The sequence below is a fragment of the Lepeophtheirus salmonis genome, chromosome 4 (genome assembly GCF_016086655.4).
Source record: "Lepeophtheirus salmonis chromosome 4, UVic_Lsal_1.4, whole genome shotgun sequence".
NCBI classification, from domain to species: domain Eukaryota; kingdom Metazoa; phylum Arthropoda; class Copepoda; order Siphonostomatoida; family Caligidae; genus Lepeophtheirus; species Lepeophtheirus salmonis.
Genome location: NC_052134.2, coordinates 37,509,181 through 37,653,359, shown reverse-complemented (window position 1 = coordinate 37,653,359; position 144,179 = coordinate 37,509,181). Strand labels below are relative to the sequence as shown.

Here is a 144,179-nt window from a genome sequence, read left to right as displayed (position 1 = left end):
TTTTTGTAAAAATTTTTGGACAACGTAATTTGATACGATTTATTTCCCTTTTTGACTTTTTTATATGTGTTGTGTTGTGTCAGTCCGTGTTTATTCGGTTCAGCCCAGCTTAGTCTTTGTATCGATCCTATAAGTCCTTAGGGCTGGTTCTTAATACTGTCGGCCTGTGGCGTTCAACGAACGATCCCTGTTTGTTCTCCTTTGTTATTTTTTTTGTTATGATTATTTAATATATGATAGGACGCTATTTCCTTTTTCAAGCTCTAAAAAAAGAATCACGTTTTTCGGCTGTAGTAATACAATCAATGAATATCTCAAACAACCTGGATCGCATCCATTCCTTCGAATAAATATATTAGTTACAGACTCGTAAACTTGGAATTACTTTAATACCTAATCCACACTAAAACCCATGTTGGTGGCAGTGGTGGGATACAAACCCACGCCTCCGGGGAGACTGGTTGTTATGGCCATTGTAAGTAACACCGTTGTTGTTATTACTACTGGTGCTGCTCGAGGAATAATTTTTTGTTTTCTTTGACTTTGTTAGCGGATTTATTAGATATCCCTGGATTCGAGGATTTGAATCGTTGGCCATTTTAGATGTTCGACCTGATGCTGTGGGTTGGAGGAAGGAAGGTGCTTTTTCTTCGACTCCTCCACCTTGTTTCTTGACGGTACAGAATTTCGTATTAGATGTTGATCCACGCTCTTCCTTTGGAGATGGATAGACCGGAATCTCCAAGTCCGAATCGACTCTCTCCCGCTTTTTAAGTCATCTTTTAGGAATGGGCTCATTGTGTGCAAATTGTCGAATGAGTTGTGCATCTAAAATGTTTTCCTCCGGCTCCCAATTGGAGTACTTGGGACTCCATCCTTTCCACTCGACTAAATATTCTGTTTTCCTTTTGCAAAGCTTTTTGCGGATCCTCTCGGCAGCAAAGGCCATTTTTCCTAAACTGTAACTCATTTTGAGCAGTCGTTTTGTGAAGTGACGTCTATTACTGATCATGGAAAACAGTTTGAGTCTGAATTGTTCCATCAACTATCCCTCATGGTTGGTTTTCATAGACTTTGTACGACGTCGTACCATCCCCAAAATAATAGAATCATTGAAAGTGTGCATAGGGTCATAAAATCTGCATTGAAAGCTAAAAACTTCGGACTGTTACTACAAGAACTGTCTTAAAAAATAAATAAAGTTGAGTGACGTCATCAAGGACAAAACTTTATATGCGTTAGGACTGAATTGGACTGGAACGAGACTGAAATGGACGAAACTGCAGTCTTCAGTCTTTAATACGGACCAACACAGCACTATATATGCATATTTAAATATATTTATCTGTTATTACATGCATTTTCATAGCATTATTTTTATAGATTTTGGTATTAGGTAAATATATGACCTAAAACAAGTGCTAGATGTTTTATAAATTAAAACTTGAACATTGTTTTTATTTTCTAATGCTATTATTATTGTTCTTTTATTCTTGATGAGGGAACATTAAAGTATAAAGTGTATGTGTTCAGAAATGACTGAGAGTAACACTGATAGTTTGTTGGTGAGTTATATTCATAAGTCTGTATTGTACTTGACGTGGAGTTAAGGATCGGCATCAGAGCTATTCCTGTCTATAACTTACTGGACACGGAGTGGGGTTAGCGTTTTTTTGCCTCTTCACCTTTCATAGTTGCTTGTAGCTAATTTAATAACATGTCATGACAACGAGCCGGTCTTCTACTTAATATTCTATGAATGTTCAGAGTTACCTCTTTAATTTTCAGTGTCTTTAAAATCCTATCGGGAGTTCATATTTTTTACAATTCTAGCCAATGGCTTATTGACTATGTAGGGGTCCTTATTTTTATATTCAAGTGTAGAACGCTGCTTATGGGAAGTGCTCCAAATGCCTTCCTTAAAATCGGTACTGGCTCAAATGCACATGAAAATGTGATGTTCGTCCCTTGAAGCAATGTATGTATAAACATGACGTGCTTTTTCTCAAATTGACTTCATTTTGGATATAAGTAATCTTTTTAGATGATACACACGATGAGTATGTATGTTTCGTGACTAGCAAATTCCATTTTCCTCTTCATCTCAATCCACATTAAGAAAAATAAAACACTTGGATTTTGAACATAGTTCCATAGTTCATTATCGATATAATGTATATGTTATTAAACTTTCAACACGCTTGGGGCAGTAAAAAGAGAAGATTTTGGATCAAAACTAAAATAGGTATTTGTAGATAAATCCACTCAAATGTGTATTTTTGTAGACAACACTTCCTACCCTTTTATTCATTTGCTCTGTAAGAATGAAGGAATTGGTCATTGATACTACAAACACTTTGGGCAACACTAATATATAGCTGGCTTAAGTATGTCAAGATTTTAAGATGTAGTTTACTTGCATTTACCTGCCTGACCTCAAATTCTGAGGAAAAAAACACGAACTCTAAAAAGTATTTATATTTTGAAACTTTACTGAATTTTTTTTGAAATATTAACTAAAAATTTCAAAAATCAATAGCTATTCACAAAAAATTAGATTTTTTGAAACAAAAGTTCAAAAATATATTTTCAAATATTAAATTTTTTGGAAGAACATTTCAAAAATTCACAGCTATTCTCAAAAAATAAAATTTTTTGGAGAAAAATTAAAAAAAAAATTAAGTTATTAACATAAAATTTCATTTTTTGGAAAAAAAATGTCAAATATTTAATTTTTGTGTAAAAAATTCCTTAATTTAAAAAAGGCTACAGCGCCTCCAGACGCTCCTGTACAAAGTAGTTATACTTAAACTAATGACTATATAGCGCAGAGCAGCCATATATTTTCTGGTTCCTTGAATATAGTTGGGTATATGCCAACAGAATATTTGAAATGGAAATGCAATCGATTAACCCGTTCTCAACCATCCTTTTTTTAACCTAGCCTTACCATTTTTAGAAAAAAAATACAGGTCGTTTTCTTTTATAGCTTTTCTGCTATTTTTTTCTTCAAACCTATGTTTTTTTCTCTTACACAGCAGATAATACCAGGAAAAACCACTAAACTACATCAAAGCCTTCGAGTACACTTTAGAAAGATTTAAAACTGGATAAACAACAGTGCCAATTAATGAAATCGATTACTGAAGTTTTGTTTGAACTCAGATGCAACATTTTCACATTATGATTAGGATTGAATTCATATCGAATACTTTGGGGGTGAGTTCCGGGTAAAACTACATGATTTTCATATATATTATTCGTCTAATAGTTATAAGTAATTATTTAAAGAATAGCAAAAAAAAGAAAACATATTTCATAATTGCTCCATTAATGAGAAAAAATAAGGGGGGACATAAGACATATTAATTATAATATGTATTATTTTAATTTGCTACAATTATCTTGAAACAATTTTCTTTTTTAAAAAGAATCATTAAGAAATAGATTATTACAAAAATAAAAACAAGAAGAACAATAGTACAATAGACGTAAAATTATTCACAATAATAACCCTAAACTTTTTTTTTTCTATAATGAAACGAACTCATTTACTATGTAGCTATAGGTAAAAGAATAACAGTAACTAGAGAAAAATTTCTTGAACAATTATTAAAAAAGAAGACAAATACTTATTCCTTTTATAAATCATTTTATTTTAGTGTTGTGTTGAATCAAACAATTATCAAATCGGTTCAACTGGGCTTAAATTGACTTTTCAATTTCGCTTCATATTATCATTAAGTTAACTTGATTTTTAAAAAAAACCTGTGGTTCCATTTGGTTTCTCACTCTTTATATGAAGCAATTTCTAAGATATATGAAAAAAAAGTTCAAATTTCGAATTTTCTGGAAAAAAAATAAATTAAGCTAATTACAAAAAATTAAATTTTCTTTTAAAAAACAGTAATTCCTGTAATTTGGAGAGGGCTACAACCCCTTCAGCCTACTCCTTGCGGACACCCCTGATTCTGCAACTTCTTTTCTAGCCAAGATAATAGTCTTAAGTAATTCACCTCCTCCATCCTCTTTGTAAAAACCTATCCTCAGTCTATTAATGAAGTCATTTTTCATCAATGAAAAGCTAAAACAACATTAAAGGAATAAAGTACTCCAAATAGTAAATGTAATCAATTTAGTTTATCTCTTGTTCCTTTTCTTATTTATCAATTCGATTCGGTCTTGAACAAATCGTCTCAAGAAAGACACAATTCTATATAATTTAAACAAAATATTCTGAAAAATTTTATAATATTTTATTATTACAAAAAGGAGGATTTTTTGAATTTGTATCTATTTATATTTCATTTGAATCTCTCTTCAAAAAATAAAATCTTTTCAATAGAATCTATTTTGCTATGAATATAATATATCCTCGTACATCAATATGTAGCTCGATAGAACATCCATTTTAGAAAAGATTATAACGATAGTGTAAATAATTATCCATGATGGAGTAGACGTCTAAAAATAATCCACTAATTGAGTTGTTCTATTATTATTTTTTCTATTGGTATCAAAAGTACCGATTCTAATAGGATCTACATAATATAGAACAGAAAATGATTTTGATGTAATACCTATACAATGATGTCATAATTTCTTACAGATACGGATTTAGTAATAATGAGTTTTTACGTTACAGCTTAAATGTACTTATTTTTATTTCATTAAATTCTTAAATAGACTGTGATTGAATTTCTTTTAAGACTTTAATCCTTGTTAAGTAATGTGTTTATCTATTATATAAATATGTGGTATACATATTAAGTAATAGTATATAATAATTAGAAACGTATTATAGAGTTTTAAAATACGTTTGATAGAAAATCACAAAGTACAATTTTGTTTATAACGAATCCCATACAATTTGAGTACAAGAATTGAATGTAAACATTATTTAGTTTCTTTTTAATGGGATGTAGATTCTTACTCACAATTCAAACTTGAATTTCACTTCACCCAATTTAAATATAACTTACAATTCGATTTAAAACCAAAGTGAAACGGTTCAGGCTTGAAAAGGACTCGTGGCTGGAAACTGACAAACCCACTTTATTTCGAAATTCTATAATTGTTTAAACATGATTTATCTTTGATACTATTTAATTTTAATTGTCATTATTTTTAATAACTGAATTAAAGCTGAACAAGTCGTTACTCTTATTGTATCACGAAATCTTTCTTCCAAAGAGAAACAAAAGAATGGCCCAAAATCAGTTGGTAGTTAGTCAAATAAGTTAATCATACAAAATTCCATTTATTTTTGAAATACTCCCAGACTATCATTCTTATATTTTTTCTCCATTATTTTTGAAATAATTATATATAAATCCTACATCTTGTTACTTATTATAAAATTTATTAAAACCGTAGCTATACATTTGTATAAGATAGCCAAAATTTCCTAATATTAAGATGGCTAATATATATACATATACACGACGAGGAATCAACAAAAAATTGAATACCTGTCCCTTTGGAATTGGAGTATAAGTATATTATAAATAGAATTTACAAGTTTGTAATGGAAAAACTACCTTTAAACATAAAAAAAGGAAAAACGGTTGTTGAGTGTGCTCTTTCTTATTTGTTGTTTATTATTTAATAAGACGTCAAGCTACTAACATCTCCGCATTCACCCCTATCTTTTGTATTATTATATAAATATTTTTGATTTTATATATAATTTCAATATTTTTCCTTCACAAATGTTATTTGAAATGTAGATGATTTTCTTCTTGAAAGGAGTCATTAATTTTCTCCCCCCCCAGACTTATATAACAGGTAGCTGGTATTAACAAGAGTCTTAATTCAGTAGTACCATATCTCTATTTCCAGCCTTCAACTCGTACTCTTTTTTCTTTACAATAATTTCAACTCAAATATAACTTATTACTTCATTTTTTTTATCAAAAGAATACAATTTGAAATTTCCATGATGTATCTAGTGAGACAAGGAAATTTGACAAGGATGCACTCGGTATTTTTTTTGTAAGCGAAATAATGTCGTACAGGGAGTTGGAACAAAAGGAATTAAATTGACTCACTAGTAGACTTGTACTCATGCTCAAAAAACTCGAAACTTCTACTGGACTCAAGCTCAATGACTCAAAAATTTAATGGCATGAAATACTCAGATATAAATTTGATAATTTAGTTTTATATATTGTTCTCACTCATTGAAGATATTTTCTGGATGATCGGTCCAATATTTCCTAGATTGCTGCTATTATCAAAATAAAAAAAAAAAAAGTGTTATCAGCCAAGTACTATGTCTCTAAAAATCAAATTTTGGGGACACCTCATTTTAATAATTAACTTATTATTAATTAGCCACAAATAAAATTTTAATTAATATACTTTTGAGTTATGTGATTTTATAACGCGGGAAAAAATTGGCTCCACATTCGAGTTTGAATTAATTTATAGATATTTAGCATTATTCAAAGAATTATATAAGTATGATCACATAAATATTGGATATATTTGTAAGCATTTCAAGACTTAAATTCTTCTAATTGCAAGCCTTCCTATGCCTAAGGTCGCAATCCATTGAATTAAAAATATGTGTCATAAGACTGAAGTTCACATCTTTTAATTTATTAAAGACATGATTGAGCTAATCACAAATTCTCATTTGATTATATTTCTATTTTGTTAAAAAAATTGTATATTTAGGTGGTCTTTTTTCTTGCTGATATGGTGCTATCGTTGAAGTAATTCCTCGACATCATTCATAAGCAAACATGATGTAGGTATTTAACACAATGGTAGTCCCCTAAGCTATGAACTGAAATGAAGAAACACGCCTGTTAGCTAAAGAAGATTCTTTGTGTATGAAAATAGTTTTACTCTCCAAAACTTGCTTTTGAAATATCACAGATGAAGTTATTTAATCATTTTTCCTCGTAACGTATGCAATTTTTCTTCCTTTTGCAGAATTCAACTTGTTAATACAATTAAATGGATGATTTTATGGAGGTTGTGTATTTATAGATTGATTCATGGTACCCTCAGTGCCTCTAGAGCAATAAAAAAAAATCTGTATCCTGCTAAATTTGGACAAAAAGTGTTCACGTGTTCTTATTTTTACCACTTCGAAATGCACTTTGGAAAGAAAGGGGAGATAGTACCGCGGAACAAGTGGGTCAAATGAGTCATTGGTTCCTTTTTTTAAAAACAATAACAAGTAAAAGTTGCTTAATTAAGGTGTTATTAATAGTTAATGTCATTTTTATACAACTGCTCCCCACTGATATATTCGCTCCAACGCTTTACATTATTTTTTTTAAATTTCAAACCTATTTTTATTTTTCGTAGAAAATGAAGATTTATGTGAAAAGGTGAAATTATCAGCTAATAAAAAACAGAATATCATTTTCTCAGTGAAACGAGATGCATTTTATAATACCAATCAAAACTTTTGTGTTCCAAGATGTGGTCCTCATAAAATTTCACTATTATTGTGTCTCATAAAAGCAAACTTAAAGATAAAAATACTTACATAAATATTCGTATGTGAGTATATTTATAAACATCAATACCTTCAAATGACGACAAACCTTTTTACGGCCTCATAAATATACTTTGTGGATGTGTAATATGAATATGGCTCACGATCTCTTGTTTTTGAATTCAATTAGATACGTATATATGTACCTATGAATATATGTTGTAGGTATATTGTATACATATATAATGCCTCATTGGAAAATCACGAACATTACACGGAATGTTAAATTTATATTTAATATTTTTAGTTATGATCGTGTTTCAAAAAATATTTCGACGAAAGATTCAAATACATATAAAGATCCTCATAAATAAATCAAAAATATCCATATGATAATAATAATCCAATTTTGGACTTTATAGTATCTATATAACTAGTTTTTACCTAACCAATCTGACTCTACGGTGGTAAAAATATTATTTTTCTAATATTGTTACTATAATCATGAACTTTACCAGAAAAAATTTACATATAAATACATTTTATTTGAATATATGATTGTATATTACATTCTTGTCGAAAATTGAATTCAATAATCCAAAAAAAATATTTTTGTAAATGCATATTAGGGTGTTGAAAATTGATTATTAACAAGATATTTGGCTCATTCTATCCAGACGGTATATATAGGGTTAATTATAAGTTATGAACATATTATTCTACGCAATAATTACTCTGATAAAATTATATTAAGGAAACCGTAAAAGTATATTTAAAGACTCGCTTACTTATTCCATATATCTGCTATTGTTACATCCGATAAACAAGAATGGAAAGAGTTTCATTAAGTACGGATGTATTTTTACATAAGTTACAGAAAAAATAAGTATACAGTGTGCACAAGCTATACATGCAACTACATTGGTGCGTTCTCATGGGAAATCACGGGCACTTAGGCAGCTGATCTTTTTGTTACATAAATTGTTCAAACCTGCACCATTTGAAAAAAATGGAATCATGGACGAACTCGTTACCCCAAATATTTGGAAATGTCTCTGAGCCCTCATTGGAATCCATGCCTGAAGAGACAGCCTGGACGTGCAAGAGACCAAGGTAAATCCTTGGCTCAACATGGTGGCCAAAGGGAGGCCTACATGTTAAAGCAGTACTTTTTTCCCTGCTACTCCTCAAACAAAAAAAAAAAAGATACAATTTTAATGACTTAATTTCGCGGGAATTTTGGCCTCTAAACACCTAACCCCTCTGAAACTAATTGATTTATTTGCGTGAGTCGTGATAGAACAACAAACCACCTTAACCTCTACAACAACAAAAACGAACTTATCTGTCGGATCAAGAACGAATTCCAAGATTTGCCAAAGGACAAAGTGGCGAAGTGCTTGCGCTTTTGGCCTTATATAAATACTTTAATTGAGGGCGGGGGTGCTTTTATTGAATAAAATAAATTAGATTTTTTTTTAAATTTAATAACTGGTTGCAGAGAAAATAATGTTTAAAAAATCCTTTTCGAGGCACAGAAAGCTTGCGAAACCTGCAAATAAGAAGAGTTCAACACTTTGTACTCATAAAACTACATATGCACTTATATTATAGGTACATATTTAACAATACAAAAATATACTAGAATGTCTTGTAATCTTATTTTAACAAGCTATAAGTATTTATTCGTTAATGTGGGTGGCTTAACACCCATTTTTTTTGCCTTTGTAAATGGAAATACATATGATTATATATGGGTTGTGGGTTGGTTCAATTCTTACATAGTATGTATATTTGTTAGAATTTTGAATATGTTGGAAAATAAAATATATTCATCCACGTTTTACACGGGTCAGTTCTCATTGTAATACTTAAATTAGGATGATGATAGCTATAGCCTCCATCGTATCGTTGATAAGATTATTGTAGGTATTTCAGTCTATTTTAAGAGAGTTTAAATGCCTCTTATCTTATTATTGTTTTTCTGTTTTAAAATACAAAAATAATCTTTTTACTTTTTATTATATATCTCGGGTTTAAAGAATCCCTTCATTTAACAAAGTAAATTATCTTTTTCAAGAATAACTATATTTTTTTTTATAATCTTTTTTTTGGAAAAAAAAAGAAGTCATTTTCCTATTTTTTGTGTGTATCTTCACGTATTTATGCTAAATATTTTTAATGATGCCTGTGTCGTAATGAAATCCTCAATTAAACTTCTTAATCATTGCATCTTTCACAAGTGTTCACAATAAAGAAATGCTAGAGAGGAATCATGTTTGTTTACAGTTTCTACTTTTAACAAAGTATATGCGCGTAACCTGGTAGATATTAGTACTCTTATTCGATAATTTTTTCCTAATTTTGAAAATTCAAATGTGTTTGTAAATAGGAGAAAGTAAGGAGCAATATAGTTTTTTTCGTCATCCCTGTTAGCAGATAGGTCGTTGATCAAAGTTGCAAACATTTATTTTTCTTTTTAATTTACGCCACAAGGGTTTTGACAATTTTTATATAATTTATTTTGATTAACTTTTAAATTTGATACCTATTGATGTCAAAATATTCTGTAGGATTGTAAGGTCAAAAATTATTTTAGCAATTACATTGATACAGGTTCAGGATATAACTGAATACGTAGACAATATATTCACATCGCTTCCTATATTACAATTATTCCATTTTGAGAGGCCTACCCAGAAACTATTTCGTTAATAATATATTGAAGGAATCCATGGAATTAATAGCATCTCACCATGCCGGTTATATTCTTATTGTCCGTTTTGACGAAAACATGATTGATAATTCGTTTGCTCGACGTAGAGTATGAACATTTTTTTATTGTATTTTAATATTTATATAATATGCAGGTGGTAGTTAGTTAAGTTATGCATCAAGTATACTATGAATTTATCTTGAATCGAGTTCCAAACCTAGAGCTGAACAGGGTATTCATTCCAGGAATACCTTGGAAGAAGGCATATGAGAATGAGATAACAATTAATATTCAATTGAGTCATTAATTAAAGGATATTCACATATTCAGGTACATATAAATGACTAACTTAAGAGGAATCCTCCATATCCACAAAACCCAAGATACTATTTTCTACAATGTTGTAGTTGAACCCTATTGGCTATCATCACAGATTGTTATTAATCAGATCCCTCAATCGAAAATTTTTATTTATTAATGAACATGGGGCGAACTTTTTAAAGTCGTTTCCAACTTGAGCATTGTATTTTATGAATAGGAAAGTGTTTCCCGTAGGATAAAGGTTCCTTTCTGGTCTACCAAAAAAAAAAAAAAAAAACCTCTTTTAAATGAAGGCTCTATCTTCTCTTACTACTTAATCACTTAGTTGATAGGTTGAGTGACTTTGGCTATAATGAAAAACTGGGACTGACTTTTTGATACATGTTCATTGTAAGTATTTTAAGAGGTGCACGTCTATGAATGAATCGACCTTTAGACACGGTGTTAAATCCTTAAAACAAAAATATAGACTGTATTTTGGTGTCAGCTGTCAATGTATCTACTTTTTCCACCTAATCAGTTACCTGATTGTTGATTAGTTAATTTAGAATTAGCTCTTGTACAACTGCGAACAATTATCAACAACTATTAAGTAATAACTCATAGATTAGAAGCATTGACTAACTGCTACCAACTGATTTTGCACCTTTTTCTGATTTTTTTTTTGGAAGAACGGTTGCAAAATAAATATACTATTCGTTAGCGAACTGGGTTTTTGTTAACCCCAAATTTTATAAAATTGCTTTAAAACTGTTTAAAATAGATTTTATAGCTGGAACTCTTTAATATGCTCCTTAAACATCCTTTTAAATAAATGCAACTCTTTTTATTTGTAAAAATATATTTTTTTGTCGAATTACTCGTAAATTTTGTAATTTTTAATATTGGTTAGGTGAATTTCTATTTTCTTTTGAATTTAAGATATACGCATTCCTACTAATGTAATATGTGATACTATTTTATATATCACACTCAACTTCATCAAAATGAATGAATATATTTTTAGTACCTCAAATTCCTTTAAATTAATTAAAACTTTATAGAAATATTTAAAAATAAAAGTCTAATGTTTTAACTATAATAATCACAAACTTAATCATTTTATAAGGATTAATTTAAAAAAACTTGTGTTGTTTTGAGTATTTTAATTGATATTTACAAGTTCAAAATGTATGAAATAGTTTGAAAAATTTTACAAATTTAATATTTGGTGTAACGTTTTACCCCCCTTCGCTAACTACGTCAAAAATGGTTTTCAATATTGGAGGAATGAAGGTAACAATGTGTAGAATTTATAAAAAAATTTACAACCACATCCTTATCAACGTGTTTCCAATTATATGAACGTGATTTATGTATTTTGATTTGATTCTTTCTATTATTTATTTAGCTATTTATTATTGCATTGTGGAGATACGCCCGCCCCAGCCATATATTAATTCTTTTTGATACTTACATGTTTATATTTTTAATCAAATTTGAATTCAAGTAATGTGGACTCTGTTTCTATCAAGGACTGTTCCTAAGAAATTTGTTATGTAATGAACACGCACAAAAGTATTTTGAATTTTACCACCTATTATTATCTTCTTATTTGTATGTAGGCTTGTGACTTTTGTTTAGAAAAAGATAAGTTTAAGGCAAGAAAGATAAAGAACAGTTGGTATGAGGACAATTATCGGTTATATCAGTATTGCTAATTACTTAAAGTAAATAATAAGTCGTTCATAGAATGAATCAGAATAACCAGATAGCAATTGCAGGAGTGCTCATTCATCCTAACAAAAATTGTATCATTATTTATATCGTTTGCAGCAAGTAAACTAAAGAACAAGGCAAGCTGAAAATACTCATTTAAACAAAAACTTGGTTCTTGAACAAGTTTTTGTGTCTCTTTATTGAAGTTTTTAATAGAAATAGACTAATAACAACTTTGGAAAATTTCATGACCAATCATTGTACTCTGAGTACTTTTCATCCCTTATTCATTCGACAAGCATTTTTTTTAAATGTCTCTGAGAAGTTCTTATTTAAGTATCATACCTGTATTACCAAAATAAGAAAGTAGGTCCTCAAGAAAATCGATTGTTTTTATGTTAATATTTTTTTTAGATATTTCAGAATTTTTGTTGCTAAATGGTAATTAAAATATTATCCATAATTATTTTACATTTTTTTATTAGATATACGTTGTAGTGCTGCTAAAGCGTGACAAACTACAAAGAATAGAAAAATGAAAAAAAAAAAAACTTACATAAACTGCAATTGAATTTTCCTGTTATTGGGATAAGAAGTTCAATTGCACTTTTTAAAAGATAGAAGAGCAGAGTATAAATCAATTGCTTCTAATACAATCGAATGTCGAGTGAATTTTTCCTAAAAAAAAGTAAAATATATATTTGATTTTAATTCATGGAGTATTACAAAGTATTTATCATGTTGCTCCAATTTTAAAAGATCAAATGCTTTTAATTAAAGTTGGGAAGGTGTCAGAGTCTCTACCCAAAAAAAAAAACCATTTATATACCGAGCTTAAGAATGGTAGTTTATTAATATCTACTTACTAGGGTAAATTCTGAGCAAAAAACTACTAACTATATTCAAACGATGAGAAAAAAATTATAGGCGCAGAAAGTATTTGTATAAAGAAACTTAGATAGTTTTTTTGTATTAAAAGAAAGAAATCCACTTAGTATCTATTTTTTAACTAATGGTTAAATACCAATATTATCATGGTTCGTTTTTTGGGGTAATCAAATACATATTGTATTCTTTTTTCAGCTGTTTTTGTCCAATAATCCTTTCCAGGACCGTCGGAAAAAAAGAAATGGGCATTTTCCTCTTCAATAATTCTCTCTGAGTTCAAGGCTCTCTTATTAATCAACTTTGTGCTTAGTATATGGTTTTGCAGCAAAAGTTTAGATTCATAGTCATATTGATATTGGAAGAACTGAATGAGATATATTTTCTAATGCATATTCTAGATAACATTTTTTGAAGAACGTTCTGAAAAAGTTTTGGATGAACTGACAAATAAAAAGAAGTATGTGACTCTTCAATGCAAATATGATTTTTTATACATTTGACGCTTCAAGTAGATATATAGAGTATGTATACATGAACAGACTTTGTACAAAATTACTTGAAAGAATAAATTCATAACTTTCACAGTTTCGAGAATAAAAAGAAATCCCTATTTATTCAGTCCCATTGCAACAGCTTCAATAGAATGTAAGGGGAGAATTGGAGAGAGTTGCCAAACATTTAGTTTTTGTCTAATTACTCCAAGCTGGTTAGACATACTACGAAAAACTTTTACAAGGTATACCTATATATGTCTGATATTGTTTGAATATACTTAACAGTTATATCAGTAAATAGTTTTTACAAAAAATACATTTGAATGCGACTAGTCAAATGTTGTAGCTGTTCATGTAGGTAGTTATGGTTGTAAAAGTTAAAAAAAATATGAATTTCAGTTAAAAACTTTAAAAATTCTAGACATAATCTATAACTAATAACACTCATTATCTTGACTGATTCAATTTCAATGTATTATAGTAGATATATATATATATTAATAATCATTGATTAATATTATAGATCTAAAAAAATCACTCTCAAAAACACATTGACGTCTTACTCTGGCAAAACATATTTGGTGTGAAGTGTAGTTTTATTAAACAATAAAAAGGGATACACTTTTCAAATACGTGTTGCAACTCTTCCCTTCGTATTGAGCATCGCAAAAACTTGAATTTGTCATCACTGAGTGAGTTTTGATTGTAATGCAACTATATGAACTGATAGTAAACAAATGATAATTCTAATGGTATCAATTATAGGAAAAACAATAAAAAAGTAGCTGCATGATATCGATATACAGGAAATATCAATAAAAGCCAATATATTTTGTAGTTTTTATCATATGTACTACATATTTAGTATATACTTTTTTATGTAAAGTATTTTTTCGTTGAAAGTCTAGTTGCAATTTTGTATTTACTTATACACATTGTGTTCTGGTTCTGGACCTGGTAGAAAAATGATTATGTTTTGAACTATTTCAAAAATTACCAACAACATCTGCAAAAGGATTTCTTGCTGAATACAAGGACTGTAACTAAGAACTAAAGGGTATAGTTTTGCGATTAAAATCTTATATGCAAAATGTCAAAACCTATCTCAGGAAACAGAAGAATGTTACGATTCAGGTTGGACAATTTATTTACAATATTGAATGTCACTTTTTCTAATTTTCATGTGCAACTATGCAATTTTACTTTGTATGTTGTTGGAGAAAAGCGAATAACCCCCCTCCGTTTTTTTCGTCAAACTACAATTAAGAAAACTCTTCAATTTTCCAAAAAATAAATTAAAGCGCCTCTTATTTGTTATCCAACTCTTATGCAATAAAATACATTTTTCAGGGTATTTAATTATCTGTATCTACACTCTATAGGTTCTGTCCCCAGGAATTAAATACAAAGGTGAGCTACCCAACTTTGGAAAAATCAGTGTCAAACTCCTCTAAAAGTGCCACTTCTTATAGCCCATTTACATGTAGAAGTGAAGAGACTTTAGATAAATTTGTTATAAAAGCTTCAGCTAATCAAAAATTTAAAATATATGAAGAAATTGCAAGTATAATATTTGCAACAAATTCACCTTTTTGCTTTGTTGAGCATCCCCAGTTTTACAAAATAGTTTAAACCCTCATACCAAGTATTATCCTCGGTTGTCCAAAAAAATATTACTGATAAGTATTTTGAGTGTTTCTATGGAAATGATTATAAAAAATTTACATAAATTCTGATTAATGAAAGAGTATGTCTTTCCATCGATGGTTGGTTAAATATCCATCAAGATCCTATTATAACAAAATCCACTGGTTCTTCATTTAGAAAATAGAAAAATCAAGAAATAACACACCAAAATATATCTCCTACATTTGTTTCCAATTCAATAGCAAAAGCTAAACATGATTTCAATTGTCATGCAGGAAGTTCTGTAAGGGACAATGCAGCTGATGTAAATAAGATATGAAATTTACTAAGAAAATCAAAAGAGCATGATAGCTTTATCCTTAAATATGGATGCACAGCTCTCTTATTAAATATTTTAGCTTGTGACCTCTAAATTGGAGGTGTGAAATGTAAGGTAGTACATGTCTTTAAATATTTTCGGAATAATCACTATGCCTGAGCAAGATATCTTTCTTGATTTTTTCTAGACCGATTTTTCGGTCCAGACCACAGTCTCAGACAGGGCCGACTTTTTTGGTACAACCTAATAAACTAATTTTGATTTTTTTTCCGTCTCAATTTATGGACAGATTTTTTTTTATCTCATATATTATGAGATACCTTCTTTTTTTTCTAGATCAACTATCATTCATTTTTTTCAAAAATATATCAAAAGTACACCTTAAGTTCTAGAACAAATACTGTATACATATAAGATGCGGCGAGATCAAAATTAATCCAAGCTATCTCTGTTCAAACTTCGTAGAACGTCATTGTACTTGAAAATACATATGATGTTATGTTAAAAACAATTTAGACTAATTTTTTTGGGACCGAGCTAGAGCGAACTTTTCGTTTGGACCGATCTAGACCGAATTTTTATATGAGACCGGTCCAGACCAAGCTTTTTGTTAGACCGAACTAATTCGGTCCGACAAAAAATATAACGGCCTCAGACCGGTCTAGGATTTCCAGATCGAAACCCAGCACTAGAAGTTATGCTCAAAATTAATCAACTAATAAATTGCATACTTTAGATAATTTGAATCTACTTGCATTCAAGTGAAAAAATATATGAAGTTGAATTAAATCAAGGATTTAAAAAAAAATCAAATGATTTGAATCAACTTGATTTAAATCAGCGAACCTTGGTCCCTGCCCTTTAAACTGTTAGGTAGATAATGAATACATATCGGGCAGGTACAAGTTTTTCTTTGCCCTTTTCTTCTGATTTTTGAGGATATGTTGAAAGGTGCAATGAAGATTGGAACATGCATAAAAAATCTATTCAAAGTGTTTTCCATGAAAAATAAGTCATAATATTATATTATCTACTTAGTCTGGTGCGCGACCTATACACTATGTATATACCTACAAGAACGAAGTTGCGTGTTAGGATATTTTCAAAAACTTCCGTATGTTTTACAAATACACCTTTATATATTGAATATTATTTTCCATCTATGAGGATTATTATAAATTATTATTAAGGTCCTCGCAAATGTTATCCAGTTCTATATTTTCATCAGCATTCATATATTTACATTGAGATTGTTGGAGTTATTGGAGGTATGCAAATAACTTTCGCCAATCCGAAGACGCTTTTGTCCTTTTTTCTGTAAATGCTCTCTTTATCAACACCTACAGCCGTTCAAGTGTACAGCACGGAGAGACAAACTCACAGTCAAGTATGCCGATATAATCTTTTATTATTTCTTGAACGTTAACATTGATGAGGGATACATTTAACTTCCAGTATATGGTATACTAAGGTGACCCTATTTCTGAAATGAAGAATGGGGACATTTTTAATGTGACGATAAAAATTCATAATTATTCTGAAATAAAAACAAGGATACGTACTTTTAAAGTAGGCACTATCCCAAAAATCAGGGACGACTCGTCACATTAAAGTTTAAGCAATCGTTGACATACTACATTGAGCTATGATTAGAGAGTGTTAGAAAATATTAGATGGAATAATCCTAAAATCCGTAAGGAATCAAGTAAATTCTAGTTAAAAAAATATATATAAAATTATGCAAATGACTTTTACTCATATCTAGTCAATTTAAGTCTTCAAAAAGTAGACATTTAATTTAATTTAAAAATTATGTAATACTAGAAAAATTTTTACAATAAAAATAATTAGAATGGATCTCAATTTTTCAAACATGGCGACATTTTTGGTATTATTCTTCTTCTTTAATTTATTGTTTACTCTTGAATGCTTTTCAGGCATCCATGAATTTTATGATATTTGCATTCCTTCTTAATGTTTGAAGCTTCTAATTATTTAGTTTATCATGTATGTATATCATTTTATCAACTAGATAAATAAAACCCATTAAAATATCTTTTTTGTAATTAAACTAGGTAAAAAAATAATCCAGTTATACCTTGAACCTCATACAACAATAACAAATCTGTGGATTCCAATATTTATTTGGTAGGTTAACACTAGAGATAGTGAGGGGATTGGACACGGATACGAAGTACCTGGGTACAGTATAAGTAAGCTTGTATTATCTGAAAATATCTGAGACCTGAACCAGCTTCGGGTACTCAAACTTTTACGGATCTTAAAGGAGATCCGATGATTTTTTTCGGATCTTAAAAAGCTTATAGTATTGCTTAATTCAAGTTAAAAAAAAAATATTTATCTTGAATAGTGCTTGAAGCAATATCTACATAAACCGTTGCATTGCGCAGCCTTTCAGTCGAAAATAAATAGAAAAAAGACCCAAAATCAATTAGTAGTTAGCCAGTTCTTACTTACTATGAATTATCATTCAATAATTCTTAAAAACTGCTAATAATGAGCAAATCCTAATTCTACCAATCAACGTTCAGAACATTGATTAGGAGAAAAGAAGTAGTAACATCAACAGCTGTCAGCAAAATACAGAGTATATTTTCATGCACGCCGGAAGCAGTTTTGGATTGGAGTGGAATATAAAGACATAAAGGAGCTAACAATATGTTTTGGTATAGGCTCAAATCGAAACGCACTTACATCAAAACAAGCTCAAGTTTCAAGGAATGTATTCACATACAAGGAAACATACATAAAATATGAAATAGATACCTGAAATCGTGAAAAGTTATAAATGTTTGCTACATTGAATATGTTCCAAGTAGAAGTGTTGTTGGAAATTGTATAATATATAATTATTCCTGCTGTAACAAAATACCAAAAATATAGTTTTATATTATAATTAAAATTACTTTGTATAACATCACTTTCTGCAACGATTGAAAAAAAAAACACGATAACTTTTGAAACTTTCAACCTACACTAAAACACTGAAGAACATTTAAACTTTCTACATGAGAGCAAATACTTTATTGTTTAGTGTCAATTGAACTGAACTCATGGACTGGATCTTCATTGTCAATAAAGTCTACCCTATTCATGTACATTTGAAGCGGCTGAGTGTACTGAAAGACTGTTCTGCCGTCGGTTGTGTAGCTGGATGTACAATATAGAGTCTGCAGAGTTTAACAGCCTCCGGGATCACTCGACATGTTGGTCCCTTAGATTGATTCAATGATGTGCTTAACTGTTATTTTTAACCCTGAAGTATGTCTACCAGTGATGTCCCTAATATTCTGAAATCCTGTAAAGTTTAGTTCATTCATTTCGACTCCAAACTGGCAGACTACACACTCGAGGGACTTGGATGGGACCTCACTATTTGACCATGCGTATAGCAAAAGATCTTCTACTGCAGTCAATAAGACTATGGTCTTTGTAGGGACTCGATCAAAAAAGCTCAAAATCAAGTTGTCTAATACATTTAATCAAACTTGTACATATCCTTTGGGGTCTCAAATACGTGAGGTTCAACTTTCTGAAAGGACTGTGGGACCCTAGGCTCTCTTGGTTGTTTTGGTTCTTCTTGGCCATGCCTTAGTGCTTAGTGCGATTATTGTTGCCAAGCTTAATCAAAAATGCATCCCTTCTCCAGTTGTCCAAGAGCTACTTTGGCAAGTTTAACTCCTTGCCTTGCTGATACATCTGTTGGCTGAAGTGATTCACTGAGCCTGTTACTTACTTCGAAAACGGTGATACTCATGAAAAGACAAATAGTGGGTGAATTCAAAGATTGTAGAAACTTATTTGAATCGACGTGCTCTAGATTGTGTGTTGCTGTCTAAGACGATGTCTTCTATTTTAATGAAGGGTTCCTTCACAGCTGGCAGTTGCTCTTTGATGTTGCTCAGAGCATTTTGTTTCACAGGGAAACGTGAGAGCAGAAATACCTGATATGAGTCTACGTACAGCCAAGAGCTTCTGCCATAGTCTTAACTATAGAAACTCTCTTTGGGACACTCTCTAGAAGTTTATCTTTCTGCCACTGTCGTGAGGAAGTTTCTAAGCTTAGGAATATGCTTAATTATGTCTTGCAAAACAAGATTTACTGATTGCATATTATAGTGTGTTGTTGTGATTTTTGGTTCTTCTTCCCACTATCTAGTTGCAACCCCAGTTAATTTGATTTGCTTTGAAACAAAGCGACTCCGTCAAAATATGCTGCACGACAAAGGCTCCCTGTAAGATTGTGCCTCGTTAAGGTATCCTTTATTATCTTGAAAATAGATTCCAAATTGTATTAGTCTAGGGAGTATAGTCCTAGTAAGTTTTCCTCAAGTACCAAGTTATTCGATGCAGTCAGAACATAGATGTAGAGCTGCTCCATTCTTGAGACATCAGCAGTTTCATCTCCCAGTATAGTGAATGGGACGGCATTTATTTCTCCAGCTAGGTGACGAATTACTATGAAATACGTTCTGTTAATAATTTCTTCTTGCATTTGATTTGATGTCTTCGAAGTTTTCCTTTCTATCCATCTATCCAATCCTTTGACTTCTGCACAGCCAACTTGAAGTAAATACATGAAATTACTGTTTTGATCACTGTGTCCCCTGATAGCTTGTTCTTGCTTTTCAAAGTGCTTCAACGCTATTATTTCATTAGTAGATACTGGGCGATTTGTTTACTTTCTTCTTGCACATTGGTGTCTAGCCTTCTTACAACATTCTTACTCTCCCAAAGTTTGCTCATCTTGTAGCCCAGCAGTCTATGGAATATTAGTGCTAATGTATAAATTAGATTTTAAAAGTCTTAATTTAGAAATATTGTATTTTTTTGTGTGAAAGGGACTTCTTTTTTTTTGGGGGGAATTCATTTTGCCCTCCTAATTTTTGGATTGGGTGGGTGGCTGCCCCCCTCGTCCCCCACAGTGCATATTTTTGTGTTAGTGAGGTAACACGGTGCCTGCAGCTATTTCACACGGTGTTACATCACTAACAAAATTTATAAGATCTTTGCATTGTACAATATTCAAACCACAAACGCTCTCCTTTACAAAATGATGGGATTTTGTTCTTTACTATGTCATGTGTCTTGTTTGCAGGAGTGAAAAAACCATGATAAATATATAATTTGTAATTACTAAAATTATTATCCTTGAATTGACTCTCTAAAAAACAAGACACATTTTTAATCAAAAAATTATTGACTTTCACGGGGATGAGGTATAGACTTGAAGATTATAATGTGTAAAGATCTTCGAAATAAATTGTGTATATAGACATAAAAAATGTGATATCAAGTAAGGTGACAATATACATATAAGGTGTGTCGATAAGAGATTTCTTTGCTTTTTTTTACTTAATTACGTCAAATAGGAGCCAATTTAGGAGGAAATTTTATAAAACAAATTGTATTAATACCTAATAGGTTATTTTATTTTCTCATGAGACAATACTATTAGTGTAAATTTTTAAACTCCTACGATTACAGTACTAAAATTATTTAAAAAAAAAAATTATAAGTTTTTTTACAGAAAAATAGGTCAGAAAATAAATTTTTAAATAAATATACAAAAATAGTATACATTTGATGGATAGGCCTAGTACCTATAGAAGAAGACATAGTACTTGGAATAAAATTGTATGTATCGTACCAACTGCTGGACAAGAAAAACATATTCTGACAAAACACGCAACCACTCATCTACTATGAATCAATATTAAAAGGGGGGAAGTCAAAAATCAGTCATACACGCGTTATAGTATACCTTGTATTTCTATTAACCTTGAGTTAACACTAGTCAGTAACCCTGAACTTGGCTCTGTTGTGACGTCTTTAAAAAAGTTGTCAGCTTAGGGCTACTAGACAGTCTTGTAAGTTTCTTATAGACTCTTTATATATACTCACCTTGGACGTCAGGGCGTACGCCTGATTATATATATATATATGTTTGTGGCAGTTTCAAATACGTATAAAAAGCAGTGTTGCAAGTCTAGCATATCTTTTCATATTCAAATTAAAAGTTTCAATGGAATATGGAAATTTTCAGGACTCTAAGGGTCGTATCGACCTTATAACAAGCAAATCTAGGCTACCAGACCAGGACGAGGATTAACCTATATGGAATTTGTGTAAGAGCGCGAGGAGAATGTGAGAGCGAGATATATGGTAAGAGTCTTCTAAAGTTGATAATATTGTAGAGAAAAACGCGTGCAAGGAGAAGGAGGAAAAAAATACATATGGTATCATTGTTTAAAATACTGATGTGATTATCATCTGCCTGCTTTATTATGATTTTTGAGGGTATAACGAAAGTATTTATTAGCAAAATGTTTAATGAAGATATACTACGTATAATTTACTTAGACGTTTTTTATCCGTTACAGTAGATTTTATAACGTCACACTCCATGAAATTGTAATTCATTATGAACCTTATTCTCAGAATAATAGCTAATGAAACGACAAAGTAGGGTATTTCGAAATATATTTGAAGTTTTACGTTTAAAAAAGAAGGCTTTAAATAAGTATAATCTACATAATAAAAAATATACCATCATACATTTATGTTAAATATACAAAATTAAACAATTGGAATCATATAACTAATAACAATAAATTATATATACAGAATATTGAAATAATAGATTGATCCAAATAATATTTTCTTGTTCTGACACCGGAATCCAGTTAAATATGTCATAACTTTAGGTTGCAAAACACAAGCGAGACGTGGAGTTTAATCAAAAAGATAATCACCCCTCTTCTTCATGTGGAAGTTGCTATATACAATTGTGCACAGGATAGATATATCTCTACCGATGAAATCTAACTAATTATTAATAATAAAGTAAATGTCAAAATCATAAAATTAGACAATAAATATACTAATAAAAAAATGTTACAAATAAATCCATCTGAAAGATTTGGAGCAAATTATGTAGTAATGTCCGGCGATATTACCCCTTATTAAGAGCATCAAAAAAGATATTTTCCCCGTTATTTATGCTTATATAACAGCATACTACTCTCATAAAGGATATACACAATTGCTAATTATAATGCTACAACCAATGTAACTACTCCCGTTGTTGTGACCATTTAAGCAGTTGTTTTTTTCTTTTATGAGTTTTCTGAACACCATTTCTTAGAGCCTATCAACCATAGCTAAGCCTTAAGTGATAAAAAAAGTAATCTTTTTTGACTATGTAATATTGGAAAACCTAATTATCACACCCAAGTCTTTAAGTGAAGAAACTAGTCTCAGACAAAGTAGTTGCGAACCATCCAAAGCTACTAACCCGTTGTTGTGACCATTTAAGCAGTTGTTTTTGCTCTTTAATGTGTTCTGTATCATAATTATTGATATTTTTAGCTAAAATAGAATAATATTTTATGGTTAGATTTAAAAAAAAATTGAATACTTACTGTTAGATAGTACAAAATTCAGAGTTCCATTTCGAAATTAGTAAATATTTTATACTTTTTACTGATAACTTGATCGTCAGTTGGTGTGGATGACTCAAAACATTTTTATATGTATTTCTATAAATGACATCAGTACCAACATCTTCCATTAATTTAATGATGGTTCCTCGGGAAGGGATAGGTTTACCCTTGTATTTCTGCATAAATTTTTTGAACGTAGATGATTAGCAATGGATAAGATATTACATGCAGAAGCATCTTTGTGAGATCAGAGTTAAAGTTTGACTTGATGTATTCATCATTAACTTGATTTTTTAGATGAATATCCATGCTCTTGATATGAGATGAGGATAATGAGTGGCGTGTAATTCTAGACAGGGGACTAAAGGCACATTTATATCGACAAATCTGACAAACCATCTGTTTCTCATCCGGTAAGTATTTTCCAAATTCCTGGGCCTCCATTATCATAAATCCATTCAGAAGGCGACGTTATTTTAGGCATTTTATTCAGTTCTCCATCGACTATCACCATCTAATATTATATTAATATTGAATAATAAAGGCGGGAATGATAACGTTGATGATTGATAGAAGAAGATGTATATTATTAAATCAATGATGCCATAAGTATTTCTTCTCTTCTCCTCGCACGCTTTTCTATTCTTACCAAAATTATCACCCTTAGGTAAGACTGAATGAAGCAGTCTTCTTAATATCAGCTGCTTGTTATATGATTGGGAGCAGGGTATATATATTCAGGTATGTTATTCTGATCTTTTCTAGCGTGCCCACCAGAAATATGACCCGGCACAGATTGTGACATCATTGGATTTAAAATATTAATCATAGTAAAATACTAACCTTCAGATGTTTTACAAGAATTATGTGATTAAGGGTTAATATATAAATCTGTATATGCATAATCAATTAATAATTATCATAATTTACAATCGTGGCGATAATTTATACTTATATTCAGTACCTTAATTCCTATAAATGATCTTAGACAAGTGTACTTTCTAATAATATCTTGGTGGAAATCTGGATCTGAACTTTGAAAAATTGATATTAAAGTATCAATAAAATTAGGTTTGCTCGATATTTCCTGTCCAATATATGATTGCATTATTTTTTTAAATCTGAGTAACGAAGGAATTTGAAGGGTTTGTCAGTACTCCTTTGGATAATAACGATATCCACGTTGGCATACCTGAATCACAAAAAGGATAATCTCTAATCTTGAAACCGATTTCAGGCTATTTAGAAGAAAACTTCTTGGCCAAGTATCCAGTGATATTACACAATCCTTGATGTCTACAGTCATAAGCTGATGAGGAAGAATTTGACGATGCTTCGATTTTATTTCCTTTAACTATTCCCCGGACACATTTAATTGTCTCCTTCATCTTTTTAAGAGCCTCTTCTTGTTCATTCGTATGATTACCAAATCCATACAATTTTTTTTTGGAGGGAAAAGGCTTCCTACTATTGAAGACGTCGAACAATGAATTTACTGTTTTGATACAGTTTTTCAGGCAATAGATATTGTAGTGCAAAGGCAGTTGTATGGCCCAATAGTTGTGTTGCTAGATAAAAACGTTGTCTTTGACTATTTTAGAATTCTAAATAAATATCTTTAATCTTATAAGCCATTATTAGTTCGTTTGAATCTTTTGCCATCAATGCTGGAAAATCTTTTTTTGTGATTCTAGATCTGTCTCGCAAGATAAATCCTTTATGATTCCTCAATAGTTTGATGAGTTGAGGTGTATCACACAAGACGTAAATCCTTTTTGTGGATGTGCTGAATGGATTCCAAAAGTAAGGAGATTCTTCGGATATTTTTAATGTCTTTTGCAATCCCACATTTGAGGGACGCATATCAGATACCATGGGTACTACAGATATTCCGTTTTCTTCTATTTTGTTAATAATAGCAAATAGATTTTCAATAGTCATTTCTTTTTCTAAATCAAAATAAACAAGCTTCTTCCAAGAATCACAAAGGCCACGAATCATTTCCACCTGAATCTTTTCTTTTGGGTAAAACACTTGATCAAAAGATCGAAAATATTTATAACTTCGTTTCAATTCAATTTTATCAAAAGACAACAATCCAAGATGTCTTAAAGGGACATCTATTTTTGAGAGCTCTAAAAAGGAAAACAATCGGAAAGGGGGAATTTCTTCTGAAGGTATTTATTAGCTTTTCCTCCAGTCATTGATCTCAAAATGAGAGATCTCTGAATATCTTCATCCGTCCATTTTTTAGGTCTGGCTTTTACATTCTCATTCATTAGAACATTGACTTGACTGGACTTGATGAAAATATTTTACTTAATTTGCATTTATAGGCTTTACATACACTTCATTAATTGCACTCTTGGTCAAACTGACTCTTTGAAGGGAAATAATTATTTTTCAAGTCTATTTATTTTCATGAGAAGTCTTTCTTTTCCTTCCCCCAATGAAGAAGATGTTCATTAAACATATCTGTCTGTAATGACACATTTATGTTTTGTTGGGGTATTACATTATCTTCAATAGTCCCCGAGGAGACATCCAAAGAAGGCTTTAATTATTCCTATGATACTTCCATAGCATAAGAGCATTCTTCAGGCGGCTTATCAACTTTCAAATTTCGATGTTTTGTAGTAGTGATCAGTTCATTGACATCTTTTTTTGTGTTCCTGGAAGGGAGCCCAGGATAAATACTTGGATGGTCAGAAATATGTATAAAATAAATCTGCTTAATTTCTTATGCATATAGTTATTTATTCTATCAATTACCTTTTTGTCCTTATAACATAGCTCGAATAGAGCTTTCAGGAACCAAATATAAAGTAGGAAAAACATTTGATCTCAAAGTTTTCCGAACCTTGCTACTAGAAGTCCTTCATAGTTAGACATGAGTTTGGCCGTTAGATTTCTCTGAAAGCAGTCTTCCTCAAAATGTCTGGAACACACTCTAGCAGTTTTGGGATTGAATGGGTCTTGTCTATCATAAGCTTAGATAATTTTTTCACGAATGTCCTTGGCTGTGGGAAATCTATGGTAAGAATAACATTCACAGAAGTTCACATGAGGGGAGTAGAAGATTGACACAGGGCAAGGTAAAATATTTCTCTTGCAGTGTTCATTTCAAAAGTATTAGGAAAATCGTAGTGGCTAGTAAAAATTATGGGGACTGTTTTCCAGAACGATTTCTTTGCAGATGCACGCCGAAACTCATTTTTAATTTAAATGATATTTAGGCTTTTTTATATTATGAAATGTAAAAAATTCAAGCTCAATGCAATGTTTATATTACAATAAATGTTATCAGGGAAAAAATTTGATTTTTGCCACTGAAATTCGACTTCCTCTTAATGTTTTACTTTTTGAGATCCTGTCAGGTTTTAATTGGACAGAGGACACCCTAATAGCTATTATTGTACACAAAGCAATCACTCAATTTTTACCTTGGGATTTGTCCTTGAAGTCCAAATACATAATATATTATTTTTTCTCTACGAGCAACCATGAATCAAACCTACGCACATTGAGTTCAAGAAAACATTTCCTCTTGAGCGTATTGTTTTATGAGCTACGTCGCTTATTGTCTTTTTGTAAAATTATTTATTAGTTTACAAGTAATCTTTTTCTAAACTGTCATAGGTGCTTTGATCGCCCTGGATACGGTAGAGGGAGCCATTGACTTATTTTTGGCAAATTTCGCCATGGACATGGTGGGCTTGGCCTCAAACACCTTCTTGGTTACTTTTTGCGTCAGTTTATCCGGTCTTCCACTACTGGACTCGATTTTAAGGCTTTTCCCCGCTTTAATGAGCTTTCTGACCCTGTAGACGGTGTGCCTCTCGATCCCAACAATCTAGACAATTTCAGCACAAATCAAAGCAGCAATCCGATTTTTTTTTGCTTCCATTTTTGTTTACAGAAATGATAGATGCGATTGCCATAGCTCATTCGAAAGCTTAATAAGTCATTTGTCACGTGAAATATCGGGAATTTACGAATTACAATCATTATATCTCGAAAAATTAATATATAGTAGTGGTACATCCATTTCGCATGACCCGGTAAACTATTTGTTAATAATGTTATAATACAAAGATATATGTGGAGGTTGCTAAACTACACAAGGTAGTATTCGCTTTAAGATTTTGGAAGATGCAACGGAAGGTTATTTATAACATGGATAATCCAAAAAACAAAATTAAAGAAATTTGCAGATTTTGAATTATTAAAACCTAAGTGTATTAAATAGTTAGCTGCAGACTTTACATGGATAGTCTAAATGAATATGCCTAGAGGAAGTTTGGAAATTTAAGTATTTTAATTAAAGTTTTATAAAGTTTAGTTATCACACTAATTAACATTTCCACTGTGTTTTCATAAAACCATATTAATTATTCATTTTATAATAAATTAACTCTTATATACTTATAAAATTGGTAATGCATGGACTTGAGTTGACTGAATGGAGTCGAGTGGAGTCTTTAAAAATAACTGGGGATGATCAATTAGAAAAAGTTTCGGCTAAATTAATGCTCTATAGTTTTATGTTGTATTCATTTTGATATGAAAAACTAGTTTATTACTTAACTACTTTTGGTTAAGTACTTTGACAAGATTTGTTTTTTACTTTATTAATGCTAGTGTGCTAAAAAAAATTTATAAATCAAAACATTTGAAGAGGTTTAATATTAAAAATCAAGACAACTAATTTGAATTCAAATTTGAAAATCAAAACATTAATAAAACAAGTCAAATTAAAATAGATTCATGTTATATCTATTAGGGAATCATTGATATATTATTTTTTAATTAACATTACTAATATTTACTTATTCAAGGTTTTATTTATCTTTCATAAATACCTACTTATTACCTACTTTTGTTTTAGTTTTGGCAAAATGTGATTTTTGCTTTATTATGACTAATAGGCTAAAATTTTATTAGTAACTGTTAGATCACGCAAATGTTTTCGTTACAAATCCGTGCTTAATTTGATATTCTAATGAATTAAAGGATCCCTTAAGTACGAGATCATCAAATTCAAAACATTTTATAAGTTTTTGTGAAAAAAATTAAGCCAACTCAATAATAAATGAAGTCAACTTGGGTTTAGTGAATTGGAAAACACACACAACACTAAAAAAAATCCAAACTTAAATAGTTTTATGTCACAGGTATGAGTGGATAATTGATATAATATTTTTTAGGAATTAACATGTTTTTTAATAAACTGTCATAGTTTAAAAACTTTTAAAAAAGACACGAATCGAAATAAAAAAAACATTTAAACGTAAAAAACCGCTTTATTTGTGATTAAACTTTCTGCAAGTGAAGTAAAGATTATGTACCTTGAAACTGGAGTAGTCAATTTCGTTGTGTTTCAAATATTTCAAAGTACAACCCTCATGATTTGTGCGATAATTTGCCAAGAATCAGAGGACTGTCGGGGCTTTCAGTATGATGGTGGACGTTGTAAATTAATTGAAAAATATAAGATAGATCAGTCTCATTTTGAAAAAATCTATATAAAAGAGCGTAAGGGCATTAATAATTGCATTAGAAAATAATATTATTATTCTTTTAAATTGCAGCTTGTATCTATTGGAATGCGAATACAATCATTTATGCAGATAAAATTATCCATAAAGATACATTGAATGAATGCATTCATGAATTTACCAAACAGACAATATTTAATCATTTTGTATGGATCAAAAATAAATGTTGCTTTAAAAAAGAAACATCGCCTCCTGTTGTTGAACAGCTAAATGTAATAGTTGTTTATAGATGCACTCATATTTTGAAAAATATCACAAATATTATATCAATTCATTAAATAAATTAAAATAATTTATACTAAAAAATATTTATCTATAAGAGTTATGTCTTCTATTTTAGAATTCAAAATGAATTCACTCTAATCCAAACAAATTTTTATACTATATTATTTGCTTTTATAATACTACAGAATCCTCTAATGCAGGTATTATCAATGGAGTGCTTCGAAAAATCTCTGTAAATGTTTATACTTATCTTAAATAAGTTTACAATTATGTTCACCTAAAAAAAATTTGATCAGATCGAAAATAGTAAAATCACTTTTTGTACCTTGTTTTTCCAAATGGCAAAATATTATTTTTAATAAAACAACATTTCAAAGCCAAAAAAAAAAAAAAATAATATAATTCATATTATTTTTTTTAATTAGCTATACTTATGTTTGATTATTCATAGCATAAACACTTTTATAGCAGATAAAAATCGAAACATAAAAATCATTTTAAATCTAAAAAACGTTACATTTGTCATTATACTTTCTGCAAGTGAATTAAATATAATGTACTTTGAAGCTGGAATATTCGATTTTGTTGCCCCAGGTCTTCAAAAGAAAGTTTTCGGGTAGCATCATGGCCCTTTGAGACATTAGGAGCAACGATAGTGTCATGCCATTGCTACCATCAACAACACCAGGAAGGCGATGATCAACTCCAACACAGTCTTCAGGTAGCCTGGACACAGAGGGCATAACTGGAAGAGGAGTGCCAAGTGTACAATCATTCTTTTTAATTTATTGAGTTTTTCATTTAATATGCACAAATTGCATAAGAAATAAATGAAGAAAGTAGGATCACGTAAAAAAATCACATAAATAAACATTTTAGTTTATCCCTTTCAAAAAAAAAAACCTACCTAAACACTATACACATATTGTTTATTAAAAACAACTAAACAAAATCCTTCATCATACAAAATTTAGAACACACATACAAGTATATAACTAAAACCAAAATAGGAGCAAATAAGAATAATATAAGAAGCAATCCCCCATTAAATGTACAAACAGTCTCCATAGTAAGACTATTTTTTTTAAAAAGCTTTGTAAGATCCTACAATCCACTTTAAAGAGTCTATATATTTTGCAAACATCGAGGGGTAATACCTAATAACATGGCCTCCATATTTCTATCCAGATCTAGAGGTGTTAGTGACCATTAAAGAGAAATCAGCATACCTTGCAATAGCTGAGATGATAACAGCTCTGATGTCTTCAGCAATTAAGGGTTCATAATTTGTAATTTTGCTGGAAATAAGAGCTTTGGAATTTAATTACGCTAATTCCAACGCTTTCGTCTTACCCGCAGATCTCTTTCGTTTTGAATGCCCAAAAGAAACCAGTGCTTTTGTGAATTTTGATTCTTGGTGATCTAGTACCTTTACATTTAAGGAAATAAATACTTTTAGAATTCGAACACTGGGACAATCTACGAAAGCGTGAATGGAGGAATTGAAAGTTTTTCCACAGTCTTTACATGAAGCATTATAAAAAATAAGGCCAGCAGAGATTTGAAACTGACAGTAAATTTTTTGTTGTCATACATATTTAGTAAGGATCTCTCTATTTTTTTATTCCGAAATTTCGGGAGATCTAAAATTTTCACATATCATAGTAACATTACTCTTAAAATCTCTCGAATATAACATTTTCAAATGCAAATAGAGGAATGTGGTTCTCAGGGGTCCTAAAAAGTGGAAAACAAAATTACCCCCCACAAATACCGAATCAGGGTATTTTGGAAGGTCATTAACAGTCAAGATAGATTTATTTATAATCATATATTCTAGGTAGCTCGGATCCTCTGTATTTTTGAAAAAATGATTCTTTGCTACGTCTTGATGAATTATATCTAAGTAGTGTTCGACTCATATGTTGGTGTTCCATACCATAAAACACAATGAACATCCCCCCCATTAAAATGAGATTTTCTCGACTGATCCGTTTGATAGAATAGTATCCATCATCAGAAGCATGTATAGAGGAGTACCTGGTACAGTACCTCTCCATTCCAAGAGGGGATTTTTTGTTATGTCAATAAAAATCTTCTGGTATTTCTTGGGGATAATTGAAGATAGTAGAGTTAGCCAACCTCCTATAAATTGCTTTGGGTTTTTGAGAGAAGGGAGGTACTTTGAATAAAAAAAGGTCTTCAGCTACGAATTTTCTTCACAAATTGCCTTCTCAGCTAAAAGAGGCGGAGAATGTGCTTTATATAAAACCAGGGGAACTATTTCAGCACTATACAATTCATTTCTTGTTAGGAGATTGTATTTCCTTAATTCTCTTACTTTTTTTATATACCAAATTACACAGTGTTGTCCAATTATGCAAGTTTCACCGTGTTTTTGTCATTCTATGCCTAAAATTTCAACCCTATTTTTCACATTACAATCTAAAAGTGTAGTCGAAGAGTGTGGTTTGTTTACAATCATTTTCCAAAGTAATTTTGGGGCTTACAGTATGATTGCTGACTTTATAAATTAATTGAATAATATAAGATGGATGAGTCTCATTTTGAAAAAAATCAATATAAAAGATTCTAAGGACATTTAGGATTGCATTTGCTAATAACATTATTTTTTTAAATTGTAGCTTGTATCTATTTGAGTTCAGAATCAAGCGAGATGTTCAAATGTATACCTTGAATGGATGCATACATGAACTTAAAAATCAAATACAGTTCAATCATTTTGAATGGGCTCAAAAGCGATTTATGCTAAAACTTCATTTTCACCTATTCAGGAAAATCCAAATTATACTGTGGCTTTTAGATACTCTAATATCTAGAAAAATATCACAAATATTATATTAGATAATAATCTCTCGAACCAAAAAATACATATCTTTGGGAATTATTTTCGAAAATATTGTCTTATTAAAACTGCTCATTTCTATTAAAATCCGTATCTAATTTTATACCCATAAATAAATAATGTTTTTTTAATTGGGTTTCAAATTAATCTTATGGTGTTAAATCTAAATTTCTGAAAAACCATCTGCAGATGGAGCTTGTGTTAAATACAAGTGAGATTTAAAGCTTCGAAATGAATTTTTCGAAATAACTTTTGTTTTTACATTTTATATTGTGCTCAAATATCTTTTGTGCTTTTGTAAAATAAGTTAATTATCCAACAAAGCATTTTCAAAAACTTGGACATCTCTGCACGTTTTTTTTACTTACATTCCGGAAAGTGTTCATTTAATTTGCAACAGTTTAATGCACGTCGTTTACAATTAATAAAGTAATATCTATTCCAGTGATTTACCATTGTCAATCTTTTATCTAATATTTACATGATTACCAATCAAATATTTGATTTAAAATCTTAAGAATAGGGAAAATAAGTAAAACGATCAAATGTCAATATATTACGGAACAATATGACGTCAATCCCGAATGTATTGATAGAACCCCACTAGAAAGGATCGAAATTAAATGTCTTTAGACAAGTACGAATAATGGACGGAAGTTGAAACACCACTGGAAAGAAGAACAGGTAAGGATAATACTGAGGAGTCTTCACATCGATATGTTTACATTCCTTTTAATACTAAAGATAACAGGGAAAGTAATGTAAAAATTACAATAGAACTACACACACCTTCAAAAACATAAATAAATATACATCCTGATATTATTCTGATATCATGGACAAGGTCAAGGTTTGTTTCGAATATAACTTCATTAAATTTAGGCTTATCTACATAAAGAGATCAGGATTTCTGGTATTCATGAAGCCAAATTGGGCTAATTTTAAATCATAAGCTTGGTCTGTAGCAGAACGGATTCCTGAAGGGGAGGATGATTTCCGACTTATCAATTAGTATTCAAACTGGAATTGAGAGAGTACAAAGTAAGGGGAGCTTTAGTGCAATAATTGCAATTTACTTCTGCAAGGCCTTAAATATCATTTTACGTGAACATATTTTGAGATAAATATATAAACTCCTTTCTCAGCCCAGTTAGAGTTTGTTCAATTCAATGGTACGTCGACTATTATATTAGTTAAATGAATAGTGATCTTATAGATTTTAAAAAGAGTTATTGTCAGGATTATACAACAAATATGCTACTTTTTTCCAGCTGGGCTTAATGATTTTTGGGATTCCATAAAATTACAAGCTTTGGAATTGATTTTGGGAACGTCAAAATATATTTTTGTTATGTATGCGGACGATATCACTCTGATATTGTTAGTTTTAATAACTACTTTAAGAAATATGAAAAAAAGGTTGGGTTGGAAGATTCATGATAGAGAGATAGTTGTTAATCCCTTGAAAGACTTAAAATATCTTATTCCTTTATCAAAAAATTTGTCGATATTTTATGAAAATAAAATATAACTTCTTATACAAATTTGGTAGATCTAATTTTTTTATATTTATTTCTTTATTCACAATTGGAAGACATTCAATCTCCCTAAGATGATTGACCTCATTAACTACCAAATTCTTCCTGCTAATCTTTATAAGGCAACGCCTATCCGGGATTATCCGAAAACGTTATAAAAAAAGAATTGGTGGCTCATTAAACTATTTCATCAAAACTACATCTATTTCTTAACAAGACCCAAAAGTCATTTGGGATAAAGTTTGTCTTAGCTCTCTATAATTATTACGAAAATGTATCAATAGATTCTCATTGATCTTTTAAGAAGTTAAAAGGCTGAGTTACGTGAATATGTTTCATCCTATCTTGCTTAAAAATAGTTAATGCTAGGAACTGATTTTATTAATGAATTTTCTACTTCTTGGGCAGCTGCCCAGATGGTCATTTTGAACTACTAACCATTCTTTTTATCCTCTTCTACTATAGAAATTGTGCGACTGAACTGTAATAAAAAAGTGAGATCCCAAAAATATTAGAATGGACAGGGTTATAAAGTAACAAGATTACTTTTCATGATTCATTAAAAATGAATTTTTCCTCAAAATCTGAGAAAAGACGGATAAAATATGAGACCAATATTTAAATTTGTTGGATTTAGCTAAAACATGGCAGAAGTGGATTTCTAGTTCCATATCTAAAAGAAAGGATTGAAATAGATTTCATTGTTCGAATCAGTGTGTTTACTCAAAAGTTCGAACCATATTATTATGAGGAGTACTTGGCCAATGAACTACAATTATGTAATATAATAAACATTGAAGAAAAAACAACAACATTACTCAATTTATTTTAATTGTGATTTACATTTAAATTTTATTCAATTATTAATTAATAATAATATTTGTATCCATGTATTGATATAAAAAAAAATAATTGATGATATATTTAGAAAATTTAAGAATAAAAAACATTATTGTCCATAGGAAAAATTGTTTAAAATATTTTTCTTGCAAAGAACCCTTGATTTTATTAGATTCTTCCGATTCTACTTAATTATATATGTTTTTAGAAACAAATTATTTTTATTTTCATTTACTAAATAATTATTAATAATATAAATGAAAAATCATTTTATAAAAGAATAGGATTCTTATTTCATGGGGTTGTTGAGACAGTCTCGGCTTGCAAATGTCTTAGTCTCCCTTGCGTACTTTTTTAAAGCTTTTGTATGCAATTTCAAAACTCAATAATCCTCTCTCAATCTGCGTAAGTACTTAGTAATCCATAGCCCCGTTTATTGATGAAATAACATATAGTCAAACTGTTAGTAAGATAATGTCATATTGGCCAGTTCTAAGCTTATCTTCGTACTTTTTTTTCTCTTTTTGGAGGAAAAGTTGAAGGGTACAATGAAAATAATTGATACTTGCAGAGGCAAATCTTCAAAATATTAAACATAATTGTGTTAATGCTCTGTATTTAAATTTACTTGGCAAAAATATTACTTATGAATAATAAAATCTACCTAGTCTGTTGTGCAATCTTCTCTTTTGTTGCTTAGAGGAAGAGGTTGCGGATATTAATATTTTCAAAAACTACCGTTAATTTTGTTATGGAATTATAACATTAACATTTTATTATATAGAAATTAGAGTTAAATCGATATTTATTTGGTATAGAAATAATCAAATTAAACCTATTTTGAGGCAATTATTATCCAGTTTCTTATTTAGAATGTAGTTGATTAAAAAAAAAAAAACCCAATATTTATTACCTAGCATTTTTAATTCACCTTTAATATGAATTAAATTGTATAATATTATTGTTTAATTTTAAAGTATGGGATAAATTAATGTTTGCAAACAGATTAAATTGAAATTCACAGTTAAAAAGTTATTTTTTGTATAAAAATGTTTACAATATTTGGTTTGATGTGAAAAAAATGTATTTCTTGAAATGTAGAAATTAATAAGACCGTGTGAATAGCTTAAAAAGTGTCAAATGATCCTTCTCTCAATGAGGGATTTAATTTGACATTTTTTGAGTTCTTTCTCTCTTTACTCTACTTTTCTTTCTTCCTGGCACACAAATATATACCCTTTTCCACGACTAGATTTATACCACTCTCAACCTCGATTGTCAATAGGGAAAGGATTAATTTGGAAAAAAACAACAACATCTGGTAAATTGACTTTTGTATTTCTATTGTTGTCAACTGCCAATTATAATTAGGGCATTGCTATTAATTATTATATACATTGAATTGATAATCTTATTTAACACAGAGTATGAAATGATACGAATTTTAAACGAATTCCCTTGATTAATGTAAATTAATATAAGAATCCAAATCCTTTGTACCTGACATATTTTTGGAGTTCATAATACCAAGAATTAGCTACTTTATATCATTCAAGAGTCAATTTATGAAAATTAATGAAAACAGCTAAAAGGAAAATTTACTTCATCTTTGTTTATTTTAAAAGCCAGCTGTGTTCTTATAAGATCAATTAAAAAATAAATTTATTTCCTTAAAATATTGTAGAATCCTTATCTAAAATTAACAACGATATATAATGATTTTTTGAGGCAACACTTTATTTCAATTCTTATCAAGACTTTCAGCTTAAAATTATATATTTTTAAACTTTCTGAATATATTATTCTTGGATCTAAAAGCTTTTGAAAAAAATGTACCCATTTTCAAATTTTAACAAAGATAACTCGAGTTATAAAAATAATACATATATTTTGGAATCTTTAAACATTAGTATTCGAATTATATTCAGATAATTTATACCTATTTTTTAACACCAAACACATAAAAAAACTTTGAATCTTAAAAATAGCCAAGAATAATAAATAATTTCATGATCTTTTTTTGAAGGCCATGATGATTATAGTGTAATAATAAGAGTATATTTGGAATTATGGGGTCAAACTCTAGTTAATTAGTTATATTTTGTTCTCGTAACTTATTTGCTGTTGAAGTGTATTATTAATCTAAAACAAAAATCTATCTAATCCATCAATTAGGCCATTTAAATTACTTATTATTGTTTATAAATTAAGATGAAACAAAGATGTAGTTATTCGGCTATATCAATGTTCATTATGGCTGTAGGAAGAAAGGAAAAGTATACAATCACAAGAAAACTGTTTTTGGAATCTGAATTTTTTGAATATATGGCCGTATAATCACTTATTCGCAACCCTGATTACATTTAATTATTTTTCCCTCCAAAAAGGAAGGCGATTTTTTTCTGTTCTTTTTATGATATTATTCAGTCGAAATGAAGAACTCATTTATATAACTCTATACTAAGTACACGTGTATTATTATTCTCCAGTGTTTTATTATAGAGTTAATTACAAAGTCCATTAATATCATTATCCTTGGTCATTGAGAAAGGCCTAAATCCTCACAACTGTCCTCACAATCAAGTATAGTATTGGAAGCATAGTGTTTTGGATCTTTCTCTTTCCGTGGTACAGGGAACCTCGTGTAGGTCCAAGGAAATATAGAAAAGAAGGATTATATCAGGATTCTTCATAAAAACTTGAAGGAATCTGCGGAAAAACTCCATCTATGTAGGTTACAACTGGTCGTGTCATCAGGTCATAAGAATGACTAATTCCGAATTCCCTGAGACGTTTATCCCATCATAAAATTGAAATATCTTGTATTTATTATTCCATTTTTAATTATTTATATGGTTCCTGTATTTCATTTTTTTAAGATGGTACTTTTTCTAAGTTATCTTTGTAAGCTATCTCATAGAGATGAAAATGAAACTTAAGTGGAAAACTTAAAACTAGGGTACACTTGACATATTTTTAAGTCGAATTTGGACCCATTTTAAGGGCAAGGAAGAAACAGAGATGGGGCCATGGACTTGACTCATGTTTCCTTTTATGAAGTTCTTAGGAGATTCCTTAACGGAAAGAGTCATGAACTACTCTTTTGATTTATATATTGTATAAATAAATTAATTTTTTTTAGTAACTTTCTGGAAGAAGAAAATCCAACATCGAGTAAATAATTAGATATCGAGGGAATTCAATATTCCGGTGAGGTTGTAGAACCTAAAATAGAGGGAAATATATTATGTCCTTAATTTATAAGCAAAGCTCATAGACACACTCAACTCATTTCCATAATACACAAAGTCTTAAAGAACGGCGAAAAAAGTTGTCGGATGAAAATCAAATATTGTAATATATGTTTCTGTTAGACGAGAGACATAGCGATGATGAGGAAGAGAGATGAAAATTGCTATGAACAGTTAAGTGCAATTCCGATGAAATCTTCGGGCAATATTTGGCCGATACCCTTAAAATTCTCTCTGCAAGGCAGAAATTTCTTATGATTCATGAAATAAATATTATATTATTTGCTAAAGAATGCAAAGAAGTAATTAACTCACGCTTTTCTGAATATTAATTAAACTAAATATTCTAGGGACTAAATATATAAATATTTATCATACATGCAAAATGATGTCACTATCCTCAGGTATGTAAACAAACTACTAGTAATTGAACAACGCTCATGTTCTTTTATTGCAAGTAAATCTAGTGTTATTTTACGACAATCACCACTGTCCCGTAAAAATAATAGCCTACATTAAAATAGATATTACAACCAAATTATCATTGAATGTGTTAAGAAATTGGTGCGGAAAGGTATATATTGTTTTGAAGTTTACAAAAAAGTAAGTTTCAATATTACTTATACAAGCTTAGAATTAATATTGCAGAAAATGTATTTTGGCCCATGAAACCCTGTTTTCCCCTTTGTTTACCTCCCACCAAAATAACAAAAACTTTTCAACGATTGGCTTAAACATTTGTTCAAAAAGTAATATTTGTTATGCTAAGTCTATTATTGGAACAATTATTTTTCTAATAGCATAGTTACAACATATATATATATATATATATATTTATTTATAATAAGACATAAACCTCTTGAATATTCCTCAAAACTTGTATACCATAAAATATTCTCTTTCCAGAAAATCAATTATTAATATGTAGTTGTGAGATTCGTATACATTAACATAACTCTGAGCTTACAGCATGTATTTCGAATATTGATAATAATAAAATAATTATTATGTATTTGCTAAATTGTGTTTGTTAAGCACTCCAAAAACTTTAAATTCATAATAATGTTATTTACTTTGTGTCGTAAGACTAAGACTTGAGTGAGATTGATTTGGAGTTTATTAATAATGATTATACACTTTATTTTGGCCCTTTTTGATTTGCTAATAAATGTTAAAATGTATTCGAAACCACTAAATATGTTTCACCTGATATATGAAGATTGGCTCATTGCCACATTCTCCAGATATAAGGAGTCCCTGAAGATAGAATACATCATCTCCAAAGTTCAAAGGACACAGTATGCTGCAAAAAACGATCTTCCCCTCTCCCAACAAGTTCTAAGAGTATGTGTTTATTTGTTTAAAGGTCTTTAATGCTCTCCTTCTTAAAAAAAATAAGCTAACTAATTGTTCAGTGTTTGTTTTTCTATCTTATTTGCTGACATTCGCCACAACAATAAGACCAGTGAAGATCTCCCTGTAAAGATTGTTTTAATATCACATCTTTCAGATACAAAGAGTGTCTGAAGATAAATTACCTCGCGTCCCAAGTTCAAGGGATTCAGTATGCTGCAAAAAACTTTACCCTATACCAACAGGGCTCCAAAAGTATGTGTTTACTTGTTTTGAGATCTTTGCCAGTATGAAAACTAAGAGATTCAAATTTTGTTATCATCATTATCATAATCTAGACACTGGATTCCAAGTTTTTTAAATTATTTATCCCTGCTATTAGTAGCAAAATTATCAAATGCATTTACCTGATAATACATTTTTCCAAGCAAAATATCTCAAAATCAGAGGTAAATTGTGCTATATGTTTATGATTCTATAATAAAGTTTTCATTTTCAAAGATATGTAACTTTTGTTACACAACGGGATGATACAGTTTATTGGAAATGATGTTGTTTAATAGTGCATGTGGCTATTGAAATAAAATAGTGTAATTATTATATTTGTTTAAAATATGGATTGCACCCACTGCAGCAAATAGTCATCAATTCTCTGAATGAACTTAACAGTTTATTCCAGATAGGATTTTTAAAGCCATTTAGCCTGGTCCGTGACAATATGGAAAAATATTTACGTCTTGCCAAACAAAATTCCATAATCAAAATCTCCATCTATGAGACCCACAAAAAGTCTTAAAACTCATTTATTTATGTTTAACCAGTTAAATAATTGCTGGATCAATAATTTGTATTGGTTTGATTAATTTTAAGTTAAATTTTGTATTTCAAATTTATCTCATTTTACTAATTGGTAAATCAATTTACTAACATTTGTTACTTTTCTGTCTTTTAACATTTATACAAAACAAAATATTATTCTTGAATAAGGAATTATTGGCAAATAAAACAAGCATAAAATAAACAAATTATTATTATTAAGCTCTTTAAATGGCACCAAGTTACCTTTAAAATAGCCAAAATAGATTGTCACAATAAAAGATTGAAAGAATAGATTGACACTATAAAAGATTGAAATTTTTTATTTAAGAGGCCATATCGGGGCTAATAAAATCAATTTAATCAAATGAAGGCTCTAATCTATAGCTAAAATTATCAAGTATCTTAACTCATCCAGCAAATTGAATAACAAAGCCAATAACTGACTCAAGTGTATCTACAAAATATTGGGTTGTTTGTATATATGAATTTAAAAAAAAAAAGATTTGGATTTTCTCCTTATCTTGTTTTTTTTTCTTTTCAATATTATTTTTATATTGACACATCACATATAATTAAGTTCTGCGATATAAAAAGGTGAACCCATATTAAACTATATTAAATTATAATAAAAATATTATTTTATTTTATTTTTGTGTTATTTAACGTAAAATGATCGAAAAGATTTATATACAAATTTAAGAATATGCTTATTCTTTATGTAATATAAGAATACTTTATTTACATTTAATATAGTTTTATATTTAAAAAGTTCATATATCATCTGCCTAATCTATATTCATAAATTTAAATAATTCCCATCAAATGTGTGTATGTAATTAGATTCTGAAGCAAACGCTTCTGGTAGTGATTTATATCCTTAATTTGTGTAAAATATAATGCAATCTATTTGGTAAGTGCTTTCATATTTACTTACTTTTTTTTGCAACAAATTGCAATTTTGTATGATCATTTGGTAAATAGGCAGATAATTTATTTTCTTGCACACGGAGAGCTACGGATCAAACATTTCGACCAATAATTGAACTAGTTGAATTTATTTAGGGTATGCGTTAAATGTACTGAAATTGGACAACTTATTTGTCCCCACAACGTATTCAAATCTAAAACATTATTAATTTATTGAAAATCATTTTTTCAACTAGATATGCTTGCATTTTAAATCGTTTAATGACAAGTATCTCTTATGATACGCATCTACACCATCACTAAATTATACTTTTTGTTTACGAATTACCAGTCCCGATTGGTAAAAAAAGTCTTTCAGACCATATACAAACCATTTTCGTCCTAGAGCTAGTTTCTACTTGGTACTTGTTGACTTGGATACATCAAATATTGTTAATATCATTATTAATATTGTTCCTATGCATGTCTTTAAGTTTTTTTTTCTTATGAACAACATACATATGTACACTAGACTGTTTTGAAAATACATCATTGTTATAAAATCATAAAAAGACAGAATATTCAGGTTTAATACCTTAGGTATTAGTAACTTTTGCTTTTACATTTAATATGATACAAGTAAGGGGATTGATTGTCTTAATCCTTCCTGAAGTAAAATTCGCCCTGCTAAATAAATGGAACTTAATTCGGTCTTGAGTAGTTTATTTTTTGGAAATAGAAACGACTTTTCGAAAAAAATAGAAAAATAAAGGAAATTTATTTTCTGGGGTAAAATATCGGTCCTAATCGCTCTACTGAACACCAAATCGAAAAAAAAGTCCGTCTTGAACAGAGTCTCAACACTCATATTCGTATTTTATTTTTCAGTTAACTGATAATTATTAAAATTTAAAATCAAATTAAAACTTAAATTCAAAATAAAGTACTATAATTTAGTGTTGTTACAATCCTTATTTAGGACTGAAGGCTGGAGTCAAGTCCAGTTAAGTCCTAAAACTTATTGAATTTTGTCTTTGATCACACAGCTTTTTTTAAATAAAAATTTCTAGTAATGACTGTCCGAATGACGGACAGTCTTAAGAAGCAGTCTTAATAAATAAGGCCTGACACAACACAAATTCCATATAATGAAATAATCTACTGATAGCTGAATTAATTTTAAGAGTATTGTGTTGTAAAAAAACACACTTTCAATAAAATAAATGAAGATCTAGGTTGAAAAATTTAAATTGAAAATTAATAATCGTATACAAAATGAACGAAATATGAATACTTATGTATATGGCTCCAGTGAAAGTTTTCATATTTTCTTAATTTTGTGGACAATAATTAAAGTTAAAAGTCGGGTAACAACTTATATTCAACCTGAATCATCGTTATTTTTTTAGGAAACAAGTCTTTTGACAACAAAGATGACTTGTTATAAAGAAACTATTTATCAATTTAAAAAAAAATCCACTTTCACGTATTTATAACTAAGTTCTGGTCGGGGCAAACGACCCACATGTCCCTACCTCTCCTAAAACCGCCCCCCCCCAACTATTAAGACTTATTAGGAGATAATTGCATATAATCATTGACATTTATGTTTTTTGTATGATTGTGACACCTCTAACCTTACAAATACCGTATGAAGAGTTTTATATACAAAGATTTATAAGCTTATTATCATTGAAAAATAGATTATACCTTTTTTTATAATCAAAATACTGCTATGTTTTTGAAAGATTAAAATAATACAAAGTGAGATAATAAGGATGATAAAAAAACATCCACACAATATATATTTCAATCCCCCTCCTCCCAAAAAATATCAAATTCACAGCAGGAATTTTATTCATTATATTTTGGGGGTGTTGGGGAAAAAATAATAATTTTTGTTGAATGGAATACATGAAATTTATTTTGATTCCAGATCCTTTATTACATGTACATATACGAAAGTGATCTGAAAAGTTTTCAACCTTAACTTGAAGATGGCAGCACTCGTAAATAAAAGCTTGTCACATCTATCTAGCAATTATTGACAGTTACTTACTCAACATTGATTTGAGTGAGTTGATGTGAGTGAAATGTGAATTTTTGTGAAAATGGACGAAATCAAGTATCAAGCTGTCATTATTATTTTTTCAAAGAAAAAATAAACTTTAAATAGATTCTATCATTAGCAAACATTATTACGCCTTTTGTGTTAAAATTTGACGTGTCTAAGTCAATTCAACTCTGAGTTATTGAGTCAAAAATAAAAAGTATCTTGTGAACATTTATTTTGCAGAGAAAAATGCGGAGTGCTATTGGGAGGGGGGTTACAGTGATCTAAAGAGGAATCTGCAAGATTTTATTTAGGAGGGGGTCTAGGATTTAGGGGTAATTTTTTGGAAAATGCTAAATCTAAAAAAAAAAAAATGTTTTAGAAAAGACAAATTGAAATATGTTTTTTTTTATGGATTTTGACGTTTCAAAATTTTAATACAAGACTATAGTTTTATGTTCGAATTTTGGAGGGAGGCTACAACATAAATTCTAGTTCATGTTAGGTATTTTTACATTTATAGCTTTTATTTTTATTTTTACAGAGCAAATAATACACGAAATTAAAAGTTATAAAAGCAAAATTTCCTCATATGAGGTTGTGTCTCTTCTCCAAAAATTCGTTATAAACAATTATCGTGTTGTGTTTACCAAAAAAAAAACATTTTTCAATTTGTCTTTTCTAAGAAAAGGTTTTCGTTGAAGTTTAGTCTCATCCAAAACAATTTGGGAACCTCCATATTGTTTTTTATTTACTCAAGTTGTTAAAATTATTCATTCATTCTTGAAGAGAGAACATTTCAGTATTGAGTACTCATGTAAAAGATGGAAAATGAACACTAGGGGGTCGCTCTTCCCCAACCTTTTTCGATCTTGCTGGCCATTTGCATAGTCTTAAGGTTTGATATAACGAGTCTAAATTCTAAATTTAATAAAAATTGCTGGATATCTAGAGTTTTTTTTCAATCATTGTTATTTCAAAAAAAAAAATCTTTTGTACGTTGTTTTCTCTTTGAGAGATTATTTTGTCACAACTTCAACGGAAATAATGTCAGCAGTGATCAAAGCAAGCAACGCTGACGAAAAGAAGATACATTTAACTTATGGTCAAGCCCAACAATATAACTGAAACACCGTTACTAGTTTTGCAAAACAAATTATAAGTTCCTGGAAACCTCAATCCATTGCACTGGGATGGAAACTCTTGAAAATACTAATTGCTTGGAAGAAAGATTACCCGTAATTTTTTTTTAGATATGCCGGAGTAAAATTACTCAGCGTTCCTGTATTACAATAGCAGACTTAACAACATCGGTATTTTTAAGAACCTCACATGGCCAAAAATCTTAATCTCCAGATTTAACAATTCGACGATGTTTTTGACTTTGGCACAATTTTGTAGCGTTAAAAATATGCATAAGAGAAATCAAAAAACAAAGATTTTCTTTTGCAAAGCATCACTGATCGAAAATAAAAAAGTGCGAAGACTAGATATTTGCAAACTTTTATGAAATTCTTGATTTATCCTCAGTATATCAAACCTCAAGACTATACAAATGGCCAGCAAGATCGAAAGAGGTTATCTTAATCATTAATATAGCCGCCCTCAGGCTTTTTAGGTGGTAGTGGAAGGTATTAAGAGCCTCGTTGTTTGTATAACGGACACTGTAAGCTTTCCCCTGGGCAACCAGAAAAGGAGGTGAAGTCAAGGCGGCTGACATCAGGGCTGTAGTTGGGCCAAAAGTGCCTCTAAAGAGTTCAAAAGACTCTTTTTAAACGTTCTTATTCGAAACAGCACTAGAATGTAGTACGTAGGAGTGAAATGTAGCTTTTACAAAAATATGATCCTTAGTCTTTTTTTCTCTCTCACATCTGATGCTGCTTTGATTAAAAGTATTTATATATATGAATTCTAATAACAGTTTGGGGGATCTCCTTACTACGATTATTATACATTCTATCTCCAACTACTGGGAAACTTACTTCATATACTCTTTGAATAAACTAGCCCTTAAGCCTACTTTATCTCCCCCCTCCCAACACACACCTCTATTTATATAAGGCTTTTTTTACTTAATTTATGTGTGTTGTATGTGTGATGTATTTTACATATTCGGTTCCATGTTTGCAAACATATATATTTTTATGTTTACAAACAAACTGTACATAAATTTGATCAAGATAAAACAATATATCTAAACTTATGTAAATCCTACATTGCATGAATAAATTTGTCTAATTAGACGTCCACATATTTTCTTCGTTTTCTAAAAAAACTAAATTAAAATGTCTTGAAAATTATGATTTGGAACCCAAATAATACGGAGTCAGAGATAACTTAGCACTGCTTATCATTTTAGAGAGTTTGCATAGTTAATTCAAATAAAAAAAATCCTTAGTTATTCTCAAAAAATAAACAATTCTGAAGTAAAAAAAAATAAAAAAAGATCCAATACTGCTCTAACAAATTAATTATTGGTAAAAAATTACAAAAATCCACTTCTGTGAACATGTTACATGTTTTGGAAAATAATTTCAAACATCCTCAGCTGTTCTCAAAAGATTAAATTTTAACTATCTTATTTTCTAGTAAAAGAAAAAAATCATTTTTATTGGGCGGGGGCACTAAAGCTCTTTGAGGGCAATCCCTACGGATGCACCTGTAATATATATTATTTTCCAACAGTGTAGACTTTATCCTCAAGATCATCACTTAGTTTTGATGAATTAGGATGCTACCGAGCTCTGCATTTACATCAGCTTTGTAATCTTGAGCTTTTTGGAGTTCCTCTATGTCCATAAGAATGTTTAAATTTAGTTTTTTTATAAAGTCTTTTAATATTTGACTTCTTCCTGTTTTTCAAGTCAATAGAAACCAAATATACCAGTCATTTGGAATTTGGGCCGCGGATATGTCTGATATATGGGCCTTGAAAGTTGATTGTTTGTTGCTCTAGGAAAAAGCAAAAAAAAAAAAAAAAAACGTAATTGTTTTTAATCTTTTGACTATAACTTCGAAATTACTTATCGTAAAACATTGATTTGGGTATCAAATCAAAGCTAATAAATTGTGCTTCAATTTCTATGATTTTGTTATTAGCCCTTTAGTTGTGGCCATTTGTAAATTTTGATACCCATATCAATACTATACGATAAGCCATTGCGAAGCTATTGTCAAAACAATACAAACAATTACGTTTTTGTTGCCTTTTGACAATAGACCCAAAATTTAAATTTTGCAGACCCATGTGGCAGCCAATGTTGCAGTCCCCAATCCAAATGATTGGTATCTTTAGTTTCTATAGACCTTGAAGAACGAGAAAAAGTCAAATATGAAAAGGTTTAAAAAAAAGTTAAATTTGGAACTTTAACCTTTTCTTAATAATGAAAAATAAAAATTGATTAACAGTCTATAGCAAGTACTATTCAACAACATTTTGGCACTCCGGCTGAAAATCTCTGTATATTTTTGTTGTTTAACTTTTGGAAGACTAAAATGACAAAATCTTTAACTGACATAGGTTTGGTCATTAGAACATTTTTTTTTAAATTTTAAATAATGTTTTTTAGTACAACTTCGACTCAGAGACAAATCTTATTACATAATTTAAAGCTAAAACCATGTTTATTGATTTTTTTATTTAAACTTATAATTTTTAATAATTGATGATTGTATAATTTTTTTTCCAAAATCAAGTATATTTAAATGGAATATTGGATTAATTGTTATAAGTAATGAATATTTCAGATGCAAAGAAAATCACCACATTTTATTTTATTTTCAAAAATTAAAACATATCTAAGTTTTTTAGAATATAGAACCCTGTTTTTGATCCTTCAAAAACAGGGTTCTATATTCAGGAGCAATATAACTCTAAATAATTAACTTGGGACATACGGATGTTCAAATTTTGAAAATATTAATAGCTATTATTAAACATAAAATTTTATTGATCATTCATTGATTATGTTAGTAATCAATAAATTATGCAAATTATTCATGAATAAATTTATGGCTAACTGAATTAGGTAATTTATAAATAACTTTTTTTTAAATAATACTGCTCTATTAAATCATTATCCTTAAAGATAAGAATAATTTTTAAACAAATATTTATACATGTACAATTATGAGTCATTAGTATCCATATTCGAAATTATTTAGCTATGTTTTCTTTATTTACCAATTAACAAAATATGATTTATATATCAGAAAGATTTTTGTTGTCATTCGGAAGGGAGTAAAATCCTTTTAAGTTAATCAGAATAATTCATTAAACATATTATTTTGACATTATTTGATGGAAGAGTAAGTCATAAACAATGATTTTTTGTGAACAAGACTTTCAATTTTTAATGAAATTGAATACCATGGCGAACCCTAAAATTTATACAAAAGTTTATTATTCCTTTAACCCTACATTTTCTTTTTAATATGTTCCTGAAATATTAAACCTGATTATATGAAATTATTTATTTATTTCAAAAAAACCTTTTACAGGATTTATTCGTATATTTAGTGGAAGTTGTGTGGGATAGCTCAAAATCATCTCCAAAGCATCACATACACAAAAGGAACCCTTCTAGTATAAAAACATAGTCGGGTTGGGCGTGGAAGTCTCGTTCGGCTCAAAAACCAAGTGGCATGGACCGAATCAACAAGGTGCATGTCTCACATCCGCTAATTTAAAAAAAAATCTTATAGACTATGTTAGTTCAATTTATACTTGTGTAATATTACTTCAGCATGCATATATATTACTGACTTTTTTAACCCTCCTTCATGGCCTATGCAATATAGTCATTATGCAATTTTTTTAAAGGGTAATAGCGTGGCACCCTTTCTGCAGCAAGGATGGTATTCTATATTTTGTACAATCCATAAGATGGCTCTGGTATTACCTCAGTACCTCTCCATGATTCTCATGGTATCCCCAAAAACATCCTAGAACTTGTGTCTAGTTCGTGATAATAAATTTATTAAAAAAATTGTTTGTAACATACACATATTCATATTCAGAGGGCACTGAATTTTTTCTTTGTTTTCCGATGTGCGCCTTTATCTTTGTACTAACAAAGTAAATACATCAATGTACTTTTGATACGTCGTTCTTCATTTATGCCAAGTAGGACCTTATTTTACCAATTTATAATTTTGGACTACAAAAACTGCCAATTAAAACTTTTTATTTATTTTTCCTTAATTTATAGTATTTGGTTTGTTTTTATTTAAGCATATTTTTATTTTTAGATTGTATAACTTTGTTATTTTTCATTTATTATGAATACTTAATTTCCTTTTTTTCGATAAAACTAATCAGTTTACTTTGAGGAATGACTACCGCAATAAAAGGCTCAGTGGTGTTGTTCAAATCCTTGATATTAATAATATCTTCCCGATTGAGGTTAGATGAATAGTATGACCGTACCCTGATATCTCCCAACCCCCTTCCATCACTTAAGTATCCTTTTTTGATATCCCGAAGTGTATATCTTTTTGCTTAGATCTTGATAGAAAATATAGTAGAACATGCTCAGAGTGCAACTAAAAGAGAAAATTTGGATCCATAGACTTGTTTGACTAGTTTTTGAACTTCATACCAATAAATTACCGTTATGTCACATTATAATTGAGCTTCAATGGCTCCAAAAATTGAGCTGACTCTTTTTCAAATGTCTTAGATTACACTGTTCAACAATTTTTTTTTGTATAGACTTTGACAACGGGTTCTTATAGAGTTTGGGCTGCTAAGTCCGAATTTATGCTTAGATTTACCACATCACATCAAGTTTTTGTGATATTTGTGGATGCTTACATAAAAAAGCCCGTAATGATACCACGTGTGTATGTATCTTTCTCTCTCTTTGACTCGAGTACTTAATGTATTTTAATATATATCTCGATATGTGCCAGTTCTTCCTTTAGCAATCAATATATCCTTTATTTAATCCAATCTATACCAGTAAAACTCTCATTGGATATTAATTCTTGTGTTGCTCTCATTTGGATTTTGTAAACGTTGGAGATTATATATTAAATATTTTTTAAATCACCATCATAGCTGTATACGAAATCCGAACACATCTGTATAAGTGTATAAGTTAGCCATGTCTACATCCTCACGGAGAAGAAAGTCCTGTAGAGACCCAGATATATTCTGCTATATCACTTTATCACCTCAAAGACGGAACATAACTCACTTCGTTAAGAGTGTGTACCTTGCTTGTTTTAAAGTACCGGTTGGAGGCCAAAACAAAAACTGGGCACCTCACATAGTTTGGGTCAACAAGGAGGTTGCACAAAATACCCTTGTTTCCTTTACTACTGGGACAGTAGAGCTGACAAGGATCACTGGGTTAGAATAGAATGACCATCAAGGCATACGTTGGTACCTGGAAAGATAAATGACATTAAAGAACCACTAGTTGATCGAAAAAATATCATATTTACACCATTGCATATCAAACTTGGTATTATGAAGCAGTTTGTAAAAACTCTTGATTACAATGGTGATTCTTTTCAATACATATGTTCAACCTTTTAGAGTCTTAGTGATACGAAAACAAGGCAGGGATATTCGACGGACCCCAGATCAGAACATGTATCATGGCATACATTTCATAAAGGGGATGACCGCTGTAGAATCTCAAGAGTGGACTGCATTTACTAATGTGGTGCAAGGTTTTCTTGGGAACAAGAAAAACGACAATTACCAAGAGATTGTGGATGAACTTCTCCTTAGTCTATGAGAGCTCGGGTGCAGAATGAGCATCAAACTGCACTACTTACACGGTCACCTGGACACATTTCCTGACAACCTTGGATATGTTAATGACGAACAAGGTGAGAGGTTCCACCAAGACATTAAAGTCATGGAAGACAGATATCAAGGTCGTTGGGACTCGCATATGACGGGTGATTACTGCTGGAGTTTGATGACGGATCATTCAGAGGCTCCAAATAAGAGTGCGTCATCAAAAAGGGAGTTTACCCCAAAAATAAACTAATATGTTTGTCTATAAACAAAAATACACTGTTCCTGCATTTGCTAGTTTGATATAACATTCTATGTTTTTAATAATATTTAATTTTGTCAAATATATATTAGTACTTTCAGTTTTGTATGTGTAAACAAAATTAAATTGTTGTGTCTTGTATTGAAAAATAAAATAAAACCTTTTAATCAACCTATAGTTGAAAAACCTCATGTGATAACCAACAACTAGTGACACATTGAAATCAGCAGCCAAAATGCACATAAAATCATAAAAAACAAAAATAAGGTATTATTTTTCTCTTGTAAATTAAGGATTTTTGGTATGTGTTATAGTATTTTTTTATCACCCCGTTATTCAAAAACTTGATGGGATAGGCAAAAATAATGACAGATTTGGAATCAATAGCCAAAATGGAGTTAGATTCACTTTAACACCCCATGAAAGAAAAATTGTGTTGGCCAGTGTTATATAAATAATATATATCAATGTTATTATTTGTTTATTGTGAATATTTACTCCCATATGTGGTTCAAAATTAAAGTGGATTTAAATATTTTAACTGGTTCATCACACACGTTACAACAAATACAATTAATTCAGAGCATGAATAAAAATAGATGCACTTCCAAAAAAAAAGTAATGCCATGAAATTTGTGGAGAAAGGTGTGTGGTATGCTCATTTTGAGCATGTTCTACTACCTTTACTATCAAGCTCGTAGAAAGTAATTAGAAAATTCAAGATGTAAAAAATAAGAGATGGAAGGGATTTTGGAGGTATCAGTGTACGGCCACACATTCATCACAGTAGTCTTTCCTCAAAGTCAAGAGATTAGTTTTGTCTCTTCACCGCTTCAACTTCTCAAAATGCCATGCCACAAACAAAGGTGTGAGCGTGCAGTGCAAGAAGTAACCAACGCATCAGCTCAAATTTGTGGACAAGAGAGACATATCAGAACGACATTCAAATAGCATTTATTTTTCCCTATTAATAAAACAAAAAATAATTAGAAGTAATAATAATTGCTTCTAATAATAATGGATTAACAGTTTCTTTTTTGAAAGGTTACCAAAAAAAAAAAAAAATTAAATATTCATAATACATGAAAAGTATAAAACTTTTACAATATAAAAATATACTGAAATAAAAAAAAACACAAGACATTAATGAATAATAAATAAAAAGTCGTATTTTTAAAAGTTTAATTGACAGTTTTTGTAGGATAAAACTATAAATTGGTAAGATAAGGTGTCTACTTGGCACAAATGAATAAAAAAAGTATATTTAATAATAGTATATTAAACACTTTGTATGAAAAAAGTAGATTTGTTTAGTAAAAATGAAGAGAAACGTCTATATAAATGTTGGTTATACGCGTTATCAAAAGAGAATATTTATTTATTGGTGGCATGCTTGAAACATAAATACTCATACTTTGAGGCAAGTTAGAGAAAGATTGTTAAAATATTTTTGCAAAATATTTGTGTAATCTATAATGCTTAGTAAAAATACTGTAAATGGATTCAAATCAATTTTAAATTTTAAAGAAACAACATCAAAATTTCCTCTTTTTCGATCTTTTACAGATTTTCAAATAAAAATACATCAATGAAGGCCCATTTTTTTGGACGTTTAATGGTTATTTCCTTGTTTGGATGAGTAAAATAGAAAAGTAAAAAATATCAGGCGATACCAAATTCCTAACTATTGTCATTTTAGTACAGTCTAATATATTTATTTTTAAGAATAAATATGACATCATGTCTTACAGTTAGATGGTTATAATTTTCAATTTTTTCCCCTAGTCAACGGGTTGTTTTTGATCAAATTATACATTTATCATAAATTACATGACTTTATGGGATATTACTTAAAAATTATGCAATACTTTATAAGTATACAAAATATATGTATGAATAAATTTTGTAAATTTGTATGCACATTCATCCATATAATATATATTTATTTTAAATAACCTCTACCAAGATTATTTCATCATTGTGTGATTTATCATCGAGTTGAACACTTTTTATTTCATGTTTTAACATGGGTTATAAGTCACGTTTGAAAAATAACATGGTTTTTTATGTAATCTGAATCAAACGAAGCGAACAAAAAATATTTTATATTTATGTATGTATATGGTATGTACGGCCAGACCTGCTGTAACAGTCATCTGATTTAAGCATGTCACCGCACAAAGCGACCATATATAGTTGTTTCACCGGAGTTTAATAAATCAAATAAACTGTATAAATATTGTCCCTGCAATCCCCACCCATCAGTCACACAAATGATTAAATATCTACTACTTAGGTTAATAGATAAATCTACTTTTAACAGTCACTTTTCTAAGATTACATACAATTTTAAGTAAAATAAAAATAAGGAGTGGCCGGCTATGGACATATATCCTCCTTTGACGAGTTAATAAATAATACACATACAAAGTGGGGGCCCAAAACTGGCTGTAGCATGAATAAATTACGGAAAACGTGAGTAAATGGAGGTAATTCAGAAGTCCAGTATATTGTTCATGCAAAAATTTTGGTTCTTTTATGTTGTATTGGCCTGTAATGGACTTTTTGGTGTTGTAGGTAATCCAAATGGAAATGTCAACAGTCTCTGTAGCCTTCTCTACAGTGACACCGCTGCAGAGGAAATTATATATACGTTACTTTTTTGTTGTTCCTCCTGCATTTTTCAACTAAGACAAAAGTATATTAGTTCGAGTGCGTAGTAAAAAGTAAGGAGGAACAAATTGTAATTAAATGCTATAACAAGTTTTGGGTACCTACTCTGAACATTATTCTTAAATTTATCAAGAAAAATGAGAATAAATATAACTTATTCCAATATTAATAGGGCATAAATTTTACTCATTATTGTAGTCTTTTATTCAAAATACCAAAACCAGGTTTAAGAAGTAATCTGTACTAAGTGTTCACTTTTTCAGTTTATCTAGTATGATCCCTTAATACAAGGTTAAACAAATATGTTGTGTACAATTTGATATTTAAATAAGTTTTAAAATGTATACATAATATACGTCTCTACTAATAAAGTATCAGTGCATGTGATGAGGATAATTAAAATGATTTATACATATTTAATGGTTGTATGTTGGATCTTTTTAATAAAAACTAATATCATATAGCACAATATATTATTCAAATACTCACATTAAATTAATCTTATTTGATCAAAATAAAATTACAGCATCAATTAGTAGTAGATAAAAAAAAAAAAAACTTATGTTGCAATTATATAATACATTATGAGACGTGCAGGTTGTAACTGATATGAAAATTATAAAAATGAGATGGCTTTCTTAGGGAAATTGAATTGTGTTGCAAATTATAAAATTCAAATGTTCAAAGTTAGATTAATCGTAACTACTTAATTACAAAGTAGTTATATTGGATCAAAATGAAAGGGTATCTTTTGTTTGTAGTTGGAAATTTAATTCATTGATCAGGGGCCACGTAATAGAGGAGATCAGGGGGCATGGCTACCCCCGTTTTATAATTATCATATAGCTAGAATATGTATTTTTTTATTTTTTAAAAGAACATAAGGCCCAATTATTGTCGGTTTTAGTGAGGAGAGGGTAAATATCCTGTAATTAGTTAAATTGTGATTCTTTTGATATTATCTTAGATTTTTTTTAATAAAATTTTCAAATTTTTATTTTATTATATTTTTGAATTTACTGTGTTTTTCATATTATTTATAATTACAGAACATTTTTAAATGGGCATATATTAAATTAAATAGACCAAACGTCTTCTTGCATTCATATACGTCCTCTTTTTTGTCCTGAAAGTTGAGTTATCCCATACAAAGTTGGGCATTTCATGAATCTATAAAAAGGTTACTCAGACACTCTGGACAGGAAATATAATGAAGACATACCCTGACGGATGAGGACTGTTTGTCACCCAACATGAAGGTACAATTTTATTTTTAATTTCAAAAGTATTAACCATTCCACTTTCCGAAATTCTTCACGGAATCGGTTAATGTTTTAGTTATAAATATTTAATACCTTGAGAAGTAGAAATTGTAACTTGTACAATCTGTGTACACTACAGATATATATGACTTGTAAATGTTATATCAAGGCTAACACATGATGTAAAATGTTTTAATGGCAAAAGGTCAAAACTGAAACGTAAGCCTTAACCTTATTTATATGAAAAAGTAGAAATGTCATGAGAATATTTTTATCATTCTAAAATATGTGTAATATGTTAGATACTATGTACAACATCAAAGTTGTCATAACAAAAAATAATGATTATGAGGAAAAATCTTTTTTTTTTTTTTAGCTATTATTACTTAAGTAGAACAATCATAATGCATTTGTATAATAAAATATTGGAAAAATGATACAAAAATTTCTTTTTGTGGAGTAAACCATTTCTTCAGCAAATGAGCTCATATTTTATTCCAATTATTATAAGATTGATTTTTTATTTGATTGAAACATTTTAGCATCTCAGACGAAAACCAGCCCTGGATTTACTATCTTCTTCCTTATGAGATGTTGTACCTAGTATCGAAAATATATTAACCAATTCATAATTGAATCTAAACAATAATAAAAGTTAAACATGTATATAGATTTATGTGTCGAAATACTAAAACCCAGAATAACTAAATAAATCATAAATATTTATTTTAATGGTATTCTAAATGATTTTGCCACATTTGTATCCAGGATATTTTTATCCCTGACATTTGTACCAAATCCCATATATCTTAGCTCAGTTAGTTCACAGTTTACTTTATGTATATATATGAAAATTGAATATGAGTACATTCAGACCTTATATACTATGTAATTAAAGTTAGTACTAATGATTTCACACCACATATTTATTTTTTAATTAGTTCTGTATTTTACATATAATCAGTCATCCATAGACTCGACGATTTTTGTATTTCTTGTCCGAAACTTGACATAAAAATAAGCATTCCTTTTACATCATCCCTGTTAATTTTTTCTGCAATAGAAAAAATATATGATAGAAAAATCTATAAATAAATATTTGCTGTAGAATAAGTTACCTTGAGTGATTGAGTCATTAACTGAAATAACATCTTCAAATGGGAGAGGCAATGGGAGACGAGCTTTATTTATTTGCCATATCCTTTGAATAATTCTTCTGATGCTGGCTTTACTGGATGTCAGGTTGCAATGAATGTTTTGTATCTTATTTGAAATGTCAAGCGTAACTCGTCTAGGAGGGACCGTTGAGTTTTTCGAAGCATTCTGTAATTGTTTTTCGACCATCTTCATTGCCATTACTTCTCTTATCCCAGCAAGATAATTATTGGAAGACTTGTAAACAATCTTGTAAAAGACTTGTAAAAAGATTTTAGCCTTCCCTTCCATGGTGTTGGCCACACTTAAACACTTATCTTCTCAGTACTTCCGACACAGCCACCGTATCATCCCACTCCTGGTACCCATCTTAGAGATTAAATAGTTTTCATCATCACGTAGATATCATGTATTTCCCTTTTTCAAATATCTAGCAATGACCTCCATATTTTATTATAAAAATATGCAGTTTGACGAGAAATAATTAATATATGTATAAATAATATTAATTACGTTAATTGAATTTAAAAAAAGCTAAATTAAAAAAAAAATCTTTTGACTTCACATTTCTAAGCTATGTTTTCTCTTGTTTAATATACAAACCCTTGGCCACAGTTTGTAAATAAGTAGTGAGCTTAATATAAAATTGTATTTTGAGTACCCTCAGTATTTTTTCGGGGTGGATATCCGTCCCAAAGACTTAAGTGTCCGTTGGATATATTTTATAAATCATATTTTACACAGCCTTCTCTGAAAATTATAGATTTACTTACCGTTTAAATTTTTTGTGATGGCATTTCATTAGTTTAAGCATCAAATGGGAGGAGTCTTATTATATGCTTGATATATATATATATATATATATATTCATGTTTTTCTTTAGTTGCTAAGATGAAGATACTCCAATTAATTAAAAATGAATAATATATCATTAAAAATTTCTAATCTAGGTTAATTTTGGGATTAGAAGTCTATTTATATATTCAAAATTTCCTCTTCTAGGAGCGTCCGTCATCTTATATTTTAATATTGTTATAGTACTAAGAATATGTGGGGGTTGCTAAACACCCAAGGAAGTGATTTGAAGGGAAGGAGCAAAGGGTTAATTATTACATGGACAATCGAAAAAAGAAAAAAACAAATTCGAACATTTTTAATAAACTTAATCAAAAATAAATGTGTATTAAATAGTTTGCTCTAGTCATTACAGCGATATCAATATATCTCGAGAAAATAAGTAAATTTTAATTAAATTTTATACAGTTGAGAGATCAGGCTAATTAACATATCCACTGTCTTTTAAAAAAAAATAATTTGATTCCTAAAGAAAAGATGTTCACTGTTCAGCTGAAATGAAAAAGGTTGCATTTAATTTAATGCCCTGTAGTATTATGTTGCACTTATCTTCATATGAATGCCTAATGTACATTACTTACCTCATTTTGCTTTTTTTTTATTTGTACTAATGACCTTATATTTCATTACCAATTGTAAGATCGTGCTAATGTTTTTGTTTTTTTTAGAAAAGGGTACTTAATCAAAAATTGTAAGGAATTAGAAAATCACTTAGGGGCGGCATCATTAAACTCAAAACATTGAATTAGGAAAAATTAAGCTTACTCAATAAAAGATAAAGTCCATTTGGGTTTAGTGAGTTTGAAAATCAACACAGCACTAAAAAAGTTCAAAAGTCGAATAGTTTTATGTCACAGTTTAGATTTAATAATTCATATGATATTTTTTAATTAGCTTTACTTATGTTTGATTATTCTTATAGTGTCAAAACTTTTAATACAGACACAAATCGAAACATAAAAATCCTTTTAAATCTATAAATCTATTTCATTTGTCATTATACTCTCTGCAAGTGAAGTAAGGATCATGTACTTTGAAACTGGATCAGTTAATTCCGTTGTGTTTCAAACATTTCAAAGTACTACCCTCATGATTTGTGCAATAATTTGCCAAGAATCAAAGGAATGTCGGGGCTTTCAGTATGATGGAGGGTTTTGTAAATTAATCGAACAATATAGGATAGATGAATCCCATTTCGAAAAAATCTACATAAAACAGGGCAAGGTCTTAAATAATTGTATTAAGAAATTAATGTATTTTTTTAAATTACAGCTTGTATCTATTGGAATGCAGACACAAACGTGATAGTATCTGAATACATGCCAAGGAAGACATTGAATGAATGCATACATGAACTTAAAATTCAAGCAAAGGTCAACCATATAGTTTGGATTAAAAATATGTGTATGTCAAAACTTCATTTCTTGCCTCCTTATGACGGAAATCAAAATTATACACTTATTTTTAGATGCTCTGACATTTTGAAAAATATCAAAAATATTATTTCAATGAATTAACTTAATTATCTGGCATCGAAATACATATCTTTGAGAATACTCTTTGTATTAAATAGACATTTATTTGAACTATGGTTACCAATCGCCTCATGTCTTAAGCTTCTGAAGACTTTTTTATCAATTAATGAAACATCCAAAATTCTGTTATAATGGATGGAAGTGTCTCGACTATTTTATTCTCGATAATTCCTGTTTGAATTTTGTACGAGGTATTAAGAGGTGTTATTGGTCTATAACTTACTATATTCTATTTGGCTTTCTTTGGAACCACAGTTAAAGCCCCTAAACTAAGTTCCAAATCTCTTGGTAAGAAGCTTCTAATATGGGACATAGTTTTTTTCACAAATATTTCATGAAATTCAAATGGAAAACCCGATAATGTGGGGATTTAATTTTTTTTATAATTCTTTATATATTTTTATATTTCTTTGGATGGGAATCGAACCCGCTACAATAAATTATTTTGTCCTGATCCTTAATAACGTCATATATATCCTCCAGTGAGAACTCTTCTCGCCACTTTTTCCATCTTAGACAACCTTGTTTTGACAGTGACCACATTTATAAAGATTTGACTAAAACTACAAGATTTGTTGTTTAATTTTTGTGGAGTCTTGAGTTACCTCTCCATTCTCGCATCTTAAAGCAACAATTTTCCTCGAACTTTGAAATTTTTTTCTTCGCCAAAGAAGGGCACTAGACCTTGATGTTTTTTTTAATCAACTCTGACTAAATCTTATTTCTCTGCCTTCGTTTTTATTTCAAACAATATTATCCAGATCCTCTTGAATATCAACTTTTTACGTTCTTGAAGACGGTTTATTTCCTTTCGTTGTTCCAATGCAGCGATTATACTCTTGCCGACAAAAATGTTATTTGACCCTTCTTCTACACGTCAGAGGCATGAGCACGGGGAAAGTATTTTATTGTAAAGCCAGTAGATACATTCGCCAATAACTTTTCCTATTTCTTTACGCGTGGAACTATCATTGAGGAGGGATACATTTAATTTCCAACATGTTTTAAATTTTTGCTTAGAGAGATGAAAGTTTTCCATAATTGGTGAGTAATCGGAGATGTAAGGTTGAAGAGCTCTGAATTCCGTGAGAAACTATTCTAAGTTTGATGAAATAAGAATATAATATAGTTTACTTTTTTATTCCAGAGACTATATTTGAAAAGATGTCAACTTCGTCCCTATATGGGCCATATTTCGCAAAAATTCTCAATTCACATTGCAATCTGACTCAATAAACACTTGAGATTTGACTTGTGACAAAACTCTCTTCGAGAGGAATGGGATGCTTTTGAAGTAGCAGCTGACTCAAAAAAAGAATGAGACTGAGGAAAAAATGAGAATTTTTTTTAAAATCCCTTAGCCTCGTATCCAGTAAGGCTACAATGTCACGAAAGCTTGTAGATTTCAAATAATTGAATATCGAAGACACTTTATTCTGAGAAGTTATTGAGTTTGCATGATAAGCTAGATATGACAGTTTCATATTCATATTCATTGTTGTGGTATTTTTTACTAAGTTTAGTTTTTTGGAGTTTTCTTTCTCCTCGCAGGTAAAGAGTTACTCCTTGTAGGTGTATTCACAATTGTCGGCCTAGATGGTGTCATCAACACTTTTGTGTTCTTATTTTTTCTTTTTTGAGCCCTCTCTGGGCCTTCCAATGAATCAGTGTCGGTGAGAGAACTATGGTTACCAATTGCCTCTTGTCTTAAGCTTCGAGGACTTTTTTAACAATTCACTGAAACCCCAGATTTCTGTTTGACAAAAGTTGAATAAAGAAACAAATACTGAAATTAATAAGAAAAACAAAAATTCTTTAAATATTTGATTAATCCTTTTTTGAAATCAGAAGGATCTTCCCCCCCCCCCCTCCTTCTTTTTTTACAACCAAAATATGTTAAACTGATTTTTATTAAATATTATTTTTTATTATAATTAATATATTTAATCCATTCATAACAGTTTACCATTATCGAGGATTGATTTGGAAATATGTTTTGAAAGGTATGTATAAATGTAATATTAATAAGTTTATATCTATCTTTATTTAGGAAAAAATCGTGGTCAGATCAAACATAAAAATCTGGTTCTTGAAGCTTTTTTTTCTAAACGGCAAAATTTTGACTTAAAAAAATGAAAAAAAAGATAAAAATCCTGTGTGAAAATTAAAAACTTGACTTGTCTACATCTGAAATATGATACCTTTTCTTGGAAAATTATTCTATAGGATACGAAAATTTTAGATTCGTTAATAGATCTTCAGGGTTAATCTCCCAGCACTGGAACTTGTTTTAATCTTTAAACACAGTAAATTATAATATAACTATAAATAGTTATTATCTCAAAAAAAAAAAATGTAATCTTAAGACTACTCATCTCTTTTGAAATCCATCTCTAATTTTGTAACCGTACATAATGCTTCTTTAATTTGCTTTCAAATTAATCATATGGTGTTAAATACAAATTTCTGAAGATGTTTCCTGCAGATTTAGTTCATATTGCTAAACATGTGAGATTTAAATTTTTAAAATGAAATTTTCAAAAACATTTTTTTTTAACTTTTTCTACCATGGTGAAAAATATTTTGTACTTCTCTAGAATAAGTCAATTATATCGTCAAACATTATAATTATCTTGTACATCTAATCACTTTTTTTTTCTATTTACAATCTCAAAATTGTTAATAAAATTGTCAACTAATGAACACTGTTTACAAATAATAAAATTAGTATCATTATCAATTTAATATGATTACTTATTAAATATTTGCTTTGCAATTTTATAGCATATAAAACTTTAAAAAAATATTTTGTTAAATGAATTTCTGGATAATAGGTACATTTCTTTAGTAAGGGATAAATATAATAGAAGAAATGTCCAGAAGTCAATATAATTAAAATGGTTGAGTATATGAGTGAATTAATAGAAAGTTGAGGTCACAAAGTAATCAAATTTGTTCTTGCAAGTCATTCTTGTGTTGCAGGTAATAATTAATAATAGAGTTGGAATAGAGTCAAAAAGATTGCAACGTTTTTAACTCTCATTGGTTCAGTATTCTACAAGCGGTAGTACTCGACATTTATTAAGTGTTGAAGAACAAACACATTTTGCTTTAATAATTTTGAATATATCTTTCCACCAAATATTTAGTGTGTCTCTCCTTTTTTTCATGAACACACTCCACGTAGCTACTCACTCAATACTTAGGTGTTCTCTCTTCTAGAATAAAAAATATTGACGACAGCTTGATATAAAAAAATTAATATCATTTGATCAGGCAGGGATTATTTTAGATCATTCGATTAAGGGTCATATTCATTTTTTATTTTTTTTAATATAAAGTACTTCCTGCTATTATTCTTTTTAAATATGAATTGAAATAAACGCCTGCCCGATTTCATTCATTTTATACAGTGCTCCTCGTATAATATTCCCTTTCTTTTCTTTGTAATATATTGGTATTTGAGCCAAGCAGTACTGTGACGTGTTTTCATATTGGATTCAAAAAATATTTTTCACTTGCTAGATGGTTCTTAAGTTGAAACAATATTGCTTTTTAAAGACTTTTTCACGACCATTATCGAGGTTTTTGTAAAAGAACAGATGTTTCACACAATTCATTCAAATTGTATCAACTCACTCAATACTCAAATTGTATCTCATAGTTATAGTTTCATAAATGAAATAACGTTTGAGATGGCGGGAAGAAATAGTTAATACTATTATAAATACGTATCCTTTGAACTTTGTTTTATTAATAAATGCAAGCTAAAAAAATACTTTTTTTTTGTTCTCTAGGAGTGCTAAGGATGCGATAATTTACTTTTTAACCTTAATAAATTTACTATTTTATTTGAATACTAACAAAGTAAATTCTGTACGAGAAATAAAAAATTACATGCTTCACAGGTAAAAATATAAAGTGAAGTGATCGGTTAGTATCTCAATAGCAACATTTTGTTGGGGTGGGGTAGATATGTTGTTTGCATATATTTACATAGTTATAGTTAATGTTGAGTCAGTCCTTGTTGATTCGGTCTAGTCCAATCTTAGAACTTGTCCTATCAGTCATTGGGACCTGTCCTTAAGACCGAAACACAAACGACCGTTAATGAATATAATTAATAAAATATATTTTTCTGCAAAACAACACAAGATAATTTACAAATATGACATCTAGAGCATATGAATAATTCCTCTGTATTTCATTTTGAATTGAATGATGGAAACGTATGTATCAATACTAACATAGTGTTACCTAGCGTTGTTGGGGCAAAGGAGGGACAGGAAATCCGCTTCGGTGCGGGCGAGCGTTAAGGGTATTCTTATAGGCATTATACTCCTAGAGGACAATATTATATGAAATAAATTGTTATGAATTGAAATAAAAAAATGGATTATAAACTTCAAAAAAGTTTGTGAGAATAATGTCGTCGAAAAAATAACCTTCTCTAACTAGTTCATTTCTCCAAATATTGTATAGATTATGGTATAAAATGTTCTGGAAAATGAAAATAGTATGCATTTTGTTAAAGTTAATAATTTTATTATCCAAAATGTATCTTTTTGTGGGACTTAATAATTGAAAATTTACATTTTATGAAAAAGAAATAATGAAAAAGTCAAACCGAAAATGAGTGATATTTCAGTTTAACATAAATTTTTTGTGCAAAATCTATATGCAAACGAATTTCAAGATTTTTTTTTTTTTTAATAAATTTAGAAAACGTCTTTATTTGTATAGTTACTTTTTGAAACGCCAGACAATTTTTGATTTATAACACAGCCCGCCCGTATTTAGTCTCTTTGAGCTAAAAAAACATTCATTTTTTTTTTTTTTTTTTGAATATAGAATGAACCTCCTTTTACGACCCTCCCCCACCCCTTAACCAAAAAAAAAAAAAAAAAACAGCATCCTGTCTTACCCTGATCAGGTTCAAAAGTGTCACCCATGCAAATTCTTAAGATTTATTAAAAAATGAGGAAATAAAGTTGAGCATCGTCATCAAGGACTGAACTTTATAACTTTTTAGAACTGATATGTAAGACTGACTGTAACAGACCAAGAGTAAAGTGGATGAGACTGCAGTTTCAGTCCTAAATATAATAACTGACACAACATTAGTTGTAGGTATATACAAGTAAGATGGTCATAAACTTCTAATAATATTAACACAAATTTCCATATTTCAGAAGTGTAATAAATTTCTCAAAGAACACCTGACTTCAAAATTAATTAGATGTCGCAAATGTATTGATTTTATGTATATGATATTGCTATTTAAAAAAATAAATATTAAAATTAAAGTAGCTATTATGTCTAAAATTATTTCATTTTTACCCTATAACAAAATAATTAGTAAACGATAAAGATAAATCAGTAAATTGACTCAAAAGTTAATTAATGAAAAAATACCTATTCATTGCATCGAATGATTTTTTGAAAATTTCAAAAAGGAAAGAGAAATGCATATATTATTATTTGAATTTTTCGAAGACATTATTGGTACAGTTAGGAGAACAATATCGATCAAAGATATACAATAGTCTCGTCTACCTTTTTTTGTATGATTACATATCATATCAGACATCATCTTCATCATCTTAAAAAATATTAGTTACTCATCTTATCTTAGAATCAAAAGGTTTCACTCTTCATTATAGAAAAACATCTAATTCATTAATAAAATACTTTTCATACTATTCTATATATTTTTTAAGCATCATATCAATCAAACAAAATATCTAGATATGAAATATAATTATAATTTGAAGAATAAGATAATTAACTTCAGGGCTCAATTATCATAATTTAACGCGGGTATCGAAAGGAAAATAACCTGGAATGAATAGCTCGTTGTTTAGCTTTTTATGATTATATGGCCCCTCTAAAAATATATAACTTTTTTACAATCATTAAAGACCTCTATTTTTTTTATTCGAATGCATAAAAGAAGAAGTATACAATGTTTTCCTTAATTGTATTAGTTAAATATTAAACTTTAAAAAATATATAAATGTTGCATCATACCATTTTATTAGAAGGTTCTACATTTTCATATTATTGTATCGATTCTTGAAAAACGTTCCAAATTTAAAAATACTCACTAGAAAACATTATTTTAGAAATATTTTGTTGTGATTATATCCGATATATTTATCAAAGCCGTAATATGACTTGTATCGATGATATTTTTCCTTAATATATAAATAAATAAAAATATTTTTGAATCAACAATATTGCTATCAAAATTTTTGCCTATGTGAAATGGACATTATCCCGCTATGTTTTTATACAAGAATACTTCATTGTATGCATTAATGATTGACTTTTTAATGTCAATCATTAAGGTAGTAGGATTTAATTATGGGTGAATGGAGATCAAAGTATTAAGAAAACTACTCTCTATTTTTTGCAATTTTTCATTATTTACCACAATTTTCCTTAGTATGGAAATATATTTCATTAGAATACAAACTTGTTAAAATATGTTTGTGTAATATTTGAAAGTTCCATCACAAGTTATCTTGGGATGCACATATAAGAATTCTCTCGGGGTAATCTAACTTACTCTTGTATAATATTACAAATTTCCCTTTTTTTCTTGGTATTTATATTAAGTATGTTAAGGAAATATATTCAAATTTTAAGGAATAATTCCATCAAAAAAATAAATCATTTTAGGGTTGTTACAGCATTTTACATTTTTAGCTGAAACTAGTAAAATGTAAATCACAGTAGTACAATTTATAAAAATAACTATTTTAGATTAATAAACAATCTTTTAAAGTTGTGAATATAGTGTTTTCCTAAATTGATTTTTTTTTCTATACGAAAATGACAAGTAATATACCGCTTATAGCGCGCACTTTTTTTATCCTTAATTTTTAACTTAAGATCTATCATTTTTTGTTGAAAAGCGTTTTTCAAGGTGAGAAAGTATATATTTTTGTTCCCTATATACCTTATGACATTTAATTAGCATAGTGCATAATAGTCTAAATGTTATTCTTCATGATGTAATATTGCTCAAGAAAATCAAAGGTAATACTTATAAACCCATAATCACTTCCCATCTTTGATGTCTTAATGTAATCTGCTACTTAACATGATATGACATGAAAAAGATCCACTACCTAATTACAACAAATATTTATTTTCGGAAATTAAGCACTTTTTTACATTGAAAACCACTTTGCGTAAAAATGCAAGGGTGACTTAAAAAACATTAACGTACAAGGGGTGCAATACCTCTGAGCATGGATCACTCGACTTTATATTTCTTCATTTTCACAAAAAAAAAACATTTTTGGACAATGTCTTCTACCTCTTTCCCCAAACACACAAGCATTTTGGAAAAAACCATATAAAAACAGTCTAAAATTTAAATTGTTTCCAAATTGGCAGTAAACATGTTCAATAGCTATATATTTTCATTTTTTTGATAGTTTATCGACTTGAGACGGACTTTATTAACTCGACTTTAGTCAACATAATATTATTACTAAATTGTTTAAAAAAACCTAATGCAATTGATTATCATGCTAGAAATATATGAGTGCATTTTAACCAATCAAAAAAGCTTTAATATTAGCATTACGTATCTAGTTTGTGTATCTAATTCAAAATATCATTTGGAATTTCCTAAAATATGTCTTGATTTGTAATTTTTGATGCTTTCAGAAATCAAACTTTAAATAAGTTTTTCCATCATATTCTACCAATATAAAATTTTGGTTTTTGCATTGATTAAAAATAAGCTACAATTGTTATGTTTATTTTTTATGAAAATATAAAGAAATTAATGCAAGTTTCAAAAATATCATTTACAGCTTTTTTTTGTATATAGTGTTGGATTGGTCTAAAAAACTAAAAAGACGACAATCCTATCAGTTTGGTCCAAATAAAATATGTCTGTAATACAACCATTTCTTATTGGTCTTTATTGGAAATTACAACAGCTAAAATAACATAGTTACTAACTACGTAATTTCAGCTCTTGAATTTTTATCATAATTTCTTTCAAATAACTGAGATATCTAAAGCTTAAAGTAGAAGGTATGTGGCTATAACGTATTATAATGAACAGATATACGCTATGGCTATCAAATATTATTTTCTTCCTTTTTACAATCTTCAATGTTTGCTAGGAGTGAAGAGAATAAAAGGCCAGCTTAACCGTATGCCAAAATAACATAAGACTGAAAGACCGATACGCCGGTCCTTTGAACCGTTGTATGTTAAAAAAGATTGGAGTGATAAAAAAAAAAGACTGAAAGAGGGGAGGGAGAGGCGGGAAGACTGATCTAAGGATTAGTTTGTAGAACCGATCCAACACTAATTGTATACCATGTTTAGAATAGATTAGGTTGAGCTTCGTTAAAAAAATATATTAATCTTTATTTGGATTATTTTTTTAAGTAAAATAACTTTTGAAATTATATCAAATATTTTAATGGTGTAATTAGTGTTGTTCTATTTTAGAAAATAACACCGGAACATTTACCCCAGCCCCTCATTTCATTATAAAAAATGTCATAAATATATTTTGTTTCCTTAAATGTATATAAAATGTCTTTTGAATGCATCAAAATACCTAGTCATTAAAACACATCAATCTAGTAAAATATTAATCAAATAAAAAAATAATAATAACATAAACGGCATCTTGACACAAAGTTATATATTTTTTTCTATCCAGACAAGAATTGGATATTATTTTCATAATTTTTTTTTTTTTTGAAAAATATTTCAAAATTAAATTCAAATTAAAAAAGAAAAATATGGGCCTGCACATTCATATTTTTTTAAGGCTCTACTCACGATACAACCAACTCAAAGTTATAGGGACAGGATTGATGTTATGTTTATGTGTATATTTCTGGAATAACCAGTCTCTGTTAGTATTAATAAAATTTTCAAAAATGTATTTATACATGTTTGATAATCAGACAGATATATAAATATATATAGTATATGCAACAACGCAAAGGCATAATCATGGAATAGTGACTCCAAAATATTATCCACCAACATCACTGCTTGAAGCGTTATGTTCAATAATTTTTCTTAATAGCGTATGGTTGGAATGAGAGGATTACTACTTTTATTGCAGTATGATGTTTTGTAACCTGTTTTAACCTAACACACACAAATATTTCTTCAGTCAGCGCTCGCGAGCCTTTTCGTATTTTTGTTATGAAATAATATTTTCGATATTATGTACTAACATAACATCATGTAAGTATTCTGTGTATATCTACAGAAATAGTAAATTATTTTTCACAGAATCTTTGGGCAAGCGAGATTTCAATGAAATTTTTACAATGTGTTTCAGTTCATGATCAATATCTGGCGAGAAAATAAGAGTCAGGAGTGTATTAATGTGAATTATTATTTGATTTATGTATAATAAATAGATATCTATTAAGAATGTGTTTTAAATAAAAATCATTGGATAGATAATAATTAAGGTAAATAAATAAAAATACTACATAATATTTAACAATATATCAAAATAATTATTCAATATTTAATGAAATTTGATTTATTATTTAACTTATTGAATGTCCATATTTAATGAATTTTTAAATTACATTTACCCATTTTCTATACAAATTTATTTCAGTCTACACGTATTAATAAATTCAATAAACCATTTTTTAATCCAATACTGCACTATATATGTATATATATAATTTTATTTTGTCGTATCGTGTTTTTGATGTTTCAATACTTGTGCAAGGAAAAATGATTTCTTCCCTCCAAAACTGAGTTTCAATTACATTTGTAATCTTCAACTCATTATCTTGAATTTTTGTCACTAAAATATCACCATTAATCCTTCGTTGACGTTACAAATATTTAATGTTATATAGTTTTTCTTCTTGGTTTTATTGAAGTGTTATATTGCTAAAGAGAGATTTGTTTGTTATGTGTTACAAGTATTCTATAATTATAATATATTTGACTTAATTAAAATTGCATTTATTTAAAAAAAAGTCTACAAGTATTATTTTTTTTCCAACTTTAATCAGTTGGTTCTATATTTTTTTACCTATTTTTCCACCTTATGACATAGTATTTGGTTTTGGCTTTAAATATGCTTGTATTTATATTCTTGTCTGGCACCTGACACGCATAAAAGAAATAGTAGCAGTTTTTTATTACTATTTTAATGTTTGTAAATCAAAATTTAATTCAGCAATAAAAAAGAATAAACTTGCTTAGAATAATTTAAGATATTATTTTGAATAGAACCATATCTTAACTCCTTTCAACTTGTTGTTATTATATGAAAATAAGTTAGAAAAGATTTAGTGTTTAATCATTTGATATATCTAATATAGGATTTAGGTATGTATCGATTAAGCGATAATTGGAAAATGCTGCTAACTAAGTTTTTAAGAAGATATTTGATATTTATTATGAAAATAAATCTTTTTGTTATTTTGTACAAGGTCCTATACTACTATTAGTATAGGACCTGGTACACAACGATATAAACATTACATTTCATTATAAATATCAAATCTTTTCTTAATTGAAAATTGTATTTTTTTCCACTTTAAAAGCGATGCCATTGAAGGTAATAAATATTGTCTTACTTCTTCATAAAAATAAGTTCATTTATTAAATTGTTGGAATTGTCATAGAAGTAGTGTGGCTTCCCTTTTCCCAGCTTCAAAAGTATTTTTTTTTTAAATATGAACAGTTTCGGTAGTTAGTCACCACTCATAAGCAATGCATTTGTTAATATTTGCATATATGGATTGTAGTTAGTTAAAATTTATTGCGATTTACCGTAGACATACATGTTAAAAGAATATAAAACATACTGAAGTAAAGAACACGACCATACATTAGGGTATTTATGCACCAGATCCTGATTACAAGTTTGGCATTGAAATTGTTATCAACAATTCTCTTTATTTTTGAACATTTCATAAATTTTGCAACACAAAGTTCTTGATTTTTTACTTGCATTATTTGATATCTGCCATGCTAGATTGCAAGACATCTGTTTACATATAAGATGGTCTGCATACAGACATTGCATGTTGCATATATATTTTTCCATTTACTCTGTTGGGCGAGAAATGGTCCAATTTATTTAGCTTATGCAACAAGCACTTTCCGTTGTTCAATAATTATTTGAAAGATATGTAATTATGGAGGTGAAAATCCCTAAGGGAGGGTTGTTAGTGGTATTTTACAATGTTTTAAGTAATTTTGTCGTTTAAAGGGTTTGTTTAGACTGTAAAATCAATAGAAAAAAAAAACAATTACTCTGTAATAGGCTAAATTTCTTATCCGTACATCCCTAGAAGGATTAAGTTTCAATCTATATAACTACATAAAAGTTGTTTATTAACTGATGTAAATTGGAGTGTCTGGTTCTTTCACTAACTATTTTGAGTACAGCAACATTATTTTCTGGTAATACTAATCCTAAAAATAATTTTGCTATGTTTCAGGCCCTTTAGTACCATTTTTTCTAAGGGTTGGGTTATTAAATCCCCTTTTGGGTTCTATATTAAAACGGTTGCTTTCGTTTCAAATGTAAAGCTACGGGTAAAATGTTATACATACCCCCTATGTTCGACGAATCCTAATTTACAAAGGGCAATCTTCTGTATATACATATATAAAAGGTAATGTATGTGTGCATGTCATTTATACATGTCCACACCGTTGGACCTAGGAGGCTGAAATTTGCTTCCTAGGTCCTTCTTTTAAACTTGGTTAGGCTAAGACGAACTTGTTGATTTTTTTAAGGGGGTCTTATAATATACACAAACCACAAAAACCGTTTTTGCAGCTTAAGGAGACTAAATAGGAGGTTGAATTATAATTCAAAAAGTGTTTGGCGTTTCAAAAACAACTATACGAATAACTACGTTTTCTAAATTTATTCAGAATCAAAAAAAGTATTCAACTGAAATATCATTTTCTAAATATTTTCCCACATTTTTTCATCAAACGTCAATTTTGAATTTTTTAAAAGAAATGCCACAAAACGACACACTTTGGACATTATTTTTACAAAATAGTGTTTCCCAAAACATTTTATTACACAATTTTTGCAATTTGTGCAAAATAGATCCAGTTAGCCAGTGTTCTTTTTTCAACAACATAATTCTTCTTAACTTTTTGATTATGCAAAATTTTTTTTTTGGTAGGTTATTGTTCCTCTTTAGAATTCCAATAAATGCTATCTACAAGTTTTTGTACAAAAAAGTTTTTTTTGCAATTTTCTTCAGTAATTTCGACTTGGGAATTTTTTGAAATAAAAAAAATGGACTTCTCATCGGGACTTTTTTTTTTTTTTTTTGGGGGGGGTGCATTGATGACTCTTAGTAGATTAACTATTAAATTACTTCACTGGATTGAGGTAACTGGAAGAATCCAAGATAATTACAATTTGTATGATCAGGATCTTTTTCGACAGCAAACCATTCATATTATAATTATTAGTATGTAGGAGTATTTTCTGAATAATTTTTTGTTATTTTCTCAATTATTTTGACCATTTTCAATGTGAATTCCCTCTCCCTCCTTAACCCAAGTAATGCTGGGTAAACCAAGTGAAAACTAAAAATAGATGAAGGCAACATAGATTTTAAAAGAAAGTGTAAACTAATGTGTTTTATTTGTATGTACATAAATTAGAGCATAATTGCATTTATGAACATTTCAAATAAAGGTTTCGATGCTCTTTTTTGTAAAAATTAATGTAAATTAGGTCAATGGTGAACCAAATTTACAGTAAAAACTTCACATTAAATAAACTGTAGCTTTTAATGGGCCCCATTAAAAAAACTGCGTTTTTTTAAAGGTATACAATTACGAATTTTTTAAAGTTGAAAAAATATATTTGATATAATATTATAATCCTAAATAGTATGTTATTCCAATCTGTATCATCATATTGCTTAGAAATATTTTATTAAAAGTGTGGCTATACATTGTTTTTGATAGCCAAAGTTTCTTTATAGAAATAATAGGATGGCCGATATATATATCTATATATATATATACAACAAGAAATTGTATTCCTCTCCTTTTGGAAGGGGAGCATTAGTACTATATAACTTATTACTTCGTAATTTATCCAAAATAATCAATTATGGACTGTACATAGGGTATTTTTGTTACGCCGTGTTCCCAAATCATCAACAGCTCGTATGTTTTTTTGTCCACTGTCAATTTTCTACTTTTTTACCCATTATTAGTGTTTGAATGTTAATTGATTGAACACAAATCAGTCGTTGCTAAGCTTCTGTAATTAATTCATTACTGTTAAATTAAGCATTGATGCACTGTTAATATGAATTGCCTGCCTATCAGTTATTTTCAGTTATTTTTTTCTGTTTGAATAATAAAAGTTTGAAAGATACAATGAATATTGTCATGTATTTTATTGATATTGATTTCATACAATTTAAATGCAGAGACTTAATTTGAACCACATTTATAACCCATAATACATGATTATAGGTAGCCCATAAAAAGTATACATAGTTTGTTTAGAATGTAAATCTTGATTTATATTTCACAAAGATAAGTAGTTCAAATACTTTTTAGCTATTTTTTTTAGGTTGGGGGCTATATATGAACCAGAGTAAATAATCGGGCATGTACATTGTTTACCTATATTAGTTTTTTAAGCAAACGATCCATAGTGGAGCCTGTCTTTCATTAAAATAATACAACTCCCTGAATGATAATAATATTTAATATATTCATTATTGTTACATTCAAAATTGTAGTTGGAGCGCAAGACAAGTAAGTTAAAAAGGAATACCCAAATTAATTTATTCATGTTGCACCCCCAAACTATGCAAGTTCACATCACCTTTCAAATAATATATTCGTTTTGAGTTTTCTATGTCCCATTACAATTATATAAATATATATAAAATCTATCTAATCTTTTGACAAATTTAATTAATTATAAGTAGTATTGATCAATTTATGAGACCTAAATATTTATTTACCTCTCTCCTTTTCAAGATACTAAATTACATAAATATCATTGTAATAACTTAAATGCTATACTTTACTGACAGTTCTTTATAATTTACATAATTTTTGTAAATATCATAAGAACCTTTCAAAATTTAACAGTTCTACAAAGCATTAGTTTATCGTTAGATAAAATTTATCTACAAAAAAATATATTTATTTTCAAATAGTACATATTTAATCTGTTGTTTTGCGTATAATTATGACTATGTGCAATCCCTCATTTTTTGGTCAGTAGTAATTTTACTTACAATAATTTATTGCTTCAAGAAAGTTTTTATCTTATATTTAACTTTTTTTATCTTAACTTCAAATCTATACCATTTTCATATTCTATGTATTATATATATGTGTTTAATTAAAATATAATGCATGCATAAAAACCATAAGTTTTTCTATATTTAAAATGCTTTGATCTTTTCACTCTAACTATCAATATATCATAGTCTTCATCCCTTTCCCCCTCTACCCAAAAAATGTAGATGAAAAGGTTATAAATGATTTAATTTACAAATGAGTATCATACGGTGTTATTGCATATGGTTAAATTCATTCACTGCGGCTTCAAAACTAACTACAAGATTACCATTTGATGCTATAAAAATGATTGATTGTTTATGTGCCATAAATAAGCCGTTAAATAAGGATATAAGAGTTCAAATTTAAACTGGAAATGTACCCTTACTTTGGAATTGGCAAGAATTGGCCTTTTCTGAAGTATTGGAATCGGCTCAATAATGCCGATTCTACCGATACTTGTGCTTATTTAATTTTATATTTGATGGAACAAAAAGAAAATCTTTTTGTATTAATTAAAATGGTCAAACTAAAAAAAGAAAAGAAAATGAACTTAAAACAAAAGTATATAATACTTAAGCATAAGACAAGGGGATCCTAACGGTAGGGCCCCGGATAAAATTATTATTTTATCAATTTTTAACATATAAGTACTATAGTAATAGATCTGAATAAAAGAATTCAGGTCCATTCATTGACAATGAAAGTCTATTAATTAGTGTATGCAATATATATAAACTAACCAGGAATAAATTGTCTCCGGAGTACGAAAACAAACTAATTTTTTAATTATTTTCAATTTAAAATTACTTACAACTAATTGTAATCATAATTATGAATAATATATTTATTTCTTTGGTCGTCAAGCCCATACTAAAAAAAGTTAAACATTAATAAAGTAAATCATTTTGTTATTTGTTTATGTACTTCCTTTATTCAGAATATTAATAAGGAATCGGTATAGGAATCTTTCATAAAAATGTTAACAAAATTGGCCGATATTTTGGTATCAATACGTTGCTAATTTTAATATATCTGTAGTTTTAAAATTTTAATTCATTTTAGTACCAGCTCTGCGTGAGAACGGCCTGTGACAAAGATAACTATGCAGGCTCAATTCCTTCTTTCACTTTTTAAAATAGACTTTTTTGAAAATATATTCATTTAAAAAAAAAACTAAATTATGCCTTTTCTTTTTTTTTTTTTTTTTTTTAATTAACCTAATTAAAAAAATGTCTATTCTTTTTTATTTTAAAAACCTTCTTAATTATTTGTATGCATATTTCAATGAATAAATTTTTTTGGCATAAAAATATTTATATACATAAAATGAACTTGATTTTATACAATTTATAGCCTATATGTGAATTTTATTTAAAATTCCAACTAAGAGCGGTGCAATTTTGAGCATTAAACCTGGTCAAATACTTATTTACATCATATTTCCTAAAAACTATATGCTTTTAAATTTGGTAATTTGAAGGGATGAAAAGTTTTTAGCTTTGAAATACTTTAAAATTACTATTCTGATCCCAGTTTGATTTCATAAATATTATTTCTTTAATTTATATACGTATCTACTATGATGAATATTTAATAAATCTATAGAAATATTTTAAGAACTACAACAAAATATTTAAATATTTTAGGATCGTGTTCATTCAATAGGATTGATATATATTTGTGTTAATGAAGATTTTTTTGCACAAAGTTAATGTGTCACTTTCACCTTATTGAGCTATTTATATAAAAGTATAAATAGAGAGATATTTAATAATACACACGTTTTATAAGTGTACTAGTAAAACTTTCTTTTTATCTTAACTTGGGTCATCAATAAATAAACCGTTATTCCAATGTTTTGAATGTTTTTTACGATCATCTTAAGGAAAATAATTTATATGTAATTATTTTGATAAAAAAATTATTTTGAAGAAAGAAACACCTCATCATTGATTCAACAAAAGCAAAGAGGCTCATGAAATCAAGACTACTCCTCAACAATCTCAATCCTGGATCGTGAGATGAAAAACTTTTTTGGATAGAACGGGTTTCAAACTTCCGTACGGATCGATACATCAGTGACAAAGAACATGCTGATATCTAATACCATATCAAGCTTTCATTTATGACTAAATATTCTTCTTTGTAATGGTCCAAGGTGTTGTAGCTTCCAACAGCAAAATGTACTCCGATTTTTAGCCGTTTCAATGAAAAAATCGATGCAGCCAATTACATCAACCTCTTAGAGTCACATGTGATGAGGTGTTTCGAGATGAGCCATGCATACAGCCTAAAAAAAATGCCGAAGGGAAGGAAAAAATATGACCTCCTTTTGGTCCATGGACATGTGGCTTCCCAGCTCCCCCCTACGTACCTGAACCCATGGGACTACAACATTTAGACTCAGATTGAGGGAGCTGCCTGTAACAAATCACATAGCTCAACAACATCCCTGGAGGCCTAGAGGACGTCATTAATGTTGAGGGTGGCCCTATCGAATAATCGAATTATTTCACAGTCATGTAACAATTTTGAAAAAAAAAGAAGAAAGTTATTTCTTACTTTATGAAATAATGCGAGTGAAGAGTATGTCATTATTAATAAGTGTTATCTTTTTTGGAACATGGGGTACATATAAGACTTGAAAATCTAGCAGTATTACATAAGAGGAAAAAATATAGCTCCTGTCATAGACTAAAAAACCATGGAATAACAGCAACTCAACCAAAATTTTGTCACTATTTATTCTTTCAGCGGTTAACATTGTATTTTCTATCAAAAAAGATTAAACTTGGTATTTACTTCCTAAAGAGAATACCTTACCAGAATAAGATACTTGTTTTTAACTTTCATTTTGATGGGATAAACTAATTTAGCGTTGAATTTAAGTCAATTGTTGAAATTGCATAAAGTTTTCCTGAAGCCAAACCAATATCCAAGTATTCAATGTACAATTTCTTTAATCTATAAATTGTCCAAAACATGTACATAGAAACTGTAAAAAACAAGGGGAAAACCTGACTTGTTATGAAAAAACAAATGTAAGATTTATGATCAATAAGTGAAATTAGGCATCGATACTCAAATCCATTTATTTTATGACCTGATGTAATAAATTTTTTTTTCGTTATTCAAACATGCCCATTTTGTTCAATATAAAGCTATAAAAGTTATATCGTGATTCATCCATTTTGTCCAAGATCATGATTTATCCCTATGATTCTATGAAGAATTCACTCTTTACAGTTAAACCTGTTATATAATCAATGTGTACATTAATTTTGAACTATGTATATAGAAAAAGGAGTGGCTAGGCAGTATTTATTTATATTTGCCCTCAAGAAATACTTTTTAATGATGGTCTTTTTTAAAGAAAATTATTATACTGATGCAAAAAATAAATGTAATTGCACATTTATATTAAATAAATATAATTTAGCAGAAATAACATTCAGACCATTATTTATTTTAAATATACTATAACGATATTTTTGAAGTATTTTGTAAAAAATTATACAAATCACATTTTTATAACATCAAAATATGTATATATATGACAATGTAGGTAGTGTTTTACGTAGGAACGAACATACGCGTTTATCAAATTCAACGTGGGGCCTCAATACTCATTCTATGTAGATCTTTAATTTAAATCTTGGGGGATATGTTTTAATGTATACATACAAATATAATACGAAGTACTTCATCAACTGCATCAAGGAAAAAACACCTTAAACTAATTACGTCTCATGTTTAATATCATTTCATAGTATTTTGAAAAATAAAGTATACTGTACGTGACTTATTCGAGATAAAATATGGCTTTTATAAAAAAGAAAAATATTATATTTATTTTCCCTAAGTTTTTAACGAAAAACATTATCAAATAAAAATATTTTAGTACTTTTTAATAAATATAAGAACGTTTTTTTATTTCATAATTCGCTCATATCCTATTTAATGCAAACGTTGCTCTATGGAACATAGAGATATGGTAAAAATCCAATGTTTTTTTAAAATGTGACGTGCACACTTTAAGTTAAGCCCAAATTATAAATAATCGAACATTTTTCTAGTATATCGAAGATTTTTAAAGTTTTAATGTAAATTTAATTGATAAACAGAATAACTTTGCTATAATACTACTAATAATAATACCTGGTAGAGGGTCTTTAAAATTTGGAACGTTTTTCAATATTTAATATCAGGGCAGAACAAGAGTTTTATATGGAACTTAAATGCGGTTCATATTAAGAATCAATATAATAAGAAGTTTTACATGTGTATAAATTAGTCTTAGACTAGTTTTAATAAGTTTATGTTAATTTTCATTCTTATTCATACAAAATATCTTTTTATTAGGATTTTAGTTTTTTACATATATTCAATATATGCAAATATATTGAATCCATCTTAGTTAGTAAAATTAAAACAAAATCAAATTAGTCTTTTGTTCTTTTTTTAAGGGGTGCAGAATTATGTACATCATTTAGTCCTTGATTCTATTTGCTGTTAATTGTGATATACATACATAATATGTAAATTAGTGCAAATAAGTCAAACAAAACATTTTGTTTTGTCATTAACCTTTAATGTCAAAATAAATGAAATAACGAAATGTGTTTGTAAATAACCGTTAATACTGACCATATTATAGACAAATAATACAAATTACAATACAAAGTTTGATACATTTCTGCTAGAGTCAAAAAGACTTAAATATTAAAAAAAAAAAATTGTTAAATTAATGTCAATATAATGACTTTCATTATTGTTTTCTATATATTAAATTTTGATCAAAAAATATATTGGCTTAATCCAAAGGATCAGTTATAATTGTGTACACTTTTTAATTTTTTCAAATTGTACGTCTGTCTTGTTAAGTGTCTTTAAGTCTTCAAATCAGTTATGTTTTTTACTCTTGTTTATTTTCTAATTTGACAAAGGAATAAACATAAACATTTTAATGAAATGCTATAGTAATTAACTAAGACTTTTTGTATGACTATGGATAGGAGGTACATAAGAATATAGAGATAATGGATGAAAACAATTGTTCAATTTATGAGAACATTAACATATTCAGTCCTATATATATAATAAAACATTGAAAGAGTATTATTTATAAAAATGTGTTTTTTTTAATATTAAAGTCAAAATTATTTGCCTCCTAAAAAATTATCATGTCTTACACCTATGTATTCGAGTACCCATATGACCTACCTTTGTTAAATTCATATTTCCTGTGAAGCATTGATTTAATAACGGTATGCATACCATACCTTAAAACAAATTACAATTATTAGGCTGGTTCATATCCAACTGTATGATTGTTGTTTTTTCAATAACATTAAGTAGAAGTTTCTCCTCAATTAATATTGGGTATTTGAATATGTATGGGTTAACAGGAGAAGTGAACTTCAATGTTAACTGTTTGACTTTATTGCAAGTTAGTCTGAAATAAAAATTAAATATATCTTCTCAAGCCTTACCATGAAGAATTATCTACATAATAACATTTATGTTTTGCTACAGATAGATAAATTTAATAAAAAGTTGGATATTATATATTTCTTAGAGTATAACAGTTTTTTAATCAAATTTTATTGAAATTTATTCAATTTTTTATGTAAAGTAATTAACTAACTGTAAAGCACAAGAATCATTTTGATATAAGACATATTATCTTTGTATTACTATTCAAAATAAAGTATATATGCCTAAAAATCCAAATATATCAAATTATGTAAAAAAAAAATATATCTTGATTGATTCAGTTCTTTACAGATTGTTCCATTATTTCAAAAAGCTTCTCATTAGTTATTCTTTCATACAACATATTAAAATAATGATTGAAGACTTACTATACATACATAAATAATAAATACTATTTAAATTAGTCAGGGCTGTCGGAGGATCTTAAACGTTGAGTGGGAGGAGATTGAGTGGAGAAAACCCTTAATATAATATTAATTGTCAGATCTCTCAAGAGGTTTATAATTCATAAATATATTTAAACTAATGCAAAATTTGATATTTCTACGTTGCGTTACATTTTGAGTGCCTGAGTCAAACCAGCTATAAGCTTTTGAGCCCAAAACAGTTATGGTCTCCCCTATTATATTATATTTGTAGAACTGGAATAAAATAAATACTATGCTAAAATAAGCTCATGAAAAGTCATCAATCTTCATTTATTCCATTAAAGTTTTCCTAATTTATGAAAATCCATCAAAATTCATTCAAGGTAAAAGGGTGTATCAAAATTATTTTCAATAAACGGTGCTAAACTTTTCAAATAAATATTTGCTATAATCTTAATTATACATTTATATCTTAATCATTAATCGTTCTTTTAGTCTATCTTTTGATAAAGTAATTTCTTACTAGAACATCCTCGTTAAACACATGAATAAAATCAACCCTCATGTACCAACACAATATTAAAAAAAACTAACGAAAAAATCATATTTGTAATTCAAATAATATATCTAAAGAGTCAATACTTTCTCCCAAATTTTACTTTCTTTTTTTATCTCAAAATAAATTCATTATCAACTTGACTCGTCATCATTCGAAAAAATGATTTCATCCAAAACAAAATTATTACGTACTTTTATCATAATATTATATCTCTTAGAAGACTCGAACAAGCATTGCCAGGGTTGTTTAGTGGGAAGTTTATTTGCATTGAAGTTATGTGTCTGACTCTTGGTAAAAATATATACAACTCTGCCGATCCAAAATCGATATCACAACCCTGTATAGGTTCACATCATGGCTTAATCCACCATTACTTCTCTGAGGATGTTTCAAAAAGTGAAGTATTTGTTTTTAGTTAGTATCTACTTCAACAATGAAACCGAAGATTGAAAAGGAGTGGGAAATGTCTTAAAGCATCTTTTGCTTCATAAAAATATATTCTCTACACTTTAAAAACTGGAATATTCTTTTAAACAACTGCTATTTTAAATTATGAATTCACATGCATAAAATATGATCATAAAAAAGTGAAGGATAAAAGAGTATTCTTATAGTTTACTTCATATTTAACAACTAATATACTACTAAAATATAATTTTTAATGTATGGATAGTGAAACACCCTAAAGGAGTAGTCACATTCGTATATTAAATGAAGGGCTAAGTTTGTTGAAGTTCTAAAAAATTAATGGATTAAATATTAATGAGACAATGAATATAAGTGCATCATCTCATATGCATTAGGTCAAAGAATGAACATTTAGAAAGTTCTTTCATAAAATTATCTTAGTTGTAAAACAATTCGTTTTTGTTTGAATCCAGAGTCTGAAATATCCGTAAATTACATACATAATATATTGAAGATTAAACTTTGCATAACTTAATACAAAGTTTCATATTGAACACCTCAGTCATAAATCACGGTAAATATTTAATATTTACCATAATATATGTACGTAATCTTTTCTGGATTTTACTTGCATGCATGTGCTGTTTTGATATGATTTAATCTTATGTTTTATAGAATTGGATCAATTTCCTTTGAATATTATAGCTCAGCAAATGTATAATATTAAATGTGGGTCTCATAATATTTTGTGGCTATATTCTCAATCTTTTTTCAAAAAGAAGCATTATGACATATATCGGATATAAAATTATGTAGTATCACTAATATCTCATTAAATACTGAACCGGTCAACTTCATTTAACTCATTTCCTAACATCAAAAAAATTATTAGTTTTTCCAACAAAAAAAAAAAAAGTTTTTCTCCGAGACAAGGAATTTAAAAAAAGAAGACGATTTTTTATTGTTTATGTTATTATTACACCCCTTTTGTAGTGATAGGTAGTGTTGTGTCAGTCCTTTTTTATTCGATCTAGTCCAGTCCATTCTTCCTTGGGACCGGTTGATAAGAATCTCGTCCTTCGTACTTCTGATCGACGCAACACTAGTCATAGGTCTGGGAGGGTCATATTAAAATAAGCAATACAATTTAGAATGTGATAACCATTTTGCAATTTTATTGGATAACAATTTAAACATTCTTTAGATTTATATTTCAGTAAAGTGCACGAGTCTAGTTTTTCAGGTTAAGGTTGTTATCCCAGGGACGTTTGCAGGGGGAAGTCTTCAAAATGAAGGACTTCTTGGTTTTGCAAGTTTTTTTATCGTCAGGATGAAATTTTTTTAACTGATAGTTAGGGTAAAAAATATTTCTTTAAAGATTTATTTTCTAAAAAATGGTTATTTGTGCAAATTATGTAGCAGAGCAAAAAATTTAATATTTGAATTTTTTAAATAAATATTAATTTTTTGTCAATACCTATGGATTGGTAAATTTTATTTATAGCATTGGATTTTTTAAAAAAACTTCAAAAAAATTTAATTTTATGTTAATAACTGTGGATTTTCTATATTTTTTTCCAAAAAGTTTAATTTTTGAAATTTTTTCTTAACAGTTGTGGATTTAAAGAATAAATAAATCACAAAAACCAAGCCCCCTCCCTAAATATAATCCCCCTGGTTACCCAAATGCCCCTGTAGTTGCGTTACTGCTTCCCATTCTCAAAAATCACTTACTAACATAGTATTAATAAGTAATAACTTCACAAAAGATCTAGAGAGCAGCTCGTAGAAACTTGTTAAGAATTTAAGAACCCAATAAGCTCTACTCTCACCTAACTAATATATATATTGTTAGGGTTGTAAATCGTTAGGGTTTTCTTAATTGAAAACAGGGTATTCCTGAGAATTTGAAGAATATTTTGTTTGAAAACAGCATAGCTGTTATGATGTTTCATTAGATACGCTAAAAACAGTTATAATATGAAGGAAAAAAACACAAGTCCTACTTGTATTAAAAAAGGACAAATGCAGGAATGACTCCTTTTTCGATTCTGAATTCTACTCTGTGTCCAACAAGGACTTGCAATTATAACTCTGCAACAACTCGTTGATACTCTCCCCATCTTTCAAGAGTTTACTCGCACTTAAATGCTATATCCTCAAGAATGAGAGAATAACGATAATAGCTTTAGAATAAATAAGAATCACTGTTCAGCTTGACAACAACTCGCACGCTAAAATATGCTAAGGATTTACAACACTATATTTTATATTGTACAATGAATATTTTTAATACTACCTGGACTATGACACAATTTTTGTAGCTAATCATAGTAGTATCTATGTTTATGACTTAGCAAAAAATGTTGGAGTTTAATAGCAAAATATTATAAGTACTATCTAGAAAGATAATTGAAGTATTTGTTGCCTTTGCGTATATGAATATCCCAGAATAACACGTACTTTGACAATCCACTGAAAATAATATCGTTTCCGGTCTCTTTTTTTTATCACCTCTTAAAATTCCATTGGTTTAATTGACGTGAAATATATACCTACAAATATATCACTATAAATTTGATGTAAATATAATATACCTTACTTTTATTTAAATCAGACTATGATTGACAGGTAAATAAAAAAACCATTGAGTCTTTCGAAAAATATTTGTAATATTGTTGGAGTGGCACGTCAACTACTGATGTTTGAGCTCGAATAAGAATACCTCATACAACTAAATTTTAGTTAAACATGATTATATGCTTGACGTTTCTCTACTTGGTCCTATAGTTTTGAGCTTCATCACTTCTCATATAAAGTTCTATTTCTTACACAACATACCTATCATCATGAATAATGAATATGTTAGTACCTAAATAGTATATACATTACGTTAAGAGTATTTAGCTATTATTCTTCTTGTTCAAACTAATTCATTTTTGTGTATTTATTATTATTTATACTTTATTATTGGTACAAAACAACTGTTTCATTATATCTATGTATAAAAGGTATTTGCTTTGCTTTTTGTGGTACCCAAGGAACTATTGTAGATATAATAATTTATTATAAAAGGCTATAGCTAGCACACAAACAAATACACATCATTCTCAGGGAAACAAATCCTATACATTCATATTTACATTTGTTGAACCGTAAACTATAGTAATACAATACCATTTCCTGTGCGTCTAATTATATAAAACATTATCTAAATAATTTATTATCATATTTACGTATACTTGAGATGTTTCTTCTTTGAAATATGTATGTATGTATGTCGGGGGTTTCTTTTGTGAATAGTATAGAATAATTTAGCTAATCTCAGCCCTGTCAATCAAAATATTAATTTGTAACAGGCAGAAAAGACAAAGCATAAATTAATTGAGAATACATTATATTTGTAATGAAATTATGAGCAAAGTTTTGGAGAAATAAGTAAATATGTCTAATACACTATGCATCAACTTTTTTAAAGCAGCATTAAAGCAAAAGTTTTATAAAAAACTTTTCGGCAATCAAAAATTAAATATTTATTATGTTATCTTGAATACCGTTCCTCCTAAATAATTCTAGTCATATAAAATCTATTAAAATGAAGGGATTTATTTGGAAGCTAATATTTTTTTTCAATTTAGATAAACTAAAGAATGAACTTGATACTATAACTAAAAAAGATTTCTTGTTTTAAAATATAAAAAAAATTCTTGTTTTAAAAGAAGAAAAAAATTCTTATTCTAAAAGAAAAAAAAAATTCTTAAAAGTTAGATTTTGAATGATTTTTTCAGCTGAACTATTAATTTTCTGATAGAATATTAAATAAATATGCAACGCAGTGTTGTCAAAAATGTTTTGAAATTAAATATATAATTAAGTAAATTACTTTAACTAACGATGAACAAATAGGTTTTTTATTTCTTTAAGAATTATATAGGTATATAAAGAAATGAAAATTTCAAACTCTCTGCCTTAGAATAAAAGCAATGTATTAAGCAGTTTCAAAAATTGTCCATTTTACTCCTTTAAATTGATGTTATTATTAGTAAATCAAAGATTTGCCCAATGGAACATTAACACATTAGTAAAAGCCACAAAATAGGAGTTACTACATAACTATTTTTACAAACTGTTCAAAATAAGTTAACACATGCAACTTCAGGTAAAACTGATGGGTACTAACTTGATTCACAAAATTTGTAGAAAATAATGATTACCTCATAATTTTTTTTACAAAATTCAAAATGTAATGTTTTTAAAAAATAATAATAACACAGTTTATCTTGATGATATCGTAAGCTAATGTTATTAAGATTATTTTATATTGCGGATTTTTTTTCCGATGTCTTATATTTATAAAAATATTTTCACTATTTAAATGATATTTACCAATGATAAAATAATACAAATATGTTACAAAATTTAAATGATGTAAGTATTATAATTGTTCAACTGTTTTTCATATAATTGTATACTTTTTTTCTTTTCTCTTTTACCCAGTTAAATATCAGTGTTATAAAAATGAGGGTGTTTTCTAGCAGAGGGTCAATAAATTATATGGTGTTTTTTTCTTCACGGTTTCCTACTCTAACAATCTCTGTTATTATTTCATTACAAAAGCATGCAACAACCGGATGTATTTGTATGTTTTCATGAATATATCATTTTGAATAGAACTAAATGAGAACAATTTAAACTTATACGTTTCATAATGATTCCAATTTAATATGTTTTATTTTATGAGCATACATGAAGAAAGAAAATATCATGAAGGAACACATGAACGAGCTTTCTCTTAAAAAAAGTAAAAGAAAGCTCTAATTATTGATGATGTCATAAAAAATAATAGAAGGAAAGAATAGACGTCATATATATTAACACAAGAAATGTATGAGATCTACCATTTCAAATGTATCATGTTTCAACGAAAACAAAACACTTTAAGACAGCGATGAAATGATGAAGATCACGTTACTTGCCCTTATATATATGAATATATCTTCTTTTGCTGTGTATTAAAAAAACATACTTTTTAATAGTGCATATATACAAGATATAACAACGAAATCCGGGCTTTTGATGTATCTACTTTAAATTATCATGAAAGGATTATTTTTTAAGATTTATTTTAAAAAAACAACAACAATGAGAAGCAAATACAATAATTGAGAATATATCTTACTCAATGAAGACTCCGTTCGCCTCAATAAAGGTATCGATTCGGTTCCTAAAAAACGCGCAGAGATCCTTAAAACTAAAACCCGATCTAAATTCTTGCATTCAAGTCAATCAGTTTCTTCTTAGTGGTATGACAACCTTGAACACCCAGTCGTAGGAATGCTTCTGAAGCTAATCCTGAGGCATATGGGAGGTATGGAAGAAGGCAGAAGCCCCTTGCCAGAACCATAGTTGTCTCTGGCAATCTACCTTGTATTGAGATCGTTGTTCACCAAAACCATCAAAACAGCACAGGTGATTTTTGCCTTTAAAAATGTATTAGGCTTGTAATTTTTGAGTATTTGCTACTCCATTCCGGTGGTTTGGCTGCGAAGTCAAACGTTATGATGTATATTTAACCACAAAAAAATTGCACAATTTGTCATCAAATAAATATCCCAGATAAATACGGAATTCTTGAGTGTTGGATTTCGTTGTTACATACTGTATGTATTACTGATGAAACTCGATCGAAAATCGAATTTTTTATATTTAGAACCAAAACTCGTTTATTAAAATTTCCTATTCTAAAAAGAAATTCACATAATTTTTTAAAAACTTATTAGTTTTTTAGTGGAACCGATCAAAACAGATTTTTTTATACATTCATATTTTTACTACGAGACAGTTCCAGACCAAATTTGAACCTAGGTAGTTCGTTCTTACAAAAATTAAAGCAGTCAAAGGTCAGTTTATAATTTTCAAATTGAAACCCGACACTAATATGAAAAATGAGAAGAAGTAAAAAACCTATGATTAATACAAGAAAATGTGTTTTACAATCCTTTTAAACTGTCATGGATTAAATTAAATGAATTTACAAAATGAAAAAAGTAATTACATACTCTAATAATCATTCAGGGAAAAAGTGTATTTTAATCCATTTATTCATGCAAAAAAATAATAAAAAGTGACCTCAATGTTGTTCGTGCTATTTGATGTAAAAAATACCTTCTTCAATAAAAAAATATTGTGATTTTGCACATTTTAAAACCACCTTTTAGACCTTAAGTGCATTTTAGAGGTCTTTATACAAAAAATAAAGTTATATATATACATAATATTAAATATTTTCATTGTTTTATCATATTCATATTTTATTTTTTCAACTGTGGGTTTTTTATTTAATTATTTTACTTTCATTAGAAATGGGGGAAAGTTGCCTTAAAAGTATGATGCAATTCATTTTTCCTGCAAATAATGTATGTATGTTCAATGTAACATGTAAAAATGTGCCTTTTTAATTTATAAAAAGATATGTAGGGAAGATGAAAATCATGAAATGAACATTTGAAAAATATGATATCCTCGTTCAGTGAAGTACATTTCTAAGCATTGAAAGAACTTTGGTATATTGGTAGAACTTCAAATTTTTGGGTGTATAACTCAACAGCTTACATTTGTGTGAGTCGTCTTTTTTTAGTTTGTTCCAAGGTTTTTTTGAGCAGTATTTACAGAGTGGGAAACCCAAAGCTTACAGAAGCTGTTAATTACAATTTTATTTTTTTAAGTTTTGTTTCTACCCCATGACTCTAATTTTAAAAATTTCACAGCAACAATAAAAAATACAATATGTGTGCGATTAACCTTCGTGTCGGTGTTAAAACCAAGAAGGCAGTAGAGATCGTTGGCCTTTCTACTCGAACTGGGCACAGTTCCAAGAAGTCAGTTACAGTCAAGAAGAACCAAAACTTATGCAAGAACAATATGGCCAAATTTTAGCAATCCTCTATGGGGTCGTCCTCCAGCCCTGACCTCAACCCTCTGTACTTTTCAGTTTGGGGTGTCTTGGAGAAGAATGTTTGCTACACCTCTCATTCAAATTTGGATTAGCTACGAGCTACACCATGAAATTAAGGTACCCCGGGGGGGGCAACCTTCATCGTCAAATGCTTTCAATCTGTTCGCAGGCGTGTCAAGGCTAGTATTCCTTGAGAAGGAGGACGTATTGAATAATAAATATAGTATTTAAACATATCACAAATCGGTCAGTTTTTGGAGGGAAGGTCTTTGGGGTAAAAAAAAAGGCAAGGGCGTATAAAGTGGATGTTCTATGTATAGTAGTGTTACATTAGGGTTTATCAGTTCCCGGGAAATAAATTTTAGTTTCAAAAAATAATAAAATCTCTGAAATTAAAGTATTTCTTTTTATATTTTAAGAATAGAAAATACATTTTAAGGCAGTCTCAAATATCATATTTGTCATTTTTTTCATTATCATTCATACTGTGTGGGTCTTATTTGTTCAACCAAACGGTACCGCTTCTTTGAATTCCGTAACGCAGTTCCACCCGAAACAAAAAACTTAAATACTTATAATATGTAGTCATTAGTAATAATTACTAATTACTTTTGTTCCAATTTCCGTGTTAAGTAAATAAAGTTTAATAATTAAAAAAAAGAAAATACTTATTGATGAACAACTAATTTTCAAATGCTTGGGGTTGTACCATTGTAAATAAACAATCCAATTGACCGACCAGAAGCCAATTAACGAACATTTATAGAATCCATGTAACTTTTTTTATAAAATATAATACATCTGATTTTCTACATCTTATACTGCTACGAAAACTTATATTATAGTCCAAATACAGAACTTTTGGGCAATGGAACAATAGTTCTAATTTATATATGAGTAAGTGAAACTTATTTAGTAAAATAATTAAATGCAGTATTTTCTGTATGTATAAAATTCTTTGAAATCCTGGGATTGCGGGATACCGTTATCTCGAGAAACAAACCATAATATAAATGTTATGATGTTAATGAATTTACTTTATTTTACCAGGTGTAGAAAAAGTACTGAGATCTCCCTCTAAGTAGTCATTAAAATACTCTTAATTGATCAGGATGATTATATTGTACATAAAAAAAATTATTTTATAATTTTTTTACCATAACAATGCACATTAATTACAAATCTGGCCACCATCAGTCTCAATGGCTCCAACCATCTCCGGAAATCCTTTTACACATTACAAGTCCTTTTTCATGATCCTCCACTGCTGATTAACGGAGGTCTTCAGGGCATCAATATATGGGTGGATTACTTGGCAGGCCTATTTTTCAATTTACCACCAAATGGAGTAATCCAGTGCATTTGGATATTGGCTCTGAGGAGGCCAAAGGTTTTTGACCAGAAGTTCATGTATCTAACCATCCAGTCTTACACAATATTAGTAGTATGGGCCGGAAACCCGTCCTGCAGAAATAAGTACGTGGCCTTGTTGGACTTCTTCATGGTCCTGGTGATCTATGGGACCTCTTTTTCCTTCAATATCAGCAAATAGTCGGCATCGAGTAACCGGTATCCAACAGGAAACCAAATTGGAGGCATTTTTTCTCCATTTAATGCCACAACTCCCGACATCATCACAGAGCCCAGATGTTTGGTCTTGGTGACTGTCCTGATGTTTTTTTCAGCCTTCCAAAGCCTATCACTCAATCATTTAGCTTTTTGTAGACAAGGCCAATGGAAAATGTATTTTCATCAGCGAAAAAAATTACCCAGTTGCTATTGTGCTTCAGATCACTCAAGAGTTGTTGAAATCGCTGAAGACGGAGTTTTTTTTGACGTCGGCAGGAGTGGCCTCTCAATTTTTCAAATCCCCCTTCCTCCAACTTTTAGGATGGCTTTTGTATGCTGTTGTTAGCTGTTGATGTTTATCTTTATTTTCTCCTTATCAGGGGCTTGAGGGTTGAATGGTTGAATCCAAAATATCTCTTTTTAAACTATGAACAACTTCAAACAATTATTGAATACTATTTCCTCAATTGGGAAGAATTGCCTAACTACCAACTTTTTTTGTGTCTTTTCCATTTTTTCGGAAGAAAAATTGCGTGATACAATAAAAGTGACGATCTTATAAAGATTATAATACATATTGTATTAGTATTTTTTCTATCTGATGATTTATAAGTATATTTAAAATAGTTTTTTTTTGATAAATTTTATCATATAATTCGTATAAAGCTTATAATTTATTTATTTCTCGTGAAACTTTAAACATTTATCTCTATACCTATGCACTTCCATAAACATAAAAGTGTTATAGCCTTCTTCATTAATATTAATCCTATTGTTTATATATTATAATTTGGGGGGTTAGATCTACAGTTATTAATCGGCATGTGAATAGTAAAACTCCCATACATATATATTTAATCAATGGTCAGGATATATGTATTTCTTTATCAAAATTTAAAAGTTGTTCGTCATAAATTACCCATTTACATATGTATCTAGTTTTTTAGGCACATACATGGAATATATATTTTTTTTTGCTTGGTGTACGCTTACTAAAGTATTCTAATTGATTAATAAATGTATATTGACATATTTTGAAAATCATTTATCCATCTAACTCATATGACTGTTTTTGTGTTTTTCCCCTTAATTTGGACTACTTTATCTTGTCCGTATTTCAAGGTAGAAGATTACTCGCCCCAAATTGCATGATATGTTATAGACAGGACTAGAGTCTTACGTATTTTTACTCGCCATACTAAGCTAATATTTGTCTTTTTTTCTAGGTAAGTCGATATGTAGTTAGGTTCATCCCACCAAATATCTACTTACATCAATATTTCCAGGGACTCAACACTTTTTTTTGCTCTGCTTTTGTAATAATATATTTAAAAACTATTTTACTCCTTTGGATTATATATAAGGGACTCTTGATATAAAAAATGTAACCAGTTTTTTGATACAATTAAATCTTCTTACTGAGGAAAATTTATTTTAAAATAAAGTAAAAACACTTTCAAGTAAGGAATGAAATTATAAACACTGAAAATGAAATATTTCTAAAACTCTCTTCTTCATTTGATAAAAACAAATTTTAAGAAGCATTGATGACGTCATACCAATAATTATTGGAATTTACCAAAAACCATTATGTATGTATAATTTATATAAAATAGAAACTTGGTTTTGAATTTCCAGCTCTGGTTATAAGTCAGTGCTACTTAACTATTTTTGAGGAAAAGTCCAGTCAGACAAGTTTAATAAATTCATAGGTACATAAGTATGCCACCAGGATCTTTCATGTTATTCAACTTTATTTTTGTATTTCTGGTGCCTGGGGTACAATTACAACACTCAATTTATCTGGATTTGTACCTTCAGTCGTCATTAGAGCAGTTTTTGTATTATATTTAGATATTATGGCGACATAGGTCTGATTTGAACATGACCATAATCTTATAGTTCAATAAATGTGCTTCAATAAAGATATTTAGTTAATTTAAAAAAATCTATGCATGATTACTTTTCACTTTCTTTGCTGAGATGGTGGAAGTTTGATATTCTACGCGATTTTGGCCAAATTTTATTAAACCCCATATCTATGGAATTGGTGTTTTATTTTTTTATACAACAATGGATTAATAATTGAATTCAAAAATCTAGATAATTTATAATATTCTCCATCTAACGGTCACGCAAAGCAATAAGCCAAGTGATGAAACTAATACCACGTGATAATTTTAATTAAAATTTCAAGCGTTTACAAGTGTAAAATGTTTGGTCCATGAGGAGGGCTGAGTGTATAATGACTTACTCTATAAATAAAACGCAAACGTCCCTGAATTTATTCCTTTTAATTGATTTAACAAGCTGGAAGGGAAGAAAATATTGCATATTGATAAAGTAACGTCATCTTTGGTATGTCAAAAGCGAAATCGTGTTTTAGAAAAAAGTTTCACGTAGCAAAAGGAATGTTCTCTAGCTAAACGGCGAGTTTTGTCTCTTTTTTATTTAGCATTACTCTAACATTACTTGAAATAGAATCTGCAAATGCAAATGAGTATTTATCAGCTTATCATTAAAAAAATTTAAGTAAAGTTTTTTTAAGACGTAGACAGAGCTATCTTATTATGGCATTTCTCAAACTTTGTTTTTTGATAAAAAAAGGATAAAAATAATTTTAGTTATTCAATGGTATTATTTCTCACAAATGTTTGACTAACAGTTTCTATGTTCAATGGTTTCATATCTTAATAAGAAGTAATCTAGTCCAGTAGATCGACGTTTAACACACGAATAAGATATAATATTTTTTAAATTAGAAAATCAATACAGCTGACAAAATATAGTGAAATGTTTCGTGTTTTGGGATAATCATCAGTAAAATATACTTGTGTGCTTATAATTGAGTAAAAATCGTATATATATTATTGACGCATACTTTTTTGAGATAAAACCTCAAAAATTAACAAATACAAGAAATGAAATTCCTGGTAATCCACTTCAATATTATTTTATCTACATGGATGATTTATAAACCAAAAAATTAATTTTCTGATTGGTTAGATTCTTATAAAAAGCCAATGCATTCATTACATAAGTTAACAAAAAGACAAATTGATCACAAATCTATATTTAATTTTTTTCGATTTCAATCTGGATTTTCAGAGCTTAAGATCAAATCTATAATAACGGTAAAATTACTAAAAAATTTCAAATCGAAAATCAGATTTTATACGAATTAACTAATCACAGATTCGTAAACTCATTAAGTACTACCAGAATCAAATATGTAATTTAACAGACTTTGAAAAAGTCAAATTTTGTTGACTATATTAATCATATCCTAAAATGTACTCTTTTTTTAACTGTATATTACACTAACACTACCATTTGCCCTATGATATTTTATTTTCAGCCATTAATAATATTACAACGTGATTTAAGTGTTCTAATTCTAAATAATTATTGTAAAAAAGTATATTTCTACTATAAATTAGAAAGTAGTCTAACGATGGGATATTAGTTTGGAAAACCAAAATATTTACATGCATCTAAAAAAATACGACTTCATTTGTCAAAACTAATTGGTCCAGATAATTGACAATATTATGAATATGTAATATCCTTTTTGATTTCTTAAAGACACAATATCTTAATAGAAATCCAACGGTAGCTTTATTAATGTAAACCCAATTGTGGAAAATGCAAAAGAGAGGGAGGTAATTTTTGCAAGGGCTATGAAGATATATAAAAAAACGAGAAAAACTTTCAAAATATACTACAAGTAGTCGATTATTAAATTGATAAAAATCAATCTGTTAATAAAAGATGGTATCTAACTCAATGTGGGATTAAAACCTATATTGAAAGAAAATATAAATTATTCAGATTTTTTAAACAATATATGTATTGCTTATGTTATGCAATAAAATGAAAATAAGACAATATGTTTAGTCCAAATGTGCCAACACAGGATATTGTCCAACCCTCATCAAATTTTGAAGAGTTGTTCAAAAATTTAATTTCTAAAGGCTAATTACCTCTTGTAATTTTTTGAAGAAAAAAAAACAGTTCAGAGTGATCATTCTAGTACACATAGATCACGATGTTATCTCCTTTTTAAAAAAAAAGTAAGAATATAAAGTCCAAAGTCAATTGTTAGTAAGGTAATTCTTACCAATTGTAAAACTATTCTACATTTGATATCAAAAAATTGTTCACAGTTAAAAATGAGTCAATTAGAGTTCACCGATCAACGTTAAGAAATATACTAAGGTGCACGAGTAGTTGACAAACTGATTGCTGGGAAATTATATATAGAGAGAGAGTATTGTTATTTTTATGAAAAGATAGAATATTATGATAAAATGAAATTATTGGCTATTTTTACATGGGTCACAACTACATCTTGATTGTATCCGTTATCCTTTTCCCCAAAAGAGAAAGAAATTCAGTTGGTACAAGTTATCAATCCTTCCCAACTGTGAAACTACTCCTCATTTTTACGACAGTAGGAATTGTCCACATCTATACAAAAGCCAGTTGGAATTCAATCAGTCAATATTGAGTACAACTGACTACAAAGTATGCACCTTTTTTGAAAGTGCTGGCCAATAACAAAAAATAATGATATTTTCACTACTATATGATAATTATATATACATTTTAAAAAAGTGGAGTGACCATGACCTCCTGACCCCTCCCCTATAACACGGTTCCACTGACCTTTTCTTTCTCTCTCTCTTTGATAGAAAGGTTAGAATATGCACTAAATACATCACTGTATTAAGGACATTTGTTTTTAGAAAAACTATTGTAATATGAAATTTAAAACAATATAATTAAATAATTATTTGTAAGATATACACAAATGTACAAACATTAAAAGCTATGGCCATTATCTATAAAGGTTTAAAAACGTACCACTGTTAGATGTCAACAGAACTAATGCATTAGTATAACCATAAAATACGAAACTAGTTGAAAATAACTAAGGTACTCATTTTTTGTCACCCACAAAAAATAGTTTTAATCTTAACTTAAAGACTAGTTTATAGCTTATTTCATCTCTACGTGATGATATTCAGTAGTACTAGAGGCTCATGCCAAGGTATTAAGTCTACAGGAAAGCTTCAGTATGAAAAAATAATATTATTCCAATTAGAAAATCCCTTTATTATATATTAAAAAAAAATATGAGTCAAAAATGCAATTTCAACTTTTTTTCCATCTGTTTTATGACTTCTAATTACTCCCATAAAAACCACCCATTTCCAGATGATTATTATATTTTTTTCCCAAAAAGATAATTATTTAAGACAGGCTTTGAATGGGTGCATATCTTATGCTTTGTTTCATGCTAAAAATATATTTATTCTTTAGAATTACACTGCATATATGCCACGTTCAAGCTGTAACTAAGTCAAGTTGACCTATAAATGAGATGAAGTATACGTTAAGAGTTTACAATAGTAGATGGTGGTGCTACATAAACTGTGTAAATTTTGACTCTTCTGATTAAAATTACAAATAATATTATTTGTTCTATGCCACATATATATAAAATTCAAAAATCAACTGTTCTATTGCTGGTATTAAAAGCAATGTCAGCATTAATTAATAGTTGGTAAATGAAATAACATGTTCTATGATTATAAATTGTTATTTGACCCACAAATGATAGTTATAACTTTTACAAAATCCTTACTTGAACGCGAAATTATATTTTAATATAAAATTGACTACGAATAATTTAAGTCTGGAAATTCTAGACTGTTATAATTTTGTAAAATTAAAATATTTATTTTCCCAAGTTTGGGTCTGGACTGTTCTAGATTGACCTAAAAAAAAAATGATAATTTTCAGATATTAGATTTCGACTCTCCCCCACCCTCCCCGCATATCACTTGCTATAGGAAAATACATCGTTTGACAGTTTAAGACTACAGTCCGGACCGAAATATCGGCTTAGAAAATATCATTTAAGACCAAACAAAAAAAAAAAAAAATCAGTCTTTGTTCCACAATTAGTACAATAATCTGTTTACAATACATATGCATACTATACAGTTTTATAATGATTGCTTTGAAGCCTTACTTAAATTCAAGAAAATATATTTTGCAGTAAGAAATATTATTTATTTCTTTAGTGCATCAATAACATACTTATATTTTCTCTGCATTAAAATGTTAAATAAGTATAAAAACTATCATGTATACTTCGATTTATAAGAATATATGAACAAAATTGTCATTTTGTAATATAATATTTATAGAATTTCAAACATATTTTCAAAAAGTGTTATAAAATGAAATGGAATTTTTCTATCAGTATTTTATTCAATTGCTGAATAAGATAGAGATAATTGATAAATGGGTAGAAGACACTAGTGAACCTTTTTAATAGAGAATATGAATATATTCCTAACAACGTACAAAATAACATATAATGTATGAGTACCTATGGGAGCCCTCTAGTAAAATTTACACATCCATATATTGCACTACACTGTAACATATAATCTAATTTGTAAATATATGTAATTATTGGTTGGTACATAAATTGAAATATATTTTGAAAGAAACTGAAATATGAATGATATAAATAATTAAAAAAATGCTATTTATTCCTTTAAATAGTAGCGGGGACCAGGAAGAGTTTCAACAGGCTGATTTTTTCAAATATCTAGAAAACTTCAGCCACAAAGTTTATACGTTAACTGTTTAGTATTACATAATAATCCTTTAAGATATTGGATACAAATTGATTTGGAGGCGTAAAATCACACATACTTTTGTTTAATTGTGATCAGTTTCTTATTGTAAGTTATACTTAACTTTGCCGAACGGTCAATTTGCTGAAACTAATGAAAAATATATTTTATGATGATTCATCCTTTAACTATGATTTTTATTAATGTTACTCCAACTTTAAAAGATAAAATGTTTAAATATTTAACCTGAATTTCAATAATTAAGTGTTCATTAATTAATTATCGTCTTTGACTCTAAAATTCTCTTTTTGGCAATGTCATTAAACGAGAAACTTAAAGCACACAAGGGGCACAAATCCCTTTGAAAAGCAATACGAAAAATATTAACCCAAGAAATCCAAAAATAAATGGCGGACAATATTATACACTGTATATTTTTGTGATAAAGAGATAACATCGTGATTTATTGATTTACTTTATTTTACACCGGTTCAAACAGCTTTTTTAGACAACTGTTGATGTATCTTCTTAATAAAATAAATCAATTAATTAGTAATTTAGGATCATTTAAATATTGGAATTCGTGGCGAGTAATTAACATTTTAACTTACATCATAAAAAATATATATGTCAGCAAAGTGTTTGTTTAGCAAAGTTGCCGTTCGGCAAACTGTTCTTCCTGCAAAGTGGTCGTTCAGTAATTTGTCCGTTCGGTAATGTGCCCGTTCAGCAAATTGGCACTTGAAAAAGTGTCTTTGTGCGGTAATGACATTATAAAGGGGTCAGTTAAAACAAATGTTGCAATTTTCCCCGTATTGTATGTTATTCTACATAATTGTAGAAATAATGATTTTCATATGAGGCCACACAAGGAGGGGGGGGGGGGGGCAGAGCCTTCCCACCCATTTAGAAAATTTCAAATTATCATACAGCAACATTTTTTCCCGCAATTATTAATATTTAGTGTCACTTTCTTATTTTCTAAATCAAATTTGTTTGTTTTTTAACTATTACAAACAATTTCAACAATTGACTGCTCGTACTTAAATAAAAATTGTACGAGAAAAAACTACAAAATAAAAAACTATCTTTAAATAAACTCAAACAATGACAAAACATTGTTTATAGTTTGTGGTAATTGAGGAGTCCTTGAGTCTAACGAACTCTGAATAATTGAGCCAAAAGAACCAAGTTTTACAACTGTCCTCAGTCTCCCTCACATATTATACAAGATACTTACATTTACATGAATGTATTGTATATTAATAATAAATTAAGTAGGCATATTTATTGGGAATGAAATATGAATAAAGTATATACCTATATGTTTATGATTTTTTTAAACTGAAAATGTATTCAGACTGAACTTTTCATAATAATAAAAGCTTTATATACATTTAGAATAAAATTACTCATTCCGTACTTATGAGGTACAAATGTGAAATTCAAGAAATATTCATGTACGAGTATCTATCTAGAAATAAAAAATTATAACTTTATTCATGTGAGTATTATTTAACCCTTTGAGAAAATTTCTTTAAAAAAAATATATTAGATAATTTTTAAGATTCATTTCATGAGTTAGGTCCTATTACTTTTTGGCAAAAGATGGTTAGGTTTTTTTACTTAACGATGTGGGAAACATTTTTTATGGATGAATCATGCTATACAGATATTAAATAGGCCAACATGGAAATATAGTAAAATCGAGTTTTAATATTATTATGAATGAACCAAAACCTATACTCTACTTTTAAAAAGACATTATATTGCAGAGTAGACATAATTTTTTTAAACATGAATAGCTGTTGTTATTCCTATGTAGCGTTTTCAATTGACGTCATCCTTTTTGATGTCGACCATCTTGAGCACAACAATAACTAGATTTTATAAGAATACAAGCCATTTTTTCATTGAAATGATGAAAAATGGTTATATACAGCCATATATTTTGTGGTCAAAAGGGACAAATAAATAAAAACTCTAACAAAAATATATCTCTGTAACGTCTAGCTGTATCAAAACCGAATAAAAATTTAAATATGTTGTTACATCACCTTAGTTTCTTATTTAGATAAATTAGACATTAAATTCCATATCATATTTACAAGGATCATTTGTTTCTTTCCAATAATCTTACTTTATATTTTTTAATCAAGGCAAAACATATTGTAAAAATCGAACAGTGTAATATATATATTCACTTCTTACTGTATTTCAATGGCATCATGTTATATTCAAATTCGGTGTAAATACTTATTTTTAAGTCATTTTATGACAATTTTCAAGATTTTTTTGTTAATTATTCCATCTTATTTATTAGATATATCAACTCTATGTAGTGTGATCAGTCACTTATTTCCTAATGAGCCTTTTTTTTCACCCCTTTCAGTCTTTTTTTTTATTTTAGCTCGATCTTTTGAATAATATAAAACAAGGAAAGTGCAGAATTATAGCTTACCATAATAAATTCTATCCCCACATCTCTTACATTAAACTTCAGGCATATCATCTCATTAAAAAATATATTGATGAACAGCTGAAAAGATATAGTTAGTAGCTACGTTATTTTAGCTACTATAGTTACTATAAAGACCGATAAGGACCAGTCCTAGGATTTACAAGTCTTATAATTATCAAATTGATAAGACTGCAGTCTTTATAGCTTTTTTTAGACTCATCCAATACCAACATTATGGCATTACTTTTGTATATTATTCAATAAGTGACGCCAGTGAAAATGCTATACATACTTTTATACCGGGTGTAGAAAAAGTAATGAGACCTTCTAGGAATATGGTTTTGAATAGGTGTTGTTGATTAAATCTTAAAATTCCAATTATTTTTGAATAGATTAGATTCGAAGACTTTGATTGATGTACATGTTGTATACAAAAATTATATATATGTAGCGATGGAGGCAAGAAGAGACATCATTGACAATTTAATCCACGTCGGGAGGAAAACCTCGGACTTCATGAAAGCCTTAAACGTCAGCATGGCCACAGTGTGTTGGATCAGAAATGGTTTGGCTGATGAAAACCATAAGGACAAACCCAAGAGTTGAATACCCACAAATGTGAACCCTGAAGATATCATGGAGGCCTTTAAGTTCAACCCAACGATGAAGATGTCTGAGTACTCCAAGAAGAAGAAGGTGCTGGTCTACTGTGGGGACGAATATTTGAACGGCTGGAGGAAAGTCGCGAGGAAGAATTAAAAGGCCACTCCTATCCCAAAGTCAAAAATGCTTCAGCGATAACAAAAAACTCTTGAATGATCTGAAGCACAACAGCTACCGTGTAATTTTTGTCTCTGATGAAAATATCTTTACCGTTGGTCTACAACAAGTAAAATGATCGGCTGGAATGCTTTGCCAAGGCTGACAACAGTATCAGGAGAGTCACCAAAACCAAACATCCAGCCTCTGTGACGATGTTGGGGGTTGTGGCATAAAATGAAGAAAAATCCCTCTAATTTGGTTTTCTGTTGGATACCGGTTACTCGTTGCCGACTACTTGATGGTATTGAAGGAAAAAGTTGTCCCATAGATCACCAGGACCATGAACAAGTCCAACAAGGCCACGTACTTATTTCTGCAGTACAGGGTTCCGGCCCATACTGCTAATATTGTACAAGAGTGGATGGTTAGACACATGAACTTCTGCTCCAAGAACTTTTGACCTCCTCAGAGCCCATATCTAAATTTACCGGGTTACTCCATTTGGTGGCAAATGGAGAAGAAGGCCTGCCATGTACGCCAGTCAAATATTGATACCCTGAAGACCTCCGTTAACTAGCAGTGGAGTATGATGAAAAAGGACTATTTTGGCAATGTGTACAAGGGATTCCGAAGGCGGTTGGAGGCTTTCATTGAGAGTAATGGTGGCCAGATTCATAATCTGGTGTACATTGTTATAGTAAATCAATTTTATAATATAAAATTTTCTATGTACAACATCATCTTGATCAATTATTGGTATTTTAATGACTACTTAAAGGCACGGTCTCAGTACTTTTTCTACATATGGTATTCATTTTTGATTTAATACGTTTATTACAAATTCTTGTATTGAGCTGAATAGCATTACATTTTCTTATGTAATTAATATATTCTGTTCATTCGTTCTATACAGTTTGTGTCGATAAAAAAAGGTACTAATTTAAACCTTTCTTTATAAATTCTTGAATTGTTTTATTGTACGAATGATAAATAGTTAAATGATTTTATTGAAATTGATATCTTTGAATCAAATTTGTAGAAATATTTCTGCCTCACTTTAAAAACAGGAAATATCTGGTAATGTTATATATATACTGTATACGCAATTGTTAATTTAAAAAAAAAATATATATCTATATTTTTTAATATTTGACTTATAAATTTTAAATTAATGTAAATAGAGACTAGTGATGATTATATGGTAATTAACTTGTGTAAAGCCATGTTGTTTGGGTTCTATGTCCAATATTAGTTGAACTGAATTTGTGCTTTGTTTTTATCAGCCATATATGAAATTCTATTGACGTCATGTTATTTTTATGTTTTCCCCACTTGAGTCATAGATTCTTCTACTTATATATACTTTATACACGTATAGTTCTTAGTGCATAAATTGTATTTAGATTCATGTTTTGTTGTTAATTCTTTGAAAATCCACATAATAAACGATATTCATGGTAAATAATGGGTTGCATTTACCTTTTTAACGATTAAAAATTAAAATTTTGTCAAAAATAATTATTAAGCTTGAAATGTGTAATAAAAAAATGTGGGATGATCAATTTTTACTGAAATTTACAGTTTGACATTCGAAAAAGTGAAACACATTATTTTTGGCCCTATTTCACTCTAATATACTTTTGTATATGGTAATAGATGAAAAAATGACTCAATTGGGAAATGGAAAAATGACGTATTTATTCTAGGTATCTAGAGCTCCGTAAATTAGCTTATAATTTCACAGAGAGTACATTATAAATTTTTACCATAGGAAATATCTTTGTAGGTTTTTTCAATGATATTTGTATTATTTATATGTATATACGTCGTTTAAAAGTTGTAACTTGTATTTATAAGAAAATTGTGAATTATTAAAGTTGCAATACAAAAAGGAGAATAGTTTATAATCGGACTTGTGATGAGGGTAAAATAATCATATAATATCTTTTGAATTTTCAATATATTAATGTTGTAATTTTTGAGTTTTCAATCAAAATTACTAATTGATAAGTATGATGTTGCACATTAAATAGTACAAATACCCACACTGATATTAATCTTAAATACATAAAAAACACGTAATAATTAGATATTGAAATGAAAGGACAACATCGAGATATTATTTTAAATTACTGTTGTTGTAATTAAATAAAGTGTAACGAGGCTAAAGTATTGTAACTTGTACAGTCTGCTAATACAAATTTACGACTTGTACGCAGCTTATACCAACATAATTAAAGTAGTAGTACCTGTTCCATTTTTCTTTTTCTGTTCACACCAATGTTTCCCACGTTAGTCAACTATAAAGTTTATTGAATATAATAACATAATTATAAAATTATATTTTTAAATGTAATAATCGTGATAATTTTATAGTTATCATAGACATTAATTCTCTGTTGAAACATTTTATGATGTGTGTGAACGCCATCATCAATTGGCATATCTGTGTTTTTTTTTTTTTTAAAGTGAATTTTTTTATATATAATTTTTCAGGCAACGTTAGTTTTTAATAATCATTTAGTGAATCATTTCTTCTCTTGATCTCATTATATATGATTTGTACCTATGAATGAATTCACTAAATAATTTTAATAGTCGGCCTATTGTAGACCGTGATAATTAAAATTATATCATTTAATTAAGTTAATTATATTCTTCAATCCAAAAAATAAAGATGGAATTCCCAAAAAATGTCAGTACAATGTAGACTTGTAATTAGGCTTTAAGGATACAAAACAACACTTAAGGCATACATAAAATAATTTGATATAACACCTAATTACACAATTGCATTGATTTGTTTTTTTTTGTTTCACAATTAATAGCTGAAATAAAAATTATGAACTATTATTTATATATATTTTATTTAGATCATCTATTCAAAATATCTTTTCCCTTTTCTTTTCTCCAACTAAGGGGTCTTTTTTAGAATATAATAATAGTTCAATAATGAAAGAGGGAATTTAATTTAATACAATTGTGTATGAATATTTTTAGGAATTAAAAAACTTTATTTATTAGTTATTATTCGGATAATAATTAATTAATATATATAATATAGAATAACACTAAAAATGTCATACAAATTCCTTATAGGATTGTTTTAATTCAACTTTTTATTTCATTTAGTGTAGAATAGTTATAAAATGCTATGAAATAAAACAATTATGTATTAAGTGTCTTAAGGAATTAAAATATTTTTTATTTATTTTAACATTTATTGGAACATTAATGAGTTATGAACAAAGTTCTTCAAACAATTTATGCAATAAATAAATGATTGGTTGAACTCAATTAGATATAGGGTGCTGCAACATCACTTATTTTTTTTTTGTAATAGGGAGCTATTATGTTAAGAAGTAGTAGTAGAGTAGGCTTGGTTTTAATCTAGAGGCAACATTCAAAAATTTTCTTTGAAATCTAGTTAGACCAAGCTTTGGAGTTATGAAACATGTGAGTCTACCATCGAAAATAGATAATGCAAAAAAAATGGTTTGACAATTTATGCACACGATTAAAATAATTGCAATTTAACGGCTGAGTTTTTAGTGATGCAATGTATAAAAATCACTAAAATTGAATTTCTTCAATGTCTAATATACAAAACCGATTTTTTTTGTTCATTTTCATAATTTGAAGTTTGAAAAATTCTTTTAAAGCCAATGACGGAAATTGGATTTATGATGAAAAAACCATTATTTCTAAGACATTTTACAGAATCACCAAAAACTAATTACTTAATCAAGTAATTATTAACAATTAAACAATATTATATGTTGTTTATTGATTTTTTTATATTTTTGTATAACATACTTGCTCCTTTACAATCTCTTACTTAAAAGTTATTTAAAGAGAAACAATAAAATGAGCAAAATCACCAGGTATTAAAATATTTAAGTTCGTCATATGAACAATGGAACGTCACTTATCTAATCAGACTTACAAAATTTAGTAAAACAAAACTTAAAATGAATCATTATGGAACAAAAATAAAACTTTTTTTATTTAAAAATAAAACTTGCTGCTTTGTCTTTTGGAAAAAAGTAATTATGTTGTTGAAACTTTTATTTCAATTAATAACTATTCTACTAGTTAAAAAAAAAAAAAAAGAGAATAATTCATGGAATAAAAATTAGTGATGGGACAATTAATCGGAATCGGAGACTCGGGTGTGTTTTTTTGGGATGGGAATCGGTATCTGGAAAGTAATGTTAAATTTGTGATTCTGATTTCTATAAATAACATTTCTTAGTTAAGAAAAAAAATAGCCCCCCCCCCCCCGCTCAAAATTAAGGAATTTTTGCTTTTTACTAGAAAAGTTATATTTTCAATTTCTTTTTCCTAAAATTAAATATTTGATATTTAATTTAATTTCTCAATTTATTAGCAAAAAATTAATTTTTCAATTAAACTTTTTAGGAAATTAAATTTTTTGTGAAAAAATGTTTTTTTTTTAAATTAAATTTAACAAAAAATTTGGAGATTTTTATATTTATTTTCAAGAAGTTTATTATTTGAAAATTTTTTCTTAGGTTTTATCTGTGAATTTCGAGAATTTTTTTCAAAATTTGTAAATTAGTGTGGATTTTGGAAATGTTTTTTTTAATTAATTTTTGTAAATAGTTGTGAATTTTTGAAAAAAAAAAAAATCAAATAGTATACTTGAAATTTAAAAACAAAATTCATTTTTTTCCCAAAAAAAATTATTTTTCTTTTTTTTATCAAAAAATTTAATTTTGCAAATAAATTTCAATTTTTGGATGTTTTTTTTTTTTTAATTCAAGAAACCAATTGTATTTTTAAGTATTATTATTTAAAATATTACAAAATCGGAATTGGTATCGGGATTTTTTTAAATCTTTCCATAACTAATAAAAACAAAATAAATAAAGTCCAATGTATAGCAAGTTGTTTGATCTATCATACAAATATGTATTATTGTCCTTCAAACTGCAAAAATATCCTTTTCATAGATTTATTCATGGATTTCCAGATCTGTAAAAAAGATTATTTTCTTTAGAGATATAATTACATCTGTATTAAAACAAATTTTTAATCAAAAAAAAAAAAAAAACTAACATATTTATATTCATATTTTCACTCCGGAAATAAGCTTGTAAAAAAGAAAGGAAGTTTATAATAATACTGATCTAAATCATCATTTTGATAAAAAAAATATTTCCCTGTTTTTCGTTTCTAAATGAAAAAGATTATATTTACTATATACATTTTTTCTTCTCATAGTTAAAAGTTTCTATTCTTCACAATGATATGGTTGTATTGTACTTCAGAATTATTTAAAAGGAAAAAAAAAATCATTTTTCACAATATACACTATATAGGAGAAATGATTTTTTTTTGTCAATTAAACTTATGAAAAAATAGTTATCAAAAAGATGGTGTTATCTTTTCTAATTAAGTAATTTTAATTCATTACAAATATAACACATTTTGATACAGCAGGTATGTGACTAAGGATATAATATAATGTTTTTAATATTGAAACAATGCAAATGAGTTCTTAAGGATAAGGAACTATGCACTTTTTTTTAATACAAAAATAAGATTAAAAAAAATATTACCAAGCATAGATAATTATAAATATTTTATTAATTATTAAATTAAACAAAAACATATACATTTACATTGCACTTCGTTCCCAGGTCTTGACTTTTCTGTTTCTTTTCCCCTGACCAGTGTTAGTAATACGAAATGGTAGAGTTTCAACCAGCTCTTTTAAGTGTTTTTACCCTTGTGGCTTCCAGGCTTCCTCTCAAGGCTCTAGTTGTCGTTCTTTAGCTTTTTAATCTTGTTAAAGAGACCCTTGAACCAGGGAACGATGCTCCAGATCTCGTCATTTTTCCTACAAAATGCATTGACACGCAAATTCTTTTCATCTTCATCTCAGACCTTCCTATGGTGTTTTTTTCAGGACTAAAAAACTTATATAAATTTAAAATATCGGGTTAACTGAGTATATTAATTAATTTGTAATTACTTATTCGTAATTTAAAGTTATTTAATTATATAAGTTAAATTCATAACTTTCCATCAGTAAAAAAAAAGAAAATTTAATGATAAAAAAAATTATTACGCAGGATCTGATTCCCTGTGATACCATTCTATGGTTTAGATAATCATTGTGCAATATGAACTATTTTTTGAAGGGGTGTCAGTATAAATTGAAAAAAAATTATGTTGTCCTTGTATTTTAAAAAGTTATTCTTTTATGATTTTATAATTGATAGGTCTTGGTAAGGTAGTGTCATTTTAAACTATAATGTCAATTGATGTGTTTAGTAACACAATTCCTCCTACAATTTTAATTTGATGAATATGAATTAAAGTTTCTCAACACTTTGCTATTTCATCGTGCAATCACTTTAAAAAATTGATTTTTTTTCTATTTACAATTAGTTCCACCATTTTAATTTTGAACATGGATGTTTTTAAGTATTGGAATTATTTTATAAAAATTCAAAGGAAAAATTTCAAATAAATTCTACAAAATTATTCAAAATCGCAAACGCAGATACTAAAGGACCCCTTTGTATTAAAATATTTTAGTACTTTTGTCTTGCATAAGGATATATAAACCCTTCGTACTATCAGCTCTTGAGCATCAACTATACAATTGATCATTATTTTTGAAGTATGACGAACTGAGCTTGAGTTACACACGCTCGTTGCTACATTATTATTTTTTGGATGAACTAGTAGCGCAATTTTAAGATTTTAAGAGCACACTCAAAAATAAAGTATCCATATACAAATATACAAACTTTGCTTTATCAATATAGATATTTAATAAAAACCTTTTCATAAAAAAAGTGTATGTAAATCATGAAACTGGTTGAATTATTTTAGACAACATTTTCTAACAATGCTCAATAAATCATAAATAAATCTAAATCTCTTTTATTGTAAACTCCGAAATAAAACGTATAAACATAGATTAAGATAAGGTAATTCAGAATGTATAAAGCACAAAAGTAACAAACAGATGAAGCCATTATATTTTTCTAGACAAGTTACGAAAAGTATCAATATTTTTTAATTATTATTCCTATTTTTATTTCTATTACGTCATATTTAATATTTTGATTGAATAACTTATTTAATCTAAGGATCTTTAAAATACCCTTACACAAACATCATATACTACTCTGATAAAAAATAAACCGATACTTTCTAATTACTAACTGTATTCCCATTCGATTCTCAATTTTTCTTCTCCTTATCTTGGTACAAACGTCCACTATGAATGTATTTTGTATAAATGCATTCCTCTGTAACGTTTGGTTTTGAATATCTGAGCTCTGATTAGAACCTTTTATATTTTCATTATAATATTACTTACGTAACAGCTGAATAACCTCTAAAATGGATTAATTTTCATCATTCTTGATGAGTCATTCTTAATATGACAAATTGTATTCATCAATTTGAAATAATGATGTTACATCTATATTTTTGATATCAATGAAACAATTTATGTGTAGTAAAAATAAGTCCATTATTTTTCCAATAGATGGCTTTGGTAATGTGTTATATTTCAGGTTGTATAAGTGCGATTGGTTTACGCTAGATGTTGTTAAAAATATAAAATTTAAAAAAAAAAACTTTTCATAAATTTTTGCGACAGTTTGACTCAGTATTGCTTGAGCCTGCGTCAAAGACCTGTGAAATAGAAAATATGCAATATTTTACAGTTTTTCTCTAATAAAGACGAAAATGTAACCCCAGGAGACTAAAAATGTGAATAGTCTTGAGGGAATGGAAACAAAATATTAAAAAAATCTATTAATAACAATGTAGTTATTTTTACTAAATCTTATATAATGCTTAACTGTTTACTTTTTGAATGATTTCTAAAGTTGTAAATTTGAAGTACTTTTGGTTTGTGATCAAAAATTGAAAAATGACATGTTTTTGATAGCTCCTATCCTCCTCATTATTCTTTAAAATGTCGAGTTTAACAACTCCCCCTCCGGAAGGACAAAGGCACGAATTATTCTGCTGTGGATCATTTATTCTACTCTAAGTCTAACAAGGGTCCTTACTTATACCTCCCCAATAAATCCTTAATGTTTTTCATGTACACACTTACATGTTGGAAATTTTTTTGCATTATTCAGATTTCCAACTTCAAAAAAAAAAAAAAAAAAAAAAACTAGCACGCTAGGAAAAATTTCAACTCACACCATTTCTTAAATGAGTTCACCCGTTGCATGGGCATTGCACACATGCATTGTATATCCGACAAACAAAACATTGATAGTGGGCTAAATAAATTTACTTATGAATATGTGTATGCCATGTAATAACTTTTTCATGTTAAATAGTCCAATTGGGTTGAGTATTTTATTTATATCTATTTGTCAACAAAACAACAAGTAGAGCCATCTTGCGGAAAAATAACACATTTCCCTAAATTATGATAATATAGAATATAAAATTCTTTCATTTCATTCACGTAGAGTGCGCTGGGGAAGTCCTTCTGAGCAAGTCCCATTTTTTTTAGACAACTAGCGGATTATATTTGTTTTTAATTTGCTTATAGCCTATGATAACACTTTGCTACGGATATAGGCTGGATGACTTAAACTCATATTTTTTACCGTTATTGAATTTATAAAACACGAAAATGATCATTAACCCCATCAATTGACTTAGGTAGGGCCTAGAGTGTTTTTGAAAAATCAAATTTGAAGGGTTTGGTTTCGATTTAAATCCATATTTTAACGTAAAAGAACTATATAGATTCAATTAGAATTTAATGTCAATAAATTAAAACAATATAATTCAAAGGTTTTTGGATGATTTATAATAAATTTCTATATGAACATACTCGATTTTTCATTAAAACTGTATATTTATATTTCTATATATAAATACGGACATCATCAACAGTTTGATTTTAATTTCCTCTTCTAAATTTAATCAAAATCTTCTTTAGAACTTCATTATTGGATACATATGATCTAAATTATACTAATGTTAAACGAAATCTTGAGATTACGTAGATTATAGACCTCCCTACTTATTAATTTCTAAGTTATATACGGATTATATTTGAACAATTAAAATTTGTACAAAATTCAAATATTTACACTACTTATTATTTAAATGTCTTGTATGTTAATAAATATTAAATTAACTTTGTATACCTAGATATATTATGTACAAAAAAAACCTAACTTTTTTCCCTTATCCTTTATCATTAGCATCATATTGCGCTCTTTTTTACTTACTTACATACCAAGGGGAATTAAATGAAGAAATATGATTTTCTTCATTAATATAATATTATGTGAGGTTTTCATAAAATTTTAATATAAAAAGTATTTTTTCTAAATTATAAATTGTCACCTACATCAAATACATATAGTTAAATATCTTGAAAGGAAAAAAATATAACCTACCTTGTGTTTTAAAAAGAAACTCAAAATTTACGTAGTAACTTTAACCATTTAAAGGCCCTTTTGAAGGAGAGTAGCTTAGCTGGGATGACGTTGTATTATATAAGCTGCAATCCGCTATAAGAAGAAGGAAATAATCACAAATCCCCCACTATATTTAGTAAAGACATAGACAGGAATTGCTCAAATATCCAGAGGCTTCCGCAGGGAGAGGGGCTGAGGGTATTTAGCCACCGCCCTCCTCTAAGGAATTTTTTCATTTTACTGAAACATTTAATATTAGATTTTTTTTTTCAAAAAATGTTATATTTGAAATTAAGATTCATTTTTCAAGATTTTTTTCCTAAAGAATAATTTTTCAAAATAATTTTCCAAAAAGTTTAACATTTGAAATTTGATTTTTCAAATTTTATTCAAAAAAATTAATTTTTTTGGAATAAATATGGATTTAAAAAAAAAATAATATTTTGAATCTTTTTTTCAGAAATTTTGATTTTCTGTAAATAGCTATGGATATTTTATATATAAATTTTGTGACTAGGATTTTTGATTTTTTTTTTTTTTCGAAAAACCCAAATTTAATCCTGCGGACACCCCTGATATCGATCATTAATTCTACTCCAAGTCCAACAAGGACTTGTAATAATAACTTCCCAACAAATCATTAGTTAAATTCACCTTCTTTAATGAGCATACGGACTAGTTATTACTTTACAATTAGATGATCCCTCCTCAAGAATGAAAATAATAATAATAATACCTTTAGAAAATAAAAAAAAAACACTATTCAGGTTTAAACAACAAAAAATCTTGTATTCGTTTTAGATCATGCTTCTACAAATTTAAATCTTATGTTTGAATTTTTTTACATAAGTATTATGGATGGGCTGATATCAAAATGTTTCCCTATCCAATCAGATAGATGATTATGACCAATGATTAGATGTCCTTGTATCCCTGGATATATTTGTTTGATTCTGCCAAAACTGGTTTGTAACTTTTGCTTAAAGTTTCATATCCTAAGGGTACAAAATTTAGAAAAAAAAATCAAAATTATATATTTATTTGTAGCATTTCAGCGAGAAGACATTGTTCTGTCGTGAACCATCTAACAGCTCATTTACTTGATCAACAAGGTTGAATAACGGGGTAAAGTAACGTTAGCAAGATGACAGTACAAAAAAAGAGGAATATTTTAATGCAAGGCAAAGACGGCAAGCCTTGCTAATTAATCAATTATATCTTGGGCTTTGTTATATAATCTACTGTCAGAGAGACAAACTTTATTTTACACTCTTTTTAAGAAGAACATAAGTAATAAAACAAGTTGAGTAATCCATTTTTTAGGCATTCCCTAAATACAAATATTGAGCAACAATCCTGTTTTCCATTCCCTCCTTTTTTCTAATTGCAAAATTGTATAAAATATCGGAAAAATATCAAAAATTTCTAACAATTTTCTCCAATACGATGCAGATATTGGATATTTTGCCCGATATATCGATTTTTCTGATTCCGAATTGATATATCATCCCATGTTTAATAAGCACATATTGTGTAAGATACCTAAAACATAGATACTTCTATAAATTGACATAAAATAATAATAGATTGATCGATTCTACTTTAATATTTACACATTTAAATCTGTTTTAAATGAGGTGAACTAGATTATTTTTTTTTACATATAGGATCCAAAGCAGTATAAATAATATTTACTCTTTTTTTAAATTGATGTATGAGATAGATTATGCCACTAGGAAAATAAAAAATTCATAATGTTTCGTACCATGGAAATCATAGCGTCTATTTCTATCTTTGATGTGTAGTAAGTATTCATTTCCAGAGAGGGAAATGCTAGACTAATCACAGATATTCATCTCAACATCGGATAACAAAGATTGTAGTTTTTAAAACGCATCGGTTTCCTAGGTGGCTGGATGTTTCCGTAGCGTCCTTACATAATTAACACATTTTTGAACTCTCTACAGATTTGATGATAAAGAGTAATGAGGTAGCATCTTTAATATTTAATCCATTTTTTTAATTCCTAATGAGTAATATTGCCCCTCGAACAATTGTTCTGGTACATCTTTCATTAATTATTTCCGTTGCCGATATCATGAATTTGAAATAAACCAAATATTTCCCTAAGCATTTTATGATGTATCGAACCCATTTCTATAAATGTAATTGATGACTTTACCTCTAGGGTTACCAATTTTGTGACAATAGAGTATATTTCATGTAATATCTCAAGTAAACAGATGTGATATTCCTTAAGGAACTATGTACCCGGACCAAATTTTGAGTCATAATTGAGTCTGTTATTCAATCTTAAAAGAAGAAAAAGAGCTTCAAAAGTCGATATCTCAAGTTTATAAAATTATATCCTAGATTTATGAAGACCCAGAAAAGATTTTTTCTCAAAATTGGACGCCCATCTAACGAATAAGAAACTCCCCAGCCTCAAAGCCCGACATTACTAGTATAAATGAGTTATTAAACAATTTAGAACCAGATACTTCAATATTTATTCGGTATCTATCTTCGTTCATATATTACACGAACACTTGAGAGTTTCCATTTTGATACTTACTTTTTTGCCAAATTGTTAATATCATGGAAATCGAATTACACGTTTATGAATAAGTTTATCTCATACACTCAGCCTTTCGAACCTACTAATTTTGAGATAGTTATAGGGGCGTATTTAATATAAAATTTCCTGAATAAATCAATTTGATTTTTAATTTATACAAATTAGGATCTCAACTTTTTTTTGGAACTATCCATTCCTCGAATAATTTCTATTAATATTATTTAACAATTACAAAAAAATCCCGTATTTATTGACAATTTTGTTCAAAATAATTTTATTATTTTTTTAATTAAAGGATGTTAAATGTTATCTAAAATTGAATAAAATATCAATTTTATGAGTTATAAATCGAAGTCAACTTATAAATAAATCCAAAAAGACCGCATAGATAACCGTAAAATTCCAATAAATCTTTCTTTTGAATAAGATAAATCATAAGTTATTTTATAGCAAAATAAGCCTTGAAAAGGTTCCTAGATAAAGTATCAAAACAATGCATTCTTTCGAAATTTTTGTACTACGTAACTAAATTATTTATAAGCATAAACAGTATATTATAATATTTTAAAATAAATGAAATCTTTTCTATAAATTTTTTTGAAGTTATGGTTTTTGCGAATAAAAAAAGAAGATTCATTTATTATTAATTTTTCGTGATTTTTCTAGTTGCTGATTTTAATAATTATCAAGGTATGTATTTAATTTTACTTTTGTAGTGAACTCTAATGGCATTGAGATTATGATAAAAGTGTATGACCAAAATGAATCATTGATAAAGTTAAGTTACCTTCCTCCAAAAGATACTTAAGTAAATTTTTGAATATATATATAATGCCTACGACATTCTACTTGTTAGTTCCACAGTTAAAAAGTAGCCTTTGATATTTGAAATAACCTTTTGTAATAATAAGTATATAAGTATTTCATTCCTGATTTATAATGTAGAATATGTGACACACTTCAATGCATGAGCAATTAAAATCCATTCATCTCTAATATTCAGTAAACCAATGGTATTTTTGAAATAGTAAAAGGCAATTAATAATTATTCATCTGTATATTTGATGACGAATTAAAGATTATGTACATTCATGTTAAGCAAATCGTTCATTATTTATTATAATTAGAGAGTCATTAAAATATTTTTTAGATACAATAGGACTCTAATTGACATACAGTATATATATATAGATTATGGTATGTTTATTTTAGGTATGTGCAATGTCAATATTAAGAAGAAAGTGATGAAACGTCTAACCTTTTTTTGGTATTATCATAAATATTATATTAAGATATAATTCGTTATCTGGTACTCCTTTCCGAATTTTATAACATAAAAATCTATGACTACATTATTCCGTATATTATACATATTTGTACCTATGAATTTAATAGAACAACTTTATAAAAGAAAATTGCATCATATCCTAATAAATATTATAATTTTTGTTAGATGATGCTTGCTTGTTCAATGATAAAGAAGTATTCAAATATAATTTTTTTTAAATTGAATAAATAATTCCTTCAATATAATTTTTACACAACAGTCAAATGATAATTGAATAAAATTTTAGAGGTAGGAAGTTTCTGCGAGTTTTATTTAATCATACGAGTAATTTCTTGGTATTTAAATATACTTATGTATATTTAGCTAAAATTTGCTAAAAAATTGTTTTACCAGTTCGTTTTGTTGATATCAAACGTTGCATAGACGGTGAAGATGGAATGGGGCATGTTTGTTAGAAACAAAAAATAGGACTAACTTTTGAATTAAATTGCAATACTTTGGTAATTAATTTTTATAAATATTTAAAAGATATAGAACTGAAGTTTATACATTGAAACAAACAAAAAGAAGTATTTGAAAAAAAAGCTTATTCGAAAATATGTACTTGATAAAAATATATACAAATGAGAATGAAATTAGTTATTAATATTTGGGCAAAATTGAAGTAGCCCCCTAAAAATATTTTAATATCTATACCTAGAAACGCTGTCATTGTTTTCATTTAACGAGAATATTTTTAATCCAATTCAATTCAAGCTGAATGCAGTAACAATGGTCCTAAAGCGTTAAATATGTCGAATGTTTGCGACGAAATATCATTTAATATTTGTCAAAGTATTTGATTAGCTTAATATCCAAGTGCATACACAATACTTTGAAAAATTTACAAAATTTCAACGTGAGGACTCTGATGGAATTGGTACATTACTCTTTCAACGTCTAGTGTTTTTTTAAAAAGTAAAATCCGTTAGTTATTCACCATTATTAAAAATAAAGGTAAACATATGTTAATATTGAATGACTCAAATTAAAATATTTTTAAGCAATGATAAAGCCACCTGTATTATGAAAAAGTTATGAGTATTTGGTTATTTTTATCATCCCATACAATTATTTCGACAAGCCCACAAAGTATTTAAGAGTAGGAATCTTCGTACAATACATCATCATGAATAGCCAAAAAATGATAATTCAAAATGGTAAACTTGAAGTTTTAATATACGAGTACAACTCCTAATAGGGCGAAGATTCACATATTTAAGCCTATTATAAGTTGCTCTTAAGTATGTGGGATATTTTTTATGTGCACCAAAATTACATTATCAGCTGTACTATTTTTTAACACACAGGAATCATAATCTTGATAAATGAGTCTCATATGTATAGTAAGGTGTCCCTATTCATGTGAAGGATTTTTTGTCTTTTTCTTTTATAAATAAAGATAACAAGTGACGAGTTTTGATTGAAGCGTTGAGTGGACTAGAACATTTTATACATAAATGCAAATTACAAATTTAGTATTAACCACGAGTTAATTAACATTTTAGTGAATAGATATAAATTTGTCGAATAAAACTTTGGTTTGTCTAATCCACTGCATCTCAAAGAAATTCAAATAAATTTTATGATTGTCACCTTTTTATGTCTTTGGTACAGTATTACTAAAAATATATATAAATGCATGAATCATCGATAAATTTTAAACTAAAGTCGGTGCCTTGTATCCTTGTTTTACAAAATTTAAAAAAATCATATTTGTGTAGATGAGATCAAAAAGAAAAAAAGGTGTTTTGCATTTTTTTTTTTAAATTAGTTTTCATTTTGGGGGACACCTTAATGTATAGCTCATGTTGTATTTAAAAATAACTTTGTTCTCTCAGAAAGACCTTGAAAAACCTACTCAAATGTGTTGAAACTCATATAATATGCAAGTATTTAACTATGCGATATATACTACTACATATTATGGGTATGGGATTTATTTATATATTATATCTGCATATAATATATGTATAATACATAATTGTTAATTCCAGATGCAGGGTATTCATCTTAAATAAATACATATGTAGTTGGGTAGGCCTAAAATAGTTACAGCTCTTTGTTGCTTTCGTCACTATTACTGGAAGAAGACTTGACTTAGACAAATGAAAATATAATAAAACTTTATATATGCCCTATTATTTTAATCTATTAAGATGTTGTATCAGTCAATTTCCCCATTCATTGCATTTGAATTCAATTTGTCAAATGCTGCAACCGGGATTGTTGCAACGGAAAATAAAGTTGATTTTGATTGATTTTTTTCAGTTTAACATTAAATTTTATGAAGGAATATTTAATACTAAAGCGGAGTAAAGTTGCTTTAAAAAAGGTCCGAAATTGCATATAAATTAGTCAATAACTAAATTTGTAATAAATAATAATCAAATAATTGAGATATCAAGTATATTCAAATTGGAGTTAATGTCCTTGCCTCTAAAATATTAAATACTTATGAGAATAAGTCATAAGTCAAATAATCAGATTATTTATGTTTAAATTTTTTTATTTATGCTACCTTCTATTTAGATTTTTTTTTTAATATAAGAAAATCAAAAATTAAACTGAAAAAAATCAATCAAAATACACTTTTTTTTATGGAAAATCTTTTGAAGTTGTATAAGGTTTATTCTTTACTTTTATGTATAATTAGCTTTTAAATAAGACATCATACTTTACCCAACTTTTTTCAAATAATTAGAAACATTTTTTAGGAATTGTAATCCATATAACGTAGTAAATTTTTAATATTAAGTATTGAAGTAATTCCAAGTATACGAGTCAGTAACTAATATATTAATTCGAAGGAATGGATGCAATCCAGTTTGTTTGAGATATTCATTGATTTTATTACTACAGCCGAAAAACGTGATTCTTTTTTTAGAACTTGAAAAAGGAAGTAGCGTCCTCTCATATATTCAATAATCATAACAAAGATAATAACGAAGGAGAACAAACAGGGATCGCTCGTTGAACGCCACAAGAGTTCCTTCCGAAAATTACGGAGTAATAAGTACAATAATCACAACTAACACATATTATTTATTATATTGAGCAAATTTAACCCTTTGACCAGATCTTGTTGTGTTCATTGGAACCTTATTTTGATCTTTGTTATCGGATTCTGTTCTTTTGGGTATCAATGGTTTCGTTCTTTTATAAGTTTTAGCAGATGAGTTGTTGAATATGGATGGATCTGGAGCATATCTTACTGGCTTAAGTCTTTCTATGGACATGACGTCTTGTATTCCAGATAAATATTCAATCTTGAACGTTTGACTACCTCTGGATAGGACTTTCGCTGGACCGGTGTAAGGGGCTTCCAAGGAACCTTTGATCCACACGAATCCACACATATTCGGCAGTTAGGATATCCTTTGCAACAAACGATAACATTGATGAATGATTTGTACCACCTGAAATAATTCCAAAATCCAAATTATTAAAATATACTTTTAAATTTGTTATTGTTTGGTCCACAATATTAGGTAAATTATTTTTATCGTCAATGAAATTACTAGGTGTCATAATTTTAGAACCAGTCAAAGCAGTAAACTGAGGTATTGAATTTGCTGAAGAATCAGACTAGATAAAGCAAAATATCATTGCAGATTTTGTGACCCTATGCAGTCTTTCTATCATTCCATTAGTTTGGGGATGGTACTATGAGTGATAGTTGATGGAACAATTCAGACTCAAACTGTTTTCCACGATCAGTAATTACGTATAATGGTACTCCAAATCGAGAAATCCATACGTATATAAAGCATTTGCAATAGCAGATGTAGTTATATCAGTTAATGGACAAACTTCAATCCATCGAGAAGCTCTGACAATACAAGGTTATTAGTATTTACCTATACGGTAAAAGCAAAGATTGTCCCGGAATTTCTACAGGTGGTGGTAGATGATCCACAATATCCAAATGAATAGATTGAAATCTACCACCGGAATAAAATAGTTGAATATCCGTCTTTATATGACGACCCACTTTCGACTTTTGACCATTCTCTCAATCCACCGCCTATCCTTTGATTTCCTTATCCATAAATGGCCAGAAATAACGCGACTTAATAATCAATGCTGTTGAATTCCATTTGGATGTGATAAATTGTGAAACCAACCAAAAATATCCTTATGAAGCGAAGCTGGAACATAAGGACGAGGAGAAGGAGTTAATATTTCGCAAATTAATTCCATCCCATCTGAAATTTTTATTTTTTTAAATTGATGTTTAAACTCATCATAATATTTTACGAATTATTCTTTTTCTGATAAAGCGATAGTATGAGCATTTGAAATTCTAAGTAAATCAATAGATACAGGAATTTGTTCCACACTTGGACGTAATAAATAGTCTATGACAAATAACGCTGTTGCCGATCTGACTTGGCTAATTTTTGGCTTTTAAATGTTGATTCAAGAGGTTTATAGTCAGTAAAAATGGACACATTTTGACCTTCAATGAAGTACTTGAAATGTAATACCGATAAATAGGCTCCTAATAACTCGCGATCGAAGGTTGAATATTTAAGTTAACCTTGACTTATCTTCTTAGAGAAAATTCTAATGGGAGATGGCTTGTCATCTACAGTTTGATAAAGAACAGCTCCCACTGCATGTTACAGAAGCGTCTGTAATTAAATACTTTGGGTTTAGAAAAGTTAAACAACAAATATTATCCAAAGTATTTTTCATATTCCCAAACGATGATATTTCTTCCAGATTCCAAACTAAATCCTTTTTAACATCTGATAGACGTATTAATTATTTTAAAGGTAAAACTAAATTAGCAAATTGAGTATAAGATGCCTAAAAAATCCAATTATTCCTAAGAATCGCCTCAATTCTGAAGGGGATACTGGTTTCTTGAATACTTTGATAACTAACAGCTTATTTTTACATGGTATAATTCCATCTGTATAAGACTACAAAATTTGAATGTACATGAAGGAGAACTTCCAGTATCTATCAGACGATATACGCCTGGAGGAATATCGATCGGGGTGTTATTAGAACGAGATACTGTTAAATAAGGATATTTTATAAAAATATTTTTAATACAAGATTCAGATGTTTCAAACCTATGATTGATAGCAAATATGCCATTCTTTGATAACATAAAAACTTCGAAATCGAATCGAACTACTCAAATACGTTATCTAAAATTATTATTAGAGAGTAAAGAAAATTGTAATCACGAGTTATTCTTTACGTATATTTACAAGCACATATGCATGTACATAGATATACATGTCTTAAAAGAAAACTTTCAATTTTATTTTTAGGCGGGAAGAGGGTAAGAGGGGCAAAATCATAAATCATTTATCTTAGTATACATATTGACTTTATTCTACACCTCACTGGATATTTTCTCTTATAAACGTAGTAAAACTAGTGAGGCAAATCAGACTTTAAATATTTCCCAAGTCTATCTATAGCATATTTGATGTCATACCTTCTGTATAAATATAAATAAGTTGATTAAAGTTAATAACAGGAAACATTCAACTGCATTTTTTTGAATCAATAAAAAATATTTTTCATGTCAATAACCCAACCTATTGTTTTTTAACTTTCAATAAGAACCCTATATGTACATACGTTAAAATGTATTTTTTACATGGGTTTTCTATTGCATTTACCTATTTATTTTTGAATTAAAAATTACCTTTAGGGGATTTTTTCTCTTATAATCTTAATTAAAAGATTCGTTCAAGTTTTGTGTTGTTTACATTCTTTTAATTATTTTTTTACATTCATGATTTGAGGGATGAAATTTATTTTTATAAAAGTATCTACAAAATGTTATTATGTTATTTTTTTTAAATAACATAAATTTAGAGCTCAATAAACGTCAACAAAATATTATTGATTATGATGAAATTTCTATCATTTTGTAAAGAAATAACACATACATATTTTTTCTTTTACAAAAAAGATAATTGAACAAAAGTTTATAGGATGACTTTCAACAATACATGTGGAATAAACACATAATCAGTTTAATCTATGTTTTATACCAGACAAGACTTTAAAATTTATCTTCTTCCAAATATAACATTTAGAAGTACTTGTCAGTTGTTTTTAGATTTATTCTTTTTTCAATTTTATATTGCATATTTTTAGTATGTTTGATTATGTTTTTTAGCAAAGAAAGAAATAATTAATGAATTCAACTAAAAGTATACTTACCTAGCTTTCTAGAGTAAAAATTAACTGTTCACTAAAAATATTGATCTACATTTAGAATATTATATGAGTGGTGAGACAATTTTGAGAATAGCTCAAACGGAATGTCCAAAAATATTTTATTGATAAAGAAGATTTTATCAAACGATGATTTTTAGGCTGTATAAAACCATTTGAAGCATTCATATGAATTAAATTGGTCAAGCAAATACTTTCATGAATAAAAAAATAGATAGTGTAGCCCAAGGGCTTCTCACAGGGAATTATTGCGCTTTGTACTAACAATTTTGAGAACCCTGAAACAAAGGAACTATTTGATGTAAATGTATGCAATGCACATGTACAGTTGAGCTCAAAAGTATTCGTACCCTTTCAAAATTTGCCATATCTATATCGGAAATCTTTAACAATTGTTTTTGATGATAATTACTATTTTTTGACTAAAAATATAAACTTCTTATATTATTATTTTTTTTATACCTCGAATTTTTTTTTCCTTGTTTCAAAAGTATTCATAAACCTATAAAAATAGAAAAATGACAAACAGATTTTCTGGTTTTTTTATCATGGTGAAGTCTGAAAAGATTAAAAGACTTCTCGAGAGATCAAAAATTTCCCTGAACTATTTTCTGAGGTATAAAAGGGTGATGAGTCAATTTCTGGCTCCAGTCTTATTCAACACCAAGATGACCAAGAACAAGGATTTTTGAGCACATCCGTCAGCTTATAGTCAATTGTGATAATCAAGGTAACAGCTACAAAGACATTTCCATCCCAAAATCCTCTGTCCAAAGTATCATCACTAAATTCAAAAGAACTGGCCATGTCAAAATCTTACTGGACATTGTAGGAAGTCCTCAACACAATTCAGATATACAGTCCAAAAGGTTACCAGGAATCCAACAACAACTATCAAATTCTTCCAGTAGGGCTTGAAAGCAACGGGAACTTTTGCTGGACGATCAACTGAACAAATAATTTTGCACAAGAATGTGTTCTGGGATTGTGTGCCCAGCAAGACTCCACTCCCCAAGAGTAGGCACATAAAGACCAGGCTGAAGGATGCTAATAACTACAAAGATGATGAACTCAACTTCTGGTGCATTGTATTGTGGATTATATAAGCAAAAGTGGAGTTGTTTGTCTACAACCAACATCGGCACATTTGGCGACAAAAGAGCTAAGCCTTCACCCTTAGAAATACTATTCAAACAGTGAAACATGGTTGCCGAAGAATCAGGATTTGGGCTTGTGTTGCTGCCAATGGAACTGGATAACTTTAAAAAATTGATGGTACCATGAAAAAGGAAGACTACATTGAGATTCTTGAAATACATCTGGATCAATCAGCAAAGGTTCTTAAGCTTGGAAGACATTGGTTGTTCCAGCAAGACAATGAACCAAAGCACACATCCAAAAAAAGTTCAAGAATTGCTCATTAGGCACGAGGTTAGAGTCATAGACTGGCCAGTCCAAAATCCTGACCTTAACCTTATTGAGAATTTTAGACTACATACATTCAAAAAAACAGTGTGGAAAAAATATCGAACATATCTTGATTACCTTTGGATATTCTGTTAAAAAGAGTTGGACAAAATTGATCCCAGTATTTGCGCCTCAATTTGGTAAGGATTTATCCAAGGCGTACTCAATATTTGAAGAAAGCCAGAGGCTATGTCACAAAGTATCATCTCATTTTGCTCTTTATGTAGAAAGACTATGAAACGCCAAAAATAATAATTTGTTAATTTACTCCGAAAAATGAACAAAATATTACATTTTTTTAGTTTAGAGTAGTTTTGATTGTCTTGGGATATTCTAAATGAGTTTGTAGACCCAACATTAACATCTAAATGTGTTTTCTTAGCATTTTTGTGAGGGTGTGAATTGTGTTGGGCTCAACTGTCGGAACAATTTTATTTTTTGATTTGGTAACAATGGTTAGTATAAAATAATTGTCAAAAAATATTATATACATATTGGAACAAAACCATTTACTTTTTTTTATTTGTTTTTATAGATCAGACAAGGTCATTATTATTTTTTTAATTAGTATAATCATTTCAGGAATATGTAAGAATGGTTCTAAGAAAATTGTCTCTGGAAAACTGCCCCTAAGGGAAAATCCCCGTAATTAATAAAAAAACCAGGTTAGATGATACTTTAGTATATAAATTTCGATTAATTAGTTTCAAAAGGATCCAAAATTCCCTTTGCTTTGAGGTTAATATGGAATAGCCTACTTTTAAGTGCAATTTTTTATCTAATCTAGTATTTTTTTTAAATAATCTTAGATTTACCGCATTTGTATTTGATCGATTGATACATTTGAAGCACTCATGTATAGATCAATTATTTTCTTATTATATAATATTTTATCATTCTATCCAATTAATTATAAGAATATAATTTATTTTATTCAATTTAAACGTTTATAATGTAAAACTCAGAAAAATTATAAGGTTATATCCTGGAGTTTGTAATAAAGTGACATAACTAACAAACCTGTATTTTCTTATTTTATAGCTTCATCTTACTTTATAAGCAATACAGAGGATATATGACCACCATATTTTTGGATTGATTCTAGTAGGGCAATGTGACATAACTCCCTGAGTTTCAAAAATATAAAGTGCCAAATTGATGTAAGTGACACTTACGCCAACTTTGTACTAGCTGAATGACACAACCCAGAAAATATAAAAGTTGATGGAAAATCGTCGTAACTGTATGTTAAACCAGGGTCAAATTTACAACCAAAAACGTCTAAGGGACTTTTTTTTTCATAAATAATTAGCATTTAAACTTTTTGTGTTTTGTCATTATCCATTGACTGTTGTTGAATATCTTGAGCAGAGAGAGAAAACGACAACCGTCAAAACTGAAGCATTACATATTTAACAAACGTCTAATTAACATATGTCAGATTGAGAAAATTGTATGTTACGTCCCTTTGGCACTAACCCCACCATATTCTAATTGACTTAAAAGTACAGCGAAGAATATGCTACGCTTGAGTAAATATCGAACTAAGAAACATAACATGTTTTTTTTTCAAGTTAACCACAAAAGAAAATTAAATTTTTATATTGAATAACTGTTCAACTTGAAATGTTTAATACATGACGGGCAATTTTCCTGACTGTCAATTTTCTGTGCACCATAAAAGTTAATATTGATTGACATGAGGATGTTAATTCTATTATTCTTTGAAAATGTTGGATTTTAAATAAATTATAATATACGTTCTAAATTTGTACATCATCTGAATAATTTGGAGGGAATCTTTTTGTACGTTGTTTATATATTTTTTGGAGACCAAACTACTTAATACTGAATTCATGACTAAAATCAATTGAAAGATATCAAATGTTGATCTTTTTTTTATGATAACTAGATTATTTGTATTTTCGTCATCTCTTCCTTGATCAAAATAGTTTTTTTTTAAATTAACAGTTTATAAAATCATCGACATATCGAAATGAATTTGTAAGAAACGATGTTAATCAATATTTTGTCCAGGAAAACAGCTTATAAATATAAATTGCATTGTACAATTTGTAAAATAATAGTTTTATTCAGATAATAACTTGATTCCAATTTGGAATAAACCTTCTTAAAAGACATTATTATATATTTATTTTACCACTTGATATAATTTAATTAAACATCTTCCTAGGATTTCTTTTAAATGATAAACACCTAGAAAAAAAATCTTGCATATTTTCTCTGGATAACAAACCTTAGATAATTAGGACGATTAATTGGAATTGGAGAATCGGCATCAGAAAAATAGTGTTTAATTTGCTTTTCCAATTCTTATGTATTATAATTTATTACTGGTATTTAACAATTTATTACTTTTCTAAGTTACGTAATTATTTTTTTTAATATATCCAGCAAGATATAAAACAACGATGTAAATTTGTTACTTGAGCGTTATAACTTTATAAATACTGTAATAAAATAATTCATGATAAGAAATGCTCGAAAAAAACAAATTGAACAGAAACTAAACGTGTTTAAAAGTGTTCTTTACAGCTACAAGTGGTGAATAAATTTTTGAAGAAAAAACTTTTGAAAAGGGATCTTGGCTCGACTTTGCAAAATTTGCCTTTGAAAATTGCCATGGGATTACTAACCCTAGGAAAATTCGCCTAAAAAAAATCATCGGGTAAAGAAATCGTTTTCCTTTATTTATCGTAAATATTATTTACTCGCACATTAAATAAAGGAAGGCGATTTGTTTTATTAATTGTAATTCTTACAAATTTATAGCAAAATTGTATTTTTAACTATTATTTAAAATATTAAGGAATCGGAATTAGTAACGGGTATTTTTCCTTTAATTGATTGGATTTTTTTAGGAGTTATACCATCACTAAAAATTAATAAAAGTACTCCTTTTGTAAATTTCGAAATTATCTTAAACGCAAACAAAAAATCCAAAAATGTATTTGTTCTTCTAAATTTACAAAAATGTAAACTTATTTATGGAGCTATTTTTTAAATTCTACATCATAAAATGATATTGAAACTATGGATGTATCCTTCCCAAAATTTTGACGTCCAATCTTTTATCTTAATTGGATGCAAAAGATAGATAATAGCCAGTGACGCCACAATCAATTTATCTCGGCTATTTTGTAGTTATTAATATCAAATACTTATAAGAATGATAAATAATTAAATTTTTTCAGCTTCTAAATGAAGAAAAATGGCAATCCATTATCGTGTATTAAATATACTCAAGGTTTTACTAAATGAACTCAATTCCTAAAATAACGTAAATACTAGGGTTTCTCATTTCCCAAGAAACATTTTTTCAAATTTTTGTTACCGGAATTCCATTAGTAAATAATAAACAATGGTAAATTATAATATTTATTTTTATATTTTAAGAATAAATATTTATAAAATTTGACCCTATATAACCGTAAAATACACAACCCAGCCCTCAAAATAGAAGTAACCTTGCGGACCTCTACAACCCAAATTACTCATTATTTAACATATGAAATGTTACATATCATCCTGTTTCAGAAATATATATTATATATTTTGAATACGGAACCTTTTTGTCCATACGGAACAGTTAACCACTCATTTACGGTGCAATAAATAATGTGTGAGTTTGTTGATGGAATCCTAGTCCTTATTTATAAGTATCAACCTGAATTATATTAACACACGCATATGCTATAAAAAAATGAACTAGGAACGTATCAAATTCATTATTGTAGTAAAATTTCATGATTTAAAAATACTTTAGCACTTTGTTGGATATAATTTAGTATCAATTAATTATTTAATACTAAATGAAGCTTAAATTTTGAAATAATTAAATATGGGATTTACTGGGAATTATTATTTTGTAAGCCCCAATAAATTTTGGGACTACTAAATCTTGGGAGAGAACCACTACTAAGGTACTTTAATATAATATTAATGAAAATACAACGTTTTAATTTAGGGACGTTTTTTAAGAACCAATCACAGGGAAGAGACTGATTTTAAGAAAAATATTAAGAACGGATACAACCTAACGAAAAAATCTTAATTATGCCCTTCTTTTCATGAAAGATAATTAAATAATTGAATATAGATACTTTTTTGTGATTAAGTGATGTTGCAATTAATTTATGCGTCATCAAACCATACCTTTCCAAATTAAATCCATTATTTTTTTGTTGAAAAAATAAATATTTAATACTTTTCAGCTTTGGCTTTTAGGTGCGTATATCCATTATTAAACGTAATTATCTCTTTTCTTCTTGTATGATTAATATGTGCCAAAATATTAGATTGTACATATACTTAAATGCTTCAAAAATTATGACTACAGATGAGTTAATAATTTCCTTTATTTTAACGTACTAAATATAGTAGAGCCTATAGATAGGCAGGTACCTTATATTAAATTCCTTATGCATGTTGCAAGTAAATATATATCTTCCTATTTATCATTGAATTCCTCAATTAATTTAATTATTAATTAATTGTAAAAGAACTTTAGCTATAAATCTTTGTTCAAAAGGTTTAATTATCTCTACTTTGTTGAGGTAAATATAATTTATTTACAAATAAAATATTAATTAAATTCATGAATGAACATCATTTCCTGATCTATTCAGTTTGTAAATTAGAGCATTATTTTTTTCGTAGATACCGTCTATTGATCTAATGAAAATATTTATGTAATTCCATTGAAATATCTTAATATTTATTTTGAACACAAAGTCTATAAAATTTGGGAAAAAGTAAATAAAAAAACTATTTACATTTTTGATTATGTCTAATAATATATATTTGAAATTAATAATCAAAACAATTTTTTGACAAATTGCCCATTTATTATCAAAAAAAGAGAAAAAATAGTTTTAAAAAAATCTCAATATTTATTACATTGGCTGTGCACAATATTCATAAAGGCACATAATATTATGGACTTAATAATTTATAATAATGTTTAAGCTCTATTTTAGGAGGGAATTTTAAAGATCCATTTGTTTCTATTAACTTTGTTCAAAAATTTAAATAACGGGTGAGTAGCTTGTTTGGACAAAGTCTGCACATCAGCCTTACCCTAGAATACACATGATAACAATACTCATATTAAGGTAGTAACTACAAATATGCCAGGCCCTCTTCCATTATATGTAGTATTATTTTCATATAAATATATTCTAAAGCTGTTCTCATGATTCTTTCATTTTTGAGGAGATAACATATACGTATTAACTACAAAGTATAACTAGGAATCCATTTGCTAATGAATGACAGAGAGAGTAAAGTTAAGGAGTTGTAAGTGGATGTCCTTGTTGGACTCGGAGTAGAATTGAGCATCGACATTTGAGCAATTTCTGCCTAAATCATTGCTAAATACGGAGTGGGGTTTCTGTTTATCTCCTTCATCTGAAAGCTGCTCTCCTTCGAAACAATCTTCAAATTGTTAGGGTGACCACATTAATTTTCAATTCCTTTTTTTTTAAATTTATGAGTTAATAGTACTTTTTTTTTCTTCATCATAATACCTTTGATTCATCTATACTTATAACGCTAGGTGGTAATATTAATGGGCTAGTTAGAAAAGAAACAAATGGTTTTTAAGATACGAGTAATGAAATAGAATAGTTTTTTTTTTTTTTGCCATGGTACAAGAGATATTAGTTTTTATAGGGGTACAATATAAAAGTTTATAAATGAAGTGATCAATCCAATGGCCACAGTTGATTTCAGGTTGTAACTTTTTTAGATACGAGTAAGAACAAATTCAGCTTGTATTTCATGACATTACTATACATTTTAGAAATATGACTAATCCATCAAATTGGAGAAACAATTTTTTAAATATTCCTTTGGGCATTAATGATTTTGTATTTCCCGCTGATGAATTAAAATGTCAAATACCGTTAATCCAAGTTAAATTTTTAACATGGCATTACCCCATGTACTTGAAAATTGATCATTGACTCTTTAAATTTGTCCAACATTTATTCACTACTTAAACTCCAATGAAGCTGTGAGTATAACCCTGATAGTAAATAGTTGTGTTTGATCATTAACATAATACAGCTTTAGGTCATTTTTCTTTTTGAAGAGGTTAAGATCACATTGTCTTATGTGTAAAGTATAATTTTTGATTTTAAAAACATATTTGTTGTTAAAGGATATGAACAGTGTGGAGTTATAACATATTTGATGTTAATTACAATTAAACTAAAATAATTTGTTCCATTTTTATTCCATACAATAATATTGCTCTAGATTTGTACCAAAAATATTTATCTGTGAAAAATATTCAGCGAATTTAATGTTGTATAATGCCCAAAAATGTCTATAGAAAATTTTCCTTTATTCCCTTTTCCTCCAGTACTTTTTATTATAACCATCCAGCTTATCCAAATCGACACAAAAATACAGTAGTTGATCAGATTTATATAAAATATTGCATCAAACATTACAAACAAAATATAAGCAAAATAAATACTTATTTGATGTAATTACAATTATTTTAAGTAACTCATATAGCCACAGATCTAAAAAAAATACCTAAATAATTCTATGAAATGATTCAATAATTTTTCAATAAAAGACAGTAAAAATAAATAGAACGGAGGTCAAGTTTTGCTCAACTTTTAAAAAGAGAAATCTTGAACTTAAATTATACACAATTACATATTATTATTACTTTTCATGCAATTTACTTGCACTGAGATACTTTTTATCTCTTCCCAGTAATTTTTTTCTCGAATTCTTTTAAGGTATGGCGTATCTACTGATAGTATTTCCAAAAATATGTATGTATTATGTAATGAATGATTTATAATGTTACTCCATCCATGAGTTTGGTTTTACTTATATAAGAGTGACTTATAGATTTACCTTATTTATAAATAAATAAGATAAAATTATTTTACATTATTTTTATGGGCTTTGATTTGACGGATACAAATCGTATTTATTTTAAACATATCCTTTTAAGATGAATTTATATTTTTTTACCTAATTTGGTAAGATTGTATAGCTGATAATATTGTTGTTTTCTGCACACTATGATTGTATATATTAGAAAAAATATATAGGATAATATATTAAGTAAGAGACAAGTATCTCTTAAGTTTTGTTCAAAGAATATAAATGACTTCATAATAAGACTAGACTAATAAATTTAAGGTGTATCAAATACCCATTTAATAACTGGATAAATATTGAAATACACAGTTCAGCTCTTAGATTGAACATAAAAAAAACAAAAAAACTTTAATTTCATTTTGAATCTCTTAATTACATATTTGATACATTGTCCGGAATTTTACTTTAAATGTGAAAATAAACTATTTTTTTAATAAATATTTATTATGATATTTTTATGGCTAATATAAATACCTAATAACACCCTAATAATCCGATCTTATAATAAGTTAATCAAAAAATGGATTTAATAATAAGTAAAAGATATTACTTCCATTGTAAGGATTTATTGAACAATTGCTTTTGATAAGCATAGGACAATAGTAAATAGGATATTTTCTCCTGAATCTATGTACACGATAATTTAATATGTATTTCTTGTCAACTTTTGGATTTTCTACATCAGGGGCGTCCGCAGAGGGTGGGCTGGAGGGGCTTTAGCCCTCTCTTTAAAAATGAGTTTTTGTTTTTAACTAGAAAATATATTATTCCTTTTTTTGGAAAAAATGGAATTTTTGAACTACAATTAAGTTTTCAAAATTTTTTACAAAAAATTAATTTTCTTTGAATAACTATAGATTGATGAAATTTGTCTCCAAAAAATTTAACATTTTCTTGTGTATTAAGTTATAAAAGGGAATGATTCACAAAATCAACTTAAAATCCAATTATGAGTTATTATATAAGTAATCAACACAGGCCACATTTATACATACATTCATATTTACATTGAACGTTTCATGTTTCTATATTAGTGTAATAAAAAAAATCAGTTTCATTAGCTGAATGAAAAGAGTCATTGCGTGATACAGCAATATCAATTGTTATTTACAAATTGTAATGATCTTTGTCTTATTTTTATATTGTTCATATGTTAGGGTACATAAGAAAGTGTATTGCTTTATCTAAATGCCAAAAACTTCGTTCTACATTACCGGACTATTTTTACATCCTGCCGTTTGTACTTTTTTATTAAGTCACGAATTGTTCAGGTTTATGATGGGCCATTAGTGTATATAGAAAATAAAAATGTAAAAAAATAATAAAACAATATACAAAATGTTAAATATATTTTCTAAAAAAACTGGGTTTTTTATACTATATATTATTCTAAAATTTATTATTTTTAAAATATCAAAAACACAGAATATCTTAGTCTACTTTCTTCATCAGACCTATACACAATAAGGGAGCTCCAAATTCTTGGGTTTTGATTGTAATTTTTCGTTGGGGGTTCTCTTGCCAAAAATTTCAAGTTGCCAAAATTCATATTATGAATAAATAAGAAATATACTCTAAAATTAGACAACAACCATTTAAATTGACACCCAGTTATTTTTTTGTTTTTATAAAGACACAATGTCGAATAATTAAAACAGCATATTTTGGAGCGGGGATTATACAAGAGGTAAACACAAAGTAAAAAAGAAATTGTAGATCTGATCAAATAATGTCAATTATTCTAATTAGATACGACTACTTTATAATTAATAATTGAGGTTTGTGTACCTCAAAATATCTATAAGCTACTGCAAATTGAAATCGAAAATAATCTAATTAAAATTAAAATATTTCACTTTCAATAATCCGATTTAGTATATATAAAAAATTTATAATTTTTGTATATTACACAAAATGAATAAGCCGATTAATCCGCTTTTGAATCAAATTGTCTACTCATTGCATGTCTATCTTTTTATTCGTTTAACTATTTAACTTAATTCAACATGAAGTATCTACATCATGATCTATCTCTACATGGTCAAATAGTCCAAAAATCAATAAATCTACTCGAAAATGTAAGGAAATTTAAAATTAAGTATTATAGTACATACGTTAGTTCAATAAATTTCTAATTTTTTTTTCCACCTTTGATTGAAAAACAGGCTTGATCTAAATTAGTGGTACACAAAATAAGTTTCAATTCAATTTTTTTCATAAGTATCTTTTAAACAAGAGATTTTGCAAGGACATTTATTTTACAAAATCATCTGAAAATAGCCCTTAGCTGTAATAATTCCCTCAATAAGAGGCCTAAATCCCTTGCAGGCGTTAACTATCTAGACAAACACGAGCTTGGTCTACTCCTTCTTATAAGAGTATCACATACGCTCTCCTCCAGACGCGTGAGGTCCCAAAAGTCCAAAAAGTTGTCTCTTAGGAAGCCCTGGGTCTTAGCAGTGTGAGGACACAAAGCTCTCTCTTGAGTGAAAACAAACTTGTTCCGAACTTTTATCTGGGCCAAGGTTGCATTTTATTATCAAGAAGTCCTATATAAGCATCTACATTGAGTCACTCCTTCCTCTTCACAAAAATGGGAGGGCAGACTCCACAACGCCCAAAACAATCGTTCCGGTTGGATTTTTTGTTCTGAAGACATGTCTCACTGAAATAATGAGAAAAATACTATATGAAAATGATTGTTTTAAAAGTTATTTAAGATTTATTGATTAAAAAAATATTTTACAATATTTATTAGGCTATCAAGGGTTACTGATAGTATATAAAAAAAAAAAAAAACTTGTAATTTGAAGTTTATTTTCACGTTTCTTGAAATGCAAAAATGGTTAATGCAAAAATTTGTAGCTCATGGAAAACATACTCCGGAAAACTTCTTCTCTTGAACTAGTTTTGCGCCCCGATCATTCAAAGAGAAAAAAATATACTTTATGTACACTGGCAAGAAAAAGTTTGAAAAATTAAATAAATTTCACTTATTTTTCCAACTATGACTTTATCATCAGGTAACACAGTAACTAGGCTATTAAAATGAAGAAAAATTAAGTTTAAATATGGGTATAAACATTTATTGCTAAAAAATCAAATTATTTCTCCTTAAATTTTAGGTTCATCAAAAAATCTTTCCTTTGCCGCAATAACTGATTTTACAGAAATTTGATTCTTGATGTTAGTTTTTCAAGATAGACAGACCTGTGAAATCATTCCAAGCACTTTTCTAAATGTTCCACTTACTTGTGGAGCACTTTTCACGTACTTTTCTGTCTAAGTGTTCCAATAATAGCTCTATTGAGCTCAAATCATGAGATTGAGCTGGCTATTGCATAATAAATTAGATGTTAGAGGATTCTTTCTTTTCGTAGAAGTTATTAGAGTTATTTTGGGTCATTATCTCGTTAAAAAAACTTCCTTCAAATTAATCTCTCTCCAGAAGGAATAGCCTGCATTTTCAAGATAGAATAATACCCATTCTGAAGAATGTCACTACCAATCTCTCATACTTGCCAGAGAGAAACATTACAGAGAGCGGGGATCAAATTGTTGCCTACTTTAAACCTTGATAACTTGAAGACGACATTATCAAATAAAAAACCAGTTACCAAATAGGAAAGCTATTCTCGTCAGCTGACGATACGTAGCTCAGTTAGCATCATACCGTCATCATATGAGGAGATAAAGAGCTATAAGTGGAACGATGAGCTTTTGAGGTCCGCCGTACTCATGGCATTGGTTAATAATGGAGGTGAAATCTCCAATTCAACGATTGCTTCAACCTTAGGAGTGAATTTAGGGACTGTTCAGAGTATCCGTAAGAAGCTAGAGGACACCTGGGATGTTGATGCCACCATAAAGAGGGCACCCAAAGAGGAGGGCGCCGACAGGAAGGACAGGGACACCGACTTTGTCGACAAGGTGAAGAAGATGGTTGAGGATGACCTTACCAGGTCCATGAAGGCCATGGCGAGGGATCTGGGCTACCTTGAGAAAACAATAAGGGACTGTGTATCTGAATATTTAAGTTGCAGGAGCTACAAGATGCAGGTGGGCCAGATCTTGACCCAGAAGGCAAAGGACAACAGGCAGATGAAGTAAACAAAATTGCTCAACAAGCTCAAACATCCAAAGCAGCCTGGGATGCTGTGGTTTTTCTCTGATGAAAATAATTTCTGTCAAGATCAGAAGGTCAACAAGCAGAGTAACAGGTGGATAGCCACCTGCACCAGCCATGTGAGGAAGGTAATGAAGACCAAGTTCCCTGCAACGGTCATGGTGTTCGAGGTGGTCAGTCGTGAAGGTCATGTTATGCTTCTGCACATGTTTGAAACGGGTCTGAAGGTCAATACAGAGGTCTACCTGGATGTTATGGAGAAAGTGGTTCTGCCCTGGATCCAAGGGGTGGCAGGAGACAGACCCTGGGTGTGGCAACAGGACTCAGCACCCTGCCATGTGTCCAAAATCTCCATGCAGTGGTTAACCGAGAACTGTTATGACGTCGTAACCAAGAATTTGTGGCCTCCTAACTGTCCCAACCTTAATCATTTGGACTATTTTGTCTGGGGATATGTCGAGAGACATACCAACAGACATCTTCATAGCACCAAGGCCAGCCTGATGGACTCCATCAAGGAGGTATTCGGCAACATGGATAATGAGATAGTCAGAAGAGCCTGCAGCCGGTTCAGAGGCCGTATTGAGGCCGTTATTGATGCCAACGGTGATTATATTAAATGAATGGCTACTCTATATGCTCGTCATAGTTTTGATTTTCAATAAAAAAGTTAAAAAAATGTACATTTTGTGTTGTTATTTCTAGAAAAATATTTTGGCGACAATTTGATCTCCGCTCCCTGTACATATGACATTAAGCATGGCCAAAACAGCTGGATTTTTACAGGCAAATAATTTTAAAACATTTTAAGCATCTATTTTTTTACTAATAATTTTCATCAGGTCAAAGTAAAAAAATATTTATAAAGTTATAAGTATTGATGAAAATGACGAAAAAGTATTTCTTTTAAAACTTTTTCTTGCCAAACCTCACACAAGTTAGATGGAGTAAATGTAATACTATAATATTTACTAATGATTAATCAGTACAACTCCATCTAATCAATTAAACGAACATAAAAAAATTGTTGACTCGTATTTTTCATAATTTACGATTTAATAATCAAAAGATTAAGCACACAAAAGAGATCATTTATTTTTGTTATTTGAAGAAATTTTTGTATATATATCGTCTCAATAATATATTGTTTCCAAAACCCCAATAAAAAGTAAATACATTGTTTTTTGCTAATCAATGTCAATTATCCATAATAAATTGTAGTAACCATCTGCCTTTATTACACGAGGTGGAAATTATAGTTGGGATGGAAAGGATTAGACTCATAGATATAATGGTATTTCATATCAGTTTTCTCTTTTTTTCTATTTTTATCTCCGGTGGTTTTATGATCTTTTATTTTTCTAATAATTTAACTGTTCTGAGTCGTGAATTCTATAATAATAGATCTTATTAAGTAGGTAAAACTATATTCTGCATACGCGGGGACAGACTTTTCAAATTCTTAATTAATTAAATTACATATATAAAACAATGTAAGTTATATGCAACATTTTTACTAAAGAAAATATATAGAGCTATTATTTGTTTTCTACAAAAAAAAGTCAGTCAATAAAAAGTAGAAAATAATGTTCACTATTTGACAACCTCTACTGCCTTGAATGGTCTTATCAAGCTTAAAAATCATTATATGGTATACATTGTGTTGTATGTATGAGAAAAAAAGCTTCTTTTAAAAAAAAAAAACCCATAAAATTTCTAGGCTAAAATTTTTTTATTATGAATTTATGTAATTGTGCCATGTACAGGGTAAAAACTTACTGATATAAAGGCCTCATGGTCTTGGTTTTTTAACATTTTCTTTACGCTAATATACAGTTATTTCTACAATATTACAACAAATGTCCTATTAATATGACATTATGCCCAAAAATATCGTTGCAAGAGCTGATAGTCCCATATATATACGTATATATATGTATTATTTGACTCTAGAGATTTGAAAACTATTGATCATATATGCAGATATCTATTACAGTTGTAAATTAGAACATTTTATTATTATGAAAGGTGACTGGATATGATGTACGACAAAATTTTGATTTCTTATTAATGTACCATTTTCAAATACTCAAATATCTTTCAACAGTGAACATACGTATATATTTCATTCATGTTTGTAAAGTTTTTTATATGTTCTTGGATGATGAAGTTTTTATTTTTATTTTAAAGCTGTTAAGAGGTGTTTAAGCAGAAAAAAAATCGATACGTGTATAACAAAATAGCAAATTTATAATAGAATTTAATTTCTTTAACCCCCCTATTACTAAACATTATTTTCATAACGCGGTAAGTGAACAGAAGCCCTAAACATGAAACATGTTTAATTTCATAAAAATCAATTTATAATAGTTTAAATTTTGTTTCATTTTTTTAATATATTTCAGCCATTTGGTATTCTTAAATATCAATTTAAATGGTAAAAATATATGCATGAATATAAGACATGGAACAAAAAAAAAAAAAATTTCAAAATAATCTAAAAAAGTAGAAAGAAAAAAAATCTTAAAAACTAGAGTGGAATCGCCATAGCTCATGGAAAGAACACTCGGGAGTCATTCCCTTGAACTTGATGTGTGATACGTTCACGCCCCGGTGATTCCTAGAGAAAAAAATATATTTTATACTTTGTAAATGGATTTCACCAAAAGATTCCTCTGTTAGATGGAGTAATTGTAATACTATAATGTTTACTTATACTTAATCAGTGCAACTCCATCTAACCAATTAAAGGAACATAAAAAAATTATTGACTTTCATTTTTCATAATTTTACGATTTAATAAAAAAAAAGATTAAGCACACAAAAGAGATCCTTTATTTTTGTTATTTTGTAAACACAACAAATAGAGTTTGGGATTTCAAAGAGATATAATTTGTTATTCTTATAAAAAACATTTTGAAATATCTAATATATTGTGCAATTTTGAGAATCAAATGAGTACTCATCAGTTTTGATGAGGTTTGCTTGTATGTATTGTATAAAATTATAGCTACAACTGTATTACATATTTGTAGGTACCGTTGTACGCCTCAATTGACAAATTGAAAAAAGAAGAACCCAAGAAATCAAATTGAAAAATATTCCGTCAAGCAAATAAGTTAATTAAATGTACTAAATCTTGGGTAACTATTGCTTAATATATCCTAAAAAATATTAAATAAAGATAAATAACAATTATATATAATCTGATTTAATATTTTTTACTCAAAAGTATTGGTGATAAAATGTAGATTTAAAACAGTAAGAAGCATTTTTATAAATATTTGGATGTATAATATCCCAGTTCAATAACAGAGAGCTAAGTTATGACCTTTGTTCTTACATTGCAATTTGTAATCATTATTATATTATATTCCAATATACAATATTTAAAAACATTCATTTATACATCAAATATATTTTTTCCCAATTATATTTTACAATCAAAATTACATTTTTTTCTCCTTTTACATACTCGATCAGTAGTTAAACAATACGAATATTGATAAAAAAAATCTAAGATTGAACAACAATACTTCTGTTAATAAAATATTGATGTCCAATTAATTCCACTATATTTGTACTTCATTATCAAGGATTTTATTAGGATATTTATATAAATTGAAAATAATAATAGATCAGGGGATGTTTCAAGACAAAATTTCATCTATTAATTAAAAGAACAAAAGTATTTCAATTGATTGAGAAGAAGAGGATTATCGATAATGATGATAAAAGAGGAAATATATCAATAATTTATGAATAATTACAAGGAGTAAATCGCCTTGTAAAGGTTAAATGAATGGTGAAAGAACTAACATATGTACATATAGACAATAGACATCAATCACTTGAGGTGAAGGATAGGATATACTGTGTTTTTTTTTGTAGGTTAGATAATGATTAATCAAAAGAGATTCTTGCCAATTCTTGGATATGGATATGATACTCATAGTATACAAAGATTTACATACCATGATGTAATATTTAACCCCTACTTTGTCATGCAATGATAATTATGCCTACATAATATTTCTTTAATACAGTATCGTTTTCTTTCCCATATCAGCATTTGTTCCTTTCAAATTATTATATTTTTTATTAAAAATAAACTTTTTTTTGAAAAGTTACTTTTTCTAACAATACTTAATTTATTTTTTTGAAATTCAATACATGTACAATATATATAGTTATATAACTCATTAAAAGTATTCTATGCAATGGATAGGAATTAAACATACTATTGAGGCGATGCACCAAACAGCCTAAATTCGGAAAGGTTAAAGGGGAGGCAAAGAAAGAATCACCAAGATATGGCCCAATATTTTAACTTTACCACAAAAATACTTGTTGACTACTGTAATTAATTACATATGATCTCGTTATAATAAGAGTCGAATATTATTATGTTTAAATCACTATATATAAGTATATTGCAGGGCTGCCGCAACACATTTTAGAGAAGAAGGAATATTTTTTATTCACTCGACAAATATAATGACGATTGTTGGAGAAGTTCATATTTTGAAGCTTCTGCAAGCGAAGAGTGGTGGTGCATTCACCCCCACTCATTGTTTCGGCCACTCTGTATTGTAAATTTTCGTCATGAACTGTAAGTGTCTGTATATATTTGTTTGAGAATAAACAAAATTTCAATTCGCTTCATAGCTAATTAAATCCAATTTATTTTAGTATTGTTATAATTCAAAAACATTTTTTTATCAACCCCTAAAAATAACCAAAATTGTTTCGTGAATTTATACTGCAATTGGAAAACCTCTTGATTCTTGCTACACCAAGTGGTGATGCCAACCTGTCTATATACTCGTATTTAGTAGGTACTTAAGAGTCCATAGTTTTAAGACCACATAACTAAGTTTACATTCATATTTTATAATATAAAATCCAACACAACTTTATAGAATAAACATTTATATAGCTTAAAGTTATTCTTTAAAATTTACATTTTTAGAATGATTGTCTATCAAATAAAGAGGTACTTAATTTTAAATATAATTAAATTTTATCATATAAAGAGCAAAAACTAAGATTAAAGTGATGGGAATCATCTTAAGGTAATTTAATGACAATGAAGGCTTAAAATCTTGTGATTAATTTTTGTCGGAAGTCCGGAAAAATTTATTTTCATAAGAGATGTATACATGTATGTACTAAAGGTACTAAATAAAAAAAATCAATTTAGTTATTGAATTTTGCAAATATAAGCTCAATAATAACTCCTGTCCAATATTTATTTCCAATATCAAAAAAAAAAAAAAAAAAAAAAATCGGGGAAATAATGAACATATAAATTTCGAAATAAATTGGTAAAGTTTAAAGGGAGTTTCACGATTTGTTAATGTTAAAGCATTTGTGTGATTAGATATAAACTTACCAAAATGAAGAAGGATTTTCTCTTGAATATTTAATCCAAAAACTTTTTAATATATGTTTTTTTTTTAATATCCTTTCCTTTATTTTTTTTTTATTTGCATACATTTTCTGGCTTTTATACAAAAAATTGATTGCATTAATATTGATTGTATATAAAACTTCAAAATATCTATTGGTAAAATTTCAGATCAAAGTTAGGCCATGGAACTTTGGATACTTGGAATTTATTTTTCTATTATATAGAGTAATATATCAAAGTAAAGTAAGGTCCTATTATATTGTGTTAACATTTTTAAATGCAAAAATACAAATTTCAGTATTTTTCCTCTATTTTTTTATCACAAGTTTAAATATTAACAATTATTTAAAAAAATAATAATGATTTATTACTTTTAAATATCAAACTCATTACTTACCACGGATATGATTAGTAAAGGGTTGCTCATTCAGAGCGCTTCAACTTTTTTTTTATGAATGAAGCACAAAAAGTTAAAGATTTTGCCAAATTTATTTTTTCAGTACAAATTATAATCATAGCCATTTATTTATAAAAATCAATTTCTTTAACATGACCACAACGATCACGTTAACAGCAGTCTAATCGCTTAATCCAATTTTCCACTACTTTTTCTAATAAATTGACCAATATTGCAGTAATTTTGCACTTGACAAATACTCTGAGCTGTTCTAACGTCGCTGGCTTATTAGTGTAAACCATTTACCTCACGTGACTCCAAAGAAAATAATCTAAAGGCGTGAAATCAAACGACCAATCAATTAGGCCCTAATTAGGAAAAATATTTATTTGCAATAAATCGATTGTAACGTTTTCTGTGTTACAAGTAAACCCGTCTTGTTGAGAATACATGTATGCCAAGTCCATACCTTGCAGTTGGGGCCAAAAAATTAATTAGTTATTAGGGTATGATAGGGATTTCCATTTACATTATCATCATCAAACAAAAAAATATGGCTCAATGATCCCTCTAACATGAAATTCACACCAAACAATAATTTTTTCTGGATACAATTATTATCTCGTGAAACACTTTTGGATTGCTGCTCTAGTGATCACTCATATTTTGCTTATCAACAAAGCCATTGATTTAAAAATGAGCTTAATCAAAGAAAATTATTTTATCCTACTAAAGTTCCATCAATTGAACGATTATTTGGACAAAAAATTCGAATAATTTGCAATTGCAAATGATGTTTCTAAATGTCAAGGGAAAATAAGAAATATGGTGTTATTTTTTCCCCAACAGAAAAAAAATTGAAGTGTCATAAATAAAAAAAACCTTTATAAGATCCATAACTAAATTGGAAAAAAAGGAAAACAAAATGACGTCAATTGTTTTTCGATATATCTTGAAATTCATGGTTCACACATACATGATCAGTATAGCTATTAATAATACAACAAGTGTAACAACCAATCCCCTCCTTCCCTGGATATTTTTTTGAATAAATTAAATATTTTTTAGGATAAGTAACTATTCTATATGCAATATGCATTTCCATTTTGATATTTAAATAAACTGATATTCTTTAAATTGCAAAATGTTTTTATTCTTAATAACTTTTTTTTATTTTTAGATCCATCATGATACGACGATTCTATTGTTGTAAGATTCGAAGTGCCGTTCTTGCAATTGGCTTCACACTTCTACTTATTGAAACTGCCTCAGTTTTAGTAACATTTTGGGTAATGAGCAATGCAGAAAGTGTCTCTGATTCCGTCGTGAGCTGGCTCCGGGTTCGACGGAATAAGTTTGAATTGGAGGAATTGGAAATTATTCATGGAAAAATGTACTTTGTTGAGGTAATGTTTCATTTCTAATAATTTGTACATCATTTTTTTAGTAAATTTTTCCCTTATTTTTACAGAGATATTTGGACTTTCTTGCATTTCCAGCAACTTTTCATATCCTTTTAATGGTTTCAAATCTCCTACTACTCTCAGGAGCAGTTTTTTCAAACCGAATCCTATTAATCCCATGGATCATCATGTATATACTAAAAATTCTCATCATCACTGGGCTTCTCATATTCTTCCTTATTAAACTTCCTTCATATATTTTTAAAGTACGTCATTCCAAAATTATAATTAATTCGTAATTGCATTATATATGTATATTATGCATAGTTGACTGTCATTTATAATAATCAAGAGATAATATTTAATCTAGGAAAACGTAATAATATAAAAAACCTTGGACTGACATAATTATTTATGTATGTGGGCGGATGTAAATAGACGTTTATTATATTTTTTACTATGTTAAAATGTCTTTTATGTAAAAAAAAATTTACTGAAAGCTATTTTTTGTAGACTTGTGTTATTTATAAGGTTACAAATCTACCTAATTATTTACAAGGCTTTGACGAAGATTATTTTTTCTTTTATAACTTATGTTATAGAAAATTTTATAAATTACACTTTTTTTATAAAAACTTTCTTTTTTACATTTCTGGGAAAAAATTATTTATTATTTTGACAATTTTTTTTCCCATATTATTAAAGCTTTTGATTATAAACCTGTCTTTTATACCAAATATTACACATTTGATAACAAATATTTATTCAGAGAGGAGTATTCTTCCACACTCCCATTTAATTCTTAAAATGGCTGAATCCGGCAGCAAAAACCCGGCAATATTATTTGTGTCCTAGAAAGTATATGTTGGTAACCTGCAATATATGAGTGATCTTCTCAATTACTCGTCCAAATTTTGATCATTCAAATATATAAGTAAGTCATATTATTTAATATATATTATATGGCATTATCTCAGACGTGATTTCCTTATCTCTAGTAATTCTAATACTAGAATTCATCCCTCAATAAAAGCCTAAAAACAGGATTGGATGATCCTCATCCCACCTAAATATCCCATTTTATAGTTGGGGGATACATAATAAAAATTAAAAATACAGTTTGATATTAATAATAATTTTCAGTCAATACTGTGATAGATATAAGGACAAATTATTTTAATTTTATGTAAGTATAAAATTTAACTTCAGTTATGTATATTTTTTTTTTTGTATTTTCATAGGTTATAATTTTTCTCATCTTATGTCCATTTATTATTATTTTTGGATTCATAATATTTGTAATCAGAAGTTTCTATATTTTACTACGAGACTTAAAGCTCAAAGAAGCTATGGCCAAAGTGTACAAAAATTCGGAGGCTGTAAGACTATTTTAAATGCAATATCTATAACAAAGATAATTACTATTTTTTTACTTTCTAGGGCTCCTCAAGTTTTAAGCCACCAAGCTATGTGAGACGTCCCTCCTGGGCCATTCGCCCTCCACCTTCCCTTTGGGATGCAGACTATCTTCGTCAATTAGATCCACGATTTAATGCAAGCACACGATCTGGACGAAATCCACCTAATTCTAGATCCTGTACGCATAAAAAGTCATCCATCTTTAAAGAATCGGATATGGAGTCATGCTCTGTTGAAACGTCTTCCATTGCTACTGGAGGTAAAGACGATCTTCAATCCGTTATGACACTGTCAGATAAATATAAACTTCAAGAAGAGGTCCATGTCCTTCCACCCATTATTTCAACAGAGTCTAGTTTTGATAGTATGTCTTTTTACGAGGAGGAGAGTGATAATCAACAGCTAAAATGATCTCTTATGAAGTGAAATTCAATTAGTTTAAATTCATTTGTCACAGTCGATTTTGAATCACTTGTAACAGATTTAATTTGAATATAATAAATTGAACTGTTTTTGTAGATTGAGTTTTGTAATAGGGTGACCAATCATTCTTTTTCCACTAGAGATGTCCTTTTCTTATATTATGTCCCAGGAAATTTTTCATGAATTGCTTGGTGTTTGTTGGAGAGAAAGTGTTGGAGATTGAATAAACTAAAATTAGAAATGAGATAGACTGATATAAACAATAAGATTTAAAAAAAGATATTCAAAATGCACTTTACAAAACAAATAAGAATCATAATTTAATATTCTTATATTTTATAATTTTATTAACTGCAAAATTGAAAAACTTAAAAAGCTAAAAGTGACTCTGATCCGACCACGTGTACTCTCTTTTGAAAAAAAAAATATGGTCGCCCTAGTTATACTCGTATTGTATTGCCATTGATGTTTAGCTCATTTTATCTAACAAAGAATAATTAATATCTGGAATATTAAAAAACTTACCCTCAGGAAATATTAGCTAATTACTAGATACATTACATATATTATCTATATCAAAATAAATGAAAATGATTTGCTAATTTCATAATCAATTATCCTCATAAAATGTTTATCTCAAATTTTATTTACACATATATTTTGTACATACATACATACTTCTTTATATGTTAACTAACACCATCAGTGAGGGTCATTTTATATATTTTTAATCGAGCTTTTAATGTATGCATTTTCATAATTTCGTTCATAAATAAAGTCTAAATTACTATGTTTTTTTAATAGAAATATAACAGATTTATATACATATAAAATAGTTGAATGTATTATTAACTTGTGTACAAAGATTGTCTTATGAAAATTTATGTAAATTCTGGTTTAACCCTTGTTCTAACCAAAATTATTCAATTTAATTCGACTACAAGTAAGATCCAACTGACAAATCGTTACATACATAAACACTTTTATACACACACACAATATCTCCAGATAAATAACAAATCACTACAAACGATAGATACAATAATGATACAAGACCCCTTTGTCTCATAACGTTGCATAGGGCAACTCTTCAGAAAATAGTATATATTATTAAAAAAAGGATGACCTGCAAGAAATATCGTTAATCTGTCTTTAGGTAAAAATATTAATACATTTCAGCTTTGAAAATACCGGAGTTTATCCGTTTCATGATTGTTGCAATACTTTCAGTTTATATAACCTTTGTATAATTATGTCCAGGAAATTGTAGGTAAATTATTGATTACTAAAATAATAATACAAATTTGGTTTTATGAAATAAAATTTCAGATTAAATAAAAATAAAATAATGATTATAGAATGTGAAAATATTTTTGTTGTTGTTGCTATTATATACATTATCTTCATAATGTTGCTTGAGGGCACCATTTGTATTATTTTTTTTTCTAAGATAAAACTTTTTTTTCATGGGGTATGTTTCTTATAGGCAAAACATTCCACAGATTTATTTTTTTTTCACCTATTTTTAATTCATGAGAGGAAGGGTAATGAAACGTCATAACAGCTATGCTGCTCTCCTGAAAAAAATTCTTCAAATTCTCACGATACCATGTTAATTTTTGCTCTCTTTTTTTTAGCATAATGGCAGGCTATATTAAAGAGTAGAATCTTGGAAGAAAAGGTATCTTGCACACATGCTTTTCCCAAAACCTTGATATTTCTTTGATAGTAAAATTTGATGATTCCAGAATACTTTTTTTATTTCAATAGGATTAAATAGGAAAAATCACAAATCCATTCGTGATGAAGGGAATTTATTTCCAGTCCATTTGGTAAAAAATACGCAATTAATATATAACTTACTTTGGTTTCTCCATAGAATCTGTCTTTGCATTTTGATATTTTCAATTTTTCCTTTATGAAAAATATTCGAGTAATAGTTCTCATTTCTATCTGAATTCAAATTAGCATCTGTGCAAATTAACTTTTTTGAGGAAACTACAAAGTATGGAGTACTATTATTTGTAACTAAATATTATTCAACTATGACAATGAATAATTGTAGTAAGAAGATAGTTTTATATCGAATGGATTTAAATTGGGAACAAAATTATTCCAGATATGCATTTGAGCAATGATACTTCATAGAGAGGGATTTGAAATTTGGGAAACCTATGAAGGACCAATGAATCAGAATAATTTTACATCTCAAATGAAAGACCGACACAAGCAAAACGAAGACTCTAATATCTTTTGCAGGAGAAAAATTGGGAAAAAACAATAACATTTTACGTAACAGAATATATATTCAGTAGTTTTCTCTTCAACTATTTTGCATTGTAATTCACATAACTAATTATTTTTTTTACAAGAACAACATTACTCTTTCTTAGAATAAATTAATTCATCTTGAAAAAAATATATAAGTTTGTGTAATTCCAAGTCAAGTACCAGGTCATAGGGTTCCCAGTCCATGATAAAAAGACTCGATTTAGGACTAAAGTATTAAAACTAAGAACTAATATATAGTCATATCTCTGTATATTATTCTTATTTAATATGATGTATTATTTGTATTGAAGGGATCGTAGAACTCTTTTACTCTTTCAAGTTAAACGAATACTTTAATTTAAATAAAGAGAAATACCTTGTTCAAAGATATTGTGAGTTTATGTTACTACCCTCATAAAATTACTTACTCATTCACATAAAATTGATTGCTATTAAAGGATGTTTCTAAAAAACTATTTAATGGGATTTTTAGTATATATAGTTATTTTTATTTTGAATGGGTTATCTACTTAAATGTTTCTAGGAATTACACGGTAATGCAGGGGAAACTTGGTTCCAAGGAACAAGGCCGCGTTTTATGGTACTTCATATAGTATTGAAATATTTGTGTACATTGTATATATGTATACATAATTAATACATTGGCGATAAATCCAAGTATAATCAAAGAATGATATTCAATGATTATCACTTTACTACTCCTTTCAGTAAGAGGTGAAAAGAAAGGCATGGAACAAGAATATGAGTTGATTAAAACAGTTGATACCTCACTCAATGTTTCAACCCCACTCCTAAGCTTCACAAAGACATGCTTTTATGTTTAATAGTACTTAAAAAGTAATTTATATATATCGTTTAGAAAGCATAGAAATCCGAATAATGTGAGAAATTGATCCCACAAAAATGAATGTGTACCTTACTTTAAACAATAATGAAAATTATAATTCCATTCTGTAATACCATATCCCCTTATTTGAGTCAAATCTATTTCCTTGAGATAATTATCATGGGCTGACCCATATCTGTATTAATAAAGGCAATTTTTTTTTCTCTGTCGCTATGAAAAACATTTCTGTGTTTCACCGTATATAGTGCCCCTTGATATACATCATAAACATATTTTGTTTATGTAAATGTACTCGTGAAAAACAAAAAGTAACACGGAAGACTTCTGGGGGAGTTATCTTCTATATTATTAATGAAAAATTTGTCTTTTAAACAACGCTTAATTACTCCAGGTATACCTTTTGTATATAAAAACCTTTATTTTTTATTAATACTTTAAGAAAAATAAATCTTTTTTCCACTTCATGCGTAAATTTGCTTGGAACAATCCTAGGGACATAATTTAAATAGTTCCCTGTATTTTGATCAACAAATTCAGACATTCCTCCCGTTAAGAAAACAAATGGTTTTGTCAAAACATAAGTGAATTTCTTATGGATGAAATGTCATAAAGAAAATTTGGGAAAATATTAGTGATTGACGTGGTCCAAAAAAAATTGATTCTGTTAGTTTCCTTTCATGGAACAATTATATTTTATTCTCATATATAAACAACTATTTCTATTTTATTATATTTATCTACTGGACTTTAATATTCAATCAATAAACTGATTTCCTGACATTAAACTGTCATGTTGTGTAAAAAAGATTAAAGTGTTGAATGCATACACTAATCTAAATCTTTTAAACATAATCTATTGGCATGGATGAAACAAAATAATGCACTTTTGCATTTAAATATTTAGTGCATTTCAAATAATTTTCCTATCTTCAAGAAAATTTATTTATAGATGTTTGTTAAAAACTTGATTTTTGAAATTGTTTTTATAATTTGCATGCTCTAAAATTACGATAATGCAATATTCGCCTTCCATTGTTTTATAACTTTGTATTTTTGAATAAAAATGAATTATGATAAAGCGTTTATAATCTTTTTGAGCCATTGATTTAATATATAATCATGGAAGAATACTTAATATATGCATTGGAGTAAAATATTAAATGAACAATGAGGAATCGACAATTAATTGATTGAGTACATTATATTCTAACATAATGGGACTTATTAATTGTACTTTTGATATCTATGTACTATGTATGTTGAAGAAAATATTCTGAAGTATTCTGTCAATAGCGTATATCCACTTTTACCTACATATATTTTAGGTTCTTGTGCTTCTTTTATTTATTATTCCTTGGGGGAATTTTTCTACCTCAGACACCGAAATATCTTTGTAGTACCTATTCAGGGACGGTTTTGTCCCATCAAAATAAAAATTAAATAATAATAATTACATAATATATCCACTTTCTATGAAATGTGCTGAATGGAATTTAATCAGCATTTATTAAGGAAAACACAATTAGAATGCGTACTCAACACCTTTAAAGTTAAGAAAATTAACGATTTTTTAAATAATTCAATGACTTTACGGTATCTTTCTTATCAAGTTATATTTGATAATATTATTTGATACCATTTATACAACTCTTAAAATATTCATGTTTTCAAAAATCTGGACAGAAACTGTAATTGAAAACAACTTACTTAGTCTTCTAGATTAGCTTTTTTTCATAGTTTTCTTACAATTAATTTGGGGGTAAATTGTGAAGGTTGTCAAAAACCTTTTTGTACATCTGAGTGTATTCAAATTAATTGTTCTAATTTAATATCTACCGATGGAATTTTTTTTTTTTTTGCAGGACAAATACATAAATAAAACTCTACGAAATTATAAAGTTTATTTAAACACCTTCTATCAGATGGATACTTATTCAACTGCTCTTTCAAAGTTTGAAAGAGATCACTTGTGCATGTTATTCGATAAACTTATTACGACTAGCAACCTCTATATCAACAGTTTTTAGGATATGTACGACGATCGCATCTTTTGTGACTGAGTCGACAAAACATCTCCTTCAGGACATATTCAGTGTTGATGGGCATAATAGTTTTAATATAAGATTTGAATCTAAACAAAAGATGCTAACAAAAAGGTATAAATTTAATGTTTACAACATTTAGATTGTCACAGTGACATATATATTTAAACATTAAACATATTATGAATATTAATAAAAAAGTGATAAATAAACTAATATATTTGTTACCTAATGAGTGAACTGTAGTCCATACAATAGGTTAGTACAACGACAGTCTGGAAGAATGTATTTTGCAGTTAATAACACACATAAATTCATATAAAAATGAAATAATTAGGGGGTTTCCCTATTTACTTCAAAGCCGTAAATGAGTATTGCGACGTATGGCAGTTGCTATAACATCTTCCTGGAGGTATATTGTTCAAAGAAGCCTCAACGGCCTGCATTTTAATGAAATTCTTTCTCTAAAATGACATGAACTCTCCGTAATAATATGTTTTCTTGGGATAGCCTCAACGGACTCCGATTGCCATTGAACGGTCTCGTTCTTTGTATTATATAATTTTCAAAAACTAGAAACCTTAGATGTTCCATTCCTTAGCTTATCTTGAAATGATGCCATCATATAACCCCCTTTGAACTCCTTCCACCCTTTTACCACCTTTGAAAAGAAAGTTCTAGATCTGCCACTATATCTTGTATTTAATCATCTTTCCCGTGACTACTAGTTTAGATTATTAATTCGCAGGTATAAAATGTAATTGTATAAAAGTAATTAATTAATTAACTAATGTTTATATTCTTAGTTATTTTAGTTATATAACAACTCATATTAGGAAAAAAAGTTTTTTAATGATAAAATATCTATTTCAATTTTGTGGTAGCCCTAGAGTAGTACTCGAGTTAGAACTTAATTGAAAGTAATAGTGGGTTAACAATTCCTTATGCCCATACATAGAAAAATGAAAAGCTTTCCTCGTTATAAGGATCTAATTGGAGTGTTGAGGGATATATTTGGAGAATGTAATTCCATAGAAGTTGAGGACAGATCAAGGTCTACAATTGAATTCAGAATCATTTTGCGAGTTGTTGAAGTAGGGGAAAATAACATGGAGACCCATTATCTCCTCATTCTTGTCAAAGTAACGGATATACTAAAAGTATTATTTTATTAGTATGCATTAGAGTATTAAGAGTATTATTTAATGGAATTAAGGCACTATTAGAAAAAGCTAAATTAATATTATTGGTCGGAAGAGTTTTTCTTGGAGCATCATGAATTCCGAAATACTTGGTCATCAAGTCTGATCTATTATATCAATGCATTCGATAAAATATTATATAACCGCCCGAACTCAATCGGAGGATGGGAGAGACGTAG

At 28.5% G+C, this 144,179-nt stretch overlaps 1 protein-coding gene and 1 long non-coding RNA gene across 6 annotated transcripts; one reads left to right on the top strand and one right to left on the bottom strand.

Moving 5' to 3' along the window:
• Window positions 1–54,276: 54,276 nt before the first annotated feature.
• On the bottom strand, window positions 54,277–55,082 carry LOC121116501 (uncharacterized). The gene is made up of 2 exons (XR_011779547.1): window positions 54,484–55,082; window positions 54,277–54,419 (listed from the first exon to the last, which is right to left on the bottom strand). It is a non-coding gene; the product is annotated as an uncharacterized lncRNA (long non-coding RNA).
• Window positions 55,083–66,220: 11,138 nt separating this feature from the next.
• Window positions 66,221–138,450, top strand: LOC121115881 (uncharacterized). 5 transcript variants are annotated; one of them, XM_071887881.1, is made up of 6 exons: window positions 66,221–66,383; window positions 118,089–118,171; window positions 135,553–135,778; window positions 135,844–136,041; window positions 137,017–137,154; window positions 137,216–138,450. In XM_071887881.1, the coding sequence occupies exons 3-6, from the start codon at window positions 135,560–135,562 to the stop codon at window positions 137,603–137,605; spliced, it is 945 nt and encodes a 314-aa protein (XP_071743982.1). In that variant the 5' UTR covers window positions 66,221–66,383; window positions 118,089–118,171; window positions 135,553–135,559; the 3' UTR covers window positions 137,606–138,450. The 5 variants fall into 5 exon arrangements, with proteins under 5 accessions (XP_071743982.1, XP_071743981.1, XP_040565985.1 ...); XM_071887880.1 differs by lacking the exon at window positions 118,089–118,171 and adding an exon at window positions 109,712–109,766; XM_071887882.1 differs by lacking the exons at window positions 66,221–66,383; window positions 118,089–118,171 and adding exons at window positions 120,036–120,195; window positions 131,598–131,705.
• The last annotated feature ends 5,729 nt before the right edge of the window (window positions 138,451–144,179 follow it).

What these genes read in the sequence shown, in the direction of transcription:
- LOC121115881 (XM_071887881.1), top strand. Translation starts at nt 135,560, where the DNA reads ATGATACGACGATTCTATTGTTGTAAGATTCGAAGTGCCGTTCTTGCA. An exon ending in GAAAAATGTACTTTGTTGAG is followed by an intron (nt 135,779 to 135,843) that starts GTAATGTTTCAT and finishes TTATTTTTACAG; the next exon opens with AGATATTTGGACTTTCTTGC. An exon ending in TTCCTTCATATATTTTTAAA is followed by an intron (nt 136,042 to 137,016) that starts GTACGTCATTCC and finishes GTATTTTCATAG; the next exon opens with GTTATAATTTTTCTCATCTT.